Source organism: Camelus bactrianus, chromosome 16 (genome assembly GCF_048773025.1).
Source record: "Camelus bactrianus isolate YW-2024 breed Bactrian camel chromosome 16, ASM4877302v1, whole genome shotgun sequence".
Taxonomy (NCBI): Eukaryota; Metazoa; Chordata; class Mammalia; order Artiodactyla; family Camelidae; genus Camelus; species Camelus bactrianus.
Genome location: NC_133554.1, coordinates 33,608,193 through 33,751,826, shown reverse-complemented (window position 1 = coordinate 33,751,826; position 143,634 = coordinate 33,608,193). Strand labels below are relative to the sequence as shown.

General features: G+C 45.9%; 2 protein-coding genes and 1 pseudogene across 5 annotated transcripts; all 3 read left to right on the top strand.

The window, feature by feature from the left end:
• The first annotated feature begins 14,418 nt into the window (after positions 1-14,418).
• LOC141573540 (uncharacterized) lies at positions 14,419-17,262 on the top strand. Its single transcript, XM_074341909.1, has 3 exons — positions 14,419-14,431; positions 14,583-15,345; positions 15,436-17,262. Exons 1-3 carry the CDS (start codon positions 14,419-14,421, stop codon positions 15,632-15,634), a joined length of 975 nt encoding a protein of 324 aa, XP_074198010.1. The 3' UTR covers positions 15,635-17,262.
• Positions 17,263-41,889: 24,627 nt separating this feature from the next.
• On the top strand, positions 41,890-53,176 carry LOC105081162 (prohibitin 1-like; annotated as a pseudogene).
• Positions 53,177-82,229: 29,053 nt separating this feature from the next.
• On the top strand, positions 82,230-139,018 carry ZNF652 (zinc finger protein 652). 4 transcript variants are annotated; one of them, XM_074343007.1, is made up of 7 exons: positions 82,230-82,474; positions 101,722-101,798; positions 118,152-119,310; positions 121,672-121,819; positions 122,191-122,306; positions 122,770-122,914; positions 130,037-139,018. In XM_074343007.1, exons 3-7 carry the CDS (start codon positions 118,471-118,473, stop codon positions 130,546-130,548), a joined length of 1,761 nt encoding a protein of 586 aa, XP_074199108.1. In that variant the 5' UTR covers positions 82,230-82,474; positions 101,722-101,798; positions 118,152-118,470; the 3' UTR covers positions 130,549-139,018. The 4 variants fall into 4 exon arrangements, with proteins under 4 accessions (XP_074199108.1, XP_074199107.1, XP_074199106.1 ...); XM_074343006.1 differs by having other exon boundaries at positions 101,722-101,804; XM_074343005.1 differs by lacking the exon at positions 101,722-101,798.
• The last annotated feature ends 4,616 nt before the right edge of the window (positions 139,019-143,634 follow it).

The following is a 143,634-nucleotide window of genomic DNA, read 5'->3' as shown; positions in this document are numbered from 1 at the left end:
TTTCTGCGGAGCTGAGACGCGAGGCCTTTGGGAGGCTCTGCCGTCAGGATGGGGTGAAGGCAGATAAGAGGGACAAGAGGGGCAAGGCCAGGGGAGAGTGAGTCTGAATGGAATTTGGAGGAAGTGTCATTGTGGTGTCACTGAGCACTGGGCAGGGAATCAAGGGCACTGGGTTCTAGTGCTGGTTCTGCCTCTAACTCACCCAGGAATCCTTGTTTTCTCCTTTCTGGGTCAGTTTCGCCATCTGTGCAATGAGATCCTCCCAGAGCCAAAGTTCTAGTGATCCAGACTAAGAAGCTCTAGGAAGCAGAGTGCAGATCCAGGGCACACGGTGACGGGGCCTTGTGGTCGCCTGATGAGACATGGTACAGCATGGCAGGCAGGGAGGGCCCCTGAGAGTTTCAGCCAAGGGAACAGCAGCCTTAGGGAGGGAGGGGCAGAGCCATGCAGGACCCTGATGGGGAATACAGCGGTGCAGTTGGCGGAGAGTGCAGCTGCCCAGAGGCCACCAACAGAGCTGGACGGGTGGGTCCACCCCTGCACCCGTCTGAATGGACTGCCAGAGAGGGCCAAAAGCACGCTAGAAATAGATGCCAGTGACGGGACACGGAAGGATTCTCAGACTTCGGGAGAACCCTGCCTCCACGCCCCTCTTCACCCGATTCATTCTCATGCAGGCCCCACCCCATCTTGGTGGAATGTAGTGTGAGCTGAGAATAGTCATTGCTGGGGTCAAGGAAGGGAGGGTCACTGGGGACTAATTGCCCTAAATAAATGAGCAATTAAGGCTGTTACAGGAAGTATCCAGACCCCACCTCCACCCACCGCCCTGAAAGATCACCATGGCAACCACTGCTGGCTCCGCCCCAGGAAAGCATCAGCCACCTGGTTGGCCCACACGGCTGTCATTCAGACAGAGGTAGGGAGAGTGTGGCTTCAGTCAAGGAAAGCGGAAAGGATAGAGGTAAAAGACTGCCCTGGAAAGGAGGCAGAGGGATAAGTGGGGTGACCTCTGGCTGAGGATTCTGGGAGATTCCTCCCAGTCGGTGGGCAAGAGCGGAAGTCTGGAGCACACTCCATGACAACAGCCTTCAGGACAGCCGCCTGTGCGGTAGGGGCTGGGGGGATGGGGGGTGCGTGACAGGAGAAGTAGACCTTGCCAGACCCCCATCTCCTCTCAGCACCCCGGCCCCTCCCCCTCACTTCCTGTAATGGCGTCTCCAATGGGGAGGCCATTAGTCCTGCTCAGGGCAGCGCCTAAGTACTGTGGCTGATAAATATAGCATGAGCCCATCGATTAGAATCCTCTAGTCCTGCAGCAGCTCGGCTCCCTAATGGCTCCCCCTCCCCTCCACACACTGACTACCCACCCCCACCCCACCCGGGGCTGCTTTTCTTGCTTACTTGGGGCTGTGAGGCAGACGTTGCTAGCAGGGCAGAGTGAGGTGATGGAGGCAACACCCCGAGCCCAGGTGAAGGGGCTGCTACCTGGAGACAGGCTGGACCGGTCTGGACCTAAGGCACCCTGGAAGCCCCTCTGTCACTTGCAGGGAGCAAGGGGAGGGGTGAGGGTGCCCATCCAGCACACAGGACGTGCAGTGCAGAAGGTAGAGGGCTCTACTCCAGCTCCTACCTTTGGGGCTCTCCTGGGTGACTGTTAAAAGAAGTCTACAGTGAAACCATCTCACACCCTGTCACCACACCCTCTTCTCCCCTGGCATCTGCCATCACCACCACCATCCCTGCCGCAACTGTCCCAGCCCAGCACAGCAATCCCCTCCCTGTCTCCCCCAAACTTGGTGTTCCCACCTTCATTTCACCCATCTCCAGAGGTGCTCACAGTCGCCTGTCAGATTGGGAGCCTTGAGCACAGGGGCTGTGTCTCCCCATCAGCCTGGGACCCCCTGAGCAGCAGAGACTTTCTCTAGGGTGGGGGGCTCTGGGAGTCTTGAGCTATGCCCCTACACCCCTAAATCCAGCCTGGAAACTGCAGATGGTGGAGTGTGCCCTCCATAAAGTAATCAGACCAATTAGACCTTTGGACTTTGTTAAGCATCAGCGCTCAGAGCTGAGACAGCAGAGCCAGAACAGCTCTGCTCACCTGCCCCCAAACCTGAGACCCCCTCAAGGCTCTGGCCAGCTGCTCAAAGATATCTGGAAGGCCTTGGCAAGAGGCACAGGAACAGCTCCTGCCTGGGGGCCACAGGGGGCTTTGGTGGGTGGGTGGCGGCCCCGGCCTGGGAGGGGCCTGTAGTTTTGCAGAGCCATGTCTCTGGGCAGAGGCTGCCCACAGAATCCTCTAACAGGAAGGCTGAGCCAGGCTGGCTGCAGCCAGGAAGTTAATCCTTAATGTGCCCCTGGCCTCACTGCTGTGCAAACTCACCACTTAAACACTCCAGGCTGGTGGGGACGAGCCACAGATCCCACACTCCTCGGGGTGGGGTTGGGTACCACAGCAAGCTCAGTTCCAAGGATGCTGTGTGTGCTCTGGAGGTGCCTGTCTGCCTGAGTAGCTCTGTATAAGAGGAGTGGGTGTGTAAGAGGCCAGGAGTGGGTCCATTCTCTGCTGTGTCCCCTCCCCCACCTCTGTGTCTCACTTAAGCCTCTGGTAGGCACTCCAACAAAGAAATGTATTTTTGCAGGTTGGGGGTTTGAGCACCCTTCTTTTCCACGTGTCCAGTTGCAGCTGTAGAGATTGCAGCTAGTTTGCAAGAAGAACTTCCTCATACATGTTGGGTGGGAGACTAGAGTAAGCATCTTTTAGGGAAGCAAAGGATTCCCCCTTTGAATACATTTCTGGAAGGCAAGTGGACTCTGGGAGAAGTGGGCGAAAGCATGGTAAGGGGATGGGCAGGCTAGTTACGCTTCCAAGACATCCTAGCTCCAGCCACCGTAAAAAAATATCACAGACTGGGGGGCTTAAAGAACAAAAATTTATTTTCTCACACTTCTGGAGGCTAGAAGTCCAAGATCGAGGTTCCAGCCATTGTGGTTTCCAGCGAGACCTTTGTCTCTGGCTTGCTGATGGCCTTTCTTTGGTGCATGTGTGCAGGAGGGCAGAAAAGTGACACATTCTCTGGTGTCTCCTTTTATAAGGACACTAATCCTATCAGATCAGGCCCCACTCTTATGAACTCATTTAACCTTAATTACCTCCTTACAGGCCATGTACCTGTCATCTCCAAATACAGTGACATTAGGGGTTAGGGCTTCAACACGCAAATTTCTAGGGCGAGCACAGTTCAGTCCATAGCACAAGGTGAGGAACCTCTCTCCTTTTCCCCCTACACTGCATCCTCATTTTTGAGGATGATCTAGGTCAGATTTCCGCTTCCAACTCTTTTCTACCCCTCCCCACCTCCTGGGAGGCCCACTCACCCGGTCCCACCCCTACTCCCTTTTTCGCAGCCTCTTTTCCAGCTCTCTGTGGCCTGGGCCTGGGGCAGGACAGCCAAGAGGCCTGTTCCCTCAATAGCCTGAATTCAGCCCCCAGCCCAGGCTATATTTAGCCTCGTGCCTCAAACAATGGACAAAACCACTTTCCAAGGAGCTGGTGGGGACAGAGTTGAGAGGGGGCTGCCCTTCCTGCCCCGTCCCCTTCCTGATATGGATACCCCTCTGTTGCCCTTCTGGAGTTACCAGGAATGCTGTTCATGGGCACATCGGCTTGGACTTGGTGTGACTTGCATTCTATTGCTTCTGCCCCGTGCTCTCTTTCCTCTCCTTTTTGGACTCCAGAAACATATGTTAGATCTTTTCATTGTGTCACATGTAGCATTAATGCTATTTTATATGTTTCCCATCTTTTTCTTTTTTTCTGTCTGTGCTTCAATCTAGGTACTTTCTACTAACCGATTTTCCAGTTCACTAATCCTCTCTCCTGCTCCATCTAATCCACCTTTAGATCTATGTAATAAGTTCCTAATTTCAGTCATTGTATTTTTTACATTCGAGGATTCCACTTGATTCTTGGCCTCTTTATTTATTCCAATTCTCTCATGAAACTGTCCAACTTTTAATCTATTTTATTCTACAGAGGAATCAGTTACTTTACAACAGTGTCTGATAACTCCAATATCTGGGTCTCCTCTGAAACTGTTTTATTTTCTCTTTATCTTGGATGTCAGGCATTCAATAGTCCACTTGGCATACATGACAATTAATTTTCCTTAAGTTGAAGCAACCTCAAACTCGTAGAAAGATCACGAATATAGTACAAAGAAACTTCTCCCAGACTCATTTTAGAGTGGGTTGCCATCACCTCCCTAACACTTCAGTGTGTAATTCCTATGAACAAGGACATCCTCCTAGATAACCACAATACCACTATCAAAATCAGGGAATTAACATTGGTAGCTTCCTGACCTCTAACCCACAGACTCCATTTGAGCTTCACCAGTGGTTCCAATAATATTTTTATAGCAAAGAATCCAGTACAGAATCACGTTACATTCGGTTCTCAGGTATCTCCAGTCTCCTTCAATATGGAACAGTTCTTCCATTCTTTCTTAACTTTAATGACACTTTTGCAGATTATAGGCCAGTTGTTTTGTAGACTGTCTCTTAATTAGGGCTCGTCCAAAGTTTCCTCATGATTAGATTCAGTTTATGAGTTTCGTGCAAGAATATCACAGAAGCGATACTGTTTCGCTCTCATTTCATCCTATCAGGTGATGCATGATTTTAGTTTGTCTCAGCGCTGTTGATGTTCGCTTTGATCACTTAAGTTGGTGTCTGTCAGGTTTCTCCATTCTACCACTGTAAAGTTACTCTTTCTTCCCCTTACAATTAAGTACTTTGTGAGGAAGTGCTTTGAGAATGTGTAAATATCCCATTTCTCAACAAACTTTCCATATGTTTATTTATTTATGTCAGTATGGAGTCATGGATTCTAATTTTATTCAGTAAGTTATAATCCACTAACACCATTATTTATTTTGTTGCTCAAATTATCAGTATCCAGCCAATGAAACTTTCTTCCAGCTGGCTTCTGCATCCTTTTGACAAGTCTTTGAATATCTTTTTTAAAGGACTTGAGGCATAATTTAGGTACCATTCAATTCACTCATTTTAAGTGTAAAATGTAATGAGTTTTAAGATATTCACATATATGTGCCCCCATCACCACAGTCAGTTTTAGAACATTTTCATCATCTCAAACGTAAACTTGTAACATTTAGCTGTCATCCTCCTATCCTCCCATCCCCACTTCAGCAACCATTAATGTACTTTGTGTCTCTGAACATTTGCTTATTCTAGGCTTTAATATGAATGGAATCACACCATGTGTGGTCTTTGTGACTGGCTTCTTTCACTTAGCATATGTTTTTGAGGTTCATTTAAATTGTGGTTGTATAATTACTTCATTCCTTTTTGTGGCTAACTAATACTCCATTGTATGGATAGAACACATTTATTTGCCTGTTCATCAGTTGATGGGTATTTGGGTTGCTTCCATCTTTTGGTTATTATGAATAATATTGCTATAAACATTCAGGGATTAGTTTTTGTGTGGACACATGTTTTCATTTCTCTTGGGTGTACTTAGGAATGGAATTGCTAGGTCATACGGTAACTCGGTTTAATCATTTCTGAGTACGTCTTTACATTCCAGCACAAGATGATCCAGGCTTATGTGTATTTCCCCCACCCCAGCCCTGTAACCAGCCATTTCTCCAAGAAGTCCTGGTTCCTTCCATACTGGACAGTGGTATTCAGAAATTAAGACAAGTGCTAATTATGCTCATCATTATTAAGATGTAACTGCTCCCAGACCCTCTCAGTGAATGAAGCTGGGAAATAGACATATATATATATATCCATAAATGTACGTGCATTGACACGTGCATGCATAATATAAACAACTACATACACACACAGCAACATTTATTTCTATATCGGTTTATTTTAAAAATCATAAGTGCTTACACATACCTCCACTTCCAGTCCGACACCACAGGGTTCGTTCTAGTTTTCGTCCCTTTGCATATTTATAATACCTTTTGCCAGCAGTGAGAGGCCTGGTTCATTCCCTCAACAAATTCACTCATTAGCTCCGTCCTGCTGTGGGTAACCAGTGTTCCACTGCCACTGCTCCCCACCCCACAGACTCCTGCTCCTGGGCTGTGACACCCTGCCTTAGGCCACTCAAACCACCCCTTCCCCACCACATGGCTGTGCTCTTCACCCCAAGAGCTTCTGACATCCCTCCCAAGCTCCCCTCTGGAAGCCCTGCCCCACCCCTTCTAGGGATGCCCTTCTCACCCCCTGTGACTCCACCTCTCGGCCCTTGGCCACTGCCCTGGTCAGATGTCCTCTTCACCCCCTCAGGGTCCAATCTTCCTTATGGAGGGGGCCCCTAGTGGACATCCTCCTTTTCTTGTTTGGGTTTCGATGCCCTACACCAGGCTGCCATCCTCCTTAGATGCTCTCCTTTCTCTGCTGGAGCTCTGACATTTGGGCCAGCTTATCTGCCCACAGGACTGACCTGTGACCGACTCTCTCTCTCCCTCTCTGCTCTGACTGCCCCCCACTGGAGACGCCCACCGTCCTTACTTCAGCTGAGCTCCCACACCACGTGCTGGGCCACTGCCTTCCTGCCCCTTGCCCCAGGGACACCTACCTTGCTTGGCCCATCTAAAGACTTCTGGACTGAACTGTTCTTGAAGGGAATGGAAGGGAAGAGAAAAGAGAAAGAAAGAACAAGAAAGGGGAGGTGGGGGAGGAAGAAGAAGTGTAGAAGGAAGAGAAAAAGCTCTGCTTGGCAATTTTTATTGAACGGCGGATGTTGTGTGTGACATCGTAGAGTTTCTGGTTGACGCAGTGAATTTCATTTCCTCCTGGCAGCCAGACAAGCACAGGTAAGTCGTCCTGATGCAGTGAAGCTGATCTACTTTGCCCTTATTTCTGGGTGTGGCCCTTCCCAGGGTCTCAATTGGAAGCTGGTTTGAGCCGGCTGAGGAGAGGATGGAAGCTCTTAGAAGAAATGCAGCTGGGGACGGGGGTGGGGGAAGCTATGCTCAGTGGTACAGCGCGTGCTTAGCATGCACTAGGTTATCGCCATTAAAATAAATAAATAACCTAATTACCTCCCACCCCCCAAAAATTAAAAAATAAAGTAAAAACAATTTAAAAAAAAATTAAAAAAAAAGAAATGCAGCTTGGAAGAGGAGGAGTCAGGGTGCCTTGGGGGCTCAGGAGGAGGGCGGTGAGAGACACTAGGGCGCATCTGTGCACAGATGGGAAGGAGGCCCGGCAAGAGGGAGATGCGGGCAGCACCTGCAGAACAAGAAGGTGGGGGGCAGGAGGGTGTGCCCTTAGCCTGCAGAGGGTGGACTTTGCTCAGCAGTGGACACCACCTCACCCTCAGGCCCTCCAAGTGCACAGGAGGGCAGGTGGGACACTGCCTGCGTCTCTGTGGGCTGCGGTTTCCTGGAGTAGCTGGAGATGAGGTCACTATGAGGGGGCAGCCATGATGGGGAGAGGAGTGGAGAAGGAACAGGGTACAGCCTGGGATGGCGACTCAGTGACAGAGGGAGTTTAGTTTGGGAGGAGGGCAGTGAGGGCAGGGGAGCTTGCTGGGGAGGGATTTCAGTGAGAGGGAAGGGGCTGGGTAGAGGGAGGGGGCTTATTAAACAGGAGGGGCGTGGAGGTCTAGGCAGGGAGCACCTGACAGAAGTGACACTGTCCCCACTGACAGTGAGTGGCCCCCTCCCTGCCCAGAGCCTCAGCCTCATTCTTTTCCAGGGCTGGGGGCGGGGAACTACAGACTTTCTGCTGCATGGCGGGTGTGGGGTCCTCCGCTAAGCCTCTTCCCCTGGGGTCCCAGGGCAGGCAGGTGTCCGGGGTGGAGGGTGGCAGTGGGCGTAGGGAAGGGAAGGGGGGCTCGCTCTCTCCCTCCCTCCCTTCACCACAGGGGCAAGCAGGGGGATGGGGAGCCCCAGGCTGGCTTTGTTTCTCATTTTGCTCTTGGCTCTTCTGGTGGAAAAATCAAAGCGCTCCCCTTGGTACAGCTGAGGCGGAGAGGGTGAGCCTGGCAGGGAGGCTGTCCTGGCAGCGAAGTTGAGGGGCAGGCGGGGCCTGGCTGGGGACAGACTGCCCCCCTTCTCAACCCCCTCAGCTTCGACGTGGCTCTCTGGGCCCAGGACTAAGTCCTGAGTCTGAGGTGGAGGGGGCTGGGGCCAGGAGGAGGCAAGTCCTGGGCCCCGGCTCAGCCTCAAGCCCGTAGCTCCCTCTCTCCCAAGGCTGATCCCAGAACAGTCTTCAAAGGGTGATTTTTAAAGTCCCCTTGGAGTCCTAGAGGGAACCACTGGGAAGCTGTAGCAGGAGGCATTTGTGTCAAACTGAGACAGGCTTTCTCCTCACAGAGGGCTTTTTCCAGAGGGGAGGCAAGCTGTGTGCTCCGAGGGTTCCCCGGGCAACCGCTGGGCATTTCCGGAACACCTGAGGATGTGGGCAGCCTCGCTGCACACTGTCCATGTCCCCTTCACGACCACCCCGAGCTCAGCAGTAGCCATCCCCACGTTAGCGGTGAGGAACCTGAGGCTCCAAGAAGTCACAGGTTGCAGAGCCTGAAAGTGGCCGAGGCAGGATTTGAACCCAGGTGTCGAGCTCACTGGGTGATCTTTCCCCAGCACGTGGACTGCTGGACAGCCTTTCTCCCCAGGGCTCTCCCTGGTGGGCTACCCAGCCAGGGAAAGGGCCTTGATGGAATCTTTAAGGTGCTTTGGGCCATGCCCCCACCTCAGCACCATTCTTGGTCCCTCCTACTGTCCCCAGCCCCTTATTTGGCTGTGAGATGCCTGGGGTTACCTCCCTGAATCAGTCCTCCTCTTGTAGAGCTAGCACCACCCCCACTCCACTTTTCCAGCTGCCCCAGCCCCTGGCCCCGGCCCCCTCTCTCTCTAGCCTGATGGAAAGAGGAGCCCAGAGAGGAGCCCAACCGCTTTCCCTCTGGAATCTGCTGCCTCGGCTTTCAGATGGAGAAACCATCTGGAGTGTATTATGGGCAGTGGAGAAAGCTGAGAGCAGGAAAATGTGAGTTGGCCCCAGCGGCGGCGGCTCCTGTCTGCAGGAAGAGGGGCTCAGTGCTCTTCAGGGAATGGGCCAGCAGCTTCCCCCACCTCCTCAGTCCCTGGAAGGAGCAGATAAGAGATGTGCAGAGAGAGTGGCCTGGGGAAGGCAAGGCTCAGGCTTCCAGACACCTTTGCGGAGCCCAGTTTGAAACTGCTGATCTTATCCACCCTCCCACTTTACAGATGAGATCGAGGTCCAGAGACGGATAGTGACTTCCCCAGGGTCACACAGCAAATCATGAGGGCAAGATCAGAATTAGAACCCTTCCACCCATATGCACACACCTATGGACATTGGAAGCCCCCAGAGACAAGATGGAGGGACATGCAGGAGCAAGGGGCCAGGCTAGAGGCTGGATGATTCTTCTCTCCCTTGCTTCAGATGAGTGAAGTGAAGGCGCACAGGCTAACGAGAACAGGAAAGAACATCCTTCATTCTTTTTGGGTCTCCATTCCTTGCCTCCCCTCCCATTCCTGCCCCACAAGCCACCCTCAGCGTGGCCCTGGGGTCGGGCCTCTCGGCTCTTCCTCTGGGTCCCAGGAGACCCTCCTCCACATGGGGCCCCAGCTCCAGATGTGGCAGGGCGAGCAGGAGGAGTGAGGTTTCTCTGTTCCCTCCCAAGTGCTGCGCTGGCGGCTCCCGAAATAAAAATCAAATGTGGGCTTGGCAGAGAGAGCAGGGTGGGAGAAGCAGCCAGCCGACAGCGCAGAGCGCTGGGGCTTCATTCTTTCCATTGTAACTTCACCTCCTAACCTCTGGCATTTTAATTATTCTCCTACCCGCTTGTTCTCCCTGGGCCAGAGGGTGAGCTCACCCTTTGGTCTCTAGCCTGGGAGGGGGCGGCCGCTGCCTGGACCCCCAGTCCCCATCCTGCTCCCGGGAAGCTCGGTGGGGGGCCAGGCTCGGGGCACCGCCTTGCTGCTCCCTCCTGCTTCTGCAGTCCCTGGGGTGGGGTGGCGAGCTGGAGGGGCCTGTCTCCCCGGAGGCCAGCCTGGCACCTAAGGTTCCATGTGTGAATCATTACGTCTTCACACCCACTGCTCCATTTAATGGTGGCCACTGTCTTAAGCTGAGGCATCACCGGCTCACCACCCATTTTGTGGACGACGAAGCCATGGTCAGTGTGTGCAGAGCAGGGCCCAGAACCCAGGCTGGTAGCTCCGGGTTCTGCACTCTTTCCAAATCCAGGAAGAGGATAAGAATAACACAGGCTTGCTCATTTGCCTCATCTCCCAGAATGTCCAGTTTTTTCCCAATGGTAAGTCATTTAAAGCATTGTTTTGATATTAAAACATACAAGGACATCCGCGCCCCGGCAGCCCTGTCAGCCTGGTTCCGCTGGGGAGAAGGGAGAGGAAGGGGGCGGCCCTGATGGCCCGGGTGCGGCGCTCCCCAGGACGGCCCCTGCGCGCCCCGGGTGGCAGGGCGGGATGGGGCCGGCGCGATCTGATCTCCCTCCACCGCCAGGGCGGCGGGAAGCAGGCGGTGCTGTGCGCAGGCGCGCCCGGCTGAGCCCTCCGCTTGGGGCGGCCCGAACTGGGCTGGGGCAAGCGGAGACGGCCTCCAGCTCCCGCCGGGACCTGAGCCGCAACTGCTAGAAGCCGGCGGCGGTTGTAACGGCAGCAGGCCTGACGGCGGCGGCGGTTGTAATGGCAGCAGGCCTACCGGCCCAAAGCCGGCACAGAAGATCTAGGCACTAGGCCGCAGCACTTCACACCTCTGATCTTGCTTTTGCTCACCTGTAAAAGGACGAGATTTAAAATGCCTCTTCTGCCCACTTCTGGGGGAGAAGGGAGTAAAATAATCGGTTAAAAAAAAAAAAAAAAAAGTTTGAAAAATAAGCAAAATTTTTATGTAAGTAGCAAGATGTTATTATTTATAATGTGCTCCAGATCATTGATAGAGACCATATTCAAGCTGTTTTGGGCTTGAAAGCACATCTTGGAAGTCATCAAGTTAAGTGCCAGTAAATCTAATGTATAGAAAAATCCTTGAAAGCGTCTGAGTGTTTTGTGGATAGAAATGCTTGAGATCCAGAGCAATTTGAACCCCTTAATTACTTGATAGATAATATAACTAAGAACTCATAAATACGATTGATTAACTTAAGCTACTGGGTGGATAGCAAGCCTTTAAATGATTCCTTACATAACGCAAAGAATTTTCTGTGAGGATTCTGAAAAGTGACAAGGTTATTTTAGGATCAAAATGCAAAACAATTTCAATTATTTACTATATAGGACTAACTCCTATATGTAGGGGAAACCTGGGTAATGGTGCCACCTAAATACCCTAATTCTTACTCAATTTGGAGATGGTGATCTCTGCTCCGTTTTCATTTAATCATTTCTTCTCACATCTTCCTTTGTGTCCATCTCTCTCCATCACACACACGCACACCCCTATCAGCTCTTCCTCACCAAATATATTTAATGCCTACTCTTCAGATCACAAATTCTTAGAACCCAATGCTGGGTAGCACTAATGTTGCAGAGCTGCCATTCCTTTCTCCTTCCCAAACCGTATCTGGAAGTCCCAGACAGAACTATATTAAGGCTGCAAATGAAGCCATTTGATTTTTCCCCCATTAATTTTTCCCCCAAGCGACACTGACAAACATGCGGAGGCCACGGGAGGCCGCGCCAGACGCGAGCACCAGGGGACTGTGGGTTAGTGTCCTCCAGGAGTAGTCAACACCAGGTCACTCTCTGAAGTCCGTCACCCGGCCCTCCCGCTCTGGCCGGGCCCTTGGGTGGAGGAAGAGGACTTAATGGCCAGCAGAGGGGGCCAGTGAGCCGGGCATTCGCGGGTTTGGGGGGACTGGAGCTGGACTTTGGTGGCCCATCCAGAAGGGCTGAGAACAGTTCTCCAAAGGAAGACCCTTAACTCCTGGGCACCTCATTGTGCCTCTGTGAAATGCAGCAAAGAGCTTTGGGCCCCTTTCCTCTGCCTGGAATAAAACATTTATTGCTTGTGTTTATTGTACACAGTAAAGGTAAACATTACTGTGTGCCAGACACTGAGTGGCTGACTTCATCCTCACCATAACCCTATTACAAGGGAGGTACCGTTATCCACCCTCACCCCCTTCACATGTGAGTCTAGAAAGGCAAACAGAGAAGTTTAGTTTCTTCACTAAGCTCACAGCACACACCAGAGTAAATGGCACACTTACAACATAACAGCTGAGCCTGACTAGGGCAGAACATTCTGGGGACTTTAGAAAGAAAGGTCCCAGCCCATAAGTCATTTATGGGTATCAGTGTCCGGCATAGTAAGGCAGGGAGGGGCTGAGAGGAACAGAACTCAGCCTGGCTCTCGCCCCTTACCCAGGGCCTGGCCCCCAGGGCAGGCTGCACCAGGCCACACAGGCCTCTCACCACAGCTCCCAGAGAGGAGTGCCTCCATCCCAGGCAGCAGCTCCAGAGGCCCGACGTGTGCGGCCTCTGAGGCTGTCCCTAGGTGTGGGGTCTTGAGATCTGCGTGGTTTGGGTCCTGACTCAGCCCCCGTGTCCCCTGTGACTTGGCCTCCCCGCCCCTCTAGACTCCAGTTGGCTTCTCTAAGAAGGGAGCGGGTGGGCCAGCTGACCTCCGAGGCCCTTCCAGCTGGGCCCTTGTAGGACACACAATCAGCTCCTTCTTTAGTGAATGGGCCAGGGAGACACGAGCGAGTATGAAGACATTTCAACTTTGCTGCTCTTGGGAAACCCCAGATGGAATTTGGCATGGAATCTAGAAGGACCTACTGACTGCATGAGGTCTCTGGCCCCCCACCCCCCCCCGTGTCCCCGCACATCTGCGCACACACATGCACACACGCCCCGCCCACTGCCAGATTACGTGTTGGGAGGAAGATGTTGTCCTTGTCCAGGACCCTCCTGCCTCTAGACAAGAAAAGGCCCTTGTCTGCTCAGTGTGGGGCCCCACTGGACCCCCACTCCAACCAGACCTCACCTACCAAGAACACTGGGGCCCTGGGAGCCAGGATGGATGTTGACAACAGGGCTTGGTGTTTCTGGCTTGACCTGCGACCCCCCGCCTCAGACCCCTCAACCCACCCCCACTTGCAGGAAGGAGGATAGAAAGGAAGTTTGATGTCATAGAAAAAAACTGGTGACCCAGAGGCAGGTCCCAGAGGCCCTCTGGACTCTGCCCGTGAGCCTCACTTTCCCTTTGGGGAGACATGGGGCAGGGGACAGAGTAGGGGTTCTTCTCTGACATTTTAGGGATGTGGGTAGGGTTGCCAGATTTAACAACAACACAGGATATCCAGTTACATGTGAATTTCAGATAAACAACAAATTTTAGTATAAGTATGTCCCCAATATTGCATGGGACAGATTTATACTTAAAAGTTATTCATTGTTTCTCTCAAATTCAAATTTAACGGCATTCTGTATTTTGTCTGGCGACCATACATATGTGTCAGGTGTGTCACAGAGGGAAGCAACGCCATCCTGCCCTCCTCCTGCTCCTCCTCAGGACACCCACTGCCTGGTCCCTTCACCTCGTCAGCCTTCCACATCGACCCTTCATGTTCCTCCATGCCCTTCTCAGCACCCTCATTTCACTCCCTAGGTAGATACCCACCCCCCCACAAGCTCACCCATCTTCCTCTCCCTTAAGGGTGAGGATAGGTCCTCTGGAGGGCTCCAGGTCTGGGCAGAGTGGCAGAGGGTGTGGGGGAGACGCCTTAGGCCTTGGGTGTTGGTGCAATGGGGCCCTGGAAGCCCAAGTCAGCAACAACTTCACTAAGGAGGCAGCAGTGTGGGTGCTGAAGGGAGAAGGCTCCAGCACTCTTGGAACTGGGACTCCCTTGGCAGAGGGGTGGGCTGAGTCCTGAGCCAGCTGGAGGGGTAGGAGGGAAGAAATACTGCCCCCCATTGCCTTCTCCAAGATCCACCACCAGGAACTGCGAATAGAGAGGGCATTGTCCAGGGCCAGACTCCAATTCCACTTGGATCAGGAACTGGAAGATTCTGTTCTTAGGGGCCAAGAGATAATGAGAAACAGAGACAGGGGAAGAGGGAGACCAGGGAGAGATATACTGGGAGAGAAAGCAGGAGAGTTGGTGAGAAACAGACCCAGAGACAGGGAGCCACAGGACCAAGCCAGAAACACGTGAAATGGAAAGAGACAGAAAAACACTCCTCCACCAAGACAGACAGAGTAACAAAGAGAAGAAACAGAGATGGGGAAACAGGGAACATGTAGGAATGGAGAGAAACTGCGTGGAGACAGAGATGAGGAGAAAATGAAACAGGAAGACAGAGACTGGGAGAAATGGGGAGAACCAAGGAGAGGTTAAATATAAGACAGAGACAAGATATTAAAACTGGGGAGATGAGAAACAGAGGTAAGGAGAGAGCTTTGAGAGAAAAAGAAAAGGAAACCAGAGGAAGACGCTGTCCTTTCCTACTAGGTTGGGGGTATTTCTCAGTGGCAAAGACAGATTTGAGACATAGCAGGAGATGTCTAAATACCTAAGAACTGCGCCGCTCCTGGAGCCCTCCACCTTTCCCCAGGTCAGGGAGCAGCACCCCACCCAGCATGTCCATTTCAACCCCGCCCCAGAGGCTCCATCTCTCCAACTCCCACTCTGTCTCCAGACGTCTCATCTGTGTTTGGGTACCAGGTTTTCACCCACCGAGATGGCCTCCTACCCCACCCGCCAGCCAGGTCCCCTGAGGAAGCTCTGGGAGGCCCAGCCCCAGGGCCCAGCCCCAGGTCCCAGCCCCGCGCCGCCTGGCTCCGGGGGAATCTCGTGTTGAGCGATGCTGCCACGAGCCGGCCGGATCCGGGAAGCACATCGTGCCTCAAGGGCTGGCCGCTGGCAGCCGCGGGTGGAATCCCGCCCCTCCCAACCGGGACCGCCTCGGCGGGGTCTTTCCAGGAATCCGGATGGGCTTGCTTGCCCACGCCTCAGCCCAGCCGCGGATCCGGGGACAAGTCTCTGAGCCTTGGGGCTTTAATTTCTCCTGTACTCAAGTGGAGGAAGTGTAAGAACACCTCCTCCCAGGATTCAGGGGGAGGAGGTGCGGGGAGATGGGGCACCAACGTACTAGTAGTGCTCTGCTCCTGCGTCTCTTTCCCTACAAATCACCCAGGCCGTCCCTCCATCCCTTCTTGGGAAAAAAGAAGAGAAAACAAAAGTGACACCTCGCCTCCCCTCTCCGGCAACATCTGCCCCCAGAAGTCCAGGCGGGAAGGGACTTCAGTGGTCTGGCTCCCTCTGCATCTGGTCGGCGCAGCAGTCCCTCTCTTAAGCCTGTAACTACTTGGGGGTGGGGCGGTTGGGGGTTGGGAAGGGGTAGCTCAGTAGTCTTGAAATGACCCCATAGTTGTTTTTTTTTTTACCAGTTTGTTGCTTCTACCTCCCAGACTTCGCGTTCCTCTCCCCTTCCCCGCCCTTCCCCGGACCCGCCCCGTGCATTGGCTCCGCCCCCACCCCAAGGCGGGGACCTATAGGTGGAGAGTCGTGGGGAAGGTCGCGGCCCCGCCTCTCCCCTCCTTCTCAGACACGCGGAAGCTCAGTGGCCCCCCATGCCAGGATGTCTAACACCTGGGTCCCCGGCCTCGTACCCTCCTTGCTGCTCAGCCTGCTGGCCGGCTTCCAACAGGTGAGCGCTTGGGAGGTAAAGCTGTCGAACTTTCGGGCCCACTCTGGTGGGTCAGGGACCTGCTTCTGGCGCCGGATCACCACCTTCCATTGTCAGGATTTCCTCGTGATCACAGGCAATTAGCAACTTCCTTTCTCTTTTTGCCCGGGAGGCTGGGGCAGCGGAGGGAGGCCCTGAGATGGCTTGGTTTCCTTCACCTCGAGGGTACCCTGTAGTGGGACCCACCGCCATCCTACAAAACTAGCGCCTCTCTGTGACTGGGGACTTTGACCCTCATATTAGCCTTGGCTTGTTCTTCCCGCGGCGTCAGAAAGCGGGGACTCTCTGGAGCCTGAGGTCTGGACGCCTGGTCAGCCTTTCTCCCCAGCTCTGTTTTTCCCATACTGGGTGACCTTGGAAGAAGTCCTGGCCCTCTCTGAACTGTGTTTTCTTGTTTGTGCCCTAGAGGAAAGGAGGCTCCCTCATCCCCTTTCTAGGAGTGGGGGTAGGATTCCAGCTGGTGATAGGATTTGATCTGGCTGCCTGGCCCAAGGCTGGGGAGACCTCTGGAATCATAGGTTTCTGAGATTCTGAGAGTTAGGGTTTCAGCACCTCTTCATTCCTCCCTCCCCCAGTGATGGGGGTGGTCTATCCAGTTCTGGGATGGGAGATTACCCTAGAAACTGACATGGGTCTGTTAGAACACAGATTTTTTTCTTCTAAAAGTCCGAAGGAAGCCCCAGGCCTTCTCCCTAAACATTCACGAACTGTGCTGACTTTTAGAGCAGCTCTGCCCCAGAAGCCCTGGCACCTCCATCACCAGGTGGCACCAGGTTTGTGTCACCTCTTGCTGATTCCTCCCAGCAATTCCAGGGGGCAGGCACTGTTAATGCCCCCAATTCATATGTAAGAAAGCTGAAGTTGCCCAGCATTACCCCAAGGCTTGATAAAACACAGGCTCTGAACCACCTCAGATAAGACCACTCCCTATTTACAACAGGGCTGGGAAGAGAATCTGGGAGAGGATCCCCTACTCCTCCAAACAGGAGCTCAGGATTAATTTATTAAACCTGTTCCTTGTCTGTCTTTCTTTGTTGGGGGCCAGGAGAGGGGGGAGGAAGAGGGGCTGGGATCTGAGGGAAAGGGGATGCACTGAGTGCCTGGACCCCTTGGGCTGTCCGCAACTCTGCAGTCACCTCCATGTGCTGTGTGGCCCTTACCCTCTCTGGGCCAACCTGCAGGGGTTCATTGATGCTCCTGACCACACTGGCCAAGGCTTGTGCGAAGGAGGTGTGCACATGGGATTGCATGATGAAGCTTCTCAGTGAGCAGCAACCAGTCAAGGTGTCCACGGCAGAGGGGGATACTGACCAACAGAAAACGAACACCTACATCAGTGAGAGCACAGAGGCCAGAGTGAACAGACAGGGCAGGAGTCAAGTGAGGAGAGGACAACGCCTGAGACATGGGGACCTGGACTTATCAGTGTAGGACGTGCCATTACAGTGCAGGAATGTGGACACGGAGAAAGAGGCTTGGACTGGGACTGGAAACATTTCAATAGGAAAATGAGCAGAGCCCTTGGTGCTCTGGAGAATTTTCAGTCTCGTTAGCAGGCTCGGGGGGTAAAAACTGCTAGATCCAGGGGTTGAACTGTGATGTTAGGCATCACTGGATGCTGAGCTCCACCTGGTCCTGCAGGTGAGAATGTCACCTTACTATGTACTATCGGTTATGCTGCAACATCTGTAGAGATGTCTGGAGGCGGAGTTGGGTGCTGATACCTGACTGTAGTAGGTTCAACCTCCTCATGGATCTCTAGAGGCTGAGATAGGGCCACCCACTCAACTGGATCAACAAGACAGTGTCGAGGGACAGGGCCCAGGGTTCAGCAAACTGATATGGTCCTGCAGGCAGCTCTCCATCTGTATTTGTGTCTGGCTAGCAAAGAAAGCCTCAGGCAAATCCTGATGAGGCCTGGCCAACCTCTGCGCTGCAGAGGAGGGCATCAAGTAATTCAAGCCCCCCAGCTCTGCCCAGGGTGTTGGCCCGTGGGGAGATTCAGGTGGGAGTTTAGGGACTGTGAAATCCAAGGCTCGATCAGCCCCGGGGAGTCAGAGGTCAGCTGGACAGGGTCCAGGGACAGCTCCGGGCGCTATCTGCCTGGAGTAACAGGCAAAATGCTTAAAATGCAAAGAGGAAGTGTAGAAACAAAAAGTGCCACAGGGACATGACACCCCATCCCCCTTCTTCCCCCTCCCCAGGGCTGCCAAGAGGGTGGTGTTTGCCAAGGTGAGGCTGGCACCAGGACTAAGCTTTGGCCCCTAGACCAGGGCTCCCTCCCATACTTGCCCCTCTCCCACCCTCCGGGCGGGAGACACTGATGGCGGCCTCACTTTGTGCCACAGCCTTTCGGCCCCAGCCTGGAAGAGGCGTCTGTGCTACATTGTAGGGGCACCGACTTCACCCCCCAGGCTGGCTTGTTTAGGAAAGGGCCTTTCCACATGGGTAAGGGAGGATGGAGAGGGCAGGAGGCTTAGGGGTAGGGGGAAGAATGGAGCTTCAGAAAACAGAAGCTGAAGTGGAGTCGGAAGAGGAGAACTGGGCTGCAAGCCACCGGCCTCTCTCAGGGGACAGCAGGGGCCAAGGAGGAAGAGGGGCTGTGAGGCGCTAACAAGGGAGGGAGGAGGTGCTAACAGGGCGACTGGGGTGAGGGGGATCCTGGAGGCAGACCCTTAAAGGCTGGCCCGCTAATAAGGAAGCCAGGGGGCGCTGAGAGGGGGCTGCGGCATCCACACGGGAGGCTGGGTGGTGCGTACACGTACGTACACGCGTGCAGACACACACTGCATGCGCCCACACACGCATGTGTGCACACAACTCCAGCCAAGTCCATCCTCGGCTGGGGGCCAGATGATGCGGCTGCTTCGAGGAGCTATGATTTGCAAAGAATGTGATCTCTGCCCACCTCTCTTCCTCGCCCCACTGCTCACACTCATTCTTTGCCTAACTCCCAGGTCCCTGAGAGGCGATCAGTTCCACAGATGTCCCAGGCTGCACCTTCTCCGCATTTTAGTCTAAGTCCCCAGACCCTTTAGAAGCCTGCCCCTCGACATGCCCAGCCCACAGAGGGGCTACCCATTCCACTGGCCGTCCTGAACCTCAGCTTGTGTGGGACTGGGAAGTTCTTCTAAAGTCTAACAACAGTCCCCTGTAACATCTGGATGTGAACAGAGACACCAGGCTGCAGCAGGACCCTCTTTCAGGGGACCAGTAAGAGAAGAGCCAGCAAGTGGGGCCCCCAGGGGGTCCTCAGCCCCTTTCTTCTCTCTACAGGGTCCTATCTCAGAGAGTCACCATTGAGTGTGGGGTGGGGCGAGCTATAGAGAAGGGGACGAGCAGGGAAGACTTGGGGAGGAGACCCAGAAGCAGGGGACCAGGGCTAGGGGGCTCTCAAGCCTCTGAACCTGAGTTAAGTCCTTCCAATCTGAGTCTTAGCGGCTGTGCCACCCCAGACAGCCAAAGCTCATTAGCTCAGCCTTCCCCCTGACTCCCTACCACCCACCTCTTGGACGTGTTTCCCTTCCCACCCCTGGCTCTGCCCCGGAAACCTACATTTTGGAAGGATAATGGCTTCCAAATGCCATTTTTTGGTCTCTGCTAAGACTCCACAAAGGTGAGCATTAGCTGAGCTCCTCCAACCCACTCCTTAGGATAATAAGCTCCCTGCACCGTTAATTGTCAGGTGGCCCGTCTCCCTCCACTCTCCTGGCCCATAGCTTAGTGGCTCAGACCTGGGGTCAATTCCAAAAGTCATCTCTCCACACCTACACCCATCACTTCAAGAATGAGTGAGGGCTCAGTGGCTTTCAGTTTTCAAAGAAACGCTGGGAAGGAGACTCAGACCCTGGTCTCTTGGCCAAGAATTCCTATTGGCGACCTAGCGCGCATCCTGCCTCTCTCAGAAGGTGGACACTGAGCCGAGCATCCCTAGCAGTACACCCCGTAGGAGTTGCTCAATCCCCAGCGAGCCATCTTCCTCACTTGGGGGTATGTGTACACATGGGGAGGGGGCAGGAAGCCGAAGAGGTGGATTCTCCAAACCACACAGCCCGTGCAGATGGGGAGCCCGGTCAGTCTGGAACAAAGCCCCCAACTGAGAGCCCCCCACCAAGGACTCTGGGAATTCATTCCCTATCCCCTTGGAGAAATCTGGCCCCCTGACCCTGGAAGGCCCCCAACCAGCTTCAACTCGGGTGACAACAGAGCCAGTGTTTACTTGGAACAAAGCGCATGGGGAAATGAAAGCTGAATCAGAACTGGGCTGGCCCCTGCAGCCTGGTGGGAACATTAGGACATGTACGCACATCTTCAAAGAAGAATGGCCAAGGGCATCAGACAGGCCCAGAGGAAAGTCCTGCGTCAGGGTGAGCAGCGAGGGGACCATCACTTCTTGCAGGAAGACCCGAGTCTAGGCAGGCTTTCTGGAGGAGGTGGTATGTGAACTGAGCCTTGAAGGATGGATGAGAATTGGCTAGATTTCAAGGAGGGCATGGGGCAGGTGTGCTAGGTGCAGAGGAAAGGAGGGAAGCAGAAGGGCTGGGTGTGGGGCTGGAGAGCACGTGGACAGGACCGGGAAGCCAGCACATCAGAAGGACAGGCGGGGCCCGTTATGAAGGACCCCACCGTCTCCCTGAGATGGGACTTTATTCAGGCAGACGTGGGGAGACTCTGGAAGTGAGGGAGTGAGAGAGTGACATGCCCCCACAGGGGCAAGGAGGAGACCAGGCTGGAAGCCCTGTTGAGAACAGCTTGATGCCCCTGGGAGCCACACTGCTTGGGGGCAGTGGCAGGGGGACAGCTGACAAGCAGAGTCCCCAGTCCCCCTGAGCTCTCAGCCCGAGGGCGAGGCAGGCACCCACCGTGAGGCCAACCCAGGCAGTGCTCAGTGGGCAGTCGGGGAGCAGAATTGGGGACAAGCCAGGAAGACAGGGAGCTGCTCACATCCCTGGACCCAGCACCACTGCCACGTGCGGCCCCGTGTCCTCCAGGAGTAGTCAACACCAGATCACCCTCTGAAGTCGGTCGCCTGGCCCACCCCCTCTGAAGTCGGTCACCCGGCCCACCCCCTCTGGCCAGGCCCTTGGGTGGAGGGAGAGGACTTAATGGCCAGCAGAGGGGGCCAGTGAGCCGGGCATTCGCGGGTTTGGGGGGACTGGAGCTGGACTTTGGTGGCCCATCCAGAAGGGCTGAGAACAGTTCTCCGAAGAAAGGAAGACCCTTAACTCCTGGGCACCTCATTGTGCCTCTGTGAAATGCAGCAAAGAGCTTTGGGCCCATTTCCTCTACCCGGAATAAAACATTTATTTTGTGTTTATTGAGCTAATGTTTATTTACCATTACTGTGTGCCAGACACTGAGTGGCTGACTTCATCCTCACCATAACCCTATTACAAGGGAGGTACCGTTATCCACCCTCACCCCCTTCACATGTGAGTCCAGAAGGGCAAACAGAGAAGTTTAGTTTCTTCACTAAGCTCACAGCACACACCAGAGTAAATGGCACACTTACAACATAACAGCTGAGCCTGACTAGGGCAGAACATTGTGGGGACTTTAGAAAGAAAAGTCCCAGCCCATAAGCCATTTATGGGTATCAGTGTCCGGCATAGTATGGCAGGGAGGGGCTGAGAGGAACAGAACTCAGCCTGGCTCTCGCCCCTTACCCAGGGCCTGGCCCCCAGGGCCAGGCTGCACCAGGCCACACAGGCCTCTCACCACAGCTCCCAGAGAGGAGTGCCTCCATCCCAGGCAGCAGCTCCAGAGGCCCGACGTGTGCGGCCTCTGAGGCTGTCCCTGGGTGTGGGGTCTTGAGATCTGCGTGGTTTGGGTCCTGACTCAGCCACAGTGTCTCCTGTGACTTGGCCTCCCCGCCCCTCTAGACTCCAGTTGGCTTCTCTAAGAAGGGAGCAGGTGGACGAGCTGACCTCCAAGGCCTTGTCTCCCCCAAACTTGGTGTTCCCACCTTCATTTCACCCATCTCCAGAGGTGCTCACAGTCGCCCGTCAGATTGGGAGCCCTGATCACAGGGGCTGTGTCTCCCCGTCAGCCTGGGACCCCCTGAGCAGCAGAGACTTTCTCTAGGGTGGGGGGCTCTGGGAGTCTTGAGCTATGGCCCCCACACCCTTAAATCCAGCCTGGGAACTGCAGATGGTGGAGTGTGCTCTCCATAAAGTAATCAGACCAATTAGACCTTTGGACTTTGTTAAGCATAAGAGCTCGGAGCTGAGACAGCAGAGCCAGAACAGCTCTGCCCATCTGCCCCCAAACCTGAGACCCCCTCAAGGCTCTGGCCAGCTGCTCAAAGACATCTGGAAGGCCTTGGCAAGAGGCAGAGGAACAGCTCCTGCCTGGGCGCCACAGGGGGCTTTGGTGGGTGGGTGGCGGCCCCGGCCTGGGAGGGGCCTGTAGTTTTGCAGAGCCATGTCTCTGGGCAGAGGCTGCCCACAGAATCCTCTAACAGGAAAGCTGAGCCAGGCTGGCTGCAGCCAGGAAGTTAATCCTTAATGTGCCCCTGGCCTCACTGCTGTGCAAACTCACCACTTAAACACTCCAGGCTGGTGGGGACGAGCCACAGAGCCCACACTCCTCGGGGTGGGGTTGGATACCACAGCAAGCTCAGTTCCAAGGATGCTGTGTGTGCTCTGGAGGTGCCTGTCTGCCTGAGTAGCTCTGTATAAGAGGAGTGGGTGTGTAAGAGGCCAGGAGTGGGTCCATTCTCTGCTGTGTCCCCTCCCCCACCTCTGTGTCTCACTTAAGCCTCTGGTAGGCACTCCAACAAAGAAATGTATTTTTGCAGGTTGGGGGTTTGAGCACCCTTCTTTCCCACGTGTCCAGTTGCAGCTGTAGAGATTGTGGCTAGTTTGCAAGAAGAACTTCCTCATACATGTTGGGTGGGAGACTAGAGTAAGCATCTTTTAGGGAAGCAAAGGATTCCCCCTTTGAATACATTTCTGGAAGGGAAGCTGACTCTGGGAGAAGTGGGCGAAAGCATGGTAAGGGGATGGGCAGGCTAGTTACGCTTCCAAGACGTCCTAGCTCCAGCCACCGTAAAAAAAAATCACAGACTGGGGGGCTTAAAGAACAAAAATTTATTTTCTCACACTTCTGGAGGCTAGAAGTCCAAGATCGAGGTTCTAGCCATTGTGGTTTCCAGCAAGACCTCTCTCTCTGGCTTCCCGATGGCCTTTCTTTGGTGCATGTGTGCAGGAGGGCAGAAAAGTGACACATTCTCTGGTGTCTCCTTTTATAAGGACACTAATCCTATCAGATCAGGGCCCCACCCTTATGAAGTCATTTAACCTTAATTACCTCCTTACAGGCCATGTATGTGTCATCTCCAAATACAGTGACATTAGGGGTTCGGGCTTCAACACGCAAGTTTCTAGGGCGAGCACAGTTCAGTCCATAGCACAAGGTGAGGAACCTCTCTCCTTTTCCCCCTACACTGCATCCTCATTTTTGAGGATGATCTAGGTCAGATTTCCGCTTCCAACGCTTTTCTACCCCTCCCCACCTCCTGGGAGGCCCACTCACCCGGTCCCACCCCTACTCCCTTTTTCCCAGCCTCTTTTCCAGCTCTCTGTGGCCTGGGCCTGGGGCAGGGCAGCCAAGAGGCCTGTTCCCTCAATAGCCTGAATTCAGCCCCCAGCCCAGGCTATATTTAGCCTCGTGCCTCAAACACTGGACAAAGCCACTTTCCAAGGAGCTGGTGGGGACAGAGTTGAGAGGGGGCTGCCCTTCCTGCCCCGTCCCCTTCCTGATATGGATACCCCTCTGTTGCCCTTCTGGAGTTACCAGGAATGCTGTTCATGGGCACATCGGCTTGGACTTGGTGTGACTTGCATTCTATTTCTAGTTGTTCCGCTGGGAAGGGGGCATTCTGAACTCCGTGCTCCAGTCTGAATGGGCGTGTTCTGGAGCAGTTTTTCTTTCATGGCCTCGCTAAGCATCAGAATCATTTAGGGAGCTTAAAACTATTGATGCCCAGGCCTTACCCCTATAAATTCTGATTTCTTTGGTCTGGGGTAAGTTCCTGACATCCTTTTTTTTCTTTTAAAAATCTCCGAGGCACCGGTAAATGTGCAGCCAGAAGGCAAACCCCTCTTCTAGATCCTTGCCGCTCCCAACCTGGCTCCTGGCTGGGCAGCAGCAGCCCCTGGGAATGGGAAGCTCATCAGACATGCAGGTGTTTAGGCCCCGCCCCCGCCTGCCGAATCAGAATCTGCATTTTAACAAGATTCCCCAGAGGACTCTAAAGCAGGCTGAAGTTGGAGAGTCACTGTTCTAGACCCTTCCACTGCTTCTAAGTTGTTTGGGGAGCAAAGGGTTTCAGTCAGACCGAGCAGCAAGAGTTTCTGGTGCTCACCCTTTGTCTGGGGTCTCTGCTTTATTCTTAGAAGATACTGATTTCCTGAGGGTCTACCTCTCCCACGTCTAGATCATGGACTCCAGGTGGTATCCAGGTCCTTCTTTCGCTCTCCCAAGTGTCCTAATACTCATACACAGGGGCACACATGCTCGCGTGCGCGCACACACACGCACACACAGACACACACACCCCAGATCTCAATCCATACTCCCCAGGCAGGCAGGATCTCCACTACCCACAGGCCATGCTCAGAGACGTCCAGAAATGTGTCTTGACTCTCCAAAGAGCTGTCCACTTGCTCCTTCAGCACCAATAAAAGGCTCCCATATTTCCCTGTAAGAAAACCCGGGGGTCCCCAATCATCAGAAATTGTCTCATGTCCAACCTAAATTCTCAGGATCCACTTCACTGAGATTGTCTTATATGTAGTTCACATCTTGCCTTTACTTAAAACTGGTTTCCCCCTGTCTGTTAAGGCAAAAGGCAAAGTCCTTGGAGGAACATCAAGGCCCTGCAGGATCTCAAAGGCCCTGCCTGCGTAAGCGCCTCCCCTCCTGCTGCTGTCCCCACCCCACACCCAACACTATAGCCAGACCCAGTGCCTCCTGCCTGCAGAACACACACTGCTCCTTGATGATGCTTGCTTAGCACAGGAGCACTTTGCATTTGCTGTTCCCTAGCTGGAATGGCTTTTATCTCTTCCTTGACAATCTCTCTGACAGATTCCTACCTGTCCTTCAAGTCCCAGATAAGGTCACCTCCCCCGGGAAGCCTTCCTTAATACTCCTGGCACAGTAATTGTTCCCATGGCTATTTGTTCCCAGGCCCTTCTCCCAGCACCTATGGCACTGTCTGTCCATCTCTGTCTCTCCCACTGGCCTCTCCAAGGGAAGGAGCAGTCCCATTCATCTTTGTGACTCTGGCACCTTAACCCAGCACCTGGCAAAGAGCAGAAGTAATAACAATAGCTACCATTTATTGAGAGTCCATTCTGCACTCGGCACCGTACAAACCACTTCCTCTGTGTCATATCGTGTATTATTCACAACAACCCTACAAAACAAGAACTTTTACCATCTGTGTTTTATTGATGTGGAATCCAAGGCTCAGAGAGGCGAAGCCACTTGCCAAGGTCACACAGTGAATCACGGCAGAGCTGGAATTTGGACTCAGTCTGTCAGGCCTCAGGCCTCATGTTGTTTACCACTGCACCCTATAGAGCTCCTTAGATGGACGACAGAATATATGAATGAACAACTTAATGGAATTTCTAGGAAATTCCAGCTCTTTATCAACACATTCTTCACTGGCACCAATCTCATCTTCCTATCCTCCTTGTTAGCTTCATCAGCAGGAATCCTTTGTAGAAGTCAAGCCACCATTGGTCCTGGCTCAGCTGGCCTGGTGCAGGGACTAGGGCATCCTTCCCAGGCTTCTGCTTCAGCTGAATGAATCTCAGGGGTCAGGCTGCTGAGTCCAAATCCTGGCTCTGCTGCTTCCTACCTGTGTGACCTTGGGCAGGCTGCTTCACCTCTTGGGGACAGGAATGGTACTGGCCTCCTAGGCTGTGAGAGGACTCAGTGAGGTAACTTGTAAAGGCCTGGCCCACAGGGACACCTCAGTTAATGCTAACTGGTGAGCTGAGGCCCGAGGGGAGGCGGGGCTACTAGGGGAAGGTGGACTTGCTGGTCCAGACTCTCTTCATCCTGCCAGAGGAAAGAGATGTGGCTGTTTGGACACTGATCTTGACGAGGGGAGAGGGCTGTCACACGGTGTTGGAACTCCTTTACTCACACTGAGTCGAGTTGCGTGAAGCCATCCCATCTCCCTGATTAACCCGGGAAAACCTGAGGGGGCAGGGGGGTGGTTTGAGAATGAGGGAGGTGTTGTCCGAGAGATGGTCCAGACAGCTGAGGACTGAGGATGCAGAGAAGGCGACAAGGGAACCCAGGCCTGTGGGGCCACCACCCGCTTCCGCAGACTCCTCCCTGGATGGCTGCCTGCCTGCCCAGCCTCCACCTGCCCCCGCAGCGCTGTGGGTGCCGTATTCAAACCTGGAGGTGACCCCTACCCCCTCCAAGCCTCACGCCTTCCCTCTTGGCCCCAGCCCAGACTCTCATTGGCACCATTTCCTGGGTGGGCACCAGGAGGACAGGGAGCGGGAAGAGGGGACCTTTGTCCAAGCCCCCGGCCACAACCGCTCCTCGGGTCAGGGCCAGGCCGAGGGGCTGATGCCCAGCCCCCTCCCCTCCGTGCTTCTCGCCCCGTGAGGAATGTGTCCTCGGAGGCTCACCAGCTTGGCGGTCAGCTCCGGTTCACAGAGGGGGCTGTGTCCTGCCACCTGTCCACTCTGAAGCCCCCATTGTCAGGCCGGGGGGGTTGGGGGCTGGCTGGGGGCATGTCTCAAAGGCCTAATGTTCTCAGAGGTGGGAAGGCCGAGGGGCATCCCGGAAGGACCAGGCCATGGGACACCTGGCTCTTCTCTGCCTCTGCTCCGAGCCCTGGCTGGCCAGGAAGAAAGGTTCCCGATGTGAGACAGTTGTAGGGGCAGCCTCTGCATTTGCCTGCCTTGTGCCAAGCTGTTCCCTAGGCCTGGCAGGCAGGCTAGAGAGGATTTAAAAAACAAAAACAAGCAGATGGTTAAAATAATACAAGCTAACTTTGAAGTCCTGCTGAGGGCCAGGCATGGTGCTGTGGGTTAAACCCTCACAGCACGCCTTAAAGTAGCTGTAATTATACCATCACGCCATACTGCAGGTGAGGAATGAGGCCCAGAGAGGTCAGGCCACTGCCCGAGGTTGCACAGGAAGTCAGGGCAGAGCCCGCTGAACCAGGCAGCTTAGTCTCAGAGCCCATGTCCACAATGACTGTGTGAACCAGGAGAAAAAAACCACTTACTGGGGGAGGGTATAGCTCAGTGGTAGAGCATATGCTTAGCATGCATGAGGTCCTGGGTTCAATCCTCAACACCTCCGTTAAATAAATAAACAAACAAACAAACCTAATTAGTTTGCCCCTCAAAAAATAAATTAAAAAATTTTTTAAAACACAAAGCAAAAATCACTTATGGGGGAGATTAAGGTAAGATGATGCCCATTCGTGCCCCCAGGCCATCCCTGAGGGACCTCCAAGGAGCCCCAGGTCTCCGATCACAGCTGAAAACAATGTTTTAAATCTCCCAGGATCCTGCCCTTGGTGAGATCTCCGATCCGCAGCCTTCGATTGTTTTTGTCTGGGGCCCACTTGGGAGCAAAGGACAAATAGGCTCATTTGCCCACCTGTCCACCTTCCCTGCAGCTCCACCAGCCTTTACCAAAGGCCCCTTCCAGGCTGGATGGAAAGTACTAGTGCATTTTCTCCTGGGGCTTGAGGCCAGCACTGCTGGAGGAAATAGGGGCCCTGAAAGGAAAGCACAAGATGTCGCTGATGGTTTTGATAAAAGCACCAGGACTCACTCACCAAACCACGTGTGATCCCTTTCAAACCCATCTTCCTAGAAATCCCCCAGGTTTTGGGAAACTCCTGCTCTGGGCCAATCTTACTGCTCTCAGCTCAGGTCCCTGGCTCTTCAGGACAAATGCAAAACTTCCTGCTGTGAGGGGTGAACTTGAGTTTGAGTCAGGCATGATGAGTGGCGGTATCGCCTCTGCCCCCATCCAGGCAGGCGAGCATCCCTCAGCTCCCAGCTGGTGAGCAGGCGCTGATCTGGGGCACTGTGCCAGGCTGGGGTGGGGCCCAAAGATGACCAAGGGATCCAGGACCCTCGCTGTTCAGTGGGGAAGAAAAGACCCAAGCAGTCCAGGCCACTGTGGACAACACATGTGGGGCCTCCAGCAGGGCAGGCCTTCCCTGCACAGGGAACTCCAGGATGGGGGGAGAGGGCAGTGGCAGAAGTGCATCTGTGTGGTTCAAAATCAAGTACACCTGAGAGATTATCTCCAGCATGTGGAGAGGGGCTTACAAAATCCAGGATGGCTTCCTGGAGGAGGCAGGCTTTGTCCTGGGCTTAAACAGATGAATAGGATTTGGACAGAGTTAAATAGGAAGGAGATTCCAGGTAGAGGGGACAAGCTGGTTGGGCCATTTTGCCTAAAATAAATCAAAAGATAAAATAAACCCTAGTCTAGCATAGTTGTCACAGGAAGGGTAGTAAAGGGACTTTAAAGGGAATTTAAAGTTCTGACTGAGGACTTAGACTTGAATTTACATTCAGCCTTAGTTATTTACTAGCTGTGTGTCCTTTGGCAAATGACTTAATCTCTTCGAGCTTTGGCTTTGTCATCTGAAAAATGAAGTTAATAATAGTGGCTTCCAGCTAGGATTCTTTGAGCATGAAACAAGGTAAGTTCTCAGAAGCAGGCACTCAGTGACGGGCCCGTGGTAAGGGCCCAGCCAGTGTCAGCTCTGTGACAATGGCAACATCTCCTTAAGAGGCTCCTAAAGAGACCAGAAGGGTTAGTTCTCAAAAAGGGGTCCCCAGGCTACTCTGAGTCATGGAAAACATGTGAGTTGCCCCTTGCCCTGCTCCCCAGCAGGGCTGTCAAGGGAGGGGATGACCCTTCATGGGTTCCACCCTTAGCACATGGTCCCCATGAATGACTCCTGCTTCTAATCGGTCAACAAATCCTGTGGATTCTTCTAAAACAATTCTCCCACACTCCTCCCCCTCTCTACCTCTGACACCAAAGCAGCAGCCACCTTGAGAAGAAAAAGCCTGGCTGGGCTAACAAGATAACTCATAAATCCAAGCCATCTGTTCCTAATAGATAAGTTCCAGTGTACCGATTCCTTGGTTTCGCTGTTCGAGCCTTATTGGCTAATAGCCCCATACTTGTAATTAACCCTATAAAACCCCATACACACGTCTTGGAGGTGCTCAGAGCTTTGGAGCAGAAGCCCCTCTGAGCCCGCAGGCATAATAAATCTGAGTACTCCAACCCTCTAAGTGGTGCTTGTTTCTTGCTTGCTGGCTTGTCATTTCCGTAACAACCTAAGTGCTCTCCCTGTCCTGGTTCTGCACATGGCCCCCAGAGCTGATCAGATCATGCCTCCCCCCAGCTCAGAAACCTTCCATGGCTCCCACTGCCCAGAGAATGAAACCCAACTCCTTAGCCTGGCACCCAAAGCCAGTCCTCCCCAATCCCGCCCCTGCCTGCCTCCCCAGCCGCCTCTCCCACCACCCATATGCCAGACCATCCAGTCAAACTGGGCCAACTGCCTCCAGGTCCCCAAACAGCTTTTTCACAGCCCTGCCCTAGAGCCTTCTTTTACAAGCAACCCCACTTTCCCCTATGCCTAGAATGTCCTTTCTCCCTTCTCTGATGGTTAAATCGTAGACATGTTTCAAGGCCCGGCTCAGACATCTCATCCTCCCTGGACCCCTCGCAGACTGTTCCCCAGCAGGAACCAGGGCTCGCTCATGGCTGTCTCCTTTAAGATTGAAGCCTGGGGCCACCCTCTGCAGCTGCCCAGAGGGACAGTTGGGGGCCACTCACTCCCAGGCCAGAGACTGCCACTGAGAAACACTGTGCCCCGCAGCCCCCCTGGGCTAGAGCAGGGTGGGGCGGCAGAAACCTCCACAGGGCCTGGTACGGATGCCAGCAGCCCAGATAGAGCCCAGGCAGCGGCCTTGGCACGGCTCCGCTGCCGGAGATGAGGGTGAGACAAGCAGCAATTAGCCAAGCACAGGCTGGGCTCTCAAGGCTAATTATCAATTAGACGGGGCTGGGCGATTAGCGACATGAAAGAGACAGTCAGCAAATAGTCACTGGCGAGGCACAGTGGAGGGCTGGGGGCGGCGGCTCCGCTTCTGCCAGCAGGCCTGGCCTCCTGGTGGTCAGCACAGTCCTGGTCTAGGGGAGAGGGTCTCCAGCAGTGGAGGGGCTGAGCCTCCTAGGGGTTCCTGGGGGCAGATCTGTCTTCTTCTATTTGATTTCCAGAATCGCCTTCTGAGTTGGGGCTCACAGCCTGGGTTTCCAGTGGGGTGAGGAGTGCTTTGACACCCTTGGCCCAGGTGAGCCCAGGAGGACCTCACAGCAGTCTGGAGCCTGGGCCCAATGGGCCACATTTGTGTCTGGAGCTGTGCCTGGCATGGCCAGGCTGGAGGAAGGAGGGAGGGACAGAGGGAAGGAGGTTGGTAGCCTCCTTCCTCCCATCTCTTGGCTCAGCCTCCTCTCTCCCCTTCCCCCCACCTTCCCTCTGCTTTTCTATTTTCCTTTCTTTCCTCTTCCCTCTCACCCCATTGCTTACCTCTCTGGCTTCCTGACAGCGACTGAACTGAACTGTCCTGGGTGGGAGAGAGGGGAATGGGGACTGCACCTCTCTCGCTTTAGGAAGCTTGCAGGGGAAAGAGTGATTTTTGTGAATGATCCTGCAAGGAGGCTGGATTGCAGAACCCCACGTCAGATGGATTCAGGGCCAAAATCAAGCTCAAGCCAGGGTCTGGTTACTAGACTCTCCCCTGGCCGTTCACTTCTCTTCAGCCCATGGTCTGCTTGAAGCCTGGTGAGCCCTGCTGGGCCAGGAGGCCCAACCGGCTGACATGGCTGGTACCAAGTGTGCCCACCTTACAGGCCCACATGAGCCTTCACAGGCTGGGCCTGCATGGTGGTAGTGGTGGTTTGTGTGTGTGTGTGAGTGTGTGTGGCTGGGCATGGGCAGACCGGTGCAACTGTCTCAGCCACCATCTGTGGGGTCTGTGTTGTAGACCAGACCTTCTGGGGCCCGCAGAGATTGGAAGGAAAGGATGCTGCTCTTCCAGAAACGAGGACTCAGAGGCGGGAGTGGGAGAGAAGCGGAATTGGGTGAGATGGGGGTGGTCCATAAGGTGGGGAGCTCAGTGAGAGGCAGAAGATTTCACTGGAGCAGGTGGTGGGGCTCAGGAGGAAGATGAGAGCTCAGATCCGGAAACAGAGCTAGCGAAAAGACCTGGTAGGTGCATCTCTGTTAACCTGGGCAGCCCCCATCACCAGTGCACCCCAGACGGGAGATCAAAGTACCCAGCCCAGTGTGGGTGGGGCTCCAGGGGCTGCCCCTGCCCCCAGGGACAGGTGCCACAGTCCTGCTTCCCCTTTGTCACTCTGTCCGGTGCCCCCCCACCAAAGGTGGGGAGATTCTGCCTCGAGAGCTCCCAGAAGGAAGGAATGGAGCATCTGCTGGCAGGAATGTGGAAGGAGGAGAGGAGGGGCTGCCATCAGCTCTGCTCGGCTGTCCTGAGGGCAGGGCTGTGCGTGTGCGTGTGCGTGTGTGTGCTCGCGCTGGGGAGTCTTGGGAACCAGTGGGCCTATGTGAGGATGGCAGTGTCTGTCTGGGCTCTTGGCTCCGTGGGCACTGTTGTGTGTGCCGGCCTCCTTCCCCAACAGGCAGCCCAGCAGTTCTCCCTGACTCCCTCCCGCTGTGGTCAGAACGCCGGTGACCAGCCTAGCTGTCTACATCTCTGGGCTCTGAACTCACCCCTCAGCTATGCCCCCGGGACAATGGGGCTCTTTCTGCACAAGATGGGCCTGAGAGACCCTGTCATGGACTTGTGACCTGAGGCACAGGGCTGCCCCAGGGCACATCCCAGCCTTGGTCACACTTGTGGACACTGACTGGCCTTGAGCCAGGGTAGACCGAAAGAGAGAGGCTCTCCTTCCTGCCTGTCCCAGAAGGCCTCCCTGGAGGAGGCGTTGGTGCTCCTCCCAAGTGTGCCTCAGGTTCTGGCGGGCATGTGTGCACAGGGCTTCCCTTGGTACAATCAGAGGCCTGAACAGGCACCTGCCCTCGAGCTGACCTGTCTCCCAGAGCACCAACTCTCAAGCGCCTCGTGGGTCAACACCAAGTGGAGGGCTGGGAGATTCTGCTGGAGGAAGGCATCAAATCTAGGTCTGATGGGAGAGACAGCGCCCTGCAAGGCACTGCCTTGGGGGAAGGAGATGTGTCCCCAGCCTCAAGCCTTGGGGTCGGGGGAGCCTTTAATCTAATGAGAGACTTGGCCCCTGCTCTGTCCTTGCTAAGTCCCCTCCCTCCCTCAGAGCCCCCACCCCTCATTGAAGGAAGAGTGAGTCTGATGGGACAGTTTGTGCACACACACCCCAGAACAGAGACCAAGACAACCCAGGGAGATGAGTGATGACTAGCCTTTGAGGGTGGGAGGAGGCCCATCCCATCACAGGTTTCCAGGAGAAGAGCAGGAGGGCTTCCTGGGTGGTGGAGTTGGGGAGAGAATGGGCAGGGGAGATACCTGCTTGGGGCTCAAAGGAGGGTGAGGGTGCAAGGAAGAGCTTCTGGGGTGACCCTCTTCCATTATCAGGCGCACCCCAAAGACTGGCAGGAGAGGCCAGTCTCAGCCCCAAGGTAGCCCAGCCCAGGAGGAGGAAAGGCACAAGGTTTTTACCCAGGTTTCTGATTCGCCCAAAGCCCTTTCACATCCTCTTCCCCCTTCCCCTGCAGCCCACACCCCCGGAGAGATCAGCTGGGGGCAGGAAGCGAGGTTCCAGCCACTCTGCGCCCTCAGTCAGACAGCTGTTCTGTGCAGCTGCTGGGGGCTCTGGGGGCCACGGCGGCGGATTTGATTTGATTCAGGCCCCAAAATAGCCCTCCTTGCAGGAAGCAGCCCCCTCCCCTGACCCCTCTAGGACTCTCCATCGGGGGCTGAATTGACACCTTAGAGGTTCTGCCCCGCCCTCCCGCCTGCACTCACCCCCTTGTCTCCGGAGACCCACTCCATTTTTTCATTCTCCTTGGGTCTCCCCTCCTCCAGGAAGCCGGCCCTGGTCACCTCTCCCCCCGCCGAGCCTGCCACAGCTCTTTGCCCACACACGATCCCAGCCCTGCTAATGGCGGGGGCGGGGGGGGGGCGGACTAGGGCTGGGGGCCTGTGGCCAGGCACGGGCGGGCTGCGGAGGGCACACAAAGACGTGGGCTGCCCTGGCCTTTGATGAGTAATTGCCGTTCCCTGGAGCCACGATTCCATTCGGCCCCCTGCCCCCGCCCCCCTCCAGCTCCTCAAATAAGACTTGTTTTTGTTCTGAGGACACAATGCGAGAAAATGTCACCCAGGGGGCGTGCCCCCTGGCCCCAGCCCTGACAACCGGAGCTCTTAATCACCAAGCCTCCTTCCTCCCCAGCTTCCCTCTCCAGCAGCTGGCGGAGCTGGGGGAGGGGGTGAGAGTAGGGGTAGGGGGACAGCTACCACCTTCCGGGGTCGGGACTCCTTCCAGCTGGAAGTCTAGGGGGTTTATTTTCCTCCAACCCTGGGTGCAGCCCTCGCACCAGCTCCTCACAAAGGCCTGGACCTCCGTTCGGTTCCTGGTTCTCCAAGAAACCCGCCAAGGTCCCCAAAGCCGGAGAGATGGGGAGGAGCCTCAAAAGGGCACCAAAAGCTCTAGGAAGGGGCTGCACCTGAGAAGTGCGCCAACACTTGATAAATGCTACAGAGAAAGTAGAAGAGCATGGCAGAGCGAGATGGTGTGGAGGAGGGCAGAAATCCCCTCTCCAGCCAGGCTCCAGTGAGAGCCTTCCATGCAAAGGCCCTGTGGCCTGTGATGGTGTTAAGAAGTGATTTGGGGGTAGGGGGTATAGCTCAGCGGTAGAGCCCATGCTTGGCGGGCACGAGGTCCTGGGTTCAATCCCCAGTGCTTCCGTTAAGGGGGGAAAAATGGTTTGGAGGGGCAAACCCTCCCCCTCCATTATCTCCCTAAGCATCCCTCTTCACCTGCCCCAAATAGAAACAGTGTAAATAAGAACAGTGTGCTCGCTCTGCACACAGCTTTTAGACAGTTCCTTGGCCCCTCTTTCGACAGCATCACTTCTCCCAAAACCCTTCTGTATAGAAATTCTGGAAACTTCCCTGCTGAGGTCTTTTTCTCTCTTGACCTGCACAACTCATACACCAACCAACCCGGTCTGCTCTCCCTCCGAAACCAGTGCCGACCTCCCCACTGTCTCTCTCTCCGCCGCCGCCCTGCCGCTAGCGCCAGCACCCACTGCTGCTCCGGCAGCCTGTGTCTGGTCTCCCAGCTCCACTTCGTCCCCTACCACGCGATCTCCACGGAGTAGACACAGCAATCTTCATGAAATGAAAATCAGATCATGTCACTGCCTTGCTTAAAAGCCTCTGAAGCCTTACCGCTTTGAGAATGAATCACAAATTCTCCTGTAAGTAGAAACAGGGAGAATGAAGATTCACATGAGGTAAATGTTGGTGGGTTCTCACCGTGCGTGAGGGAAGAGGCCCCCAAAACAATTGGATGATGATGACAAGAGTGAGGATGCAGACGCACTACCACTCTCTAAGGAGGATGAGCTAAATGATGAAACGTGGGTACCTGAGAGCCAGTAAAAAACAAAATCCGAACTCCTTATTTTATCCACAAGGCCCTGGCTGGTCTGGCCTCCGCCACTTCCTCCTCCTCATTTCCTACTGCTCTTGATTTTCCTTTACTCACGGGGCTCCAGCAAAGAGAAAAAAAAAGGGAAGATTTCAACCCAGCATCCAGTTTCTCAGGCCATTCATATATCTAATCATTCACTCAAACTCCCGTATTGAGTCGCTGCCACACGTCAAGCACTAATTAGACGTGGAGACACAGAGCCGCACAGGGGCTTACGGCCCTGGGGTGGGAGGCAGACAGGTTGTGGAGATACAAGACGTGTGGGATGCTTGGGAAAGGCTTGGCTACTTGGGAAAGTCTGCACAGCCCTGATCTCAGACTTCACCAAGCAGATATCAGAGTCAGAATCCTTGGCCAAGGGGATGTTGTTCACCAAGGCAACAACCCTGAAAGAACCCAGGCCACTTGGTGGGTGGGGACAAGTGCATGTGGATGGTCCAAGGAGCGTGCTGGGAAGTGCGCTTGACCAGGGAGGCAAGGGTCAGACCATGAATGGACTCAGAAACCTCATTAGGACTTTGGATTTATCTGTAGGCCACACGCCTACCGCCAAGATTTTAGAGCAGAGATGCGCTCAATCAGATTTGTGTTTTAGAAGGAGCTCTCTGGCAGCAGCAGAGATAGATGATAGATTAGAGGGAGGACAGACTGGAGTCAGAGAGACCAACCGGTTCCGGAAAGAATATAGCAGCGGTGGCGAGAGAGTGAGAGGTGGGCACCTCCCAGGTCAGACTGTCTGGACTTCTGGGCCACGTGATTATGGAAAAGGGAAGTGTGAGAAGAGAGAGGTAATGGTGATTGGGAGGGTGGTTCCCCCCCACCGGGAGGGACAGCCCAAGAGCAAGAGCAGCCTAGAGTGGGTGTGGAGGGTTCAGCCTGGCTGTGCTCGGGTGCAGGCAGAGACACCTGGCTGACAGCTGGGAACCAGGCTGTGCTTGGGAATGAGATGCGGGTTGAGAGAGAGGCCCAGGTGGTGCCAGGAGCGTGGGTCTCCACGCAGGTCCTCAGGCTCCCAGGGACTCTGCCTCTTACAACATCTCCCCTTACCGCTGAGGCCTGTTCTTGAATTGGGGCTGGGGAGGGGGAAGAAGGGGCAGGAAGCTGTGCAGTGAGCACCTGCAGAAACCAGTGAAGGCTGAGGGTAGAGGGGATAAGGCAGTGCCGGGAACCAGGGATGGCATGCTCCCCTTGGTGATGGAATCCTTCCTTTAACTGTAGCAGAGGGCCTCAGGAATCATTTGGATGATCAGATCCTCACATCTTAAAGATGGGGAAGCTGAGTCTTGGATGGGTAGAGTGAACTGCCTGAAACTGCCCCCTTAAGTTTCTCCCACTCTGAGTTGGGGAGGTGACTACAGATATGCTTTTGATTTACGCACAATCTAACCATTTCCACAGAACCTGGAACCCCACACTCCCACCAGCCTGAGTGACAGAGGAGAAAGCCAGAACGCAGGCCAAAGGGGAGGTGTTTGGGGGAGGCCTGGAGACCTCTGAGGCTCTCCCTTCCCCACCTACGGAAGGCTCCCTCTCCCTGGAGAGCACCACCCAGCAGTCCACTCGAGGACACTGGCTCCTCCTAGTGGTCACAAGGAGCACTGCTCCTGGCCCCAGATCAGCTTGGTGTCCAAGTCCCTGGAGCATAGGACCTCCGTTCCCTCTGACCAGTCTCCAAAATGGGCCCAGTCCCAGTTTCTAGTCCCCCAACAAACACTCCACCTGCCTCTGTAGGGACGTTTGGAGACATTCACTCTCACTGGAGCTGAGGCCAGACTCCTGCGGCCATGACTGATATGTTTCTACAGCTTATGATCCACATCCTGTTCTGTCCTATGCTTTAGCCAGACTGAGAGCTCCTGGGGGCAAGAAGCATGCTTACCCCACCTGTTTCCTTAGAGTCTGACACAGGGCTTCACACATACTGGGTACCCCGCTCAGATCCCTTCCCCCTCCCACACACTCCCAGGACCAGCATCCTCCCAACCTCTCAGTTTCATCATGAAGTTCTCCCTTTTATTCCTTTTTTTGGGGGGGGGGGAGGTAATTAGATTGATTGATTGATTGATTGATTTAATGAAGGTACTGGGGACTGAACCCAGGACTTTGTGCATGTTAAGCATGCACTCTACCACTTGAGGTATACCCTCCCCTTTAAGTTCCCCCTTTTAAAAAACCCAGATTGGGGGAGGGTAATAGCTCAGTGGTAGAGCGCATGCTCATCAGGCATGAGGCCCTAGATTCAATCCCCAGTAATAATAATAATTAAAAATTTTAAAAAACCCAGATTACTCTGCATGGCTGGTGCCAGGTCCATCCAGGCTTCAGTGGAAATGAAGCTCGTCCCAGAAAGGCACATCTAGCTGTCTGTGGGGGTCTACACCAAGCTCCTGGTCCTCCGGGCTCCAGCCCCTCCCCATCTCCTCCCTGCCCCTCCACCCCACCTCAGAGCATCTGCAACACTTCCCAGACCCCATGTGTGTGTGTTTTTTTTTTCCCCACATGGTCTTTTAAAAGCTGAAGATTTTTGCTTATTCAACAGTCCTGGGGTGGGAGAGGTGGTGTAATTTTCATGATTTTTCCTCTCTGTTCTATGTAAAGAGTTAGTTGTGTGTGGTATCCAATTAGAGTGAAATATTGTCATCACTCCTGGCCGTGACTGCATTTCTGAGGGAGCAAGAAGAAAGGGTCCTGTGTGAGGAGGGCGTCCTCCCAGGGAACAGGGGTTGGGTGTGATTATGACAGCAACTCACATTTGCACAAGTCCTGAGGTGCTTTTGTGCGTGACTTTCAAACATGAGAAGTGTGTTCTCCCATGTCCATTTAGCAGAGGAGGAAACTGAAGCAGATGGATTGTTCGAGGCCACAGAATTGGCAGCAGTGACAGAGCTGAGACCTAAAGCCTCCTGATTCTCAAGGTCAAGGTCTTTTCCCTACAACAGAGTTGCCCCCTTTACATGATCTGTGACCTGTTTGCTTATGACCTGAGGCGTGGTGACCTGAACGGATTCTCAGGACTGACTTGGACACAAGGCCAACCCACTCTCCCCTCTTCTTCTTCCCTCTCCTTCCTCCTTCCAACAAATTCTGCACTCTGTGCATCAGGCATTAGACTCTGAAGGTCAGATCACACATTGTCACTTCTCCTGAGCACTGGCACCGGCACGTGCTGGGCACACAGTTGTGCTGTGTTGGAGAAAGGGACACTAGGCCCTAGGCCACTGACAAGGAGGCTTCTGTGGACTTAACATAGGCTCAGGGCCCTGGGATGCTCCGGACAGTGTCTCCCCGCTCCGGACAGTGTCTCCCCACTCTGGGTGTGTTGGATGCTGGGGGGGGGAAGGAAGGACAATATTGTTACCAAAGTCCCTTGAGAGCTAGGACCACAAGGAAGGGTTGGACTTCAAGAGGCTGCAGTTTTGCCACAGCCAGAAACACAGCCTAAAGCAAGGGAGGAGCGAGGAAGAAATACTACCATTTCTCTCCCACTCCATCTTCTACCAGTGCCTCCCATTGGCCTAATGTGGCTGGAAGTCGCTGGCAAGTGAGCTGAGTTGATGCGGACCGAATGACTGGCCTCCCACCTACAGGGCAGGACAGAGAATGGATCTGGGGATCTGGGGTTAAATTAAGCTGGGCCAGCACGTTCATATGCACTTAGTATTATTCCAGGGGTCTAACACAGCATCTAACATCTTTACATCTTGCCTTAAATGTCATCTCCTCACGGAGGCCTCCTTGACCAGCTTACCCAAAACAGACCCCTTAAGTCAGACACTATTGGTTGTAATTCCAACATCCGTTCTCCCTTGCATCCTGTTCCTTGCTAAGCAGAACCCTAATTTTGATTTGTTAGTGTGTTAGGCAGTCATGTGGTTGAGAAGTCAACCTCCCCAGTCCCAGAGGTTGACTCTTGGCTCATCAGATTCCAACACGGCAATGCCATTCCTTTGCCAATGACTGGTTTATGGAAGATGATAAAATTCTGCCCAGTAACGCATAGATGGATGTCTGATTGGTTGCTTCTGGGAAACTTTGCTTCACTCTTATAAAGGGGCCCAAAAACATGACATGCCCTTTCCCTGCCTTCTGGCCTTTGGTTACTGCTGTGTGAGAACATTAAGCTTGGACCTTCTACAGTCATCTTGTGACCTTGTGGGGGCAAGCATGAGGACAAAAGTCAACATCTGAAGATGGCAAAGCTGAAAGATGGAAAGATTCTGCATCTCTGATGGCCTTGTGAGCCACTAAATTAACCAGCCCCAGGACTTGTTATTTGATATATAAAGATATATCTCTTTATTGTTCAAGTCATTTGAGTCCATATTTCTATTACCTGCAGTCAAAACCTTCCTTACTGCTTCACCGTCTTCCTATTGCCTATTTTTTTCCTTTATGAAGTTTTTCAATATTTCGTATCATTTATTCCTTTGTGTACTTGTCTTTTGTCTGTATATACCACCCTCCTGTCATCCCAGGATGTAAACTCCATGAGGAAAGGGGCCTTCTCCATCTTCTTCATCACTGTATCCCCAATGTCTAGCATAACACAAGAGGCCTCCAATGTATATGTGTTAAATGAATGAAGAAAAAAAGATGTTCGTCTATAATTATTTGCTATAATTACCACCCCTCCCACGTTGGCTCCGAGCCTGGAAGTAGAATCAACCTTTGTTTAGATATTACTTACAGGTCACACATTCCCACACCTTGGAAAAGCACAGGCTATGAGATTAGCCATACCTGCCATTTATCAGCTGTGTGACTGTGAGCAAGTTACTTGACTTCTCTGAATTTCCATTTCTTCATTTCAAAAATGGTAATATGAAAATAGGATTAAATAAGATTATGCATTTATGAAACAACTGGTCCACAGTCGGTGTTCAAGATGTATTTGTTCTCATCTCCAATCTGCACACCTGGCTGGAGGGGAAAATGCTCTGTGTAGCAACAGATTGGGTCCCCTCCTGAAGCTGGTGCACCAGTGCTGCTCTGCCCCTCATCTTTGCCTCAGCACAATTAACTTCTTCCTAGATACCCTCTTCAATATCCTCATCCTTCATCCTCACCATCTCTCCGACCACAACGAGCCCAGGTCCACAGGATGCCCTCATGTCACGTGAGCTTTCCTGCTGCTTTTGCTTCCCAGGACACAACATGGGCAAGTGGAAAGAACATAAGGTCTTAGACCTAGAAGACGTGTGTTCCCATCCAGTCTGGCTCTGATGACATGAGTGACCACGAGCAAGCCACTTAACCTCTGAACCTCAACTTCCTTATCTGTAGCGGGATAATAGGTTGTAATGATGCTCAAGTGGGATGCTGTAGACACACAGACTTGAAAATTATAAAACATATAAAACTGGTTTCTTTTCATATTTTCAACATTCCTGCTAGTGAGGTTGGAATAGAAGCAGACATACTAAGGCTATTCTTGATGCATTCCAGAGCATCCTGCCTTGTGTTTCCTGGCCACAGCCTTCCTAACCAGCCACTTCAACGCCCTTCATTATTCATTCATTCAGCAAATACTTGTTGAGTGTCCACCGTGTGCCAAGCACTGTTGTATGTTCTGGGAATAGAACAATGAAGACAACAGACTAAACATTCAGCTCTCACAGGGCTTGCATTCTGGTAGGCAGAGGAAAAGACTGTGGGCGGTTAGGGCAAACTCTTATACCACCTGCATAGTGCTGCCATGCACGTCTCTGGTCATTTGATCGTGCCAAGTGGGGACAAAGAAAGCAGACAGGGAGGAGAGGAATGCAAGAAAAAGAAGTTGAAAGAATCCAATCATACTAAAATCCAGAAATGGCCTTGGTTTCACTAAAATTAAGTGTCCATACACCAGTTAGGTAGTATCTCAGCTAAGAATGCAAAATCTGAATTTAATCATGAGGAAACATCAGATGGATCCCAAATGAGAAACATTCTTTTTTTTCCCCTCCTGTTTTAATGTGATAAAAGACAAAGAAGGTTGAGGTCAAATTAAAGAAGACTAAAGAGATATGAAAAATTAAAATGGTACCTAATTCTAGACTGCATCCTGTATTTGGCAGAGGGAGATTGCTATAAAGTTCATTATTAGGTCAAGGGAAAAAATGGAGTGCAGAAGGTAGATTAAATTTATACAGACTGTATAACAGGATGTCCTTATTCTTAGAAAATACAAAGAGAGAGAAGGGAAAGAGGGAGGGAGAGAAGGAAGGAGCAATTGATAAGCTGCAAAAATTCATAAACAGAAACCTCATTTAAAATTGAGTTGGGAGGCCAGCAGGGCGAAGTTTTCACACCCTACCAACAAGTAGAGATCCAACAGGAAGAGATACCTTGGCATCTCCAAAGGAAGGTTACTAGGTTACTATCCAGCAGGAGGGAGAAAAAATTTCTCCTTGCCTGAATTTCTCCTTGCCCAGCAACCACCCAGCCAGTAAGAGGCTGTCACAACTCAGCCAATGAAGAGCCACTACACTTCAAACTCCCAGTTTCCTCCTAGTCTTTGTTTATAACAGCTCCTCCCAAATCCCCCTTCTCCACTATAAAGGAAAGGTCCTCTCCTTTGTTTGCAAACTTGTCTCTGGGTTGCCATAGTTTGCATGTCCAGAGTCTGAATTCTTTGCTGTTCTCAAATGAACCCAATTTGCTGGTCAGATAACTGGCTGTTTTATTGTTTTAGATCAACAAAGCAAATGGAACAAATTGTTAGCAACAGATGAATTTGACTAAGATTACACTGTTTTTTTTTTTTTTTGTGTGTGTGCTATTCTTGCAACTTCTCCAAATAAGTCTTTAAAAAACTCTTTTTTCCCACGGGACCCACACTCTAAGACCAGCCCCTTTGCTAAATTAGTGCATGACCCTGAATGAATCCCTTCCTCTCTCTGGGTCTCATTTCCTAGTCCAGATGGTTTCTAAGGTTCTTTCTGGCTCTAGCAATCAATGACCCACAACCCAGGTCGCTTCTGGACAGGGCTTTTGGAAAGAAGACAGCCCCTCCGTCTCTTAGCCCACAAGTTACTTCAGCACTACTTTCTCCAGGGTGCTCACCCGTCCTCTTTCATCGGCCATAAACTTGCCCCTGCCCAACCCTGCCACCAACCCGCAGGCCCAGGCCCTCTTTCTGAGCGCCTTAGGGCTCATCTTCTGGCAGGCTGTAGCAAGGATTCAGGACAGGCATGTGCATTAATCCCCCAAGAAACTCCAACCCCCAAAAGGCTTTGCGACAATTTCTGGGCATTTAGTACCACCACAGAGAAAAGGCTTTTCAGCGCGGGCCTGCTGCTGCATGGCTTTTTGGGAATTGTAGTTCATCTGTGAAGAGTCGGGGAACTAGGCTAAGGGGACAAGCCACCCTTCCCAGAATGCACAGCGCTCACCTCCACCAATCCGTAGTGCGGATCTTGGAAGGAGGGCGGGGAAGAGGAGGAGCTGCCCGGCGCACGCGCAGTATGTGTGGCTGGGGAATTCAGGTGGAGGTCAGAGTGGAAGCAGGTGAGAATGGAGCGGGGCGCTTGTGGCCCGCGTCCCGGCGTCTCTTGCAGACCCGGTCTGCACTCCCATTCGCATGGAGTTTGGGCGGGCGGGGTGCATGCGTGGGTCCACCTCGGGCCGGAGGGGTAGGGAGTGAGCCCAGGAGGAGCCAGGGGTTGCGTAGAGTAAGGTAGGTGTATATGGGGACAGGGTGAGGAATAATCCAGAAGCTGTGTAAAAAAAGGAAAGGCTGATGGGGACTCGGTGTTCTGGTCTCTGGAAAGAAATATTTAAGTGCACGTGGAGAGATCAAGGTAGCCTGAGAAGTTGCGGTCTGGGGAGGAGGGGCGGGGAGACTGAAGTGGACGCAGACGACGGGGCGGGGCAAGACAAAGTTAAGTGCAGGGGTGGATTCTAGCGAGGTCAGCGGTGCTCCCGCCCGCCCACCCCCGCTCCAGGGCTCTCCCTCGCGGTGCAGCTATTGAGAACCTTCTCGCCCATTTGTTCTTTTTTTTTTTTTTTTTTTAATGGTTAAATGTGTAAACTTTACCTTTTAAAATTTTTCTTCTTAATTGAAGTGTAGTCGGTTTACAAGATTGTGTTAGTTTCTGGTGTACGGCATGTTTCAGTTATACATATATATATATTCCTTTTATTATTTTTTCATTAGCTCCCTGTGCTATACAGTAGGACTTTGTTGTTTATTTATTTTATATTTTATATTTGTGTGTATCTGCAAATCCTGAACTCCCAATTTATCCCCCTACACGCACCCCGCCCCCCTTTCCTGGTAACCATAAGTTTGTTTTCCATGTCTGTGAGTTGCCCGATTCATTCTTGGTATGATAGCCCCAGAATATCATCCAGCTCCTGCTTCCATGATAATAGGTCATTCTTACACCTGATGTGAGAAGCAGTGTGGTGAGGAGTTGAGCTGTGCCTTCCAGAATTTGACCCCCGTTCTAATCCTGGTTGCTCACTCAGCTGTGTGATCTTATGTTCCTCAGGTTACCACTGTGTGTGCCTCAGTTTCCTCACCTGCAGTGATCTTCATAAGGGTTGGTGTGAGGATTAAACACACAAATTGCTGTTGGAAGACTGCCTGATATAAAAGTTAGCTATTTTGCTGTTGGAGTCACATTGTTTTCTGAACCAAAATCACCCAGAACTAACTACACAGCTTCTCCCAGGGCCTACCTGTCCAGGAGGTGGGAAGGTGGTTTGGTTTGGTGCTAAGGTCTCTCTGGGTATCAAGTCCATGCCTCCTTCCCCTTTTGAACTAAGTGCCCCAGACCCCTTTTCTTAAATGGTAGAAAAAGAAGAAAGCAGAGGAATTGATAATACATGTTTACAGGCCGCAGAGTGTTATTTATGAAATGTCCTTCAGTGGATGATTCAGAGCCCTCAAGAATGGGGGAAGAAATAGCCAGCAGAGAGAGAGGGCTTTCTCTGAGGATTTGGGGATCAAGTTGTTTCGTTTGCTTTTCCCCCCTTAGGTGTGAGTGGGTCCAGCAGGAGACATGGCTGCCAAAGTGTTTGAGTCCATTGGCAAGTTCGGCCTGGCCTTAGCCATTGCAGGAGGCGTGGTGAACTCTGCCTTGTATAATGGTAAGATCACTGCCCTTTGCCAGGCGATTTCTATTGGTCTGCAGAGCCCATGTGACACTCCTGTTGGCAGCCGCTGTTTGTGAATGTGTTTGTGACCAAGAGGGCTCACCTACTGCCCTCCTGCGCCATGTGGTTGCCTGGTCATCAGAGCCTCTGTCCTTGTAGCCATAGGTTCACTCAGAGCCTTTATTCACAAAGAGCCTCCCAGCCTACTTGAATGTTTCCAGCTGCTCTTGTTAATTTAAAGTCATGCTGCACCCCCCAAATGCTGCAGGAGCGAGCCAGAATTTGGCTGGCCAGCTGAAATGGAGATCTCGTTTGTTCTCTTCTGCCTGTGTTTGGAGCAGCAGGGGCTTTAGACCTTTGGTGACTTTGTCCTGAGCAGGCGCTTTGGTTCTGCTATGGTTGGGTTGTTCCAGAGCAAATATCTTTGAGATGCACTGCCCAGCTTTTACCAGCGTGGCAGCGGTTCAGGCCGGCTTTTCTTCCACTTTCGCGTGTGACCTCAGGCAAGTTGCTTCCCCCTCCCTAGGCCTCAGCTTTCTCATTGGTCAGGCAATGGGGTTGCACTTGTTTTTTGTCTGAGACCCCCTCTAACTTTGATGGTCTCTGACCTTCACTGTTGGAAAGCAGCAGTAGATTGACCCTCCTCGAGTGTGACTCTGACAAGAGGAGGATTACTTTCAGTGGGAAGATAATTTGGACCAACTATAAAGTCCAAAAGGGCAGAGAAAGAAAGCAGTTGGTCAGAAAAGCCTGCTTGGCTCCTGTGGCACAGGTTTATACTCTGATCTTTTTTGCCACCCTTGCATAGCTGGACAGTAATCACCATCACTAATTCCTCTCTGGATCAACAAGACAGCTCCATAACCCCTTAAAACCTTAGAGAAACCAGGCTATTGGAAAGAAAGAGTGGGGCCTTCCAAATTTTAGGATTGCCATTGTGAGGGTGCTGCTTCTGGGAACACTGGGTTAAACTGGAACTGGGAAGGGATGTGGTAAGAGTGAAGACCTTGGTGGGTTTGGAAAGAAGTTTGAGGAGGTGATTCCTGGAAATGTGTTGGTAGGAGTTTGGGGATGGGATGGTTAATCAGAAAACTAGCAGCCAATTGCTTCAAGGAAAAAGATGCTGAAGATCCTGTGACCAGAGTCCTTGGGAAGACACATGGGACGGGAAGTGGTGGCTTAGTTCTGTACCTGTTTAGAAGCCTCTAGAGACCAGAAGTGTGGGAAGACAGCAGGAGAGGGGAGACTTAATAAGTAAACGGAAAGCATCAGGAATCTTTTAAAGACATGGTCATTTTGGTTAAAGAGTGAGGGGATTTTTCTGACCCATCATTATCCTTTGTTCCTAGTGGATGCTGGACACAGAGCTGTCATCTCTGACCTAGTGGAGTGCAGGACATTGTCGTAGGGGAAGGGACTCACTTCCTCATCCCTTGGGTACAGAAACCAATTATCTTTGACTGCCGCTCTCGACCACATAACGTGCCGGTAATCACTGGTAGCAAAGGTAAGGCTTGCCTGTGGGCCAGGTCAAGTAGAGAGGGTGGAAGAGGTGCTGTGGGATCCAGAAGGAGTTGAACTTCAGGTAGTAATAATTCCTGGTATATTTTCCCTGAAGAGTTTTACGTGGCTTCAGAGAAAGAAATATTCAGGCATGCCTCAGGGGTACTGCGGGTTCAGTTCCAGACCACCGCGGAAAAACAGATACTGTGATGAGGCGACTCACGTGAATTTTTTGGTTCCCAGCGCACACAGAGGTTCTGTTGACCCTATACTATAGCCTATTAAGTCTGTAGTAGCATTATTTCTAAAGAAACAATGTACATACCTTAATCAAAAAAATTTTATGGCAAAGAATGAAATAATGCCATTTGCAGCAACATGGGAGGACCTGGAGATTATCATACTAAGTGCAGTAAGTCAGGGAAAGACAAATATCATATGATATTACTTGTATGTGGAATCTTTAAAAATGATATAAATGAACTTTATGAAACAGAAGCAGACTCACTGACATAGAAAATGAACTTATGGTCACCAAAGGGGAGAGGAGGAGGGATAAATTAGGAGTCTGGGATTAACAGATATACACTATTATATATAAAACAGATAAACAACAAGAACATACTGTACAGCACAGGAAACTATATTCAGTAATTTTTAATAACCTATAATTGAAAAGAACCTGAAAAGGAATGTGCATATGTGTAACTGAATCACTTTGCTATACACCGGAAACCAGCAGCAGTGTAAATCAACTATACTTCAATTTTTAAAAAATACTTTATGGCTAAATATGCTAACCATCCCCTGAGCCTTCAGTGAATTGTAGTAGTAACATCATAGATCGCTGGTCACAGATCACTGTAACAAGTATAATAATAGAAAAGTTTGAAATAGAGCAAGAATTACCAAAATGTGACACAGAGACATGAAATGAGCAAATGCTGTTGGGAAAATGGCACCAATAAATTTGCTTGATGCAGGGTTGCCACAAGCCTTCGGTTTGTAAAAATGCAGAGTCTGTGAAGCTCAATACAAGGTATGCCTGTGTTCTTAAGACACACACAGAGCTGTACAAATTTGGAGAAAGGCACAAAGCTGTCTTTCCAGAGTTATGTAGTGATCCATTTTTAAATAAATCTCAATGTGCTTCTGCTCCCCCGGTGGACCCTTCCCAGTGGTTCTTGGTCCCCAGGGTGACTGGAAGCCGATCTGCAGCCGTCCTGTTTGCCTTCACGGCTGACTTATCCTTTGCCTTCTTCCCAAGGCCTCTGTTTCCAGCCGTGCTGCCCTCATACTATTATCTCCCAGGCCGAGGCCCACATCCTTGAGGGCAGTCTTGTGTCTCATGCATCACTGGATGCCCAGTTAGAGCCTCACATGAATCACTGTTCTCCCCCACCCTGCGCAGAGGGTGCACAGGCAGTGAATGGAACGGCAGGTGCTGGCTCCGTGGCGCTGTGTCTGCAGCAAGAGGAGGGGTGCGTGGATGTTGCTGCTTCTCAGAAGATGTTTGCTTTCTGTGATGGTGCCAGGCTTTGTGCAGGGTCAGGGGGTCGGGTAGGTCAAAGATGGCTAAATTGGGGGCCTCTAGGGGCTCTGTCTAGATAGGGAGATAGATGTGTGAACAGGCAGTTAGTGGGGAGTGGGGTGAGGACAGGAGCCAGGGTCGTATGGCGTGTAGGGGAGCAGAGGAACGTGTGGCACTTGAGAGTGAGAAGTGCTTTGGGCCGAGGAGGGGAAGGGTCCGTTGGCATTGCCTGGTCTGTCCTGTCGCTCTTGGCCAGGAACAGGAAGGAGCCTCCTGTGAAGGCTCTGGCTTGCCTACTGCATCAGAGGAAATCAACAGTGGGGTGAGGATAGTGGAGAACATTCATATTTTAACTTAAAAGCCTAGTCCTAAACTTCCCGCCGCTTTGGGATTTCTCTCTCTACTACTTTGCAGTTGTTCTAAGGATGCATGATGCACCTGTCTGCAAAACTTGATAGAAGCAGGTGGAGGGTATAGCTCAGTGGTAGAATGCATGCCTAGCATGCATGAGGTCCTGAGTTCAATCCTCAGCACCTCCATTAAAATAATAAATAAACGTAATTGCCCCCCCTGCCCACACCCCCACCCCTGTAGGAACTTGGAGAGACCAGGGACTGGTGTGTAAACATTTCCCACTTCAGTGCCTGGTTCAGAACTCATCTCATGGGCGCTTGGTCCACGCTGTTGATGGCCGCAAGCAAGCTGTGTGGTGCGTTAGCTGTGAATTGTCAGGGGAAGTTGTTCCTCCCTCCCTGGGTCCTTTGGGCCACGTAATGAGAAGCAGCCTGTAGATGAGCTGATAACCCCTCACATCTGTTGTACATTTGACAGAGTGCTTATATATCTGTTTCCTCCTCCAGTTTGTCCCGGCGTGCCTGGAAGGCAGATGCAATCATCCCCATTCTCACAGAGGAGGAAATGAACTGAGATGGACTAAGGCTTAGTGAGGCCACGTAATTAGTCCACAGCAGAGTTAGGACAGCAACCAGGCCTGGGACTGCACTGCTCATGTAGTCCCGAGTGGACTGTTTCCACTGGGCCCACGATAACCTCTCGGGGGCACATTCCTGCCTTGGGCCACATTGACCAGGCCTCGGAAAGGCCTTACCCTAGAGTTCTTGGCGTTGGCCTGTTTTCTTAAAATATTCAGTGTTCCAGACATTCCACAGCACCTATTAGATATATAACCTGAATTTGCTTGTATCAGAGGGCGTTCAGGACACACTGAGTAGCTGTCGTCACTAGAAACCTTGGAGAAGTTTTTACCTCTGGTGCGCCACTGGATTCTCTACCAAGGAAACCACGCGCATGTGCTCGGCACCCTCTATGATGGGATAATCAGCAAATTGGGGCTAGGAGAAGTCATAGAAGGCTACTGTGGTTTTTATTTTTAACTCCAGCATTTGTCCCCTAAGATTTACAGAATGTCAGCTTCACTCTGCACATCCTCTTCCGGCCGGTTGCCAGCCAGCTTCCCTGCATCTTCACCGGCATCAGAGAGGACTATGACGAGCACGTGCTGCTGTCCATCACGACAGAGATCCTCAAGTCCATGGTGGTGAGTGAACAGGGCCTCAGCCTCCAGGAGACCTCTGGGTGGCAGGAAGAGCTCGGCGGTGGGTGGTTGGGAGAGGGCTGGGATTCCGCATCCTTGTTATCCTGACTGGCTCCTCTGCCCTCCTCTGGAATTAGGCTCGCTTTGATGCTGGAGAACTGATCACCCAGAGAGAGCTGGTCTCCAGACAGGTGAGCGATGACCTCACAGAGCGAGCAGCAACCTTTGGGCTCATCCTGGATGACGTATCCCTGGTAAGAGCCACGGGGAGCCTGTGGGGAGGGGCAGCAGCTGTGTAGGTGCCTGGCTCCACTTCCGGGCAGACACATCCATTCCTAGATGTGAGGCTTGTAAACATCAAACCTTCTTGACAGTATGAAACAGTCTCTTTGGGTTTGTTTTCAGACGGGGGTTTTTACCTCCCCTGTGCCACAGACAGTTTTCTTCTGATTTTTTTGGCCCTACCCAGGTGGTTCGTAACCAATAGGTTTTTCACCTTCCCAAACTGTTTCCCCGAGCTCCCTGGGAAGTGATGTCTTGTTAACCCCGTTGGACGCAGGCAGACACTGCCTGGTAGAGACTAGAGCACAGCGTGGGTAGTCTTTCTTCCTCGCACAGACCTCCCAGCCTGAGCCCTGGGAATCTCCTGACACCTGGGGTCTGAAGCTCAGTGAAGCGAGCTCTGGGAGCTCCCCAGGAAGGGTGACAGAGTGCGAGTGAATGGTTCTGTTCCCCGAAGTCTGGTGCAGAGGGAGGGCAGGGACGTCTCTGAGGCATAAGCTATCCTCTCGAGACTGGTCTGTGTGTGTGTGTGCGACACCCGATGCCATGATGCAGGCAGCAAGCGGTGCAGGCAGGGTAGCGCTTCAGAGTGAGGAAGGTGAAGGGAAGGGGTCGTGTTTCTGATTCTCTGGGAAAAGTCATTTGGAGTGATTTGTTCGGGTGGTGAGGAAGGTGTTTCCTGTTCATTTCTGTGCATCGCCCGGGAAAGGCACTGTTTCCCGCTCCACATCTGTGCAGCTGTTTACACAGTCCCCGGCACCCAGCTCTAACCCGGGGTCCTGCTCCACCCTTGCAGCAACTGCCTGCCCTCAGAGAAGGGCTCGTGGACTCCCTCTACTGGCGAGACGCCAGGCTGCAGCTGTTTGGCTTCTCTGACCAGAGCCGTTCCTCAGGCTCTCCTGCTTAGTGTTCACCTGAACTCCTCGGCTGTGAGAAGAGGCTAAGTAAAACCTAAGGAGAAGCTTGGCATTTTGCTTGACTTTAACCACATGCTCCATTCTGGAGAAATGCGGGCTGACCACAAGAAACCGTATCTGAGAGGTGTGAGAAGAAAGTTAGATTTTTGTGGGGAATTTGCTGCCCTCAGCTGGCCCTTTTAGAAAGAAATTTTATTCCTTAATTACACATTTCATTCTCATTTCTCAGGATTGTATTTTCTTCCCCAAAATTTGAACAAGGGTCCAGAAAGGGAGCAGGCAGAGAAGGAAAGCTGCAGTCTAAGAGTTAGGAGTGTTACAAATTCTGGGAGACAGTGGACTGGGACTTAATCTGGGAGAAGTTTGGGCTCCTCATATGTTTTAAAAAAGCATATTGGGAGATTGGGAGGATGGGGGAAGAAATGAAACAAGTAGAATTTGATAGCAAAACCAATGCTGTTCACACCTTTCTTTCTTCCTTCTTAATAAAAAGCTAGATGAATAAATTACCCTAGACAGGCATTGGGGTGCTGAGATCTGCTCTCATTGTTTGCGTTGTCACTATAGATGGTCACTTCGGTGAAGTCTCCGTCGCTCACTTTATTAGGGAAGGTGTATGCGTAACAGAATTTTAAAACTTCATCCTAAGCAATAGCTTTACCTGCCTTCCCTTTCTTTTAAACTCTTTACCAGAAGCACTCACACATAGGGAATAGCATGATTTGCAAGATCATGGTTTGGAAATCTCTCTCGTCCTCTTCCTGTTTTGTCGCGGAGGTGCTGTGAGAAAGAAGTGGACTGGTTAATCCATAAGCAGAGAGCATCACGCTCTTGAATCCCTGAGAACCAGCTGCACCCCTCACTCTCAGGCTCAGTTTTCCATCTGACCTCTCTGGGGGCTTCAGACAGGCCATCACAGGACCTTGGAAGAGCGCTAGTCAGTGGTGGGGTCCTGGCACCCACAGGTCTCCTCCCTAGGGAGGTGGTCAGTTGGAGTAGATACCTTCTGGTGCCCATGGGCTGTTTCCTACCTGAGAGGGACAGAAAGACGTACAGGAGCCTGTGGGGCGGCCAAGGATTCCGGGCTGTGGACCCAGTTTGGACGCAGACATGGAGGTGGAAGGGTGGTCTGGCCTCACGATGCCTCCAGCTGCTGGAGCCATAGCTGGCCACCCCCTCCGGCAGCTGTGGGACCTCACGGCAGTGCTGTCTAGCAATCACACCGCCTTATCTCGTGCTCACTCTCTCCCCTTAGACGCATCTGACCTTCGGGAAGGAGTTCACAGAAGCGGTAGAAGCCAAGCAGGTGGCTCAGCAGGAAGCGGAGAGGGCCAGATTCATGGTGGAGAAGGTGAACGCGCGACCAGATGGCAGGAGCCCCCTCACTTTCTCCTGTGCTCGGCCTCCGCGTCTGCTGGGTGGCCTGGAAATTCATCATCTGTCATCTCCACTTCCGGGATCATTGGAAGGGGACTGAAGGGACTACACTCCTGCAATTGGTTTCAGAGTCTTTGGGGCCTAGTCGGGGATATGTGAAGTTATGTTCCTAAATCACTGAAGGGTGATTTTTTTCCCCCAGTTCCCTAAGATCAAAAACACTCGCCCACAAATAAAAATGTTTCTTCTGGAATATTTTCAGCTTCACTGGGGAAGTCATTTTTAACTGCGATGACACAGTGAAAGCTGACAGCAAAAAGGATCAAACGCTGTGCCAGATGCGCTATCGTCACTGGGGTTTTTTCAAGCACTAAACCCATCCAGATGTGTCGGGGTGTGCTGGGACACCGTGTATCTGCATAGAGCCTGGCCTTCGGGTCTTTGCAAAGGTGCATTTATTTCTTGTAACCCCCTCTCCCCAGCACTAATTCTCTTGGAGTTGTATTCCTAATCCAAGGCACTTTAGTTCTTAGAATCAGGAAAAGGAAATATATGGGTGGGCATTTAACTTTAGAGACTATAAACTCAGTGTGAATGGAGACTTTTTTTTCCTCCTTTTTCTGCTTGTCTCCAGCACCTCGAACACGTCCAGAACTGCGCCTGGAGATCGGTACTAGGTGCTCAGTAAACATTTGTTGAGTGAGCCGTCCCAGAACCTCATTGAACAGCTCTGTGTTCATTTCAGAGAGGCTTGCTCCTCTCCTCCTGCGCTTGTGAAGGTCGCGCATCGCAGATAGATACCCTCCTACTGACGAGGGAAGGGGAAGCCCGGGGGAGCTTGTTCTGGATGCCTGAGTTCCTGGTCAGGAACCAGTTTAGCTCACAAGCAACTTGAGGGAACATCACGTGCCTGCTGCTCCTCCTCAGCTGTGCTGACTTCGATGCATCATTTTGACTTGGGACTGGAGAGAAGGATGAGCCTGAGGACTGATTCTCCCTTCCTTTCTCTCCTGCTTTCCTTGGCCTGGGATCCTCCTGGCTCAGAGTAAGGTGGCTGGGCCGGGTTGCTGTTAATATTATTGAAGAGTTTGAAATAAGACAGCTATTCATACAGCCAACAGAAACGTGCCTCTACAGTGGTGAGCAGTGGACATTACATGAGAGAGGAGGATTGCTAAACCCATCTGGAGGGGGAGGTAAATGCCCAGAGGTCCTTCACGACCCAGTGAGGCTGCCTTACCTGGTCCTCTGGAAGCTGTAGCCCACTGTCCAGCGCCCCGAGGTGTGATCTTGGTCCCTCTCTGCCTCCACTCCTTAGGCTGAGCAGCAGAAGAAGGCAGCCATCATCTCTGCGGAGGGTGACTCCAAGGCCGCGGAGCTGATCGCCAACTCGCTCGCCACCGCAGGCGATGGCCTGATCGAGCTGCGCAAGCTGGAGGCCGCAGAGGACATCGCATACCAGCTGTCCCGCTCTCGGAACATCACCTACCTGCCCGCCGGGCAGTCGGTGCTCCTCCAGCTGCCCCAGTGAGGCCCGCCCGCCTGCTCCTCCTGGGGCAGCTGGACCACTGCCCGATGATCCTCTACACCACCTTCCTTCCGCCCCCGCCCCGGAAATCACTGTGAGACTTCATGATTGGCTTCAAGTGAAGGAAATAAAAGTTAGATCACCTCAGATCTGTAATTACTCTATCTAAACTGAAGCTCTTTCATTCTTATTTCCATCCCCTTTTTTATCTGCCTACCAAAAATTGCCAGGTGCCTCCACAGACCAGCCTGGCTCCCGTCTTCGGCCTGCTGGCGCCCAGCCTAGGTGCTAGCAGTTGGCAGAAGGAAGGCAATGCTGTGTGTGTGACAAGCTGGGAGCAGAGCAGGCAGCCGTGTAGCCTCCAACCTGTGGTTTATTCACAGTTGGAGGAAGATGGCACACACACAGCAGAACTGTGAACACAGGCCTGAGTTTTTTCCAGTGGTTCCTGCACAGACCGAGCTGAAGGCAGGTGTGGGGAGGCGCAGAGAGGAAGCGATCTGTCTCTTGCCATCAGGCTGATTGTCTAACTGTGGGGCCAGCGGAAGCAGGTGTGTACAGACAGCGAGGATTGAAGAATCTGCCCTGTGAAGGTGGGTGGGCCTGATTTGCTGCCCCCCCGGGGTCCTAAGACTGGAATGGACCTGGCTAGTGAGAGAGCAGGCCTGGACCAAGATGCGAGTCCTGTAGACTTCCTCTCTGCCTCCCACCTTCGTGTCTCAAATACCCGGTGGAATTCCAACTTGAAGGATTGCATCCTGCTGGGGCTGCACATGCCTGCCAAGGACGTGCGCATCCTGCGTTCCTGGCCCCCTCGTTCAGAGACTGCCCTCCTAGAGGGCTCTGCCTGTGCCTTGAAGGAAATGACCACAAGAAAACAGTAATGTGTAAACCGCTGTCAATAAATGACACCCAGACCTTCCAGCTCAGTCTTACGGGTTTGTTTTGTGGGAGTCATGGGATTAGACCAGAGCAGCCTGGCACTTTATGTGTGCACGTGTTTGTATCACCAGCTAAGACAGAATCTCCAGCAAGGCAGAAAATGCTTTGGTTTCAGAAAACACTGTGCCGTGTTCTAGCCCCGTCCCCAGCCTGAAATGAATCTCAGTGGTGTCAGGTGAGGTTTGTCATGACATGGCACGTCTTAGGAGGTGAAGGTGGGTGGGGGTTCGTCAGCTTCCCCCTTGCGGCTTTTGGTGCCACTGCTCACTGGGAGTTGTGGGCCCGCCCACCAAGCAGACCGGAGTGAGCAGTCGATACCAAATACACGTGTGCCGGAGCCCTCTGCGCGCTCTGGTTAGACGTCCACATCGTTAGACGGCTTCGGGTGCCCTTCCTGTTGTAGGCTTAAATTGCTTATTCTGCTTTGCTTTGATGAGGAAATGACCTGGCATTTGAAGGGAGGCCAGCTTTATGCATTTTGAATGGTGGGGGGACCTACAATTGAGCAATGATCCATGCAAATCACCCACCCCAAATCCTTTTAGGAACGAAACAGAATGTGCGGTGAGCACTCAACGTTGACTGCTCTAACCTCTGCTCTCAGGTGAATCCCTGGCTCACCACCTGGCCGAGGAGAGCGGTCTCAAGAGAACTCCGCGGGCTGGTCTCTGACCTGGATTCTGCATTTCCTTCCTCAGAGTGTTCGGGCCAGCTGTCAGCTGGGAAAGGTGGGGACGCGTGCGCACATTTGGGGTGGGCTGGGGGCTGAGTTCTCCTGGTGCTGCGCCCTGCTGTCCTCCCAGTGCCTCTCTGCAGGGATCTAGTCCCTTCCCACCCTGGTGAGCACTCAGACCAGGGTGTAATGGGCTCCTGACCCTCGGCTGGACCTCCCACCGAAACCTCATTCTCTGTGGTGCTTGGCAGGCCTCCCAGCTAGCCCCCCTCCCCGCCGCCTCCCTGGCGTCGGTCATCCCAAGGTATCTCCTCCCACTTGGGCTTTTTGCTGTAAGAGTAGTGAGGCCTGGGAATGGTGCGGTGCCTGGACTCACAGAGCGTGTGACGGCTGCAGCAGAAAGAGCCTGATTCCTAAACAGCTTCCAGACCAGCTTCCCCTTGGCCTCCCTCCTTCCCTGCTGTTTACTGCTTTGGACACCCTTGGGGGCGGGAGCAGGAGGCTCCTCTCTTCCCCAGGCCCTTTATAAAATCGCAGTTGTGTTTTATGCCTTTCGCAGGAGATTGGGTTTCCTACCCAGGTGTCTCTCCCCAGCTTCTGGGTTCCCTCTGCCTTCGGATCAGCCCTTCAGCACAGGCAGGCAGGTTCCTGCTGGTTTCGCCTGTAGCCTCCCTGCCACTGACGGTGCCAGGGGCAGCCCGGGGGCCTCCTTCTGCCTTGACTTCCCCCAAGTAATTCTCTTCACAAATGTTCAAGGGCTGTTAACTGGCTAACGAGCCCGAGTCCCCTGATGGCCTCCGGGTTCCTCCAGAAGCTGCCACAATGGGCCTTTATCAGCTCGGGATTCTCTGGGCCCCGATCAAAAGCCCTGGCCTGTCCTGGCCAGGGAGGGGGCTGAGCGGGAAGTATCTTCGTCCTTCTGTCCTTTGGTCAGGCTGAATAGCTCCCTTGTTCAGGCTCCGAGGGTCACGGACTAGGAAGGCAGTGGGCCCTGGATGGGGAGGAGGAGGGAAAAACCCTCGAAGGGTTGCTATTTTCCTTAAACTGCTGCTAGTTTTACACAAGTTCCGCCACTGTGGACCGATGGGGGAGGAGCTGTGCTGTCATCCCCGGGCGGGTCGATTTGAAGGACAGCGAGAGACAATGGTAACTTCATACCTGGCTTAGCAAATGCTGTTCTAATTGCTGGTCCAGCCTCAGCAGGGGGACGTGCGGTTAGGACCTCCCCTCAGTCTCTGCCATCCGCCAATCTTGTGGGCAAAGTAGCGCACCCTGACCGAAAGTAACCTGGGTGAGAAGGTCGCAGGAGGCTGCAACTGATTTTCCTGTCTTTCCTAGGCCTCCTGCTCATCCTGAACACCGCTCCAAACTTCATTTTTCTAAAGCAGATCTCATCCTCTTCCTGTTGAAAAACCTTCAGAGGCCACTCCTCCCTGGCTTAAAGAAGGGGAAATGTCTCGTCCCGGCATTCAAAGCCTTCCGCCTGCTACCTTTCTAGTCCATCCAACTCTATTTTGCCTTCACCAGCCTACCTAGTGGCTCCTGTGGGGTGGGGAGTGTTTGAAAATGCAGGTGGAAAGGGGCAGCAGCTCCTGGCATTCGGTGCTGGGGAGGGGAGGTGGCAGGGATGCTATGAGACCTACTTGTGTGAGACAGACTCTACAACAAACTGCCCCCAAAGTAACGCCAGTAACATCCGCCCTTTGGAAGTACGCTCCAAACCGAGTTCCTCGCTCTTGTCTGCATGTCCCCCATACTTTCACATCAGCCCCTGTGCGCACTTCATCCCAGACAGCCCTTCCCCCACATTTCCCAGGTCCTGATGCCCCCATGCTTTGAGTGCTAGCCGAGACTCTTTGTCTAACACGAAACTTCCGCTGATGCCCGCCTCCCCCATCCATTACCTCTCCCTTGCCTGAACTCCTGATCCATGTTCCCAAGAGGCACTTAGCGCTCTCTTAGGGTTGCAGTGTGTGTGTGTGTGTTCTCCCTCCTACCCTACACGTATGGAGGGCAGGATCTTGATGTGATTCAATGTTCTCCCTTCTTCCTTCCCCAACCACCCCCTAAGCTTTTCCCCAAGTCAAACCTGCCTGGCTCTCAGTGGGAGTTACTGAATGTCTGTCGGGTGAGCAGATGAAGGAATAGAGACAAAGGACTGAGGTTAGATGTGAGGGCTGGAAGTCCAGGCCATTGAGTTCTCCCACGCCATTATGTTAAGTTGCCTCAAGCTATTGTGAATCAGGGTCCAGCCCAACCCATCGGCTAACGTCCCACCCTGAGCCACTCCCCAGTCTCATTACCCTCCCGCTTCCTGTGGCTGCCACGTGCAGACTCTCCCCTCGCTGCTGCCTGCCCACAGCTCACCCTCTCCTCCTCCGTCTGGAACACCTCTCCTCCCTCCCTCAATCCCTGTCCCGCTCTGTCTCAAGCCCAGCTTAAAATCCCTTGTCTCCAGGAATTTGCCTGTGGCCGACCCCTTCCCAACTTCCCTGGCACATAAGGTCTCCTTTTATTAAAAAGGCGTTAGCTCTGGAACTCTGGCAACACAGGGGTTGAGAACTGAACAAAAAAGGGAGTGAAGAGGCCTGCCCCAGCTGGTAGAGGCTGGGATGCTTTGGCAAGGCCAGTTGCACATGGCTGGAAAAGAGAATGAATGGAAATGTTCTGGCCTGGGGAAACCAGTTTATAGTTGAAAGAGAATGCCTTTGCCCAGGATGCTGGGTGGAGAGGGAGGAGGGTATCTTTCCAGCAACCTCCACTCAAGCTACTTCAGAAGAGAAAATGAGGCTGAAAGGGCAAGGCTACTTTGGAGGAGCTTAAAGCTGTTGTCATCCTGGGAAGATAGGACAGACCACCTGGATTAGCCAGAAAAGCCTTTCATCAATGCTCTAAGTTTGGCTGAACGAGCTGCAAGCACTTGGGTTGCAAACTGTGGCTTCGGACCACGTGCAGCTCGCTGCTGGATTTTGTACAGCTCACCAGCCAACGGTGCTTTTCACACTTTTAAATGGCTGGGAAAAAATCAAAAGAATACTATTTTGTGACACATGAAAACCATACGGAAGTCAACCTTCAGTGTCCGTGAGTCGAGTTTTGCTGGACCAGAGCTGTGTGCATTTGCGTTACACCAGCAGAGGTGAACAGCTGCAACCAAGATCACATGGCCTGCAAACCCTGGAGTATTTGCTCTCTGTCCCTTTTTAGGAAACGTCTGCTGATCTCTGACTTAAGGGGATTAGGTAGCCTCGGAGAAAGGAAGAACCCTGGGATTTGGAAGTCTCCAGCACCAAGGAGGGCTGAGGGCTTTAAGTCAGATACAGTGTAATTGTCACCCGAGTCCTTGGGTGTATCTGTGTCTGAGGCTGTAGTGAACTGACAAAATCACCCTGCGGCCGACACCGTCTGTTCTCTGTGGCTGCACGTGGTTCTGAACCAGGCAGAAGGTGGGAATGGTGATAGCAGACGGGTGGGAATCAGGAAGGAAGGACTCAGTGGCCCCCTAGAGGGCTGAGGATCTCCAGGTCTGGGGTAAAACCTCTTCTTTTCCACCCCACTGTCCTCCAGGAAGGGTTTGCTGCTGGACGGTCCTTCCCAAGCCAGGGGAGGCCGCTGCCAAGGAAGGGAGCCCAGTGCAGCAATGACTCCGAGAAACAGGAGCCTCTGGGACCTTAAGCCTCTGGGTAGAGGAGTCTCTTGGTTAAGAGCATGTCTGTCCCAAACAACCAGAGACCCCGAGGGAACGCACAGATGCTCCTCCTTGTGGATTGTGCCAAACCTAATCTGCTCCAGGTGCTCAGCAGCAGGTGCGCCCGGCCGTCTGACGAGTGACCGCTCCTTTCCCTTGCTTGCCTCCGCCAGCCCCCTATGATGAAATGCCATCTCCCCCTCCCATGTCCATAACCCCCCTGCTGCACTCACTTCCTCCTTTCCTGTCTAACTCCACCCGCACTGGACTCTCAGCAGCACAGGACTGAGCAGGAGGCTTTCAGATCCTCGGGAACCACCCCTTCATTTGGAGGAGGAAGGGGAGGAGACTTGTCCAACGTCCCAAAGGGTGCAGGCGGCAAGACCAAGGGTGGAATCCAGGTGTCCCCACTGTCTAGTGCTGTTTCCACCCCGTCTCTCAGCTTCCGGAGGGCTCCTTGCCCTGGAAATCCTTTGCACTCAGAGGTGGGTGAGTGCATGTGGGGTCTTCATTCCTCTCATGAGCACACGTCCATCCCCAGCTAGACCATGGCAGATGGGAGTCAGAGACAATGTCTGCTCCGTAAGGCCCTTCACGCCAGGGAACTGCAGCAATCTTTGCTGACTCTGAAACTCCGAGCTGGCCTGGACTTCCCAGACTTCTCCCTCCAGAAGGCAACTAAGTTTGTAGAAAGAGCATGGGTTCTAGAATTAGAACGTTTGTGTTTGGATTCTGATGCTGCCACTTACTAGCTTGGGAGACCTTGGGTAAATCACTTAACTTCTAGCGTCCCTTTTTTCTTATCAAAACCAAGGACATGGATATCCACCTTGCAGTGTTAAGGAGTTGTGGAGATGAGAGATGTGAAGGCGTTTGGCAGGGCTCAGCACACAGTAGGTGCTCAAAATACTCTGTGCCTGTCCCTGTTTGTGTTCTAAGGGGCTGCCTGCCTCTCCCTAAACGTCAGAGTTCGGGAAACTTCTTTGGAATCCTGAGATAGCAGCGGGCATCTTTATGCCCCTGATTCCATGCCAGCTATTGAGAAGGGAGCTAGGGACCATCGTAGGTCTGACCATGGTTGATTCAAACAAGAAGTTGTAGGAGGAGTTGAGTCCTGGGCTCCTCCTCCCAGGAGCCCAGATGTCTTGGGACAGATGACTTGATCTAGCATTCAGGAAGCTGTGTTCCGGCCTCTTTTGAGGGTGGGGGTACAGACTGGCTGGGCAAATTTCAAAGTGCGTTCTGTACAAAGAATTTGTGCAAATCCCTTCATAGTTCCATATCTCTGGTTCCCCATCCTTACAACGAGGGGTAAACCTCCCAGTGGTTTGCCAACGTAGCTCGGAGGAATGTCGAGCAGGTCCAGCGGGGCTCATTCCCCTGCTACAGCCAGAGCAGTGTTGAGTTTAGCAGTCTTACAGGAAGGCCTCAGTCACTGCTGTCATTCAAAGAAAGGGCTCCACAGCTACGGAAGTGTGAAATCCCCTGACCTGGAAGCTATTCTCAAAGGTTCCTTTCATCTCGCAAGGCTGTTTCAGGCCCAGCCCGGCGAGGCTGTAGCCTCTCTTCTCCACCAGATGGCAGCAGCCTGCCTGCTGCCGTGGGTGCCAGGGTGCAGATGTTCAGAAAAAGATCCCAGGGAAGGGACTAGGAGGACGTTAGCACCAGCTCTGAGGCTAAGTAAATAGATCGAGGTGTGACCCTCTGCAGACGACTTCCTGATACAGAACCTCCCGGGCACCTGTGCCTGTAAATATACCAAGTGTCCTGCCCCAACCACCAGCCAAACTGGTGCTACCCCTCTCTCTGCCGGGTGGGAGATGGCCACTAGCGCAGCTTTAACTCTTTCTGAAACCAGGGAGGCTCTCAGGGTGCTGAGTACTCAGGCTTTGGCAGCCTGAGGTCAGTTTGGGGAGCCCACCCAGTTGTTGATGAATTCAGGAGACACGGGGGGGACATCAGATTCTCCTTTGGAGGCCCCAGGAGTTTCCTTCCACTTTCCCAAACACCCATGAGGAGGAGCAATATCAAATCTGCTGGACTTGGGGGTGGTTTGACCTTTCACCTTGTAGATGCTCTATGAGTGAGCACATCTGAAAAGGGCAAGTGTCACGTACACAAGTTGGGTTGGTCCATTCGTTCATCTAACAATGATTATTGAGTACCTACTGTGTGCAGTCGTGGACTAGAAGCTTCAGGGGATTGGAAGATGAATCAGACACAGGCCCTTTATAAAGAGGCGAATACGACTCAGTCCAAATGGCAGGTGATCAGGTCGTGTCTATTGAAGTCATATTGTGTGTCTTCTCCCTTCAGATTTCTGTTTCTTATTGTTTGGTTCAGGTCAAAAGTTAAATGATGAGGCCATGAAATGGGGGAAGAAACAGGGAAAGGGCGTGGTAGAAAGGAAGCCAGAGACCATGCAAATGTTTGCCACGAGGAATCCACAAAGCGGAGGTCGAATGGGCCCCACTGTGACTGATGTGGACAGACCTTAGAGCAAAGCACTTTCCCCATCTTCTCCCATCGACTTTCCTGGAGTATTTGCGATCCTAGCTCTCCAGTTTCCTCTTGCAAACGCACACTGCCTGGTTCTTTAAATTGGCTTAAAAAAGAATACTTATTGGTTTGATACTTTTTCTTTTAAATGATACAGAGAAGTATAAAGGATAAAACAGAATGGACCATAACCCATTGCCCACAGGTGATATTTAAATATATATATCAGTATCATATACACATCACTTAAAAATGCAAATAGTACAGGAAGATACATAATGAACAGTGAGTGTCTTCCCACCACTTTTCTCCCACAGTTCCTCTTCCCAAAATAACCACTGTTATTTATTTTTTGTTTGTTAATTGCCTTTCAGAAAAAAAAGCCATGCATTCAGGAGCACATACTTCTCCAAGCCCACATGAACCTGTCCTCTGCTGTCCTGGTTGTTTACAGAAAAGGGACCCCACTGTCCTGTATCTTGCTATTTTCATTTACTGAAATACCTTGGACATCTCACCACCGTGGCGCAAACAAGCCCGCCGCATTCTTTTTAATGGCTACAGTGTTACCCCCGGTGCGGATCTATGATGTTTTGTTGTCACCAATCGGCTTTTGGAGGATTTGGTGGTGGTTTTCATGTATTTTGCTGTTGCAGACAAAACCACAATGCTTGCTGCTTGATTTTTCAAAGGGTCCAAGGATCTCTGCACAAGATTTCCCCACAGGGCAAAAGGGCTGCGCCCAGGGTCCTAGGAAATCATCTTTGGGGTGAGGGGATAGCACTGCTTGAGCCCCTAGAGCTGCCCAGATGCTTCCTATTATGAACGTGTGACTCTGACTCCTTTGGGGAAGTCGTTACTCCACCCCCTGTTCCTGCCAAGCTGGCATGGCTGCTACCAGGCTAGCCATCCAAGCGTGGCTGCCCCGGGATGGGTCCTCAGTCTGGAGTCCCAGCCGGTTGGTTGAGGGCTTGCTGGGTTGGTTGGTGGACTCCCTGGGGCTCTTGGCTCAGGCTGGGGCTGCTCTGCTTAGCTGGTGTTCGTGGCTGCTCTGAGATTCACAAACAAACAGGAAGCCAGGCCACTTCCTCCTTGCTGGGGCTGGTCCCCCGTCCTTATCGCCCCCTTGGCCCAGAGGGGAAGGGGCAGCCCAGGGTTCACAAGGCAGCTTCCTGGCAGAGGTGGTGGGGGAGTTCTGGGCCCCATGGCCAGGAAGGGCTCCCCGGCTCTGTGCACCTATTTGGCACACAGCTGGGACAGCCTTACTGAGAATCAGAGTGAGGCTCCAATCTCTCCCTTTCAGGAAGCCTTTTCTAATAAAGCCTACCCTGTCTGGATCCCCCTTACCCCTTTGGTTCTGAGATGGAGTTCTTTCGAACTTGTAAGCAGCTCTCTGGGTGTTTGTGGTGGGAGAATGTTTTCTCCCCGAAGGCAGCACCCACGTTTTCTTCTGCCTGTTTCCAGTACCCACCAGCACGGCACTCTGTTCATGGGGGATGCCCAGTAAATGTTTGTAGACTGAATGACTGACCGATTCCAAAATGGTTGCTAGAGAAGAAGGGAGACAGGACAGGGTTGCAGTCCTGGCTCATGGTGGGGACAGAAGGCATCACTGCTCCTGATTGACCCGGACCCTGGGGCAGCTGAACAGTGGGGAGTGGTGGGGACAGTTAGGAGAGACTGAAGCCGAAGTGTGGCTAGGGTGGAGGCCAGAGATGAGAACTGTAGATATTCTGTCTAGTCCACAAGTCCTGAAGGCCCACTAGACCACAGGGAAAATCAGTTTCCTGGTTTTCAATCAGTAATCAGTTAGTTACTATATGCCTTAGTCAGGGGGTGCCCCCCCCCCTTTTTTAAAAGGAATTAGAATTTTAAAAACACACAGCCAACACAAAAACAATGCTGAATATATTTAATCCTCGCTGCGGTGACTCAGAGGGTGCAGTAGGATACGGCGGTGCCTGGGGCAGTCATTAGGACTATCAATTACCTTGAGAACATTAGCCGCGGGCCCAGCCGCCTGCAGTGAGTCACTGTGAGTTGCTTAAAAAAAAATCTCAGCTATCAACTCACTTAGTTGCCACTGTTCTCTTTTCAAAGAAAGCTGAGCGCAGAAACCAAACTTAAAAACAAACAACAATAACCAGGAAACCCTAAAAGCCCAGTTATCTTCCCTCAGCAGTCGGTCTCGGCTTCAAACAAAAGTTCCTCTGTTAAGCACCTGCGGGGCCGAGGAGCCTGCACGCTGCGGGGTTGGAGACCGGTGAGGACGGAGTGATGGGGGGTCAGGCTGGGGCCAAGGTGGAACTCGAAGCAGGAAGGGCTGCCTGGCTGCGGAGACCTACAACTGCTGTCACAGGAGGGTGGGGAGGGGGTAGGAGCTCCTCCTGGAGCTGGGTCTCCAAATTTGCAGAGACGGAGCAGACCATGGCCCAGCAGCTCCCCTGATGCCTCATCATGTGGTCACACAGGTGGACTGAGAGGTGACCCTGGTGCCCTGATGAGCGCTCATGCGCTCCTTGATTCTCACCTGGCTCCATATACAGTCTCTCAGCATCACGGCAGGGTCAGCTCCCTCCGTGCCCCATACAGTTTCCAAAGCTTCAAGCAATGGCCAGTTTAGGGTATTTACTCCAGAAGCAGAGAAGGGAGAGTTGAACAGAGATAGCAAAGGGTGAGGGCAAAGGCTGTGCCCAGCAGTGAGGCTGCAAACTCCAGCCTCCAAGGCTGGCAAACCACCGCCAGCAGCCCTGCCTAGTCCCCACCGGACAGTAAGAGGTGAGTGGAAACTTCGGGTTAAAAATACCCAGGCTTGTTGCAAAGAGAAAGAAGAACAGGAAGGAAGTGTGGGGAAGCAAGGCAGAATAGACAGAAAGCCCCAGAGAAGGAGGATGAGACGTTATTAATGGCCGGAAGTTGATCAGGTAGAACAGGTGGGGAACGCCCTCCAGGTGCCTGAGGGGCTGGTGGGCTGGGGGTGGGACCCCCGGCATGGCTCAGGCAGACCCTCCCAGAGAAGTGATCTGGACCCACCGAGCCTAGGATTCAGATCCCTGCAAAGAGTCTTGGCCCGGGAACGGAGTGGCCAGGCAGCGGGCCTCTCCTAAGGAGAGTGGGGCTTGGGTGACCAGAGGGAGACTGTCGTGTCTGTCATTCTCTCTTAGTGGAGAAAGCCACTCGGCCCCACCGCTGGGCAGGGTGGGAGGGTGTTCAGCTGGCCTTGGAATCAGCAGGCACTCTCACGGAGGAAAGAGAGCAGAGAGAAGGCTGCTGAGGTGGCATGGCACCGATCAGAGCTCTGGATCCGGGATGCTGAGCTCCATGACCCTGGACTGACACGAAGCTTCTCTGTGCTTCAGTTTCCTCATCCGTAAGATGGAGATGCCAGGAGTGGCGACCTCATGGTGTTGTAATACGGGTTACGTGAGTTACAATACCCAAGGCTTCTAGAACAGGACCTGGTACCTAGAATTGCTTTTTAAGGGTTCACCATCGGAGGTGGAGTAGTGGGCAGTGAAGGAGATGGGTGGGAAGAAGCTCCTAGCGCCTCATGTCAATGGAACAGCCCTTCCCAGGGAGCTGCCCCACACCAGGCTAGGAGGGAGCGGAGGACGGGAGGGGATAGAAATAAGATAAGTGTTCAGGAACCAACATCTTCAGGAGGATACAAACAGCTAATCAGTCACACTTGAGCACAACACAAGAGAATTTTGTACCAAGTGCTAGCCTGCAGGGAGAAGGAGTAACTTCCTCTGCCTTCAGTGTTTGGAAGGTGCCGCTGGACTTTGAAGGTTAAGTAACACAGGTCAGCAGGCCGAGAAGGGGGAGGATGGTGTTCCAGGTGGCGGCCCCCAGGTGGTTGACTGGGGATTGGGAGCGGGGAAGGGGCTTGGGAGAGAACAATTTGGAAGGATTTGGATCCTCTGCCAAGAGTTTGAACTTTATCCATGAGGCAAATGGCAAGACAAGGGAGCGGGAAGACCAAACCAGACTTGTGTATTTGAAAGAATTCTCTGGCAGAAACATGGAGGAGACATGAGAGGGGAGAGAACAGTTGCAGGGAGGCCAGTGGGTTAAGTGGCCCAGGAATGGTCAGGGCCAGAGACACCACGGGGAGGGGCCTTAGAAAGTGGGCTCATTTGGAAGGATGGCGGTGGGGGGGGGGCGCTGACTGTATGGTTTCCAGTCTGGGCAACTGAGCATTTAGTGGTGTCCTTATTAGAGACAGGGAATCAGGGGATCAAAGTGGGCTTGACAAAGAAGCCTTTAGAAAGGGTGAGCTTGAGGTGGCTGAGATAGCCAGAAGGTGTTGGAAGGAGGAAATAGTAGTGATGGAAATGAGGTGGGGTCGCAGAAGACTCCCTTCAGACTGAATCAAGGAAGCGTGGAGGCTGAGCCATGGGCCAGGGGTGACATATGGGGTCTGCTGGGGGAAACACAGGGGCTGACAGGCCTCCCTCACTCCCCATTTCATGGCTAGAAAATTGCAAAGGGTCACAGTTTTTACAATGCCTGGTTAAATGACATTGTGGATTACAGTATCTAACTTGAACTGAATTAACCTTCACAAAATGGACAAGGGGGTTAAAAAGATTCCTGTAAAGAAATTGCAGGTTAAAGATCACCCTAATTCATGGGAATGTAAATTGGTGCAGCCACTATGGAGGACAGTGTGGAGGTTTCCTTAAAAAACTAAAAATAGACTTACCTTATGATCCAGCTACCACACTCCTGGGCATATATCTGGAGAAAACTATAATTGGAAAAGACACACACAGCCCGATGTTTACAACAGTGCTATTCACAATAGCCAAGACATGGAAACAAGCTAAACGTCCATCAGCAGATGACTGGATAAAGAAGTTGTGGTACATATGTACAATGGAATACTACTCAGCCATAAAAAAAGAATGAAATAATGCCACTTGGAGCAACATGGTTGGACCTAGAGATTATCATATTAAGTGAAGTAAATAAGACAGAGAAAAACAAATATCATATGATGTCACTTACATGTGGAATCTTCAAAAAAAATACAAATTTAATTTACAAACCAGAAACAGTCACAGACATAGAAAACAAAACTGTGGTTACCGGGGGGAAAAGTGGGGGGAGGGATAGATTAGGAGTTTTGGATTAACAGATACACATTTACTATATATAAAACAGATAAAAACAAGGACCTGCTGTATAACACAGGGAACTATATTCAATTTCTGGTAATAAGCTGTAATGGAAAAGAATCTGAAAATACATAAATATGTATGTATATGTATAACTGAATTGCTTTGCTGTACACCTGAAACTAACATTGTGAATCAAGTACACTTCAATAAAAAATAAGAATTATTAAAAAAAAATCACCCTAATTCAGCAAGCACCAGCCCACTAGAAAAGAGCAAAGCTGGCACTTCTCACACGAGTTCTTTGTCAGCCCCATCATCAGTTAAAACAGGGACAATCTGATAGGTCTAACATGATGACGGCCACAAAACTTTTTTGTACGTGCGTGTAATTTGTAATTATGAAGGTGACTATTTGAAATGTGAGTTACGCTTCCCACCATTGTTATAAACAAACCTCGCCCAAGTATGTATTGTGTCTTGAGATGTGTAGACAATTTGTAAATAATTGAACATATATAGAGGCACATGCTCAAAAGTTATTACTGATGGGATGTAACTTCTCAGTATGGGAGTTGTCATGTCACACAGGATTGGATTTGGGGGAAAATTCTTAAGTCATAGGTTTCGGGTCCCAGGGCACCAACTGGTTTCCTACTTTATCAGTTCCACACATCTGAAACACTGTGTATTACATTTGCCTCTTAGAACAAAGGATGCTTGTATTCAAAGTGTGGCTGCAATGGCTCACTTTTCTTTCATCGCCTCAGCCCTTCTCTTTCCTCTGGAGATGAGGGAAAGATTAGCTGAGCTCCCTGGAGAAAAGCATTAAGTAAATACAAGGTGCTGCTGAAGTTACTGTTACTATTATTGACAACTCTAATAGGCAGCAGCAGTGAACGCTGTTCCAAAGTGTTCCCATAAGGATCCAGGTGAGAGGTTTCTAAACACATCCAACCACTCATCTCTTAACACCACATGAATCCAGGGGTCCTTCTGGTGTATGAGTCCCATGGGGCATGGAGGCTGCTGGGGCTTAGAAACACTGAAGCCCCCAAGGGATGGGATCGCCATTCTCTGAGGAAGGAGGAGCTCACCTCCTGCGAGGCAGAGTCCAAGATCAGACTGGACCTGGCTACTGGTTGAGGAAAGCCTCCTGCATGTTGGCCTAGGAGCCAACGCCAGGGAGCTAATGCCTTCACTGGACACTTGGGTACCTGCATCCCACTACCCAGGAAGCTGGAGAGAACACACGTGCATAAAATTTTACATTAATTATTTTTGCAGCCGTTATGGAAGCAGTTTGGCAATTCCTTAAAAAATTGAAAATAGACTTACCCTGTGATCCAGCTATCCCACTCCTGGGCATATATCCAGAGGAAATTCTAATTTGAAAAGATACATGCACCCCAATGTTCATAGCAGCACTACTGACAATAGCCAAGACAGACATGGGAACAACATAAATGTCCATCGACAGATGATTGAATAAACGAGTTGTGGTATATATGTACAATGGAATACTACTCAGCCATAAGAAAGAATAAAATAATGCCATCTGCAGCAACATGGATGGACCTGGAGATCCTCATACTAAGTGAAGTAAGCCAGAAAAAGAAAGAAAAATACCATATGATATCACTTATATGTGGAATCTAAAAAAAAAGTCACAAGTGAACTTATTTACAAAACAGAGACAGACTCACAGACATAGAAAACAAACCTATAGTTACCAGGTGGGAACAGGGTGGAGAGGGATAAATTGGGAGTTCGAGATTTGCAGATACAAACTACTCTATATAAAATAGATAAACAACAAGGTCCTACTGTATAGCACAGGGAACTATATTCAATACCTTGTAATGGCCTATAATAAAAAAATATGAAAAGAAATATATATATATATATATACATACATGTAAATGAATCACTATGCTGTACACCAGAAATTAACACAACATTGTAAAGCTACTCTACTGCATAACAAAAATTACTTTTATTTTTTTCAAAGCAGATTTGTGTGGGAATGGTGGAGATGATTATTTGCCACCATTTATGCCCAAAATGTTTTTATGGAGTATGTGTCATGGATGCAGGGAGCTGTACTAGGCGGACACAAAGGTGGGGACCTCAGCACGCTGCTAATCCCGTGGACAATTAAGGTGCACATAACCACAGTACAGGGTGGACCCAGGGGGCTTGAGAGGTTCAGACAGAGAGGAGCTAGCGTTCCATGGTGGGAAGAGAGGCACAGTCCTGGAGGCAATGACCTCTGGCCTGGATCTCAAAGGCTAGGAAGGCCTGGCCAGATAGAAACGGAGGAAATGACACTCCCAAAGGAGGATGGAAGCCCCAGGATGGAAAAGCCTGGGGTACGTATGACCAACGAGTAGTCACGTTCGCCTGGCACCTAGAGGGTAAAGAAGAGTGGGGTCGGAAAAATGCATTTGAACCAGACTTTCAACAGCCACATGCTGGACCACGAGATTCAGGGTTTCTCTTCAGTGAGCAAGGGGGAACCTTGGAAACTTTAGGGGCAGGTGAGGCAGGGAACTCAAAGAAGTTAAAAACCAAACAAAACTTGCCCAGAGTCCTATGGTGAGTTAATTTGTGGCCCAGCCAGGACTTGAATTCAGATTGATATTGACACAGGCAGAGCACCTGGACGTCACACTGACCAGACAGATGGGTCTGTGGGAAAGCGCTTCAGGCCAGGGGCAGGCAGGTTTCTCTGGGAAACCTGGAGCCCAAGTTCCAAGGAGCCAGGTGTCCTCCCCTGCTGCTGGCTTGGGTCTTGTCAAGCTCAATCTTCCCATGGAGCCTGGGTGATGGATGAGCCGGTGGCTGGACTGCAGTCCTTGGGAACCCAGATGGGTTGGGCTGGGAATGGCTGAGTGTGGGATCGCTTCAATAAAACGACGGGAGAGGAGCCCTCGGAGTGTCCTGGGGTGTGGGGCACGCAGGGCGTGGGGCCCCGCATTCCTGGATGGTTGAGACGCCACAGCTGATGATTATCATTATTATTCCTGCTCTGGCTTCTCTGAGCTTTCATCTTCCAGGACCCTGCCTTGCTGGCTGGGCGTCACCAGCTAGCAAGGCCTGGGGTGGGGTGGGGCAGGGCGGGCGGCTCCTGGCTGCAAGGGAACACACATGATGGCAGGTTTCTTCCCCAGTCAGCTCAGGGACTTTCCTAACCCTGGAAGAGTGGGCAGAATTTCTCAAGGGGGAAACTGAGGCACAGAGCCAGGGCATGACTTGACCGAGGTCCTGGGGGACCTCTGTCTCCTGCCAACCCCTACTGACTAGATCATGTTTTTCCTTCCCCAATTGGGGCAGATCTTGTCAGCCTGGAAGAGAGCCAGGGAAGGTATGGATCATAGAAGAGAGAACTGGGTTGGGTCCAAGACGACAGAACTGGTACCCTTCTTGCCAGGTGCTTCGGGCATCGTGAGGTCAGGCTGCTGGTTTCGCATCTCTCTGGATGGTCCTTCCTTATGGGTGGAGCTTCCCCAAGCCCCTGAGGGAGGCCAGTGCCACAGACGCAGCTGGGCAAAATGCCCAGCTCTCTCCCATCAGAGGCAGAGGCTGCACTCAGCACCCCAGGGAGGATGAGCCAGGCCAGAGGCAGAGGGCCAGATGATGGCTCAGAGACAGGGAAAAGGGTTTGTGTGTGTGTGTGTGTGTACATTTGCTAACGCCAGGCTTTCGTTGCTGACATGTCCCTGCCTGCCCAGATGAGATCAAAGAGAGAAAGACTGACTAGGAGGAGATGTGAATGACAACGTGACGACTGGGGCTGGGGTAGGGCAGGGGGGGCCACTGAGTAGATGCCTGCCGGCAGTGGGGAACCCAAGGAGAAGGGAGGGAGTGGCCCCACCAGCTGAGGCTGAGACCCAGCTGGTAGGTGCTAGACTCACGTTCCCCATTTGCGCTGTCCATCTAGAGAGTAGCGATCTTTGACTGCATCTTCTGGCTTCGAGCCAAGGTGGGACAACATGGAAGAGAGGCTGAGGACGTTGGAGGAGAGAAGTCAGTCAACAGGGCTTCGGGACCTCCAGAAGTTCTCACCTCCTCAGTGCCTCCCAGAGCCGGCCAACCAGCCAAGCTCTCAATTTATCAAGAATTTAATAAGTAGCTACTCTGCTCAAGGTGCTGTGCTTGGAGCCTTGGGTGGAGATGCCTCAGACATGGCGCTGCCCTCAGGAGGCGCTCTCTGGAGAAAGACACATTTTCCTGTTTGGTTTCGGCCCCACTTTACACAGGGCAACGCCAGCATCCTGGGCTGAGTCCCGAGGCATCTTCTTCCTCCCTGGCCATTTGTGGCCGTGAGCTCAGGCCCTCGTTTCTGTTTCAACCGCCAGCTCTGAGTTCACACAGGAGCAACGCTCCTGGAATTCTTGCTGCTTTAAAAAAATATCTTTTTTAATTGAAGTGTAATTAATTTACAATGTTAGTTTCAGGTGTACAGCAAAGTGATTCAGTTATACATATACATACATATATAATTTTTCTTTTCAGATTCTTTTTCATTATATTTTATTACAAGAAATTGAATATGGTTCCCTGTGCTATACAGCAGATCCTTTCTTACCCCTTTCTTGACACTCACCTGGCTGAAACATTCACCCTTCAGCCACCTAAGTCATTTTTTGAGCTTGCCACTGGGATTAGGCTGCTCCAAGATGCACTTTTTCCAGGGACCCTACCCTATTCCAGACCAAATACACCCTGCAATACCCCCGCCTGCCTCCTCCTCCTGTTCGTGAGCTGAAGAACCTCAGTGTCCCCTGTTGCTTGGCAGACACACCTGGAATTTGGGGGCTATTTTCCAGAGCCCTCCTAGGCATTTCTAGCTCTTTTTATTACCTATCAGTGTCCCTTCCTGTGCCCCCATCTAATAGTGTAACTCTACATCTGGACCAGAGCAGAGAGCTCTTTAAGGGAATCACTTCCACATTTATAGTTGGTTTATTCAACAAATATTTACTACCAGCTGCTGTGTATCAGGTGCTGTGACAGGGACTGAGATGGCTCTGATGGTGACAACGGCAGACAGGCCTCCTGTCCTGGGGGAGCCCATGAACCAACAGGCAGGACAGACACTAATGATGAAAATGGGGCATGTGGTCTGACTGGACAACCACCTAGGGTCCCTGGGAGTCTGGGCATTTTCACTGTATCCTCAAATATCTCTTTTACTTCCTGCCTGGATTCTTTGCAGAGCGTGCTGTGCTGGGGAGGAGAGGAGACTGTTCCAACAGGATGTCCACATGGTAAGACCCACAAGGCACCAGCTCCTGATCTGTTCTCCCCCGAGATGGGGGCAGGGGAGCGAGGTCCCACCCTTCTTGAATTCAGTCTCTTAAGGAAGTGGACACAGGAAGCAGGGACGGAATTAAGAGCCTAAAACTCCATGTACAAACAAATCATTTGGGCAATGAAACTGAGAAGGGCTGCAAAAGGCATTTCCCAATTTCACTGTGCTGGGAAGTACCAGATTCTGCCACCTCTCCAGAAAGCAGCCACCTTGTTGAGGATAAAATCCACACTCTGCTCTGTTCTCTGACTACATTGCCCGTGAGAAGTGGTGCCCCTGTGTTTCATTTTGAAACTTGTCCATGAATGAAGGCTCTAACCCCTCACGCAGTTGTTGGATGTTGAGTCAGTGTTTAAGCACTGTAATTGGCATAAAAGTCCTCCAACTGTCTAACCAAGACGAGACACTGCAAGTTCCACCCTCTGGCTCATCTGCCGCCCTCTGTGGAATGGGGAAAACAAGAAAACGCCGAGTGTTTTCACAAAACTTCTATAAAACTGACATGATCACGTGAAAGGCCTTTGGATCTGATGGCCCTCATTCTAAGTGTCAGTATCCCATATGGAAATTTTTTTAGAGGAAGTGATGGTGGGGGTGCGGGGGTGGGGTGGAGGACAGAGAGCTCCCACCTGCTCGAATATAAGCCTCTGGGGTGCTTTCCTGGAACCCTCTCCTAGGTGGGGTTCTCTCCCCGCTTTGGTGCCTCTGTCACCCTGGGGGTGACACTCCTGGTTGTGTAAGTGGAATGGGCCCCAAGAATGCTGGGGGGGCAGCGGCGGGGGCGGAGCGGGCGTATAAAATGCAGTGATGGAGCTTTCCTTTTTAGGTGTGCCTGGTAGAAATGAAAGTGGCTTGAGCTCTAAAACAAGAAAAGCATTAGAGAAACACAGTTTTCAAAGGCTGTTGCCTTAAATTTGTGGTAGTTTCCTAAATCAAGGGGCAAATTCCTACATTTGAGTTTCTTTCCCTTCCTTCTTCCTCCCTCCCTCCTTCCTTCCTTCTTCCCTCTTCCTCCCTCCCCCTTTCAATGGGAACACCTTCCTCTTCTCTCTTCCAGCCTCAATTCTACCATTTCTTTTTTTTTTTAATTGAAGTATAGTCAGTTACAATGTGTCAATTTCTGACATATCAATTCTACCATTTCTACCATCCTTTCAGGTCGAGCTACAGGCTCACCTCTTCCATGCATGTTTCCCATCTGGTCAGTCTCCAGTTGTCTGCTTCTTTCTCTGAATTCCCATTGAATTCTGTTAAATTCTACAGCTTGGCACGACTACACAATGTCTTGTGTTCCCCAGCTGTTTCATGTACGTGAATCTTGTCCCCCAAGTCAGTTGGCGAGTGTCTAAAGGGCAGAGGCCATTCTTTATATCTTGGAGCCCCTCAGCCCAGGGCTAGAGACGTAATAGGACTTTACTGAGACCTCCATTAGCCTTTTACTTCTCATTACACATCAGAGAATTCAAACAGGAAAAAACATTCGTAAGTGTAATAAATGTGAATAAGCCTTCCTTTATACACCATCTTTATGCAACCACCATACACAACGTCAGAGAATTCCTGCCGGAGGGAAACCTGTATCTGTCGTCCGCGGGAGAACCCTCAGGTGAGTCTGGAGGCTTGGAAGGCACATGTGACTCAGTGTCACAGAGCTCAGATACAGAGAAGGTGACTGTGGGGAACCCTCTGCTCAAGACGATACCCAATATCAGCGTGTACATTAGAGAGAACCATGAATCCAAAGAATGTGGAAGAACTTCCCTCAGGGTCTTCACCAACCAACATCAGAGAATTCACCCGAGAGTAAAGAGCAGTGTAGATGGGGATACAGTAGGGAGGGGAAGCGGCCACAGTTCCCGTCTTTGGTGCAGCTTGCCTCTAGACCCATTTCCCAGCTGAAGAAATTGAGACTTGGAGAGGAAGCATTGTACACCGCGGGTACAAATGGAATATTACAAAACTTTGATTAGCGCCTTTTCTTTTTGAATTTGAAACACTTCCATGTCTGCTTTCCTTTGTCTTCATCTCTCAGTAGAGAAGGGAAGGGATGATGCCCCCAGTGCTTGTTATCGATGGAGAAATGGGGCTGGGGAAGCTGCATCACTGGTCCAGGGCACAGGTCACGAAAGGAGCTCTAGTCTCTGGAGAACTTTATTTGATGTGCAGGGCACCTTGCTAGGTGCTGGGGACCCTGCTAGGTGCTAAGGGAGGATAAAGGTGGAAAGAGAGGTCCTGTGCCCTCAAACAGCTTATAATTCAGGAAGGGAACAGATGGGTCCTTAAAATACGGCTTTGATGGGAGTGCACATGAAATGAGGCAGAGGCATGAAATGCAGGAAAGGAGCCCTACGTTCCTTTGGGGGAAGGAGGAAAAGCTTCACAGAGGAGGTATTGTTTTAGCTGAGACATAAAGGATGAGGAGTTTGCCAGGCAAACAAGTGAGAAGAGGGTGTTCCAGGTGGAAGAGACAGCACAAGCAAAGGCATTGACGTAAGAAAGGACATGGCCTGCTGAGGATCCTGACGAAGTTCAGTGTGTAGAGCGTGGTGGGGGTGGGAGTGGGGTGGCCATGAGCTAACAGCTAGGCAGTCAGCCAAGGGGAAGAGAACACGGGGCCCTTGATTGCCTTGCAAAGCAGTTCAGATTTCCCTTTAAGCAAGGGGAGCTGTATTAGTTTCTGGCTGCTGCTGTAACAAATAACCACAAACCTAGTGGCTTCAGACAACACAGGTTTACTGACAGTTCTGGGGTCAGAAGTTGCACTGGGCCAACATCAGGGCATCAGTAGGATGTGTTCCTCCTGGAGGCTCTTGCGGAGAGTCAGTTCTTTGCCCGCTTCAGTTTCTAGAAACTGCCCACATTTCTTAGCTCATGTCCTTCTCCCATCTTCAAAGCCAGCAGCCACACCATTCTGCCCTCTGTTTCCATGGTCACATCTCCTTCTTGGACTCTAATGCTCCTGCCTCTCTTTGAAGGACCTTTGTGGTTAGATTGGACCCATCGGATAATCCAGGCTAGGGTCCGAATTTCAAGATCCTTAACTTAATCCCATCTGCAAAGTCCCTTTCATCAAGGTAAGGTAACACATTCACAGGTTCCAGGGTTTAGGATGTGGACATCTTTAGGGCTCCATTATCCTATTTATCACAGGATAAGCCACTCAAGAATTCTATTTTTTTTAATGGAGGTACTGGGGATTGAACCCAGGACCTCGTGCATGGCATGCACACTACCACTGAGCTATACCATCCCCACCTCAAGAATTCTGAGCAGGAGAGTGGGGTGACGGAATTGGAGTTCTGGGCAGTATAGCATTATGGTTAAAAGAGCAGGCTTAGAGAAAGAGAAAGAAAAATACCATATGAGATCGCTCATATGTGGAATCTAAAAAACAAAAACAAAAACAAACAAACAAACAAAAACAAAGCATAAATAAAGGACAGAAATAGACTCACAGACAGAGAATACAGACTTGTGGTTACCAGGGGGGTGGAGGGTGGGAAGGGATAGACTGGGATTTCAAAATTGTAGAATAGACTACACTGTATAGCACAGGGAAATATACACAAAATATTATGATAACTCACAGAGAAAAAAATGTGACAATGAGTGTGTATATGTCCATGAATAACTGAAAAATTGTGCTGAACACTGGAATTTGACACAACATTGTAAAATGATTATAAATCAATAAAAAATGTTAAAAAAAAAAAAAGAGCAGGCTTAGGAGTCTGACTACCTGGGTTCAATCCTGAGCCTGTCACGTGAGACTTAATGTGACCTTACATCGTTTCCTATTTCATTTCTCTCTGTCTCGGTTTCCTCATCTGTGAAATGGAGATACCTACTCAAAGAGCAGTTGGAAGGACTGTGTGGGATAAGAGGTGAAACAGGACAGTGGAAAGTACTCAATAAATTGGGAACATCTTGGTGCCCAGTACGTGCTGAGAACACAGCCTAGTCAGGAAAAAGACATTCATGGTCAATGCCACACAGAGCAAAACCTAGCTTCATAGGGGGTCCATTTCCACAGGACCATCAACACCCAACACGATAGGGAAGGAGGTCCCCAGGCACCAGGGGATTCTCTGGCACAGGAGGAACACGCAGCCCCTCTGAACGGCACCATGTTTCTCAATGGAGCGCTCACCTCTTCCTCTCTGCTGGCAAAATGAAACGAGGGACGGAAGTTGCCCCTGTCTGTTCCCAGTCTCAGCTGGGGGTCCATCTGAGTGTTGGATAATATTAGAGAGTAGGTGATGTTCTGTCTTAGGCTTTCTTTCCTGAGATCTCTGTAAAAAAAAAAACAAAAAACTGTTTAGTTTGACGTGGGGCCAAAGACTCCGCCACATCTAGTGTGATGGTAAGTGTGCTTCTCAGAGTCGACAGGCGCCTGGTCTGGGGTTTCTTGCTTCCCTATCCTCTCTGTCTCTGCTTCCTAGTTCCAATAAATCCAAGCTATCAAAGTATCTCCCTCCTTCCTGCTGCTTTTTTCTCTTAGGAACTCCAAAAAAAGTGGCTATGGATCTCTTTCAGATTTACCAGCAAGTAGATAAAATACAGGACACTCAGTTAAATTTGAATTTCAGATAAGTGATGAATAATTTCAGTATGTCTCAAATGTTACTATATGTTTAGTACTACTTTCAAAACCAGATTATTTGACTAACCAGAACATCCCATTCCCTAAATTCACCATGTAACACTATGTATGTTCTTTCAGGCAATTAACAAGGTCAATTGGTATTCAAGCCCCGAAAGTTCCAGGACCTTCTTACAGGTGACTTTCTTCGTAGTAACACAGGGAAGGGAGGGAAGGCTATGGTTCTCGAGGGACGGCAAGGGTCAGAATAGTGAGGACGCGTCCCTCTTATTTCCTTCACGTGAATGGTGATGGCACTTCAGCTGTGACAATTTCTTCTCCTGCCCACCTCTGAGATTCAAAGACATTCAGCTCCTCTTCATGAATGGGGCACATAATCCCTGCTACTCCACAACCTAATGGTGACCAGCATACCTGTTCTATTTAACTATATTGAGATCTCTTTGATCTTGACTAGGATAACGATGCTGACTCTTACCATCTATGGGATATGAAGGAAAGTCTGCCTTCGGATTGGGTGTGTATAATTTGCAGTCACTGTTACATGAAACACACACAGGAAAGAATGGTTGAAATCTGCCAGGCTAGTCACTGTTGGTACTAAGGTTTGCTCGAGGTTTGGCTCCCAGGCACCATCCCATGTGACCGCTCCAATCTAGAATGACCCTCCTCTTCTTACTCACCTCCAGCCCTCACTCCAAACTTCCCTCCTTGTTCTGTGGGGGGTAAACACCTGAAGTCCTCCAACTTACCTTGTCTGCTGGTTGAGGCTCAGCCCTGCCACCAGTTAGGGCTTCCAGCAGATGGTCACTTCCTGGTCATCTCCAGGCCACTCTCCATGCAGCATACTGTGCAATCTGGTGCTGTCAGGCGGGACTTGAGATCTCCCATCGAAGTGGTTTAGCCATCTAGTTAGCCATCTGGTGGACTCCTACATTTCTGTATGCGCCCCTTTGAAGCATTATTTCAGAGACTCTAAATAAAGGCAAAAGATGATGCCGTTTATGAAAATGTAAAGGAGCCCTGGATTTTACCCCTCTTGTGTGTGAACTAACCTGCCAGCCAAGGGCAAGAGTCTGAACTGCACAAGGATGAACTGTGTCCTCTTTCACCTCTGTTACTTCTAGAAAAATGTGGCCCTGAGGGGCCAGGAGAATTAATGACTTAATGCCTAACAAATCTCCAGGAACAACCTGCTGCAGATAAGGTCTCATTATGGTTAATTGTTGTTATTATTATTGTTATTGTTGTTCTTAGCCCAGCTCCTGTGAAAAGCTGCCACAGCTTTGTTGACCTCAGGTCAGGGGTTTAATTAATACCTCTTCTGAATGCCAGAGGCCCCAGGCACCACATTCATGCCCCCACGTGCAGGCTCCACCTCCTCTGAGCTCCGCTCACAGGGTCTTCTCCACCACCAGATCTTCCCACTCCCTCCCTGGAGTGGCTCCATCATTCTTCAATCCTGCTAGCAACGCCAGCTCCCATTCCAGCCCCCTTGCTCCAGATATCTTCCCCCTCCCCCTTGCCGCCCCTCCCCGTACCTTCCCTTTTCTGCCATTTCCCAGCCCCCCAACACATTTTTTGGCCCAAATAGTTCTCCACGGCCGAGCCTTCTGCGGGGTCATGAAAGCTAAGAGAGGGTTCCCTGAGCCTCGTCCTTTCCCCTTGCAGCCCCCATGTCTTGCACTGCACCCCAGGTCTCCGATCCCACCTCCGTGAGAACTTTGGGCCTGTTCTTCAGGTGGCGAGGCCGGTTGGGTGGGTTGGCTGGTTTAGGGTTACGGAGTTTGGCACTAGCTCACAGTCCCGTGCAGCTGCCTTCTTTAATTAATTAATTCCAATTTTTAAAAAACCATCTCTTCAATTGGACCTCAGTGCATGCCTCTGGGGCATATGTCACATCAATTAAAGACAACAACTAATCGTGCTGCCTAAAAGAATCTCTGAGCCCCTTTAAAGACTCAAACACAATTCGGGCCTAACTGCCTTAGATCACTCTGCTGTAGACAGACCCTGAGGCAGCACCCCCAGGGTAGGAACTGGGTGGCAACAGTCCACTTAAGAGATGGGAGATGCTCTCCTGTTGTGGGTGCCTCCCTCAGCGCCCACGCTCCCTAACCCCAGGGTTCCTTTTGGCCTTTGCTTAGATATTCAGGAAGCTAAGCTATTGCAGGTGGTGTGGTGCCCTGGTTTCTCTGGGGTAGGACCGACATCCCTCAAATTCCAAAGCCCACCTCTCCACTGTCCTAACTGACCATCTTGCATCGATAAAGATGAATTGCAGGACCTCTAACAACAGGACAGGGACTGAGTTGATCTGTCCTTCCATCCATAGAGATGGTTGACGTAGGGTTAGCGAAAGCTTTCACAGTGGTTTGAATTGGGAAAATGGTTAAAGATGTTGCTTGAGGGCAGAGATGATTTCTTTTTGTATTTTTTTCAAAGAAAATGTTTTTCTTTTTGAGGGGGTAGTTAAACAACCACTAGCAACCTTCCTGATCTCTGAACACTTCATATTTGCTTATGCTAAAATGAGTCTATGAGCTTACGGTGAGGGGGTTGCATTTTCCTGCCCACCCTGGGTGGGTGGAAGACAGGCAGCCACCCCCTCAAGGCTCGGGGCTGAGCAGGAGGGCGTGAGGGAGCCAGCATGCTCTATTGGAGGAAGTTTTATCAATTCCTTACATCTGCTAATGGACACTCGTCCCACTTAGAAGTGGAATTACCACTCAGGACTCTTGGAAAAGGTGGGGGTAGTGGGAGGGGGTTTAAAGGAGCAAAACCCATCCTTCGGAGGCCTGCATCTTCGGCAGACCGAGGGACCCAGGGATGCAGCATGGAGGAAGCTCTCCCTCGTCTTGAGGCCACCAACTTGCCCCCAGGACCCACCCCGCCCTCCAGAAAGGATTTCTTAATGGTCTTTGATTCCCACCTTGCTCGACAGACACTTGGTAGAAGCTTCAGGAACGTTGATAGAACATTGAAGACAAGGAGGGGAAGAGGCATGCAGCGCAGCTACAAATAGTTTTCCATTTGCAAAGCAAGTAGGCAGATGGGACTGGACTAAAACCTTAGCCTCACTAACACTGTCCTTTCTACTCAATTGGAATTAAAAAAAAATTAGTAGGCCAGGTAAACATGACTTTCCTTATCTATTTAACCCATTTATTTATTGGCATAGGTGAGTTGATTGAATCACTTTTGTCCCTTTATGTTTGCCAGAATCATGGCTGTCCATTTGAGTCCAAACTTCCAGAGAGCAGAGACCACATCTGTTCAATTTGCTTTGTATGGTGTCCAGCAAAGGGCTGCAGTATCGTGTCACAGAGAAGTGCTGGACTTGGACCCTGGGGACCCAGATTTTACTTCTGGCCATGTTACCCTTAAAATCTGGACCTTGGTTTTAATTCGCTGTTAAAAAATAGCAGGAAGAACATTTCCTGCCCTTCCTACCTCCCAGGGTTGAGGGAAGGAGTAAATGAACTACTGGAGAAGAAAGACTCGTACAAATGGTCACAGACCTGTTGTTTTGAAAAAATTATAAAATGCATTTTGATGACAAGGACACCAGAGTGATCATACTCCAAACTCTGAGATGTTTCAAATAGAAGAGGTGATGTACAGAGACCACAGCTGTAGGGAGCTGTGAACCAAGTGTTGGGTCCAGGTTACAGCCAAAACCAAGCTTGAGACGGAAGTGACACTGGCTGTCTCAGTAGCCTCCCTCATCTCTATCCCCAAAGCAAAACAGCTCTACTCACAGATCTGGTCTTTTAGTGAATCCTCTTTTTTTCTTCTAGAGCACCTTGGCATTCATTTTAACTTTTCACTGGAATTTAAGTGGGGGTGGTGGGAGCTGAGGGGGCACAGAATGAAAGTGCCCAAGGACCACATTCCTTTAAGACTGGAAATACACATATACACATGAGCGCATGTGTGCGTCTACAGACAAGCCCTGTGGCAGACAAGCCAAGAGTCCAGCTCTCTGGGCTGTCTCTAAACACTATTACTTAGAGATATGAGGGGGGAAAAGTGAATACAAAAGGAGAGACCAGGACAGCTTTATCCACTCTGTAGAAGGGGCAGTTTCCTATAGGAAGGGCTTAGAGATGAAAATTGGATAGTAACTCTTAGGAAAAGAATGAAATTACAAGGTATTAACAAACACAGTCAGCTTTCTAGAGTAGAATCCTAGGTATCAGATCTGGAAGGTTATAAGAGTCATATAATCCCCTCTTTGCACAAAGCCTCAAAGATGAAGTGATTGAACAAAGGTCACAACACTACAAGAATGAGGACCCAGAAGGTCATGACCAAGCTCTGGCCCCAAGTCTGGTGCAGCAGGACGGGGTTATATTAGTTAATGAGTTGGAAGGGAGCCACGGCCACTGCCCCTCCATAAGTACGTGTGTTAAGAACTATTATTGACTAGGGGTACACCCCTGGAAACTTGGGAGGCAAAGAAATGCAGTGAATAGGGAGCTTGTACCAGGCCATCAAGCTCACCTTATAGAAACCAGATAGCTCTGCTGCTGTTTCAGTTAAATCTGTGAAGTTTTCAGAACTGTCAAAGTATACAGAACTTTTTACTAAAGCTTTTAAATTAAAAAAAATGGGTCCTGTTGATTTCTGCCCACACGTATTGAAAAAGTTAGTGAGGAACTATCCGGGGCCGGGAAACCAGGATGACAGAAGCCTTGTCTTTCAACAAGGCCAGTGTGGGTGCTAAGCCCTGCCTGCCATGACTGCTAAGCTGTAGTGCCCGCAGCTGAAGAAGGCAGGCTGACTGAGAGCCAACGCCCTCTTCTTGTGACATGTCAAGGGATGACGCCCTTCTCTTGGTAGGTTCCTGAAGGGTAAGAGTTAAGGGGGAGCAGAGGAACTGGGATTGCCTTGCCAGGCCCAAGGCCTTCCAGAGAACCAGTCACCAAGGCTTCAGATACATCGGGCAAGTCCCAGGGTCCTGGAGAGAAAGGAGGGGGGAAAAACATGAAATAAAGGAGATGCAGTCTTAGAACTGAATATTCGAATTATTCTCCCTCACATGCCAAGACCACTTGTTTTCACTCCACAGGAATATGCAGTCATTTTCCGGAGCCTTTCAAACCCTCCAAGAGGACAGCACCCTGGGAGTTGGAAGACCGGGTCCTGTTCTGCCTCCACAGTTGACTGGACTGGGGGACTTGGGCTGAGCCCATACACCTACCTTGGCCTGAACTTCCTTCATTGGGAATACCACCTGTCCTGCCTGCTTTGTGGGGGTGTTGGATGATCTGATGAGATAATGGACAGAACCTCTCTGCAAAAGCCATAAAGCACTCCTCAAAGGGCAGGTAACCATACTACTATTCTAATTACTAGGAGCCATTCAGAGGGTTGGCCTGTGGGTGAAGAGTCCCAGAGATTTGGAAGATCACCTTGTTTCCTTAGTCATCACTCTGCATACCTTCCTTCCAAGCAGGATGGCCCTCACAATCAGAGGGTGGGGAATGGATCAAATGTCCGAGAAGGCAAAGCTAGACATCTCAGATGTTCTGGGCTCACTGGCCCCCATAGATGCCAAGTTCTTTTTCACATTGAATCTAAATTTTTCCTTGTACTACTTTATGCTTATTTCCTCCTCTTCTGCCTGAAGATTTTCTCTCTACCTGCTGAAATATGGTATCATTTTTAGTGTTTATCCATGGAAGACACTCACTATTGAAGAACATGACCCACAGTTGCTAAATTGCAATTCCTGGGGTCTGGAGTCCAAGTGTAATTAAATCCAAGCAACAGTTTTTGGAAGGAGCCAAGGATAGAGTCAGTCCTTGAATCCCTTTATAAAGTTTCAGTCTCCTCCCTAACCTTTTCCCAGACTCAGGTTATTTTACTTCCCACAGGAATTTCTTTTGGGGGGTGCTATTTTGGGGAGAAGTAGCTGCATCTGAATAGAAAATGTTTAGAGAGGTCAGCCTCAGTGCAGGAACACTTGCTAAGTGTGCTTTAAATAACGGAGGGAGAATAAGGAGTTCCAATTACGGTAAGATTTGGAAAACATCAGGGAAATTTGGTTTATGATGGGAAAGGTCGTGCGTTGGTTCTACTCCACCCTAGGCCTTCACCTTGCCTTGTTCATTTCCCCTCTCGGTACTCCAAGCCCTTTCAATTATGGACACCCTCTCTTGGCTCTGAACTTGGATAAATGCTACCTTGTTAGCTAATAATACCATTAATTATATTAATGATTAATAGCTAATTAGTCATAATGCTGTAATACTTCAATGGAGGCTTCCTTTCTTTCAGCAGCTCTGTCTCAAGCGCACGCGCAAGCACCACCCCCCCTTCCCTATTCTTGGACACAGAACAAGTGCGGCTCTAAATTTATTTTTCTGACCACTTCAGCAATCTCTAAATTTCTCCAGTTTTTATTAGCTGTCCCATTCATCTGGCGAATGACCACACTGCTTATATTTTGCCTTTTATTTCTGTCCTGTCACTCACACTGCCTTCCAGTAACGAGAGCAGAGTCAAGATTTTTTTTTTAACGTATTTCATAAACCAAAGTCTCTTTTACTTTCTAAATCTCACTTGGGCCTACTTTTCTACTTTGGCCCCCGTTCTTCACCTCACCTTTCCCGAATCCTAAACTGCCCCCTACTTTGTGGAATCCCACCCCTCAGCCAGCCCAAAGCTCCCTCCCACTCTACGGTTTGGCTTCCTTTCAGCAACCACGCCCCCAGACCCCAGGAGAGCGGTGCGCACGCGCACTCCATGCCTTTACCTGGGCGCTCGGGAGTGGGCGGAGTAGGGGCGGCGTGGGTGGAGCGGGAGTCAGCGGTTACAAGGGCGGCGGAGCTCTCACGAAGTGGCAGGAGGGAGAAAAGGTGCGCCGGGGCCAGCCCCGAGAGCTGCGCATGCGCGCCGCCGCGCCCAGCGGCCGAGATGCCAGGGGGGCGGGCGGAGGGAGGTGTCGGGCTCCCTGTTGGGCGGGGGGGCCGGCGAGGGAAGGGGCCGCGGGCGCGCGCGCGCTCTCGCCGCCTCTCGTCCTCCCTCCCTGCCCCCCTCTCCGCACACAGAACCACACACGCACACCCCCTCCCCTGCCTCCCTCCCCGCGCGCCGCCCGCCCCGCCGGCCCCGCTCGCCCTCGCGCGCTCGGAAGGCAGTCGCGAGACGTCGGAGCGGCGGCCACGTAGCGCTGCGGCGGCGGCGGCGGCGGCGGCGGCGGCCGAGGCCGGGTCTGCGGAGCGGCCCTCGGGACAGACGTTGGGCGGGGGGGAGGGGCCGGCCCGGCCGGCGGTTGTTACTCGAGCGCCGCGGCTACAGGCCCCCCGCCGCAGGGATGGACCGCCGAGGCGGCGGTCGGGGCGGCGGAGGCGGAGGCGGCCGGCCCGGGTGAGTAGGGGCCCCTGCCCCCCACGCACACGCCACAGTCGCTGCTGCGCCCCTGGCAGCAGCCCTTCCTCTCCGCCACCCGCCGAGCCGACCGGGGCTCTGGGAGCCGGGTTAACCCTTCGCCGAGGCAGCTGCGTGCGCTAGGCCGAAGCAGCCCCCATTCGGCGGGGAGGCCCCGGGCGCTGCGCTCTTCTGGTCCCGAGCCTGGGCCGGGGGCGCCCGCTTCTGCCCCTTCGTCCCCTCCTTCCCGGACTCGAGCTAGGCTCCAGTTTTGCAGAGTCCGCTCGCCCCGAGGCCCAGGGGGAGGCCGGGGTTGCACGGGTTAGCGGGCCCAGGGGAGGTTTGCACCGGTTGTCCTGCGAGCATTCTCCTGCCCTGCAGCTAGTGGCTTGCACCCACTGCCTCCCCTGCCCTGCGGTTGCGCCCAAACCTCCAACCCCTGGGAGTATTGTGCCGCCCGAGATAAAATGCATCTAGTGTACACCCGCCCAACACTCACCCAGAGGGTAATGCAGACCTTTCTCCACCCCCGCCTGCTCTTCCCCTCCAATCAGGCTCTACTTAAGATTCTTAGATGGGAGCCACTAAAGGTAGTGACACCCCAGTTACATCTGTACAGAACATGTCCGTTGTCGAGGGATGTCTCCTGTAGAAATGATAAATGCTCCTACCTCACCCTCGAAGACCGTCTTCACGATTTAAGATCCCATATGCTCTTCTTGAAGAGGGCCAGTCTTTGATCACATCTAGCAGTCTCTCCCCCAACACACACACACACACACACACACACACACACACACACACACACACACACACACACACACACACGCTCTCTCTCTCCCCCCCCCCCCCCTTCCTGATTGCCGAACAATCTCTGTCATCGCGGATCCATTGTCAGGAATGGCCTGTGCCAGTCAAAGGAATGTGTTTTTGCCTTTGGAGAAGGGTGCTTTCCACAACCATGTTATCAGGACGTTGCTGTGTGAGTCTGTCTTTGATTGTCCGCAGATTGTCCCCGTGTTCAAGCATCATTATTACAGTTGTTTCCCTTATATGCATCTCTTGTGGACCCTCAGTAATACCTGAGTGATGCTTTTTTCCCAGTTAATTACATACATATGCTGTGTGGGAATTTCACTTATTTTGTTGTAATGTTTAACATCTATGGTCAAGCCATAGTAAATACATAGGGTAGTATTTTGGGAAGAATGTCTGTATATTTTTTTCCAGCAATGGCTAGGTCCGTATTGTTCTGGGAATGGCAACTAGCACATGCTTTCTTGACAACATGTGTATGCTTAGGGAATGAAGAGCTGCTGTGGCTGGCATGTGTGAGTGTATGCCCTGAATGCAGGTGACATTCCCATATGGGGCTGATTTGAGAGTGGTGTACTGTGATAGGGCTGGCAGGTATCTTGGCTGTTTGTATCAGGACCTGTGCACATGTATTCGGGTAGATACTACCTTTAGTGTAATTTTGTTTAAAGTGTTCACTGCTGAGTTTTAGGGATCCTGGAAATATCTAGTTCAGTGGTTCTTAACCTTCCTTTGGGGTCATGGAAACCTTTAGGGCCCTCTTCTCAATAAAACAGACACACATAATTTTGTGTGCAATTACAGTCATCTTGAACCTGGTCCTGGGACCTCAGCTTAAGATCTGTATTATGCAAAAGTGAAAGGACTTTGAATTTTGTGTTTTGCTTTGTTTTGTTTTTCTGTTAAAGATTGGCATAACTTTGGTCCTGAGCAGTAAGCAGCAAAGTAGATTAACTGTGTATCCTTGTGTTTTGTTCTTTGATTACAGTTAGATATTTGTAAGGCACCATTTTCCTATCTTCCAGTAGAAAGATGTATGTGAAAGTTTCAGAAAAAGTTAAAACTGGAGTCAAAATAACTTGTCTAAGTCTGACCAATTGATAATGTATGTTCCTTGCATTATATTCTAAATGTAGCAGATTTCAGCAGGGGTGTCCATGGTCTGTTTTATGGTGCCTATCTGGAATCGTTCTGTGTTGTTTGAGGTTGATCTGATCTCTTAAGGCTTTATCATTCCTGTAGTAGAGTACCTGCTCCATGAAGATTTTTCAGCTTTATTAAATATGATTTCATGTCTTTATTCAGGGTGATATTACCATCAGAATCATCCATTTAAAATTTTTCTTTTAATGGAAGAATTTTAATTATAATTAGGGAATTCCGTCTCCATGTTTGAAATCTAGAAGTAGGCATGAATGTTGCACCATTCTATCATTAAGCAGGGGATAAATATCAGCTATTCGTTAAATCCCTCTGTATCCAGCCTTTGCCTTTTGATTGTATTTAAATCAAGAGACATTTCTTCCAGTGTGTGATAGTGTTGTGATGGACAGTGATATAAAAGAAGCACAGGCCCCAGCTCTCCAGGAGCTTATAGTTCTGATGATATTTTTCACTTAAAGAATCCTTTGGTGACTTCATTTTTTTTTTCATATTTTGAGGCTTCTGAGAGACCAAGGAATTTACGGCATTAACAGCTTTTTGAAAGGCAAGGGAGCTTTGGAATCTTGCATAGAACGTGTTTTATACACCTGAAGAATAGCATTTATTCTAATAATTATGCAGTGTACCTATGAAGTTTGAAAGCACGCTGAGATGGCAAATATTGCATTTTTTATTATCTAATAAACATGACTGAAGTGGCTTATATTATAGGTTATTTTTTTTTGTTCGTGTAGTGCCTCAGGTTTTACTGTCAGAAATTATTTGCGTATCCTAAACCCAAACTGTTTCAAAGTTGCAAAAATGTTACTTTTCTTTGTCAGCATAGTATAGTGATAGATTGTTAAAATCTCAGGGGACAGCATACTTCCTTGATTTAGTATTGCAGAACCTCCTGTAACCAGTCACTTACCTAGTTAAACACCCACACACCACAGAGCAGCTGATCATATAACTCCTATGACTGTGAGAACAGCATTCTCTCTGCCAGATTCAGAGCTTGGAAGCTGGAAAACAATTGCATAGCAGTGAAACACTTAAGGAGTAGTGGTGCCAGCAGCTCGCTCTCATTAGTACAAACAGCTTGCTTTAGTTTTTAGTTTTTTTCAGCGCTCTTCTTCAGACACCCTTCCCTTAGGAGGTTTCAGATCAGCAGCTCCTACTCAAGGGAAGCAGCACTGACTTTCTGCAACTGTGGCCTCAAGATCTGATTTGTGACACCCAGAGCTGTTTCCATTTCTGCTCTCAGTATGGGAAGTAATCTTGTAGTGTGGTAAGAAAATACTTTTCAAGTCCGTAGAAGAAACTTGATTAGTAATGCTGCTGATGTGATTTTGTTTTTGAATGTCTGGAGCCCATCGAAGTAAACTGTAAAGGTGAACTGTTTTTAAAAATCACTCTTTTCTCAAGAGCTTTAGAAAATTTCGCCAGAAGTGTGAATATACTTTTGAGTTTCATTTCCCTTGTTCTAAAAAGTCAGTTGAGAGACAGCCAACAACAAAAAAACCCAACTGTGGATTCTGTTCTATTTTGAACCATAGCCTTTGGAATTAGTTATGCTAAAGAAGGTGACTGCATTTCCTTGCTAGGAACTCCTGGGTCTTGTGCTACGGTTTAAGGTATGATTTTTTTCTCATCTCCTGTCATCATTTCAGACTGTTAGCACTTGGATTTACTTTGATGAAGGTGAGCCGGTGTTGCAGTTAGTGATGGTAGCTGAATGGGGATCTGGGAGACAACCCGTCTCCCTGGAGCCAGGCAGAGCCAGGTTTGACTAAAGCTCCATTGGCTTTCTGGCATTGGACAAGTCACCTTGACCTCTCTAGCCTCAGTTTCCTGATCAGCAGAGTGGGATTTGCTTTGAGGATTAAAGATAGTATATGCAAACTGCTGAAACAATTCCTGTCACATATACATGTTAAGGACTCAGTAAAAGGTAGCGTGTGAGTGACGTGGGAGTGAAACTACAGATCATTTTGGCTTACAGGATTTAGAGGTCTGGTGCTGCGAGCTGCATACTCTCATTTGTGCAGATTTGGGACGAAAAAATTGCAAATATTTGACTTGGAGCACACCTAAGTCTTGCAGGTGCAGTGTGCTTATTGGAACTTTGATTTGTTGCTCTGTGGCTGGCTGAACTTGGTGGAGACAATAAAACTTAGCTCCAAATTCTACAGTGTTACCCACAGGCTGTGCTTGTTTTAAGCCTATTCAGAGCTTATGCGGTGAAAGGGGTATTTTAGGACATTAACGTAGCTCAATGAGTTCTGTGTCCAGGGTTGAATCACGTGCAAAGCCTTGTGTAAATTTTCATGGTTAATGCAAGCCATGAAGTGCTTGGTAGAATCAGTGAAGACATCAGATGCTTCTTCTAGTTAATCTGTTTGTTTATACAACAGTTATCTTTGATTTTTGAAAACACTTATGAACATTGTTTTCTTAAAGGATTCCCATTTCCCTTCTGATCATAAACTGTTATTAGGGCTATAAGTTTGAGTGCGTTAGGCATTTTTGCTTTGGTGGGTGAAGGGAAGAAAAGCAAGTTCCCTTTACCTGTCAGATTTTGTCAGCTCTCCACTTTGGGCCTATACCTTTAGATTGTGTGTATAGTTCCTAGCCTTGTTTTTACTCAAAAAGGCAGTTTTATGGTGAAATATGACATTTTTTTTCCCTTTTTAAACATATTTCAATAGAGTGGTTACTTTGAAAAGTAGATTCAAGGACATGTATATAGGTTTATTCAGTACATAGAGCTTTTAAAATAGGATTTCTTGGGCTCTATAGAATTAAATTACTCTTGTCATTTTTGCAAAATATCATTTTGCAGTGATAAGTCCATGAACCCACAATAGTTAGCTAGAGACTTTTCAGGTAATGTAGACACATCAGTATTGCATTATTAGCATTTACCTCAAGGGAATCTGCTAAGCCTTCTTTTCTTTTATTATTGAGCCACCTAAGGGCTTCCTGTCAGTGGAATCAGTATTGGATTGCTGATAAAGAGGGACTGGCAAATAATGGTCTTAGACTTGCCTTAGATTTTGCAGAACACTTGAAAAAACAACCTTGCCAGCATGTATAATAGCAACAGCACTAATGCTGTGTGTGCCCAGACTGACTAACAAACACAATTTAGGTGATTGAGTTACATATTTTTTTTCCTCAACTATAATACATTTTGGTAAGTAAACTTTTTCTTGGGAGGGGGTGCTGTTTTTTAAAATTATTTTTTCCAGTTTACTAGAGTCAAATGGTTTAGCAGATAGCTAGTTGCTTCTTTCGTTTCTTGGTAGACCAGTCAATGTGTGGTGAGAAGGGATTGTTGGAAGAGAACAGAAATGGAAATGATGCAAAGAATGGCTCCTTAGCCGGATTTCTTGGTCTTACTATGCAGAGGGTTATAACTAGCTGGATTTCACAAAGGTATATAGTGTCAGGTGATTCCTTTAGTCTTTAATGCTGCTGAAGAATATAGTCTTTAACACATTTATACTTTTCAGCTTTGGAATTTTGATTCAGTTTGGGGAATTCAATGGAAAATGACTTCTTAATTACGTTATGTAACCTATAAAATTAGATTCATAACTAGGCCCTTATGAATTGTTTTCACCCTTTTGAATATATCGCCTTAACATATCTAGAGCAGTATCAGCAGCCTGTCAATGTTGAAATACATGGCAAAGTGTTGTTTTGTTTTGTTTTTTGAGAGGGTGGCAAGGAGAGTGTTTATATTCTCAATTTTGTGGATTAACCTGTGTTTTATCCCAGTTCCTGTGACCCAGATGCCCAGGGGCTTTTCCCGTGTTAATATCCTAGAAGCTAGGGTTTGCAGTTCCCTTGCCTGAAAGATCCTCCTTGTAGGGAATCTTATTTCTAGCACACCAAGCATATAAAGCCATTTAAATTAACTCAGCAAAAATTTGGGAAAAACCTAAATGTTTATCAGTATAGAATTGAATAAATAAGTTAGGATATATTCATGCAATAGAATGTATTTTGTATAGCTACGAAAAAGAGTGAAGCAACTATATACGGCTGTGGAAAATCTCTAAGCTATATTTAAGTGTAATACAGTATGTACTCATTTGTGTTTGGCTTATAAGATTCATCCGTATCATTGTGTATAACAGGAATTAGTTTATCTCATATAATACTCCATTGTATGCATATATGTAGTTTATTTCTCCATTCTACCATTTATGGACATTTGAATTGTTTCTGGTGTAGCTATTAGAATAATGCTCCTCTAGTCACTATATTCTCTTCTGTACATAAAATTTTTGATCCTTCAAGCATATATCTACTAAGGATTTTTTTTTAATTTAAAAAGTATCCCCCAGCTGATCCATAGGAGAATTATAATGACCTATTTCAAATTAAATATTGAAATATTCAGTATGGCAAAGCAATTTTAAACCTTTTTTTTTTTTTTTAGTACATTCTCAAAGATCTAGCTTGGATTTTCATGATATTTAGAGAGTTCTCAAGTCAACCTAAGAGCAAACCCCATATTCTTTTATCCTTGAAAGGGGGTTAAATATGATGGAAAATGTCGCTAAAATAATTGCAACTCTTGAAATATTTGTTTTTGTAACTGCTAAATATTTCTTTTTACTGCCTCATTTCATAATATTGAAATTCTTATTTTGCTAGTTATTAAAATTTTTTACTTAATACAGGTTTTATAACTGCCATATATTTGAATGTTTTGGAAACCCAAGTTTTTAAACAAGTTAGCGACTTGAAAAACTTACTTATACTTAAACTTAAATATAATTAACTTTGTCTTGAATATTTTGAAATTTGGTAGAGCTGCCAACCAGTTGGCTGGTGAAATGTGATTCTGTGTACCCATGCACTGTAGTAACTGCTGAGGTATCATTGTTTCTATTAAAAACTGCATTTGATCAGATTTTTTGCTTTAATTACAGTAATGCCATTTCCCCCTCTTTTTGCCCAAATATGGAAATAATGATTAACATATAAACCTGTAAAGTAGTGGTTCTCAACCAAGGGCGATTTTTGCCTTCAGAAGTCATTTGGCAATGTCTGGAGACATCTTTGTCACCAGTGGTGCTCAGGGTGTGCTACTGGCACCTAGTGGGTAGAGGCCAAGGATGCCGCGAAACATCCTGCAATGCACGGTACAGCCCCCCACAACCAAGAATTATTGGGTCAAAAATGTCAGCTGTGCTGATTCTGAGAAATCCTTTTGGAAAGCAGCTTCACTAAACTGATGCTACCTAGTACAGGTAGCAATTTTAGCATTGGCTTTGTTAGATTTGGCATGTGAAACTCAGTAGTTTATCTAGTCTAGAGAAGAAATGAGCTAGGTAATTTTCTAAATAGTAATAGGATTTTAAATATGAATACTAGTTTTAGTATAAGGTTTTTTAATTGGCTGTTTATAGTCTCCTAGTGGGTAAAGCCAAATTATTTTGGAATACAGCTTTTATATAAAAAAGTTATTCACAAAGAGTAAAAGTCCCTCTCCCTCTCTCTCTCTCCTCCCCCCCCCCCATATATATATAAAGTACAAGAAAAACTTTTAGGAGTATAATTTTTTCAAAAGCAGATACATTTTTACTTTTATGATACTAATGTGTGTCTTGCTCTGCTCTAATAAAAGAAGACATTTGGTTGTTTGACATAAGGTATATTTAAATCTTGTATAATATGGTAAGTTAAAAAAAACCTTAATATTTCTAAGTGAGAAAATGGTTAAATTGAATATGGAAAATACATGTATGGTAGAAAAATCATCTATTTTCAAATGGCTAGTTTCCTCCTGTCAGGTTGTAGTAAAGAAGGTATACACTTCTGCATCCATTTTAACTTGTCAGGAATTATGACAATACCCAAAAGATAGTTTGTTCTGCCTTTCAGTCTCTTCAACCTTTTCATCACCTCAGATGGAAAGTGAGATTTTTTTTCTTTAAAGTTGACTTATGTCTCTAAGGTCAGGTGATACAGTGAGTACTAAAAGACATGTCCACAGAAGCCAACTGCTGCAGGGTTGGACTGTTCTAAATCTAGAACTGTTGTTTATTTAATTCCCTATAGCACCATTTTTCAAACTTTTGGACCATGATCCACAGTAAGAAGCAGTGTGTGCATGCCCACATGTGTTCACTCACATACACACCCGCACCCATAACTGAAACAGGAACGTCATGAAACAGTACTTACCCTTACTATCTGTGACACAGTCTGTTATTTTATTCTATTTCATTTGGGAAAAAAAATTGAATTGGGCCAGGCAGTTTGAAAATCACTGCCCTAAGTTGAGCTTAACAAAACTGATTTTCTTGAGGTAGATGCTAAGCAAATGTTTACTGGATTAAATGGGGGTAGGAGGAATGATAAATGCTGTGCTTAGAGGTATGAGTTTAAAATAGAAAGCTAAGAAATGTGGCATGAAGAAAATCATCGTATTTATAACCTTACTTATTCCATTTAGAGCAGTAATTCTTAAAGACCTGAAACTCCGGAAGGGTTAAGTTTGGATCCTCATTTTGCTTAGCATTTGAGCTATGTTCTTCTAAGGAATTGTACACTTACTATTGCTAAATACACACACACACACACACACACACACACACACACACACACACGTAAGCACTGTCTACCTGTTTATTCATTAAGTTAGATAGAATTGAGGGGACTAACGAATATATACAAAGAGATTTTTAATAAACTCTATAGCATAACCTTTAACACAGAGCCTGGTTTAAACAACAATGTACTTGTGTAGAGTGGTACAGAATAAAAATACATCAAGGACTCAGTAGTGAATTTTTTACTTCTGTGTGAAAATCAGACTCTGGGCTTGGACTGTATTTCAGAGATGGCTCTCAGAAAAGCAGTTGTCAGAACCTAGTTCTCCAAAAAGGCAAAACTTAAAAGTTCCCTGGTTGGAGTTGTCTTCCATTTCTATACCCAAAGTTATGTATACTATGTGTATGTCTATATTTTATTTGTCTATCATTTAATCCTCATAGAATCCTTTGAAGTAGGTATTATCCCCATTTTACCAACAGGGAAATTAAGACAAATTGAGGTTATGTAACTTGCCAAGTTGAATGTATTCTTTTCTTGGCATTGAGATTTTTGTAAGAAAAGACCCATCAAATCATTCTATTTTGCTAATTGAAAAATTAATTTTAAAATTGAATTTAAAAATTCATAAGTATTTCTGGCTTTTAGAAACCAGAGACTGAGTAAGTAATTTGTTTTAATTTTTAAATTGATGTACAGTAAAATGGACATTTTGGCATGTATACAGCTCTTTGAGTATCAGTACCTGTATAGATTCATGTAACCACTGCCACAATCAGGATACAGAATAATTTCATCACCCAAAAACTCCCTCCTGCAATCCCTTTGCATTCACACTGTTCCCCACCCTGCACTCTGGTGACTGTTGATCTGTTGTCTCTGTAGTTTTATCTTTTGGTGTATGCTATATAAATGGGATCATTCGGTATGTAACCTTTTGAGACTGGCTTCTTTCACTCAACATAATGCCTTTGAGATTCAGCCAAGTTTTCGTGTGTATCAGTTTGTTCCTTTTTATTGCCAAGTAATGTTCCACTTTGTGAATGTACCACAGATTGCTTATTCATTCACCAGTTGAAGGACATTTGGATTGTTTACAGTTTTAGGTGAGTCTAAGTTTACTCTTCTCCAGAGTAAACACCTAGGTATGGGATTGCTTGGTCATATGGTGTGTATGTTTAACTTTAAAGGAACCTGCCAGACTGTGCTCTGTGTGCTCTTTTGCATCTCACCAGTAACATTGCAAGTCCCATTTGTTCTGCTTTTTTGCTAACACTTGATATTGTTAATATTTTTTATTTTGGCCATCCTAATAGCTATGTAGTACTAATTCATTTTGAGTCTTATGACTAAAATCTAGGTGGTAGGCCCAGCTCTGCCATCAACTAGCTGTTGATTTTACAGGAACCTTGTAACTTTTTTGAGCTTCTTTCTTACTTCATCTCTTATATAATAGAAAATATTGAATGTGTCGTAAGTTCTCTTGCAGCTCCTCAATTTGTTGGTATGGAGAGAAATCCTTGGCAAGAGGACAGATTTGTCTTGGTTGTGCCCCCCAAAAATCTATTGACTGATCTCATCTAAACTACAAACAGTATAAGCAATATACGTATTTATAAATAGAATTCATATGAAATAACTTGATATTTATAACTATAGTTTAGCTCTAGCTAAGCATAATAATACTGTAACATGTGTCCATCTATAAGCTAAAATTATACACCTAATGTTACGGTTAGCATTGACAACCTAGAGTCTTTTGGATAATATCTGATATTTTTGTAACTGTTTCTTAGTTTTCTAGGGTTATAGTCTACAGTAAGTTTAATAACAGATACTTCATCATTTTCAGTCGTGATTGGGGATCACTTTTTAAGGTTACGTATTTGGGTGCTTGTCCTTAATATCTGACTTGAGTGTGAAATAAATTGCTTCTATATAACATTATTATTTTAATAGCTTCATTATTTTTCTAAAAAATTATACATGCTTATCCAAAATTATTTAAGGATTACAGAAAAATATAAAGGAAAAATAAAAGATCTCCTCCCCAACCCTTAACCCTCTCCTGAGATGTCTCTCAATAGGAGCTTATATATGCATAATTGTATGTACCTAGTTATACATAATGAGATTGCATGCTTCCATTCCCACAATGTTCTTTAGTCTTTTTTTTTTTTTTTAATGTGGACATACTTCTGTGTCAGTTAATATAAATCTATGTCATAATTCAGATGGCTATGTGGTATGCCGGTGTCTGTGTGTACCATTATTTGTTTCAGGTTTTTGCTATATTAAACAGTGCTGTTATGAATGCCCTTGTATACACATCTTTTTATACCTGTGTCATTAACAACTAATGGGAAATTCCTGAAGGCTGGGTCCCAAAATACACATACTTCACACTTAGGAAAATAGCGCTAAACGGCTCTAAGGAAGGTTACTCCATATTGACACAGCATTCTGAGCTGTAGTCAGCCATGCCAGTTGATGTCAGAAGTCAGTCAGGTTACCTTGGCATTTGCCAGCTTAAGATTGAAGCCATAAAACATATCTAAACATGTTTGTACATGGGTCCTGCTGAAAAGACCCAGCCCATTTGCTAATTGATAGTCTTTACTAAGTAAACTTGAGAGTGTTTAAAAACATCAAAGTTTTAAAAAGTCAATTAAAAAAAATTCACTTTTGAGGAAAACTAATGAAGCAACTCACATTTTTGATTCAAAGAAATCTATTAATGTTGATTACAGCTCAATTTATGTTATCTTGTAAGTGCTCTTTTTTAAAATTAAGACATTTAAAATTTTGGAATAATTTTAGATTTACAGAAAAGTTGCAGAGAGAGTACCCACATAGATACCACCTCATCCAGTTCCCTTATTGTTAAATAAAGTCTTACAGAAACTGAGAAATCAGCACTGGTACATTACTGTCAGCTTAACACCGGATTTAATTCAAATTTCACTAGTTTTTCAACTGACATTCTTTTACTATTTGAAAATATCCTAACTCAGGCTTTTAAACTCTATTCTTAAGCTTGAGTATCTTTTCATAGATTAATTTTAGTCATACATTGTACATATGTATGTACTATATATAATGTATCTGGATCTTTATATTTGTTTAGACAGATTTGTCTTTGACGTTATTGTCTTCAGAAGTTATCTCTTGATGTTCACAGACATTCAGCCAAGTCCCTTTTAGGGTAGGGTTGAAGATCTTTTCCCCCACCCCCTTGTGTCCATGCAGAAACATGATTTATAACATCATGAGTGTAGCTCTTGCACAGTGGTACCCTTCTCAGTAGTTACCAGTCCCTATCTCCAGGAGCACATGGGAAATAGCTGCCTTTTGTTTACTGGGAAATTAACTTCTGCCAAGTGGTTTCACTGTCTACAGTGTCTGGTTCTGAGAGAATATTAGTATTAGGCAGTTCTTGTAGGAGACAAAGCTGCTGATCTTAAGGCAGAGTTCTATTATATATAGGGTAGTACTTGGATATCTTTCACTCTGCACTTACTAATACAAAGAATCCCTCCCGAGGCAACCCATGGCATCCAAACTCACTATATTAATTTGAATCATTTCTTGAAATAGTTTAGTTTATGGAAGAGAAGGAAGAAATTTGCAACATCATATAGATACGGACTTTTAAAATCACTTTCCTCCCAGCTTAAATGGAACTTCTGAGTATTCCCCCCATTAGCTTACACTTTTTTTTAAAAGAACAAAAAAATCCTCCTAAGCATTCTAGGAAACAAAAATGGTGGTCAAGAAAAGCTTCATGAAGAAGGTACTTAAGCTAGGTCTTGAAATATGGCTAGGATCTTATAGTCATATTGGGGTGGGTGGTAGAGGGGACAGTGAGTAGGTAAAAGGAAAGAATGACATAATCAAATGTTTAAAGGTGGAAAAAATCAAGATGCATTTGAGAAATAGCATGAGGATGTTAGGTGGGAGAGGAGGACTTTGGGAGCCAAGACTGAAAAAGTCAGTTGGGTTCAGATGGTGGAGGGTTTTTGAATACTTTGCTAAGAAGTTAAACTTTATTCCAGGGCTCAAGAAACCAATAAAGGTTTTGTAGCTAGGGAGTTACATGATCCAAATTCTTTAGAAAAAATGTATTTTAGATGATCTCTGTGTAAAGTGATTTGAAAGATGGAGGCAGAATGACTGCTGTAATCTGTGTATGAGGTGATTAGGGCCTAAACTGGGAGGTTATGTAAGCAGTTAGAGCAGGAAGGACAGTTTTTAAAAATAGGACTTGTTGGTTCATTAGATATTGGGGTAAGGCAGAGGGAACAGCCAAAAATGAACATGTAGTTGGAAACGTGAGGTCAGAGACTATAGCTGCTTCATTTGGATCTTCCATAAACTTGACCATAAAATAAGAACTTAAATCAGTAGCATCCTAGAACTGAGGAAAAGTATGTAGCATTCTTGATTTAGAAACAATGAAATGTGCAGTTTAGAACTAAGAATACATGATATTTGCTGACTTAGGATGGAGGGAGCAAACCAGGGAAGAAGAAGGTAGTTTTTCTTTTAATGGTAAGAACCATTGCCGTGGTCTGTGCTTACATCTGATTTTGATACAACGAAATGCTTCAGCCCATTGTGCTTAAGGTAACACAGCGCCACAGCACTGACAGAGTAAGAAGAGAATCCTGGTTACCTCATAGTACAGCCAGCTTAGAAAACCATCTGAAATGGTCTTCTGCTCACCCTTAAGCCTCTCTCCTGTAAACATGCATGTACTTTGTTTGGATAATGGTTTCTTGGTTGGACCTGTATATATGAAGGTAGCAGAGAATACTGTGTAGTGAGTCAGCTGGAGAACACATATAAAGCAGCCTTAATTCCAGTTCTTACTAAAACAATGGCTGCGTACTTAAGAGCAATCAGATCTAAAACCCTACCCGATCTACATGGTAAGTTCCACATGAAGACAAAAGTTTTTGGTTCAGTTTTATTGTCCTGTCATTGAAAAATTAGAAGCTAAATGAGTATCTGGGATACAGTAGTGGATACTATCTAGAAGGCTGGATTCTTATCTTGACTGATGATCTCACCAGGCAAGTTGTTTTACTGCTAACAAGTTTAACTTTTCTTTTATACTTTTGATCATTGTATGTTGGCATATTTTGGGATTAAAGTTTTATTAAACCAGAAATATATCATATTGCTTACATTATAGTTTTTAGAGGTATGAAATTTAAGTTGTGAAAAGAGAAAATTAAATGTAGTCATAGGGGAAGGGTATGTCTCAAGTGGTAAGCGCATGCTCAGCACCCAGCAGGTCAGAGGTTCGATCCCCAGTACCTCCTCCAAGCAGAAATCCATGAAGAAACCTGATTACCTCCCCCTCATAAAATGAACAATACAAGCCCAGAACGCATGCTTTAAATGTAGTCATAATACATATGGATGGATTTTCAAACTGTATTTTACTTCTTTTGTAATTCCTAGTCATATCAAAAGGTTAATGTAGAATCAATTATAGTTAATAGAAAATATTTTTTTCTTCATTGTTGGCAAGTTATAGTGACCTATATGTTTCTAAATTATGTTATTATTTTTAGTCTTTCAAAGGAAGTAATACAGCTTTTGGAAACAATCTTTGATATTATAGGATTCTCAAATATAAAAAAGAAAAATAGTATAATGAACCTAATATGCCCATCTCCCAGCTTTAACAATTATTAACACACGGCTAATCTTGTATCTGCCCTCACTATACCCCTCTCCCTTCAGTTACTTTGAAGCAATGCTAGACATCATATCATATTATTTATGGGAATTCTTTTTCAAAAATGACAACTAAATACCATTTTTACACTAAAAAACTTCTGAACATCATTAAGTATTCAGTCAGTGTTTATACTTCCCAGTTGACTCATAATTGTTTTTCAGTTTGTTTTTCCAACATTTAGACACAGGCTGGAATGTTGAATTAAGGTCCAAAGAAACGTGATTGGTAAATATGTCTGTTAAGTCTCTAAATCTATAGATCCTCCTTCCTTCCTTTTTTTTTTTTCTCTCTCTCCTCCCCCCGCCCCTGCCCGATTCCTGTCTTTCTTTTTCCTTGTGGTTTTTGTTGAAGAACCCATATCATTGGTTGTATAGTTTTCAGTAGTCAGGATTGTGCTGATTGTATGCACGTGGTATCATTTAACATGTTCCTCAGTCTCTTTTATTTCCTGTAAATTGGCTTTTAGATTTGCAGGCTTGATCCGATTAAGATTCAGTTTTTCTCATACATAGATGTGGGGCCAGACTAATTGGTGGTGGTCTATAATTCTACCAGGAGACATATAGCACTGGTTGTTTCTTTTTTGGTACTGTTATGGATCACTGATGGAAAGAACAGTTTTATTTTCCTTAAGGTACATATCTGATAGGAATGGCAGACTAAATGCTTGATTCTTGCCCTTCACTTAGCAGTTTTAAAAGAATGAGTTGGTTCTCTTAGTAGCCTCTAAAGGTGACCATTGTATTTAAGCTTATTTGGTGTGTTTCAACCCACTACTGTTATTAATCCTTGTTAATACTCAGTTGTCCTGTTTTTATCTGTTAGGAGCTTATCAGCCTGGCTTCTGAGTCTTTTTGACACAACCTTGGTGGTCTTTGAGAGCTTTCTTGCTTTCCATTATGATAAAATGTTCCAGACTTACGTGTTTCCTGTCCTGTTTCCTTTTAGTGGGAAATATCTGGACCATAATATGTTCTCAGTACTGAGCTAGACACAGGCTGGAATGTTGAAGTAGTATTTTAGAAAGAACTACCTGTTCTCAGGGGGCTTATAGTCTTTAAAGTTTTTATTTTTTATTCATTTGATTTATTTACTTTGTATACATTTTGATATGATAAAATCAGGTTTTGATTTTCCCTTATTTGATTAAAGCAGATCTTTGGTTTTATTGTATGACAGGTATATATCAGAATGAGATGAAGTTCTAAAATAAGGTTTTTGTTTGTTTGTTTTTAGTTTTTTTCTTGGGGGGAGAGGGAGGTAATTAGGTTTATTTATTTCTTTATTTTTAGAGGAGGTACTGGGGATTGAATCCAGGGCCTCGTGCATGCTAAGCATGCGCTCTACCACTTGAGCTATAGCCTCCCCCTCAAAATAAGTTACTTTTTATAATTTGAGAAAATATAATGTATAATAAAAATGAATAAAATGAATTTAAAAAAGATAAAACCTGGAAGTGATACATAGTTTACAAACCTATTGGCATGTACGTACAGTAGTATGTTTGGTTTTGCATAAATGGGTAACCATATGATTTATTGTCCAGGATGGGAGATATGTGAGAGGGGCATTATTAATAATTACTCTGGGAGAAATAGGTATAAACCAGGACCTTGCCCAGCAAAGTAGGATATACAGTCACCCTATTTATTTGGCAATATTGTGAGTTTTCTGAGACCAGGGAGCGTATCTGTCATGCTCATAGTTATGTCTGTGGCACCTCACCCATGGTAGGTGCTCAATTTGTTGAATGTTACTAAAAATCTGCTGATATTTCGAGGCTTGGTGTAGATTTAAGTGTTTTTTATGCTTGGTTAAATTATGTTTGCACTTTTTTCCAACTGTCTTTCAGCAACACTTGCATCTAGAAGATCTTACGTATTGAATCTGAATAGATTTGATGAATTCATTTAGTTTTTAAGTTCAGGATTAGTTTCTTTGTTTATTACAGAGATAGTACATTTTTGTTGTAAAAATACTAGAAGCTCTAGAATTACCTCTTTACCAGCAATCCTCATCTTCAGTCCCAAAGAGAAGTCTTTTATCTTCTGGCTAGATTTTATTTGAAGGGTTAAAAGAGTATAGCAGTTATATACTCAACTAGTTCTTCCTCCCTCGGAATCCCCTCTCATTGTCCTTTTAGCTAGCAGGCCTTAGTTTCCTCTTCTTATAAAAGAGATTAACACTTATTTGACAGGAACTTTGTAACTCTTAGGTAAATGTGGGGTTTTAGTGGGGAGAAGCTGGGAAGGAGGGAGCAATTACTTGAACAATGTTTCTGTGATCAAAACTATCTTTGGTTGCTCTAGTCACATTTCTTAAGGATATTGCCAAAAGTAGGTGATAGAAATTTTGCATTGATGTGAGCCAGTGTGAAAACTGTGATTTTGGTAAGGGAAGTATATTTAAAGCTATTATAGTAAAACCCCACATTGCTAATTAAAATCTTTTCTTCAGTATAAACAGATGAAGGGGAATTAGTCTTCGTCATATGTCCCCAGGCCTTTGACTGGGCAACCTGCTTGGTCATGTTGTCTTGATTATCTTGCTCACTCACTGGATTTGGTTTATGACAAAAGTTATTTAAAAACAAAACAAGCAGGCAGGCAAATATTTATTCAAGTTTTTGACCGATTACATCTATTTATAGCATATATTGTGAAGAGCTGTGGTTTTCTTTAGATTAAGGAAAGCATCGTATAAAAATCATCCTCCCCACATAAATGTTTCCTCCACCTACTCACTCATTTGTCTGCAAGCCAGGAGTCTGTTCACTTCCTCTTGGACTCGGTGCCTCTGCTGCTCATAGACTCATTTTTTTAGACATTCCAGGGCAGTTAAAATATAAATGTCTAAAGTGTGTATTGTTACTAATTAATTTATTTTATACCCTTAAAGTAACTTCTCTTGGGCTTATGGGGAGAGAGTGTCTTGGAACAAACAGGTTGTCCACTCAGAAATGTGGATGTTTGGGATTTTTGTCTCTTTGAAATATGCACAGTCATTCACAGTTCAATATAGAGAACCACATTTTGGGAACTGGTAATTAAGAATTCAGCTTTCTCTGCTCAGGTTGTTACTGACCAATTATTGGGCCACAGAGCAGATAGCCAAGAATAATTTTGCTTGATGCTGAGGGATTTTTGCTCCTCACAAGCAGATTGTTAAATTGCCACAGGTACTGCAGTTGAGCCTTGAGTTAAAATTGTAGTGTTATCTCACCAATAACTAACAGAAGCTTGTCAATATCGTACATGGATACGTGTTTGCATGTGTTCTTAAGGACCATGCTTTTCCGCCCTTAAACTGAAGAGTTGAGATGTATTGATTTTTTTTTTTCTCCTCTGTTTTACCTGTTATCTGGCATTTAATGAAAAAATCTTGCTCGAAAGTTGCAGATCCCTTGAGGGCAACAAACACTATACTCAAAATGAAACTAGGTTACTGTTTCTGCAACATGCAGTGGTTTGTATCAAAAGCTGTTTTGGTCTTAACTTTGAAATTATCCCCTTTTCTTTGAAGTGGTCATATTTTAATTTGGAGTGGTTTTAAATTTTAGAATTTCCTGAAGTGAACATTAAAATGTGTTAGTATGTTCTTATGTGGTTGTTGTACACAAGTCTATAGAAAGCTTATGTCCAGATAGCATATTTGTTCAGCAAAACCAAAGGGGAAAAATACTTCAGAATATACTAAACACTTGAGACTATATTAAAGACTGAAAGTGTTTTAAGAGGGTATTCCAAATGATTTTAGATAGCTATGTTATAGATTTCCTTAGCTTTTAAAAAAACTGAAAGTTTTTGGTTTAGTACTTTGTGTTTTAGTATTGGAATCATCTTCATAGTGTAACCAAGAGAAAATTAGGCACTTTTCATTGGCTTTTTACAATGACTACTTATTGTAATATATATATTTTTTTCTTTTGGTTGATATGTTCTGCAATGAGGTAGAGCTTAAGATTGTGTATTTATCATACTTTTTCTTCTATATGTAATTTTTTAAAGCTTAGTGGACTGACCTTCTACTATAATGAATTCCAAACTGTTTTCTTGTAATGGAGTTTGTTGTGTGTGTGTGTGTGTGTGGTAAAAGGTGTTCCTTCCCACCAGCATTTAAACACACTCAGGTCTGTCCCGTCTTTAAAAACTGAACTCAGACCTGTTCTCCATTTGGAGTCCCATCCCAGCTTCCTCTCACAGGAGAGGCCAGTGGGTTGAGTAGACTCCACAGCTAATGAGTTGTAGCTCTGGAAGTCGGCCCAAGTCTGAGCCCTTAACCATTATACTCATTAACTCAGGACGGCTGATTTTCCAGGGAGAAGGAGGCTGTGGAAGGACAAGAGGGCCTTCATGTTAAGGAATTATTTGGCCACTAAATTTAGTAGTCACTCTTCTGTGTCTTACTTAGTGTTATAGTAGCATTTGATATAGTTGACCAGTTCTTCTTTCTTGAAAAAAATATTTTTTTAAATCTCTTGGCTTCTGTGCATTGCAGGTGAGTGTTTTTGTCTTATATCAGTGTTAATTTCTTCTCTCTTCTTTGTTGGCCTTTTTTCTTCTGCCCTTAGGGTGCCCTAAAGCTTTCTTTTCTCTGTACTGTCTTCCTAGCCCTCAAATTTGAATTCTTTCCGTGTGCTGCTGTCTCCCAAATATATAGCTCCAGTCCTGACTTCTCCCTGATCGTCACACTCTTCTGTCCAGTTGACTACTTGACATCTCTGCTTAGATGTCTAATATGTATCTCAAGCATGACTGTAGAAATTAGGATGTCTTAGGCTTCAAATGATAGAAAATCCAATTCAAAATAATTTGAAAATAAGGAAAATTTATCATAACAAGTAACAAGATGTCTCAGTCTAGGATTGGTTTAAATCTGTTGTTTAGTGACATCATCAAATACCCACATTTTTTCCACCTTTCTGCTCTGCCACTTGGATGTGTCTGCTTTTGTCCTTTAGCCAACTCTCATCATGGATGCAAGATGGGTACCACGGTTCCAAGCATCATATCCAGACAAGACAACATCCAGCAGAAGGTGGTGGTTAGTGCTTTCTTATGCTTTTTAAGAGTTTTGGAATCCTTCCCAGAAGCCTTCCAGCTGACTTCCACTTAAGTCTCAACTGTCCAAAACTTAATCATGGGCCCACCTCTAAACCAATCACTTGCAATGGATATGTGGACATATAAATAATTTTTATACAGTATAGGATGAAATAAACATAATAAAACCAGGAGAAGTATAGTGGAAATACACACAGGAAAAGTGATGGAGCTGGGGAATTTCAGGAAGTGTAAGTGGTGTTTGAACTGAATATTGAGAGATTCGTGAGATTCAGTTGATAGGGAGAGAGATGAAAGCATTCTCGGCTGACGAGGCAGGATACACAAGTGACTGGCATGAGAGTTACATGGCTTGCTCAGGGGACACTGAGTAGACAGACCCTAATAGGGTTTGTGGAAGGATGTGGAGGAAAATGAGGTTAGAAAGGTAAAGTGAGGGGTCTAATCTTGAAGGAGGTTTGGACTTAATTTTTTGGCAGTGCTTGTCGTTGTAAAGGAATTTTAGGAATATTTAGCAAAAAAAAAAAAAACCTTACCTATTCACTGTGCAAAAGATAGAACTAGATAAGGTCTCTGAATCTGATTGTGTTAACAGTAATAAAAATATGTGCTTTTCCACGTGTGTTTTCCTGTTAGATATAGGAATGAAATTCAGATTGTCTGAATCATCTTTGATACTTTCTTTTTCTTTATCCTTCACATGTAAAGAGGAAAATCTGTTGATTTCACTTTTTGGCTCTGTCTGCCACTGTTAGTGATGCCCATCTCTCTCAGCTCTCCAATCAAACCCCTCCATTTTCTGTCCCTACTCTCCATTTATAACCTTACCACCGACTAACCCCCTGGGAAGATCCCTCTGGCTGCACCCGTGTCTTTACCTCTTAGTATGCTCTGCTTATTCACAATGACAGCCCTACTCACAAAGCCCTCTCCTCAGCCTGTCTCCTCAGTTCCTCTCTGCTTTTTCAGACCCCTCCATCCTTCAGGACCTGGCTCAGCTCTCATGCTCTTCACAGGGCCTTCCATAGCCTGTCCCTTCTACATCTTTCTTGCTCTTTTAAATAATTACATGGCACCTTTAAAAAATAACATTTGTTTCATTTGCAAATGGTAGCTTATTTTTTGTGTATAATTCTTGCTCCCCAAACAGATTTGAAGCTTGTGAAGATTGGGGCCAATACAATCATTATTTGAGGGAATAAATAAATAAGTATCTTCTCCTTATGTTAGATAGTGTCAGAGCTTGTTAATGAAGAGTAGAGTGTAGGAATCGGACAGAAAACACTTAGTGTGTAAGCTTTTTTGATCTATGAGCTTCGCCTTTATAATCAGGAAAAAACAAAAGCTGTTTCTCTCTTTGGAGAAGAAAGACCTGGACATTCATAAATAAACCGCATGTTTGAGTAGCAGCAGTTTTAGTAAACAGAGTCTCATCACTTCCAAGACTGTGATAGATAACCTAGCCTTAACTCAGTGTGGTTAGGGTTACAACCCGGACCCTGGTATCAACCTCTTCTTTATGTTCAGCTGTACATCCCGAGAGAGGGAGGAGCCATTGGCTCAGTTTGCCAACATCCAGCATAGAACGCCCCTGTGGGGTAGTGTTCTCTCCACCACCTACAGAGTAGTTGGGCACTTTTGCCTTTAATTTTGACACAGTTGTGGCATTGCTGCCTGGTTTTGTTTCACTGAACCTACAACTTATTTTTTTTAAAGGACCATTAAAAAAAAAAAGGGAGATAATAGTGGATATGACAGGTATCTGAGGCTTCATAGATTTCTTCTACATCCAGTTTGGCTTATTAAGTGCCTTATGACTGAGGCAGAGGAATGAGTAGAATCATCCAAGGAATCGTGTTAAGTGTGGTCATGTCTCTCTGAGAAAGTCTTGTGGACCCAGTGTTGTTTTTGGAAAAAGTTACTGATACTAGAGTTTAGGCTATGGGCTCAGTCCCATTTAGTGTCCATACTCATTTGGAGATTGTAGGTAATACATTCCCTTAACCCAGGTGTCCCCGACCTGAGATTAACAAGCTCATTTTAGTGTTCAGAAAGTCAAATAGGAATTCTGGTAAAAGCTAGACATTCTAACCAAAAAGTTATGATAGGCCACTTTTTTGTATTTGGCTAGTAAAAAATAAAAAAAAATGATCTAAATGCAAATTCTTAGACACAACTTTTAAAAACAGTGCTCCATGGGAACATGGCAGGGGCGTGGGGAGAGGGGAGTGTACAATAGCCCTTAATGTTGAAAAGGCTGGGAATACTGTGTGACAGGAGGTAACCAGATGAACTAGGCAAGAGAATGAAAATAAATAATCAGCACAAACAGTAAATGTCCGTGGTGGAAGGGAATCCCCTAATTGTACAGTAAAGAAAACTGGGAGTTTAAAAGGTAAAATAACTTGCTAAGCAGTATGGAAGAGCCCCAGATAGAGCCGGCCTAGATCCACTGACTCTCAGCACTGTGGATGGTTGTAAAATTTCCAGTCAGTCTCACTCCATCACTGCTGTTAGAGCCCAGTTCATCACTTGTGACCTAACCAGTAAATCAGTAATGTCATTTTAATATAAAGTACCTGATTTTCAGATAATCTTTTATTTCATATTGTCTTTGGACTACTAGTGTCCAGATAGCCTATCTCATTTAATTTATTTACATATTTATTTATTTATACTGGTCATCTACCATACAATTCACCATTTTAAAGTGTACAGTTCCATGTTTTTTAGTATGTTCAGAAGGTTGTGCAACCGTCACCAGTATCTGTTTCCAAAACATTTTCAGCAGCCCAAAAAAAACCATGGAACCTGTTAGCAGTCACTCCCTGCTCTTCCCTAATCCTAGATCCTCTCAACCACTAATTTATTTTGTCTCCAGGGATTTGCTTATTCTGACCTTTTCATATAAAAGGAATCATACAGTGTATAGACTTTTGAGTCTGGCGTCTTTCACTTAGCAGAATGTTTTCAGGATTCATCCGTATTGTACAATGCATCAGTACTTCATTCTTTTTTATGACCCGATAGTGTTCTGTTGTGTGGATATACATTTTATGTATACATTCATTACCAGTTGATGTATATTTGGATTGCTTCCCCTTTTTGGCTGTTCTGAACAATGCTGCTGTGAACATTTATGTACAGGTTTTTGTATGACCATATATTTTCAGTTCTCTTGAGTACATACCTAGGAGTGGAATGCTGGGTCATATGGTAACTCTATGTTTGACATTTTGAGGAACTGCCAAAGTATTTTAAAAAATAGCAGTTTATATTCCCATCGTAATGTATGAAGCTTCCAATGTCTCCACATCCTGGCAAACATTTGCTTCTTTCCAGTTTTTATTATAACCATCCTAGTAGATGTGAAGTGGTATCATACTGTGGTTTTGATTTGCTTTTTTCAAATGGCTAAAGATATCGAGCATATTTTTCTGTACATATTGGCCATTTGTGTATCTTCTTTGGAGAAATGTTTATTCAAGTGCTTTGCCCATTTAAAAATTAGGTTATCTTTTTATTGTTGAGTTGTAAGAGTTCTTTATATATTCTGAATACTAGACCTTTATTGGATCTATGATTTGCAAATATTTTTTCCCCATTCTGTGGGTTATCTCTTTACTTTCCAGATAGTGTCCTTTGACACACAAAAGTTTTTTATTTTGATAAAGTTCAATTTATATTCTTACTTTAGTAGCTTGTAGCCTGTTTCATTTTTTAAACTTTCCCCATGGTGATACAGCAACTAGTAACACATAATATTGTCCATCTAGGTCCATGGTCACCATTGCTGAAACCCTGATATTAGCACAGCTTATGAGAAGGATGTAGTCACCAAAATGGCTCTATCAGTCTAAGTATAAGCACCTCAAGTGCAATGTGTAATCTTTTGAAGAACTTATTTTTGAGGGAAGGAATAAAGTGGATTTTATTTTGGTAATCAAAAAAAAAAAACAAAAAACTTTCCCTTCCCCATCTTTTCCTTTGTTTCATCTTCACTACATCATATTCACTAGAAAAAATACATGCAACAAACTCTAAAATTACATAAATCTCTGCTCTGCTATCCGTAATCTGTAAATTCTTTAGGGATTCTTCCTCTCAAATAGGAAGAAGAAAGGAGCCAGCACTGAAAGCCCCCTGTGTGCTGGGAACTTTGCCTCTGTTATCAGATTAAATAGCCGAGGGTACTGTTATTCTGGTTTTACAGGGAAACACATTGGGATCAAATGAGATTAATTGACTTGTCCGAGGTCATACATCTGGTTAAGTAGCATATTGGGGTTCCCACTTGGATCTTTTATTCTACATTTAATGATGTTACTCAACACTGTTTTTTCATTCAACTGTGAATTCATTCATGACCATAGATATGTTAGAGGGATTGGGAGGAAAAGGGGTAGGAAGAAGAGCAAAGGAGGTAGAAAAAATTTTAATTTACAATCCTAACCTAAGTGTATATTACGAATACAGAAAAGTAAAATCTGCTATATGGCAGGAGTTCTTAGACTGGGGCTTTGGGGTCCCTGTGGGATGCATGGATGGGTTTCCAGAAATGGGCAAACTCCTTGAAATTGCATGTAAAATTTTGTGTGTTCATTTTTGGGGGAGAGAGGATTTGTAGTTTTCCAAAGATTCTTTAAAATTTAAGAGTTACAGTTACTGCTAAGGAGAGGAACATATAGACTTAGGGGAACGAAAAGACAGGTTGTATGTTAGCAGTTTGTCTTTTTCCATTGGACATGTTTGGGTATGTCATGGTTTGGGTAAACCTTCCCATCTGGTTTCAAATATTTTTGTTTTAGATTATTTGTTTATACTTGGTTTAAGACCAGTTCAGTTAAACTTTTTCTCTAAGTGTTAAGTTTTGAAGCGTCAGAATTTTTTAGTGAGAAAAGAGTAACAGTCCTTTGTCTCTTGGTAAGTCAAATATATAAATTAAATTCCAACATTTCCTGATGTTCACACAGCTAAAATACTTGGAATTTTTATTTTTGTAAAATATAGGAATATAATGAGGGCGTTTCTCAGTTACTTTCATTTTCTAAATGAGTTTTTAATTCAGATTCACAATGATCTAGTCAAATTGACATGTATATAGGCCTCTAATAACGGCTAACATTATAGGTAGTCACGATGTGAACATCTGTACCTGCTAAGTATATCTCAGTTCTAATTTAAGGTGTTACCTTTAGGAGTTTAAGAAAAGAAAGATTCACAAGGCCTTTTAAGTCTCTAATTTTTCTTAGTAAAGCTAATAGGCAGGATATCACTTAATAATGATCAAGGTACTCACATTGACAGCCATTTTGAAAATGGACTAGTGCCTTAGATAATTGCATACCATAAAACAACCTTTGGTCAAAGCTGGACAAGGCTTTCTGAGATCATCTTGTCCATATGCTCTTCTGATTGTTTTTAAGGGCACTGAATTTTTTTATACTGTCCTGTACCTTTTATTTAATTTATATTTGGGTTTAATAATGTATAACATAGTATATATTATTTAGTAATATATTTAAATATCTTTTTATAGTTAATGCAAACAGTTGTACCTCATTTTTTTCATTTTTCCATTTTATTAGGTAGAATTTTTACAATTTGACTGCATATATACAATTTATTGCATGTAAATACATATACACAATATACTGCACATATTTTTAAAATTTACATATATGTACTGTTCATTGTTTCCAAGAACAGTTTAAAGCTTTAGCTTTTTTTTTTTTAGAGCTTTAGCTTTATAAACTTACATAGTTACCAAAGGAATAAAGCCAACTACAAAATAAGAATCAAGAGGATGCAGTAATCCAATCATAAAGGACAGTCAAATGTTAAGGGCACTGAGTTTTATTTAAGTGTTCATATATCCAGGACTTTGTCGGAGTTTAATGGAAAAGATAACAGTAATACAAGACTCTTATACTTCTTTTTAAAATGACTCCTTTGTTTAAATTATATATTTTCCTGTCTGTAGGTGATCTTTGTGAATTGAATTGAATAATGGAAAGATGTCTTGAAAATACAGTGCGATCACCCAGGTCCTGCAGCATAGCCTACTTAGTGTTTGATTTCTTCTTTGGCCTTAGGGGGTTATTGGTGAAAGTTCAGTTTGCTTAAGCTGACTGTGTGATGAGTAACGCACATTAGTTTTTATTGTCTTATATGGAAATGTGGAAACTGTTGCTGCTTGAAGGTAATTAGGTAGTACCTAGGAGGAGTACCTTCCCTTTGTCCTCTTCTACTAGCTTCTCTTGCATATTATTGAGGAAACACAATGGCAGCTTATTTAAATGCATGTGTAAAAAGCTACAATGAAATTTTATTTTTACAAAAGCTTTGTCGAAAATTGGAGGTGACGGGCATTTCTTAGTTTTATTTCTTACATATAATGGATTAAATGGACTGCTTAAAAATAATTACTTGACATAGTAAATTTTGTTAAATGAAATTGTATTAAAGTTAGTTATATTTTTCAACTATATAAAATAGAGGCATCTGAGAAGACTTTATGATGTTTACCTAAAACATGGCCCAGTGAGGTATGTCATTTAAAGTTTTCTTTGTTGCAAAGTTGACTTATTATACTTGTTGGTGTTGGTAGCTTTTCTAGTGCATCCGAGGTCGATTTTGTGAGCACCTTTGGAAATGAAGGACATCTTTATGTTGCTGATCCTGTGAACACATTGATAACTGTGGCTTCTACAATGTCTAACACACAGTAGGCACTTGATTCATGTTTAACAAATGTATAATAAATTTGCTTTATATAATCTATAAAGCATCATATAAATGCATATTATTATCACTACCATATGTGTTTTATAGATTGGAGAATAGAATTTATCAAGCTTTTCAGTTTTGCAGTTTGTTTTCTTGGCTCCCACTTTTCTGATTGGCAGACTGAGGCATAGATTGGTAAAATTTAAGGGTTGACAGTACCAAAATTTAGGTTAAAAATGAACCCTATTTATCAGTCCCATCATTAAGCCTGTTTAGTCACACGTTCTTTACCATAATAATAATGGCTTATTTTATATAAAAGAGCAAGATTGGAGGGTCTAAATGATTCTTACTATACTTATTAAAATCGTAATTTAATATAGCAGTTTGGACCTCTAGTATACACCACAGCATAAACTCATCTTGTAGTATCCATGGGGATTGATTCTGGGACCCCCATGATACCAAAATCCGAGGATTCTCCCTTATATAAAATGATATAGTATTTGCATATAACCTATGCACATCCTCCCATATGTATACTTTAAAATCATTATATTACTTGTATTAGGTATATACAAGGTAAATGCTATGTAAATAGTTGCCTGAGTGCAGCAAATTCAAGTTTTGCTTTTTGGAACTTTCTGGAATGAAAAAAATAGAGTTTTGAACTGAAGTTGGTTGAATCTGCAGATGCAAAACTAGTGGATAGGGAGGGGCAACTGAATACTAAAAGGTTTTTTACTCTTTGAGATATGATTAACATACAGAGCTGTGGAAGTTTAAGGTGTACAGAATAATGATATGACTTACATATATCATGAAATGATTACAGTAAGTTTAGTGAACAACTGTCATCTTACATAGTTACAAAATTAAAGAAATAGTGATGAGAACTCATAGGATTTACTCTTAACTTTTATATGTAACATAAACATACAAAAGTGTTAATTATATTAATCATGTTGTACATTACATCCCTAGTACTTATTTATCTTATAACCAGAAGTTTTTACCTTTTGACCACATTTAATCTAATTCCTCCTCCCTCCACTCCCCACCTCTAGTAACCACAAATCTGAGCTCTTTTTCTATGAGTTCGTTTGCTTTTGAGTATAATAGACCTGCAACACTATGTTAGTTCCTGGTACACAGCATAGTGATTCGATATTTCTATACATTTCAAAATGATCACCATGATAAATCTAGTTATGATATGTCACCATACAAAGATATGACATAGTTATTGACTGTATTCCCCACACTGTACATTTCATGCCCGTGACTCTATTTTGTAACTGGTAGTTTGTACCTCTTAATCTCCCTTAACCTATTTCCTCCCCTTCATTCTCCTCCACTCTGGCAACCACCTATTTGTTCTCTGTAACTATGACTCTGTTTCTGTTTTTTGTTTGTTCATTTGTTTTGTGTTTTAGATTCCATGTATAAGTGAAATCATACAGTATCTGTCTTTCTGTATCTGACTTATTTCATTTAGCATATATAATATCCTTGGTGAATCCACGTTGTCCCGCAAATGGCAAGATCTCTTTCTTTTTCATGGCGGAGTAATATTCCTGTGTGTGTGTGTGTGTGTCTGTGTCTGTGTGTGTGTACACACTGGATCTTCTTTACCCATTCATCTATTGATAGGCCCTTAGGTTGCTTCCATATCTTGGCTATGGTAAATACTGCTACAATGAACATAGAAGCACATATATCTTTTTGAATTAGTGTTTCCATTTTCTTTGGATAAATACCCAGGAGTGGAACTGCTAGATCAAATGTAATTCTATTTTTAATTTTTTGGAGAATCTCCATACTGTTTCCCATAGTGACTACTCTTACAGATTATTTTTAAGGAAAAGAAAGGACATTATGAGATTTCATTTATTTCAGGCAAGTAGAACCTACTATATTAAGAAAAAAATAAAGCTTTTAGTGTGGACATGAGTCTTAAATTCACTTTAATTACTAGGTAGGGAAATTAAGTTATTATTAAAGAACACATTTTTTTTTCCCTTAAGAGAGGCACTGGCAATTGAACCCAGGATCTTATGCGCACGCCAAGCATGCGCTTTACCACTGAGCTGTATCCCCTACCCCGAGGAACACACTCTTATTTAAAAAAAGGTTTTTGAATTATAACTTGGATATTTAAAATGTTATTGTAGTCAGAACTACAGGATTTAGTATAAAATAGTTTGTCCTTTCATTTTGTTTTTATCCTATCCTGATGTTATCTTATTTTCCTACTACTTTTTTCTACTTCAACTGTGTTGCTTATTTTAAACTTATTCTATCTTGCTTAATTGTAAATTTATATATGTATGTTATATTTATGTTTCAAAGATATGATTAAATATAAGTCTACAGTTGTTTTCTGGCACACAATTTGACCCCTACAACACAACTCTAATCATATCAGTTCCTTCTTTAAAAACCTTTGACGCTCTTATCTTGTCACCCATATTAACTACAGGCTTTTCAGCCCCGGCTTCGAGGTTGGCCACAATATAGCAGTAATTCACCTCTTTTGCCATCTCTCCCTATAGTCTATATTCTATATTCTATATTCTATATATAGCCCTATATTCTAGCAAAACTAAATGACTTACATTGTTTCTTATTCAGGAATACACCTCCCTATTATGCCATTCTAATTTTCCTTTACTAGAAATGACTTTCTGCCTTCATTTCTGCCAATCTAAAACCTGCCTTAAGTTTTCCGGAAATGTATTATCCTTCACAAAACTTTTCCTGATTTCCCAACCTGGATGCAGTTTCTCTTTCAAACTTTCAGATTTCTACTCCCCCCCCCCCCACTCATATTAAGCATATAGTAGTTGTTAAATAATTACTTGGCCATCCAAAGACTGATTAAATAGATTAGTTATTATTTGGCAGATGTGTCACTAACACACTTTCCTAATGAGAAGGAAGTACTTAGCTTTCTGCCATGTACTTTGAATACAAAGTATCAGATTCTTGATATCACAGACCCAAGTGTCATCCTGTCCATTCATCCTAGTGGATCACTTTTTGGGGGAAGAACTTTGCTGATAGGCATTTATCTTTCCCTCCTTGTTTCTTTCCATTTCTGGGTGGTTTTAGTTTTGGCCTGATACCCATAGGTAGTTGTACCCTTTGGAAACTTCTCCATTCAGCAGAACCAGTGTCTGGCAGTGCTTGGGTAGTTTGAGCTTTGGAAACAGGTTGGGGGCTGTGTTCCTGAGGGAGGTGGAGTAAGCAGAGGTAGTAGATTGATACGCCTTATAAGGTTGCCCTTTCAACTTGGAAAGATTGGTGCCAAATAGAATCTTTTTAACATACAAGAAGGATGCATAGGTACATGTTTTAATAGGAAAAAATCTGTTGAATTTATCAAAATTGAGTGTTAAAACTTTTCAGGGAACAAAAGTAATTGTTTTCCTTTTAAAACTAAATAAACACTCTTGAAGACTGTGTGCACTTATTTTGTAGTCCACATTGAAAAAAAACACATTCTGGAACCTGTACCTTACTATCTGTATATATGCTGTCATATTTTCTAACTTTTCCTTAAAATTGTACTTTGTTCCCAGTAGCTGGTCAAGCTTTTAGCTTACCAGGACTGATTGCTTCTCAATTTGTATGCTTCCTAACATACACACCACATTTTTTCTCAAGTTTAGTTTACATTAATTATAGCAAGACACTAAGGAATGACCCACTTTATGAAGTGATCTTTAGGAACAGATCAACTTGTGTTTTTTTTTATAACTTTTTTTATTGAGTTGTAGAAACTTGTGTTATTTTAATACCATAAAGAGATGAATTTAAGCAGCTTTAAATATCAGTGAGGGTTATTTCTTTTTTGTGGTTGTTCCCTTGGGACTGGTGAGGGTTATTTTTTATTTGCTGCTTCTGTCTACCTTCACATTCTCAGAGCTCAGTATATTCACTTAGAGAGTCTTCTGAAAAGCTAAGTTAAGATGGTCTGTAATGAGTAAATTAGAACTAAGGAAACACATTAAGACTTGGATAATGGAACATGGAAGGTGCTCATTTCCCTGACGTGGTTTTGGTTTTGTAAAGGTTACTCTATTGTACCCTTAGGAGATATTTTGTTTTCTGGAAAGAGACTCAAGGAAGATTATCATGAAAACTCAGACAAGGGAAAAGGTGCTAAAATTAAATGAAGAAAGTAGAATGTAGGCAGGAAGCCCATGTGTGTTTCAAAGTGAACAATTAAACTGCATCTCCTATTGTGACAGTGTGATTTATTGATGTTTTGGTGAGCTTTCCTGATTTTAATAGTGGTGAGTTTATATTGGAATCCATATATGTGCACATCATTTAAAATAGAATAAAGCACTTTAATTCTAATTTTTAAAGAAATAATAGTCTTGTTTTCTAACTTATTAAGTAGAGAATTCCCCTGTGAATTGAGCCCTTTGTCTTTCTGATTTCTTAACTTTCTGCCTAGTAATTCTACTGTCTCTGCCGCTGTCTAGCTTAAAACTGAGACAGTGTGTGTGTGTAATATGTATACACGTGCATATTCATAAAAAGTACATTAGTTGGGTTATGCTGCAGCCAATCCAGGTGGCTTGAAACAGTGAAAGATTTTTTTCTCCTTATGTGGCCATGGTAGATCTGCAGGGGAGCCTTACTCATGTCACTCAGTGATCCAGGCTGATGGAAAAGCCACTTCTTGTTCACTACTGGTCACCAGGCTCAGAGAGAAAAGAAGTCCGGAGGGCCTCTCATTAGCAGTTAAATACAATAGCTCTGAAATGACTCATATTGCTTATTTCACAACATGATGGCCAGAACTAGTCCTTTAGTCCCACGTAGCTATGCAGGGTAAGGAAACACAGCACTGCCTGTGTGCCAGGGAGGCCACTGAAAATATTGATAAACAGCACCATCCTTTTGATCATCAGATACTCAGTCTACTCTCTCTCACAGGCAAAATACACTCACTTCCTCCCCACAGTAGGGAACCCCAAGGTCCTCACCAGTCATGGCATCAAGCTTGAAGTCCAGGTTCTCTGAGTGAGGGCGTGATGACTAGTGGTCTGTTCATAAGGAGATGATGCCCTTTTCGATCATAGAACTATGAAGGAAATTGACAGATAGTTTGTTGAGCTCACATACAATGTACAATGGTGACTAGCAACAGAATGATAAAAAATAAATACTCCCCTTTGAAAGGGGGAAGAACAGGAGCATTTAGTGGACGGCAGCAAATTCTGCAGTCCCTCTGAGCAGTCACTGAGATGGTCTTTCCAGGGGTGGGGAATGATGTGGAAGAAACCCCGACTTGAGTCCTTAGCTCTTTAGCGGTAGTTCACTTGTCTGTTTTTGTTTTTGTTTTTGTTTTTGTTTTTGTTTTTGTTTTTGTTTTTGTTTTCTTTTGCTCTGTAGCTAATCCTCTTGGACCTCCTCCTTCTTTCTTTTTTTCCCTATTATTTCCTATTATGTTCCAAATGCACCGTAGGACGATTCCCTTTCAGGAGGATGAACAGCTTTCTTAGCCCACTTCCTGCCATAGATGCTTGAGAACCCAAAGATCATTTTAATAAGTCTTAAGCCCAGGCTGGTGGTTCTTTTGGCTGTATAACTCTCAAAAACTTGGTTGGCTTTTTATTTCTTTGTTTCTAGTCAGTTCTGTGTGCCCTAGCTACATTCACAGTTCTCTTCTAACCATGCTTCATAGATTTGCTGCGTGTCCCTGCCTTAGTGGTCCCCTACTTCTTCCTTGACCTGATTTTGAGTACTGATATTTCTGCTATAATGCCATATATGCTTTCCTGAATTCTACAGAGTTGTACCCCAAAATAAACAGGACTTAAGGGAAAAATAGGATTGGGCAGACCACTCAAAAACTGGAACACTGTAACCAGTGCACTAATAAGAACAAAATTAATTAAAATAAAACAGTAGCGTATTACATGTCTACTGGCATATGCACTCAGTGTCAATCAGTTGAAGCTTTACGGACTCAGTGTCTTGGTTGTTTCCTCCTCTGAGGTTTTGGGGTCTTGAAGACATTTACTTACAATAGAGACTAGTCTCATTACAATAAAAAATTTGATCTGTGCTATGGTGTAGGCTTCAGCAATCAAAAACTTTTTTTCTTTTTGAAACACAGGAGGAGAAACATACCCTCAGCTTCACTGGATCTAAAGTAGAAAGCACAGTGGTTCAAGAAGTTGCTGGACCAGCCACAGCTTGTGTTAAAGGAGGGTGCAGAAGTGGGATGGTTAGCTTTGTTAATGTCCTCATAGATTGCTCAGGCTTTCTCTTTAACTGTGGGGATGCTTTCTCCTGATCACATCAAACAGGGAGATGGTGTACAAACCAACATGACTTCTGTGTTACGCTGACATCATTTTCATGTGTACTAATCATATTTGAACTATTTGACGTCAGAGAAATATGCTTTGTAGCAAAATAGACAAAGAGACTACTTTGGTGAGAGAACCTCTCTTTAGTCTCTTTTTAGAAAAGCTGTTTTATTCAGCACCTCTCTAATCAATTCGGAGGTTTTATCAGTGATTGTGAAGACCAAATCTTTGACTTGATCTTGCCTCAAGACTGAATTCTAATCAGCATTTGTAGCTCAGAGATCTTCTTTTTTGTGTTAAACGCTTGCTTTTTCTAACTCTACGGATCACTGACTTTCTGGACTCCTTTTATTCCGGATTGTAAACTGATCGATTCTTTTCTGATTTCATCCTTCTCGTGTAATAATTTGTCAAATACAGCCAACGGTAACCAACACACTCTCTTAATAATCCGTTTCCCCACCAGAGCTGTAAGTTCTTGTGGCATATTAGCTGTCTTCTGAGATAATTAGGTGGTAGTTTCACCACTGCACAGTATGAGTTGCTATCCTTTTAGCCTCCAGTAACTTTTTCCTTGCCTCCTTCCACCCAGCTCCTGAGCCTTTGCCATATACGTTAGGTTTTTTGAAGAGGCAGCACCACACTTCTGGATTCCACCTGTATCAGCTGGCATAGACCAGGTTATGCTGCAGTAGTAAACAATGCAAGATCTCAGTGGCTTTAAAAACACATTCTGCGTCAGATTACATAAAAAAACAAAATTGAAAAAAAAATCCACACTCTATGCATGTCCTATAGGTCATTTTGTTGCTCAGGCACCCAGGTTGATAGCAGTGGGAGCAGTCATCACCCCGAGGATTGCTGGTCCCTGTCACGGAAGGAAAAGAGGGCTGGAGGGTCTCATACTGCTTTTCCATGTGTCACTTCTACTTCTGCTGTAGGGGCTGGAAGTAGTTACACAGCCCCACCCAACTACAGGGGAGGGGACAGGGTCAGAAAGTGCAGTCCTGTCACATGCCCAGAAGGCAGAGGGCCAGGGGCATTTGGGAAGAATGCATTAATGACTACCACAGAGGATTTCCCTTCATTTATTTTCCTTCGTCTTCGTGATTTTTGTTTTACTCCTAGTTTTTGCTGGTTAACTGAATTTTACTGTCCTTCCTCCCTTGCTTAATTTGAGATAATTAATGTGGGTAAGTTTATTTACAGTACTTGTAGTTTACGTTATTTATTTCCATGGGCCATATGTTTGGGCAATACAAAATAAAGCCACTATGATTTTCCTACTTAAAATACAAGGTATGAAACTGATGCAAAAAGGTATGTGGTTACAGGAATAATTGAGTTTAAATTATCTTAGAATGTCATTTGTCATAGTAAAATAGACTTTCGGCTTTCGAGTCAGGCAGGTCTGAGGTCAAACCTTGCTTCTGTCATTTAATCTTAGATATGTGATCTTAGACAAATTATTTAACCTCTCAGAGGCATAATTTCCTCTTTTGTAAATACAAAAAGTATAAATAGATCTATTCAGATGTCAAGTAAAACATGGTAGCATTTATCACTACTCCTTTCTGAAATTCTAAAATGAAAGTAAAATAATTTTTTAATTTTTATTTTTAAAATTTGGGGGGGCTGTAATTAGGTTTATTTATTTATTTGTTTATTTATTTATTTAATGGAGGTTGTGGGGGTTGCATGCTAGGTATGCACTCTACCACTGAACTGTACCGTCCTCCTAAAATAATTTTTTTAAGATAAAATCCATAAGGAGAGAAAATGGATGAGAGATAATAAAAGGAATGATATAAATAGTTGTGAATTACATATTTATTATAATCATGATAGTGTAAGCAATAAATACTGATTTTACCAAAAAAGTTGTGAAACAACTATATTGGAAGGATGAAAGGAGAGTTGGGAGCAGTAAGGTAAGAAAACTATAGTGGGAGACAAGTGGTAATGTCTAAAATTGAAAAAAAAAGTCAAGAAATAGAAATAGAATCACCTTGTTTAGAAATATGGACGTAAATACAAGGGGAAAGGGAGGTGGAGCAGCTGAAATGAACACTGGTCTCAGGTATGGGACTCAGATGAATGGAGCAGGCAGAAAATGGCTGTTTGGTTATAAAGCTTGCAGTATATTTGATCTGTAAAACTATATGTGCTTTTTTTTAAGTGATTACTTTGATAAAAAAAATTAAAAATAAGTTTAAAAATCAACCCCTAGGTTTTGTGGTGGGTGTTAAGATAGAAATAATAAATAATAAGCATGTTAACAGTGCCTATGCACATAGCAGGTATCCAGTAAATACTGGTTTCCTTCCTTTTGTCAATTAGGCAGGGTATGCGCTTGCAGTAATATGCATATGACTCAGAGGTTAGGTGGTTGGCTAAGCAGCAATGTGAGGTATGTCACAAAGCAAATTATGTACCCTTCTAATCTTTTTTTTAATGAATGGTTTTATTTTTCTTGGAACCATATCAACCCTATGGTTACTGTTTCTTAGAATTTAGATTTCTGTGCAACTGACACATGAAAAATCATCTGGTTATTGAGTTGATCTATAGAGCTGTGCGTGGAATGAATTTTAAAATACTTAGCAACTTTGGAATTGCTCTAGTAAACCTAAAAACAATAATATCTATGCCTAGATTATAAATCATTTAAGGCCAGGGACATTTCTCTCTCTTCTATTGTTATGTCAGTTAGCTGCTTTATTTTCCTGGTCCACAGTGCCTAGCCCACTACCAGCTTTATTCTGTGAGCTCTCACTGTGGCGGATGGTGGTGACTGATGTTGAAAAGAAAGCCAGCCACCATGATGTTCTTGTGTGTTTCATGGACGGCACATATTGTGTAACTAGACTGTAAACTCCTTGTGGACACAGACCGTATATTCTGCCATATCAGTACATCTGGGATAATGAATGCTACACAGTAGCAGATATTCACTTAGTCATCAAATACATACTGAACACCTAAGTGCCAGTAGTCACTGTGCTAAACTCTGTGGATATCTTGGTGAACTGGATAGATAATGACTCCTGATTTCTTAAAATTTACATTCTAACAAAATGTTTGTTGAGTTCATGTAACTCAGTAAAATGATGGCCCACACTGAACCATGTAAGCAGAATAAAGAATTGTGTATATGAAGAGTTTAATCACTTTAAGATATATTTGTTGTGTGATGTAAATGCATGCTGTAAGAAGGAAATAAGTGGTATCTGATCTTTTTTCTCTTTGCTTTTTCTTTGCAGATAAGATGCTACAAGTCACTTGCAGCTCTCTTCAAAAGAAAAATCACTAGTGCTCTGCTCTTGCCACAATACCAAACCTTTTGACTTATGCTTTGGTGCTGCAACACTGGAAGAATTGCACACAGGTTCCAGGAATACCTTTTTTTCATTTGAGTGATTCTTTGTGGATGGGAAAAGATTTGAGTCTTAATAATTACCCTGTTTTAAAGCTATTTCTCTGTAGTCTGAACTGCTTAATAAATTGGGCCACTTACCCATAAGCCACACAGCCAGTTCTTGTCAGGAGCTGGTTGAAAACTGTGCTGTGCATGTAGCAGGGATGGCACAAGAAGACAGCCGTCGTGGTCAAGTGCCATCTACCTTTTATCATGGTGCCAACCAAGAACTCGACCTGTCCACCAAAGTGTACAAAAGGGAATCAGGAAGTCCTTATTCTGTGTTAGTGGACACCAAGATGAGCAAACCGCATCTCCACGAAACAGAGGAACAGCCATTTTTCAGGGAGACAAGAGCAGTGTCTGACGTGCATGCTGTTAAAGAAGACCGGGAGAATTCTGATGACACAGAGGAGGAGGAGGAAGAGGAAGTCTCTTACAAAAGGGAGCAGATCATAGTGGAGGTAAACCTTAATAATCAAACATTAAATGTATCTAAAGGGGAAAAGGGTGTCTCTTCTCAGTCCAAAGAGACTCCTGTTCTTAAGACAAGCAGTGAGGAGGAAGAGGAAGAGAGTGAGGAAGAGGCCACTGATGACAGCAATGACTATGGCGAGAACGAAAGGCAGAAGAAAAAGGAGAAGATAGTGGAGAAGGTCAGCGTTACACAAAGGAGAACCAGGAGAGCTGCCTCTGTTGCCGCAGCTGCCACCTCCCCCACTCCCAGAACTACGAGAGGTCGTAGGAAGAGTGTAGAGCCACCTAAGCGTAAGAAGCGGGCCACAAAGGAGCCCAGAGCACCAGTCCAGAAAGCTAAGTGTGAAGAGAAAGAGACTCTGACCTGTGAGAAGTGCCCCAGGGTGTTTAATACTCGCTGGTACCTGGAGAAGCACATGAACGTTACTCATAGGCGCATGCAGATTTGTGATAAGTGTGGCAAGAAGTTTGTCCTGGAAAGTGAGCTGTCCCTTCACCAGCAAACAGACTGTGAAAAAAATATTCAGGTAGGTTTCATCACCAAGAGGGCACACTTTCCAGGATAGAACCTGGCCTTTCAGACTCACCTGGTATCTGCCCAAGAGAATAAATATAATAGAGGCTGAAGGGACAGTTTTCACCAATTTATCTTTTTAAAAGCCCCTACTTTGGTCTTTTCAAAACCCAGGCTTAACATTTCTTTCAAAAGCACTGAATTTAACTGACGCTGGACTAGTGGGACCCAGGTATATTGGAAGGGGGATCTGTTGTAGGTGATTGACCAGGAGGTAAAGTCAACACCGACTTTGCACTGATATTTACTCTTGTAAGAACTGTAAAATAATTCATTCTGGCATCTTCTTTGTCAAGGTGGGAGATACCAAGTAAAGTCAGTTGTAGAGAGAGGTCCTTTTCTAAGGTTTAAAAGGATGCCAGAGTCTAGTGCAGTTGATGGGGACAAAAACTTTAATGACTCAGACTGGTGGAAATGGAAGATCTCCAGGAGGGAGTTTGCTTTTACCAGTGGAGAGATGACACCATAAATTTGTCAAGAGGCTGAGCCCATGGGAATATGCAAACTTTAACCAGAGGCTAAGCTGGTGGAAAATGTGGCCCACCTGGCAGTAGGGTTCTGTAATGCTACGGTGCAATATTGTTAAGGTCACAAAACCTGGTCTCCAAACAAGGCTGGTGCCTTGAAACGACTATGCTATGCTGTGATAGGTTAAGAGGTTTGCTAATGATATTATGTTGAGTGAATTGTATTATGTTGAGCTATATTGATTTACACATATGAATGCATATTAATATTCATAAAAGGTAAGTCTGTTAATGTCTCCAAAAGATACATAAAATATAAATATTCTGTACCATATTTAATGTAAACTTCCTTCAAAAGATGAAGTTGTTTTGTTTTGATGTGTTTCTTGCAGTACTCCTAAGTTAGAGTGCTCCTTATTTTTCACTTTTCCTTCTTGCTTTTAATCAACACCTGAGATCATTGCTTTACTTTAGAGATTTTTTTAAAATATAAATTACATTTGCTAAGAATTCACTGCTGTTTGATTGTCAGTTGTGACTTGATCTCTGACATGCTTGGTAAATAAAAGAAGATTGAATCCTGGCCTCTACCCTCCAGTGCTGCCGGCGCCGCGGCTTGGTTAGGAGTCAGGCCAAGGGGAGGTGGTGCTGTGCTGCACCCTAGGGCCCAAACTTGGTTCTGTAACATTCATTGCTGAAAAGGTGTATACTGATCTTGACGTTTATAGTTTTTTAAAACTTAAACTTGCATTATTAAGTACAAGAAAGAAAACATTTAATAAATCCTTTTTCTGTGACTTTCTTCACTATTCCTCACAATAATACATTTAAACTTGTATTTAGGTTTTGTTTTAACTCTCTGTATTCCTAATCCTCATGACCTAGTAACAAGTAAAAATTAAAACTGGACCCTGCAAAATGGCTTATAGGATTGTCTGTCCTTTTCTCAAGCAATATCCAACCAGAGGCTTATCTTTGAGACTCTTCTCAGAGTCCTTATTTCCTAAAGTGACAAATAAAGGTTTTCAGAGGTCTTTATTTACAATGAAAACAAGTTCCCTTAACTATCCTAGAGTCTGATGGTTACCTAGAACTTCCTGGTGGTGTTTTTAACCAGAAGTATTTTACTTTGATACATGTTACAACACTCTGGGCTAGTCATGATCCGTGGAGCTAGGCGGGTCTGCCCGTGTCTGCTGCAGATGCACGTACAAGGCACCTGGAGCTGGGCTCTCAGGGAAAAGGGAGGGGGATACCAGCATTGAGGGGTTGTATTAAATTCTGCCAGAGGGAAATGTTTAATAGAGAAAATTAGATTGGAGGGAATATAATAAAATCTTAATAATTTATATTAACGAAGGCTCCAAATGCATTCTTTAAGGTACAAAAGCATTGTTTTACTTCTATAGATCTATAACCATTAACGTATGTTTTGTTTTATCATGTTTTTATTTACGCTAATTTAAAATTAGTTTGTACTTTCTGGTAAACACCTGTTAACTGCGTAGTGACCCATGTGTAGGAAACAGCTGCTCTTGGTAATCATATATTAAAAACTTGAAAGTTCTTTTCAAAGATACAATATTAATTTCATAAGAAGGAGTCAGTTCTTTGATATTAGTGGAACTTTCCTTTTTGTCTTACTATTTGTGTGTTTCCATGCTCCCAAAGTGTCTCTAAAAAATTTGTCTTGGAAAATAGAACATAAGGATGTTGGTGTTGTAATCTGGACTTCATGGCGGAATAATTATTAGTCTGGATTCTGGCCTGTGCCACTAATCTAAAGCACACCCATTTTATACTGGCAGGCCCCGTAAATAAAGATTATTTTTATTTATCCTGCTCAGTGTGTTTCCTGTAATAAATCATTCAAGAAACTCTGGTCCCTTCATGAACATATCAAGATTGTCCATGGATATGCAGAAAAGAAATTTTCCTGTGAAATTTGTGAGAAGAAATTCTATACCATGGCTCATGTGCGGAAACACATGGTTGGTAAGTTTTTCTGTTGCTTTTCTCTCACACCTATAATTTTCCCTTGTTTTCTGGTGCGTTTTATGCTTTGTATTGGGCAGGATATGAGGAACTGCCTTACTTTAATTGGTTTTGACTTGTTGAAACTAAATACAACATGTCTTCAGTAAGCATCACCAGATTGGATGGTGGAGTCTTCCACACCTAGGTTTCTTTTTAACATTGTTATTTATTTTTTCCTTCAGAACGTTGCTATTAAAGCCTCACACGTTAGAGTGTTAGAGCGTAGTAAATTAAGATGGCCTGACCACTTTTACAGTAGGATGTATCTCTCTTCCAGTTTGAGCCTTTTGGTGGACTGATTTTGAGCGTAAGTGCATTCTGTGTTGCAGCACACACGAAAGACATGCCATTTACATGTGAAACCTGTGGAAAGTCATTCAAACGCAGTATGTCACTCAAGGTGCACTCCTTGCAGCATTCCGGAGAGAAGCCCTTCAGATGCGAGGTAAGGTGTGCGCCGCCTGCTAGGCCCAGGCGTGGGGGCTGGCATGCGTATTTGTGGTGAGCAGTGAGGGAGGTGTGCTAGTGCAAGGCACAAGGCTGTGTTTCCACAGGCCGTCAGATACGTGCTCTGAGCACTGTGTGTCATCTCACTGCCAGGTAGAGAGTGGTCATTTTTAACACAGTGTTAACTCTCTTGGGTTAGGTTAAACTTGGGACTAACACATGGTGAGTTATTTTACTTTTCTCAGTAATTCAGAGAAGTTGGATATACTTCAGTGAAAATTATTTGAGAAATTTTCCCTTTTACTAATAACTCAGCTGCAGAAATATACCAGAACCAAATAGTGACACAAGCAAGTTCTGTTTTGAGTGTGAAAAGTAAACCTAATCTCAGACTGTGTAGGGTGGGCGCAAGTGAAGCTGCTGTGCTTGGCATTCAAAAGTCTCCACTGTGTCCAATGCAGAATTGTGACGAGAGGTTTCAGTACAAGTACCAGCTGCGCTCCCACATGAGCATCCACATTGGGCACAAACAGTTCATGTGCCAGTGGTGTGGCAAGGATTTCAACATGAAGCAGTACTTCGACGAGCACATGAAAACACACACTGGTAAGAATTTCTTGGGAAAGGTACGAATATGTCTCAAGTACTTGTTGATGATCACCTGTGAGTCTGTTTATTTAAAAATCTAAACCACAAATCTGCATTCTAAGTGCAAATTCCACTTTAAATAAACCTAGTATATAAAAATAATGGATTTATAGTACTGAAATATTAGGCTTTCATAACTATTTGAAAAAGAATTGTTAGTGCCTTTTAACTGTGGGTTAGTTCAAAGCAATGGACTCTTTATTTGGGGCACAGGATCTCCTGAGATTGTATGAAACTTGTTTTGTGTGTGTGCATATGTTAGTTTTCTAAGGAAAGGGTTCTTTCTGGACCTTTAAAAAAAAATGGAGGATATTGACTGCTTTTAATAGAGTACTCTCTCAGTATTCTTAAAATTTGATTGGGTTAGATTTATCAAAAGTCACTACTTTTCACAAACACATCCATTAAAAGAGGTTAAATAATATTTTAACTGCTTTGTGTTTTCAGGCATATATGTTTCATAGCACAGATTTGAGTCTTGGAAGCATTCAATCAGCCAGCCTCCAAGAAGCTGGTTAGAGTAACAGCCCCTGTGAACACTGGAGCATCGTATCTCAATCCAACTTGATGCTCTGGAATTAGCTGTCTTTGCACAAATTGAACAGTATGAAACATTTTAAAAGTTTCTAAATAAAATCTAGTCACAGGATTCCAGGTACTATTAGTCTGCAGAGCAGCAGAGCTAGAAAGTGCCGCAAGCAGTTATCTTGTTTGGCCTGCTTAGCTAGTGGTGAGACATTCTGCCATGGCTGGAGCTCTGCAATTCCCATTTCTCTATTGAAATCCAAAGGAAAATGCCTGCCTGATGGCAGAAAAGAGCACCTTAGATTTTAAGGGTTAAGATCAAGGAAGAGTCATGAGAGGAGTTCAAATAAATTACATCTCAGGAGGTAATAATAACTTTGAAGCCTAAATGAATAGCAGGATATATCAGAGTGTTTAACAAGTTCTCCTCTTATAATCTGGTGGCTCTTGGATAGGCTCTGAGTTCTGAGTCACTTCTAAGATTGCAGTTTTTTGTTAATTCAGCAGGAACCTATGGAACTAGGCAGAAAATAAGTTTTTTTGAAGACAGGAGTTATGTCACATTTACACACAGTGCTTGGCACATAGTAGATACCCAGTAAATGTTTGTCACAGGATTGGAAGGAACCTCCAGCCACTGAAGCCTCTGTCTCTGCTCTCACCTCCTCTTCTCTGCATGTCTCCCTGTGCCTCTTTCTCTCCCATCCTCCCTCTCTCCTTCTCCTGCATTTCTTTCTCTTTCTTCCTTCCCCTTTGTCCTTTGTTTCTTCAGACCCTTAAATGTCCATAATAGGAAACCAAAGTGTGTATTCCATGATTAACGTATTCGTTGAATAAAATTTTATGTTGAGTATTCTTCTTTGACCAGATAGGTAAGCTAAACATTTCCCATTTCTTCTAAAGGAATACAGCCATCTAAATTCACTTAAATTTTTATTCTTTTCATTAAAAGAGTAGACAGACTTATTAAAGTGTATTAGAAAATATGAAAATTGAAATGATCTATAATCTTATCACTGAGAGATCACTACTGTTAACATTTAGACATGCATTTAAAAATACCTTTGTTTCTTAATACACATATAGATAAATAACATGCATAAGTATTTGTGCTCAGATATATAGTAATAAAACAAAAACTGGATCTTTACACTCTATTATAACCTTTTTATTTTACTGTATTGTGTCATTAACAGCAGTATCATTTTAATGGTTGTGTAATATTCCTTCTTATAAATTTGCTATAGTAGTAGCCATCATTTATTATGCACATATATGCCAGGTCTTTACATTATCTCATTTAATCAATATAACCTTCCAGTAATCCTCTAAAGTAAAGGATGTAATCTCCATTTTATTTAGCCAGTTCCCGATTAGACATTTAGGTTATTTCTACTTCCAATTGTTCTACTATTATAAATAATACTATAATAAACAACTTCATGGCTAACACATCCAGACTTGGTGGTGTGTATTGCAAAATAGCTATCTACATACACTCTTACCAGCTGTGCATGAAAATACCCATTTTTCCAACCCTTTCCAATGCTAAATAAAATCATTGTTGATTTCATAGGTGGAAAATGGTTTCTTATTGTATTAATTTGCACTTAATTGCTAAGACTGAATTTTTTTCATAGGCTCATTGGTTATCAGTATATTTTTTGAATTGCTTGTGCTTTTTCTGTATTATTCTTTCCATTGCAGTGTTTGACTTTTTCTTATTGTTTATGATAGTTCTTTATATAATAGCTCTTTGTATATTTTATATATACTAGACCACGTTTAACACTAATATTAAAATATTTTCCCCTGGTTTGTCATCTGCCTTTTAATATTGTTTGTAATACTCAAGCTGGGAAAACAGCTGGATGGTGGAGTTGGACAAACCTGGCTCTGCCACTCACCAGCAGTGTGCCCTTATGCGATCTCTGTAGGTCTCTGGCTCCTTGGTATTAAATAAGGATGACAGTAGTACCTGAGAAGGTCTAAGGAGGAGGATTAGCTTTAAAGAAGAAAAGAGCTAGCTCTTTTAAGGCTAGGTAAGATCACGCTTAGAGTATCTTTTGGTGGGGATTAAGGCCACTGTAGGAACTGATACTGACTGGACTGTCTCTTTGCAGTTAAAGAGAAGGGAGGCAGAGCTTATCTAGGGAAGCTGACCTGCCCTCAGGCAGGGTTTCCTAGCATGGTGTGCTCATGGAGGGAGTTCAGTGTAGAATAACTGCTGATTCTCCTTGTACCGGACACAGTGCTAAGTGCCTAGGGACACAGGATGAATTAAGACCTGTTTATGTACCAGATACTGTTCTAAGCACTTTCCTCAAAATTTTAACTTATCACAGTAACCTATTATTATAATCTTCATTTTTCAGGTGAGGCTCAGAGAGTAAATAACTTTTCCAAGGCAGTCTGATGCCAGAAATACATACTTAGTTATTCAGATATAAATTTAATGTAGCAAGTAATAAAATGGAGGGATACACAGAACATCATGAGGGCAAAAAACACCATCCCACAGTCTGGTTCTCAGCTTCCAGAATTTGTCAGTGTACTCAGGCAGATCAGGATCAGAGGGATTGATCTGTGCTAAGTAGTCTTAATGATATGTAAATAAAATTGCTAATTTACAGTGAAAAGGCTGAGTGACAAGTGGTTCAGAACTCTTAGGTTCTTTGGTCAGAATATCCTTTGCCTAGAAAAAATTTATATTAGAAGCTAGATTATAATCACAAGATTGTCAGGGGCAGGAAATTACAGCAAAGGAAGGTAATCAAATGATCTTAATAATGATATCATCCTTCATTGAATCCAATAAGCCATCAGTTGTAAGACAAATCTGATTTATATATCGCTAAGAAAATGCTGCAGATTAAACAATGACATGCCATCGATTGTTATGGTATATGTCAGTTTCACAGATGTTAGTATATGGGGAGAAGGGCAAGTCTTAGAATCAACTAATATTTATTTATAAATATCAATTAAAAATTTACTTAGTGGGGCTACTGTAGTGAAAAAGATCAAAACTGTCCCTAGGTTCACAGTGCTTATAGTCAGATTGGGGTGATAGGCAAGGCATAATGATAGTTTGACGATGAGCGCATAGTCAGTACATGGGACCAAATGAAACTGGCTAGAGTTCGATGGATTGTGGGGTGAGGAGAGGCAAGGAGTATGATAAGACATGATATGGAGAGCAGTAAGCAGGTACCGGATCACAGAAAAAAACCGTACGTCATGTAGAAAAGCTTGAGCTTTATTCTAAGGACAGTGGGAAGTTCTTACACGGTTTTAAGCAGAGTTTGACACAACTATCTGAAAGCTCTGGCTCTAGTGTGGAGGGATTGGAGGGTGGGGAGCAAGAATAGAGATGGTGAAACCAGTCAGGTGGATATCACCGTAATCCTGGTGAATGACTGTGATGTCATAGTAGGCTAGCTACATAGATGCACAGATTTCTGATGCTGCTCAAGGATATTCATAAGCAGATTGAAATGCTTGTGTGTACTGGCCAGATCACTTTTTCCTTGAGCAGTGCAAAAGACAGCTAACTAGCCAAATTCTTGCTCTTTTCTATCTTCCCTGCAGACTCTATCTTCATTTATAATGTGCATTCTTTATGCTCAATACAGTACTATTTGTTCAATTAGGTTAGCTTTATCTATATGTAACAGATAGGTCATATCATAACATGTATTGGTATATGTGCTTTCTAGTTCAACCTTTATGGACTTAGCTGTCAGTACATCCCCCAGCCACCGGTTTACTAGTGCTTCCTTAAAGTGGGACATTGTACACATGGGTGATTTCAAATGTTACATTTTGATTTTTCCTTGTTTCAGCCTCATTGTAATTTTACCTTGAGGTTTTAGGGAAACCTTACCATCAGACTTTAGCACAATTAGAAGATGGGCCTAATGAATATCAGAGCTAGAGTTGGGTGGAATTGTGGGTTTGTGTCTGGAACAACAAATGTGGACAATTTGGTAGGACATCAGGAAATGAATAAAAGATTATTAAGCAGTTAATGGGACCCATTTAAATTTGAATACATGGATTTGTGGTAGGCCAGTTCTAAGTGTTTGATCTTTCTGTGACAAGTCATTACAGCCTTGAAGACTATGAATGAGAGGCGATTAGAGAGGTCCAGGGTTGGATCCAGGTTTGAGCACATGACAAAGTTACACGTCCATACATTCAGTAAACTTTCAATGAAAACATGCTGTTCGCAAATAAAGTATCTAGTGAATCTGAGAGGTGATTCTGAATCAAGTGGAGCGTGTTTGCTTGTATTAGACTAGTAATTCAAAGATTAGGTCCTTGGCTCTGGTTCTGTATGACTTAGGAGTGAAGAATTGTAACTCTGCAGAGTCAAGGAAGGGGAGTCCAGGGGGTTGACTGGTATCAAATAGGTGATACTTTTGAAATATTTTATTGTACAAATAAATCATGTTTATTTTAGAAAACAAGACGTACATATGAGCATAAAAAGTAAAGTAAAACACTCATCATCCCCTTGTCTAGAGACGATCACTGTCGACTGATTTTGTTTCACGTTTTCCTGTACATATTTTTCATTGAAAATGGATAATACTATGCATACATTTTTCATATCTTGCTTGTTTTACTTAATAGACTATAGTTTAGACTTTTCTAGTTAATAGTTTACAGATTTTCATGTTAATAATTACATTTCTATACTTTTATAATACTGTTTTTAACAACACTCTCCATTAGATGAGTATACCAAATTTAATCAATTCCATTTGCCATAGAATTTGAATTTTTTAAGGTAATTGGAAGAAATGCATTTAAAGAGAAGGAAAACAAGAGGGGTCAGAATTTACCTAGAAAGATGACTGTGAATCCCAGGGAAGAGCCTAACAGTAGCAGTGATTGAATAATGAATGAAAAGGAGGAAGATAAAAGAAATATGCTAGCAGATAATACTGGTGATTGCAGAGAAAACTGATCCTTCCTGACTGTTCAATTCAGTCTCTTAGGAAAGTGAGGGAAGTTCTGGTTTCTGTGGTAGGAGGGCAGCAGGAAATGTCAGTTTTCAAAGGCAGAGATAAGAAATAAGGACTACAAGATGCTTGCTCCTAGTATTAGAAGGGGTCCCAAAGTGGAGGAAAACAGTAAGAAACTAACATTTCTTTGTGTGTGCAGGAATGCACACAGCATTGAGGTGTAAAGGACTCTGGTTTACTGTCTGGAGCTGGTGGCAGTTTTAAATCCTGGCTCTCCACTAGCTGTAGAACCTTAAGCAAGTTTCTTAGTTTCCTTATCAGTAAAATAGGGATAATAACATACCTACTTCAAAGGGCTGTGAGGGCCACCAAAGGTTAATAAGGTATGAAGTGATTAGAACAGTGGCAAGCACTCAGTACGATTCAGTACACGGTAACTCTTATTTATACAGACTATAACAAGGGCACCTGTTAAAAGAAAGGGAGCAGTAATTAAAGTGAGAACAAACTCTTGTAGCCAGAGTTCCAGTAAAGATACGAGCTGCATGCATTGAGAATTGATGAAGGAATTGATAAATACAAGCATATGGTCACTGAAGCATGTGTTCATGGGTACTGCACCTCACCACGGCATTCCATGTGAAGTGATTATGGACACATATGTTCAAAATCACTGTTTCTCCCCTATAGCCCGGGGAGAGAGGCAGGGAGGTATAGCATGAAGCTAAACACTAAGTCCAAAGGAAAGAGAATCTTAAAAATTAAGCACTTAGAATCCAAACCTAATTTCCTCCCTAGATGCCCTTAGAACTGTGAGTTTGTTTCCTGTTTGGCTCAGTGGCCCAGTAATTCTCAGCCAGGAACAGTAGCCTGCTTCTCAACACTCCCCACACCCGTGGGCATTTGGAAATCGTGTGGGGACATTCTTGATTGTCAGAATTTCTTGGGGACATTTAGTAATCTGGCTCCAGGACCAGTAAGTGCTCTTCAGATAGGCAGATAGTCCCACGTTCCGGAGGACTGCCTGCAGAGAAACACTGCAGTGTGAAATTCCGGTGGTAGGGTGAGTCAATCCACTGTCTCCCCAGTCCAGCCCCAAAAAGTAAGCACATGCTACAGGTTACGTACAAGTAGACATGAAGAGACTTATCTGTTCCACAGGACATTTTGAGCAAAGTCCTACCTGGGGTTGGAATGTCAGAAATCGCTGACAGATTACTTGCCTGTGTTTAGAGGCAGAGATTCATCTGTGGTCTTAGTTCTCTTGAGCACAGGAAGCCACCTCAACAGTTCTTCATGTAGGATGTGAGGGATCCCTACTGTAGATGCCTTCTTTTTTCCTTTCCTTTTCTTTTTTTTTAAACCAAGCCCAGATAGTAGGTTGTGTGTAAGTTTTACTTGTATCTGCTCTTTTTTGCTAGGTCCCAACTTTGCGGGACTCTTTTATGACTATTAGAATAGGATATGCTGTGGGGAGAGGAGTGAGAGGTAACTTCCTTTTTAATATGAGGACTAGCATGAGCACATAATTACCGACTACGCTGTTAATCATTTTTTGTGTGTGTGTCTGTGTTCATCTCAGGAGAGAAACCCTTTATCTGTGAAATCTGTGGCAAAAGCTTCACCAGCCGCCCCAACATGAAGAGGCACCGCAGAACTCACACAGGCGAGAAGCCCTACCCCTGTGACGTGTGCGGCCAGCGGTTCCGCTTCTCCAACATGCTGAAGGCCCACAAGGAGAAGTGCTTTCGGGTGACCAGCCCCGTGAATGTGCCGCCTGCTGTCCAGATCCCACTCACCACCTCCCCAGCCACCCCAGTTCCTTCTGTGGTGAACACGCCCACAACCCCAGCCCCTCCAATCAGTATGAACCCTGTAAGCACTCTGCCCCCGCGGCCCATCCCGCACCCCTTCTCACACCTTCACATCCATCCACACCCTCACCACCCACACCACCTTCCTATCCCTCCGGTCCCTCACCTCCCCCCACCTCCAGCTCTCTTTAAGAGCGAGCCTTTAAATAACAGAGGCCAGGGGGAGGACACCTTTCTGCGGCACCTGGCAGAGAAGAACAGTTCAGCACAGCATCATTGACATCCATCTCCTTACGTGTGTTCTCCACGAGTTCTGTGCCCCTGTATGAGTTTGCAGAGAGGGAGTTGGTGAGCATTTCTGTAGCTGTCATACTCTCCTCAGCCTCCATCAAGAGCTTTGTCATTGTCCTGGTGAATCAGCACATCGGAGAGAGTGAACAAGAAGACCTTGAGCTCACGGAGGGAACTGTCATCTAAACCAGGGAACCACCAAACGAAAGCCCAATTTGCTTGCATTTTCTGGTGACTTTTATAAATTTGAGATACTCAGACTTGTGGAATTTTATAATTTCATATCAGCTGATGAGGTATGCTTGCTTTTATATCCTGGACTTCTCCTCAAAGAGGGGACAGGCCTGGTTCCTTTGTACTAATCGGGAAGGCTGTGAGATTAATCCAGAGCATTAATTGTATCACTGTGTATCGTAACAAATTCTTTTCAGCTTTTGGTGCTGGCTTCAGAGTTGAGCTAGCCATGTTTCACAGTATATCAAGCATTATAGAGAAAGACAGAAATTTTCTCCTTTGTGTAGCTCTCCTAACGCACTCTTTATTTTACTACAGAAATTATTTTAGAGTTTTTGTATAGACTTCTTTAGTAGTCTGTTTCTAAAATGAAATGTATTTCAATAAGCGGTGTAATTTTTTCAGTGTAGCTGGACCTATGTTGTAAAATAGAAAAAATTTTTATAATCACCAAAATGTGATTCTTAAAGATGCATATAACTTCTGTAGTTCAAAGTGATTCTTACATCCGTACAACTCAAAGGTGCTTCAGAGACCAGATGTATATGAGAGGGTCTCCAGACCGAGTTACTGCAAAAATGAGGTTTTGCTTTCAGAATTTGGCATAAGTACTTGGTAGTTTTTAAATCTCTGCTTAACACTCAAGGGTCTGTTGGGCTTGTGGACATGCTGTTCCCTCTGAGTTTCATTTGGTTCAGTAGTGTGTTAAATGGAATGATTTGCGGAGGGTTGAGCCTTTTCTGGGAAAGTCATCTCAAGCTTACCTGTTCTGAAAATCTGCGTAAAGCTGTCCACCATCAAGAGGAGGAAGTAGGGGAGGTTGCTTCATCTCAGTCACCTCTAGTTCCCTCAGAACTGTGCTCACGGTCAGCCTTGATGGGATGAGAGTTTGAAGTCTCATAATACACTGCTTGTTTTGAGGTTGCTTTATTTTTCTAGCATTGTTATGTAAAGATGAAATAGTGCACTAAAATCGCAGACATCATGCTGCTGATAGTGGCTGAGAAAGTTGGATGAGAACACAATTGGTAATGACTTTCAAAACATCTCTTCTGTCAATGGGTATATCCACAACTTTGAGCTGTTGTGACATAGTTTAAATTGTAGTGCGGGAGAGAAGACGACGTTTTGCTGCTGTGTTCTCTGCAGGTAATTATGTGATAGCAGCCTTCTTGGTGACAGCCACATCTCTAATTTGGGGCAGGTGACTTTTTCAAGTTTGGGGAACTTCGAAAGAGCACGGTTAATCAGGAGCTTATTATAGGAAAGGCTGAACAGAAGGGCTAACGTATTGGTTATGTTTAGCTGATCACATTTATCCAGACTCAGTATAGCTAAAAATTTTATATTTTTTCATCTCAGTGAACTGAGTTACAAAGCTAGGTCTACTTTCTCTCTCTTCCCTCTTTCAGTTTTTTAACTATGAACTTTCTTCCCTTTTCTTTCCTCAGATTCTTCAGTCTTGGCCTGAATCAGGACCCTGGCTTTTATTTATTTTTTGTTTTTAATATTATATGTGTAGATATACTTCAAGCACTTTTCTGGCTGATTAGCTCTGTGATAGGAAAAAAATGGAACGTTTTCAATTGAGGTTAAGTCCCTATTTTAAAAATATCACATTCTCTATTAGCTCTTTGGTTTAATATTTCCAAGTTTTGGTTTTTTTTCCTTCTGATTATTGCCTTTGTCTTCTATAATGAGCATAGGAAAACTTGGGAATAAGGTAGAAAAGTATCTCAAGACATACTTTTCTTCTTGTTTTTGGATATTACTGCTAAGGAATGTTGTTTTAAATATTTGTATACATTCTTGGAACACCCAAGTACCCAAACCAATAAGGAAAGTGAATTCCTTATTTATGACTGTTATATCTTTAGTGGCTGCCTCCCCTATCTCCCCAAATCTCCTTTGCATTCCATGACAAGTCTGTGGATCTCCACCTTTGTGTGGACATACCATTATTCCACATCCAAGCTTGTAAGTTAAAATGATTTTTTTAAGATGTAAATTTCAGCTTTGTTAACCGGTTACATCTTATTTTTTTCTAACTAAATTCACAGTCTTGGGCAGCAATTCTGAATTCTAGACTTGAGACCATCAAGTCAACCATTTTATGAGGTGTACTATAATTATACACTGGAAAATTCAGGTAGTCATGTTCGGTTTTTCATTCGAGTGAATATAGCCATAAGAAAATACCTGCTACATAGGAAAACCAGTATTAAGCAAATAATCACCACCACCCTTAACAGAAGCAAAAAAATGATTATCTTTTTTAAAAAACCAGCATTGTCACACAATACAATTCTTAGTGAAATGTATTGTGAAACAATCTGGAAACTTCCATTGTTTTTTTCCCCTAGATAAGAATACCTTCCCTGACTTGGGGTTTGTGGTTGTCAGGAAGACTGCTCAGAACATAGTGACTCCTCATCAGTGGCATATTACACATGCCTAGTAAAGTACATTGAGAATATCCATAGCATTAATACTTCTGAATATAAGAACTGCAGGATTAAGCCTTAAACATGTATGTGCATCAGGTTTAACATGCATAAGACTCAAACTCAGGGTTGAAAATTTGATTGGGGTCCTTTACTAAGATAAAAGGTGCATTATGTGGTGTGTTCCCTCCCACATATATAGCCTGGCACCCCGTGACTTCTTCAAAACTTATTACCCACTTGTTATCTTTTTATGAAAAAAAAGAACGATGGAGGAGTTTGAGTTCTCAGCCCTTATCTGTGTTTAAATTTTAAAGACAACAAAGGCCACATTTCAGCATTATATAGATGTTAAATTGAGACTGATTCTCATGACTTAGTTTTACTGTCTTCAAAGGCTTGTATCATTGCTAGGGTTAAGACTTGAGGAAAATTCCCAAGGACTTTCTTGAGTTGATATTGTGGGGGATTTTTGTTGTTGTTCTGTTTTTTTTTGTTTGTTTGTTTGTTTTTGTTTTTTTTTTCATTTTTCTATTCTTCTCATAGCTTTATCAATCAGATATAAACTCTTCCTTAGCCTTAATGGAAGGCTGCTTGTTGCTTTCTCAAACTGAGTCAAGAAAGCTCATAGGAGTTAGATTTTTACATTTGAATGAAAAAAATGAGATGAACAGTTTAAAGGCATGTGGCTTCATTTCCACATATAACTGTGATTTGATTCTTATTTTTAGCAAGCAGGGAAGTCTCCATATAAAACTTTACGGTAGTTCAATGTAACCTTTGCAGATCAGTTACGTATACTTTTACAGCTTACCATTTACATTAAGCATTCTAAATTAATGATTGGACATTATCATAGTTGTACCATCTTTTTTAAAACTACATTTGTTGGAAATACCTTTTCATTGTGGTTAGAATGCTCCCTATAATTGGATTGTCCCTCATATACTAACTGAAGGCAAAATACCCTGAAGAGATGCTTGTAAACTTTTAATTTTCTGCTGCTTAAAATATTTTTTCAGTTCTCATGCTTGTTGAATAGATATGTATGTTCAGCTTAATTTTTATTTCACTGGAAGTTTTGAATTTTAAGAAGATCAAGCAGAAATAGAAATCCATTACAGATGTATATATATTTACTCCATCTTGCAGATTTCAGTTAGTGAAACAGAATGGTAGGTGGGGTTAGAAAGAAAAGAAAAGAAAAGAAAACGGAAGTTAGAGAACTCTTCTGTTTGAGCTACTGTAAAGAAGAGACAGCTCTCATTATGTTGCTGATCCACATGGTGACCATTTCCATGCTGTTCTACACTGTATGTATGGGAAGTATTTAATGAGAAAGGGAGCGAGTTACATTTAAGAGTTTTATCAGCTTCTCCCATTACAAAAGTCACCTCACTTGGAATTCTTCAGACCATAAAATTGAGCAAGTAAATGTTGGGTTTTAATTTTCCTTTGAGTAAACAAGATAGGAAATTTCCCAAAAGATCGTTTTTCCAGGAATGAAAGGTCTTTAGCCATTAGAGATGGTGGCGTCATTATGTACTGGCAACACCCTAGCTATCACGCTTCTGTCATCTGTAGCGTTTATAACAAATAACAATGACCTTCCAACCCCGGACACTACCTCGATAAAGCAAACCAGAGATCCTCTCTCCGCTTTCTATGGAAGCCATAAAAGTTGCCATCAATATATCTACTTTCATAGTTCTGTACTTTTATACTCTCTAGACTTTTTATAGACTTTATGAGCAGAGCTTTTTGTCTTAGAGGATAGGTTTTGCAAGATTCAAAGGAAACTCAAACTCCTTGGCTGTCCTAACTTTGAAGCTTTAGCTTCAGTAAATTTATTTAAAGAACTAGATAATGTACCATTTATCAAATTCTTCATTTAAGTCAAAGCTATTTTGCAGAGTTATATAACCAGAAAACACTTCTCTTTCTTATTCCCTAAGTAGACGCTATGTTGTTGTAAGAAACTACTTTCAAAGTGGATTTCTACCTTGTTAGACTCTGCATATAACTTGGTAATATATGTATTGTCACAATGTTCCTGGAGTTGTTTTTATTTCCCTGTGACAGGTCAGTGAGTGTGCATCTCTCTCTAATCCTCTGTTCCCTCACTGCAGCTTCAGTCTCTCTCACTCTGTTCTTGAGTGCCTTCAGAAAGCCAGCATCCTGGAACATTCTTTCCCCAATCTAAATCCTACCTCTGATGATTTCATTCTCCATGAGTACTGGAGTTCACCCTTAGTTCAACTGAGTTGCCTCTACAAACTAGCTAAAACCTTGGGTGCGAATTTTTTATGTATTTCTGTTTTGTTCCCCCTACATTTTAAACTTTTATCTATATCTTATTTCTTCACATACTGCATCTCTAATGATGAAAGATTTTATCCTTATCTTACTCCTCATTTTCTTTTCTTTCACTAGAAAGTAGATGTCCCTTTAAAACTAAAGGTCATTGAGTATCTTTTGAGCATCTTTTTCTCATCTTAGTCTTCCTGAATGCCTCCTCTTTTTGATTAAAGGATCCTGAATGCTGCTGTTGCTATGCCATATTCCTGTACGCCCTCTCTCTTCCAGAAACATTTTGCAAAGTTGTACCCATAATTTAATTTTAGTCAAATTAATTTAAAATTGCTCTCTGGGTTTATCAAAAGCCCTTTATTGATTTTTTGATCTGCCTCTCTCCTGTCCCTCAAAAATTTCCAGTTACTTTTTTTCTACTTGTTCTTTATCTAATTTTTTTAAAAATACGGTTGACACGTAATATATGAAGGATGTAATAAAAAGGGGCTTGCAGTATGTTCTCCATGTGGCACCTTACTGATAAAACATTTTAGCAGTTGGCTCATTTTTCACAGTCAAAACTGAAGTTTGTGCTGTGTACAGGTCTCTTGCTCCCTTTCAGTTCTTCTCCAAAACCGAAAACAAATAGAACTCTTTAAAGTGAGGAAATTAGATTGCTTTTTTAAAAAGTGAATGAAAGCTATAGAGCTGAGTGTTTTGGCCTTAGTCAAAATCTTTCCTTTCTGATTAAAAATGCCATGCCTCTTTCCTCAAAGTTAATAATACTAGTACTCAGGTTTTCAGGACTAACTAATAACCACAAAAAGTGGGAGTCTAAGAAGGCAGCTGTTAATAAATTCTTAATCCTTTCTGTCTGGCGACAGTATATTTTTGGTGGGACAGTGCAAAATTGTGAGAATGCTTATGTTTGATAATGAATAAATTCAAGACATTTGAAGACTTCATTGGCTATTTGGAATGGACTAGTTTACAAAATGCAAAAGATAAATTTCTACAGAAAGAAGTGACAAGAGTTTCTTGTTGTTTTAAATAGTTTACGCTTTAATTTGCCTTGATAGTCCCCATTATTGATGTAGAATTTTGCCTCTTTTCGGTAGTAGCTGGCTACTTTAAATAACCACTTTGAAATCTGTGGCTTTTCTCTTCAGAATCTCAGGTGGTACAGCAGTGGAGAGCGGTGGTGGGCTCACACCTGGGAAGCCACATCCCTGAGACAGACTGTTGGCTTGTTTCATGTCTTTGTACAATGGAGACGTTTCGCACCAGTGGCAAAGGTGCCCTTGCCCCGAGAAGAATCCCCGCCACGTTCTAGTTTCACACTCTTTGAGCTTCCCTGGTGAGATCAGGGCTGGTAACAGATTACTTGAAAGCGATTTTGGGGATGGGGTCAGAAAAGGGGTAGGAGCTAATAAGTTTTGCTTAGATCTGATACTTGCATTGTTGGTTTTGATCAACTAAAGGGCCTGTGTCTGTAGTGGATGTGCCAAAGAATCAAGTTGTTTCTAAATATCCAGCTCCTCTGAACAAACACAGCTTCCTCCTTACCTGTCTTTTACAGATGGAAAGAGACTGTGTGATCACAAGGAAAGAGACACCAGCCCACATTCTGCATAGGACTTGAGGCTGTGTTTAGTTGTAATCGAAAGTCGGTGGGAAATATTTTATTCTTTTAGAATCTCTAACCTGTCCTAGAAATATCTTTTCTATGTTTGATTATTCAACTCATTATTAGGTTTTATCAAAAGTAAAAAAGGAAGCAACTGTGTGACATAATTTTGGTGTTTACTGCTAAGTTGTATCCCCAGTGGTATATATGCAGCCTCTGAAAATCGGATGAGTTCTCAGTCTTCTTTCAGTTTGCATGTGCATTGTAGTCTGTGCTTGACATGGGCTTTTAGGATTCTGTTCCATCAGCAGTACTGGCTTTGTCCACAAGGGAGCAACAAAATACTTTAGCTTCTTTATTCTCACTTTCTGAAGAAAGAGCCCGCTGTTAAGTCCCTTATAGAATATTTTCTCTTGGCTCAAGACTTCTTTATAGATCTTGATTTTTAAGACACTTTCCCTTATTACTAAGTGCTCAGCCTTCATATGCAAACAAAGATTGATGTGTGGGTCAGAGGTCCTTGTCGGGGTAGGCATCTTAATTAATCTTTCTACATAATGGTGCCCAAGATTGAAAGCAGCCAGGACCTTCCTATGGGGGATTCCTTGTGTGCTAAATGCAGAGCAGGAAGGCGACCCTCTTTCTTTCTTCCAAATCCCACCACCAGCGCAGAACCATCACGTCTCTGAGAAGGACGAGAATGGCAGGGGTAACTCTGGAGTGTGAGTGAGGAAATGCTTCTCAGCCTCTCTGCTCCAGATAGATGTCTGTTACAGCAGGGAGTGCGTCCTCAGGGTCAGCCGCATATCCTGACCTGTGGGAGGGCCCCTTCAGCAGCCAGTCCTCTAGGTTGGAACTCAGTTTGGTTCCCTCTATTGTCAGTTACTTGTCTGAGGGCTCCTAACCCTCATCAGCTCTCTGACCACAGGTTTGTGCTCAGCAGCATCTTCTTCACAAGAAGCAGGTCAGTCATCAACTAAGAAGAAACGCCAGACCCTGGCTACTTAGCCTGTAGAGCTGGGAGGCTTCTGCACCTGGAATGGCCTTCTGAATGGATATCTGCCTGGCTCCTCTTCTCCAGCCAAGTCTGGCCCTGAGCAATACCAGTAGATAGAGGTGTCCACTTGTAACTCCCAACGCTTGACAGAAAAACGAAGCTGAAGCTGTGATCGCTTTAGGTAGCAGGGGGCCAGGTTTAACTTGTTTGTCGTTATTTTTGTTTTCCCCAACAGTACTGAACTCACTTGCACTTTTCCTCATTTCTTAAAGAAAAAAAAATCCAGTTCGCTTGCCAGGAATTGTTCAGCGTTAGGTTTACAAAGCTTGTTGTTGAATGTTGAACATTTGTCCAAAGGAGTTTGACTAAACAGAAGCTGCTTGGGCCCTGTTCTGCCTGCCAGGTCATAAGGATTAAGGCCACGTGGCTGGGGTACTTGTGTCAAGTCCAGAAGAGGGCAGTGTCCCTCTCTACCTCTGTGAGGGCGTTATTGAAGGTCAAGTTGGACTCATGTAGGGCAGGTATCTCTCGTGCTGCAAAGAAGTTTAGAGGAGTCTTTCATTTGGGGAGGGGACAGGTAATAGGACAGGGTCTCTTAAGATGGGAAAGATACTGGGGAGGGGAGAGCTGCTTGGCCCCGGGGAATGGGAGTGAGGTGGAACCGAGCTTCCCCGCTGAATCTCCAAACTCGCCTAGCTTCCCTGAGTCATCGTTACTCCAGCATCCTGTCAGATCCCTCAGCGTACTGATTTTCCCTCTTGTGTTAAACCATACCAATATTAATTTTTTAGCAATTGAAATGCACTTTTTTATTTCAACTCAATCATGATTTTAAGTATATAAAATTTATAGACTGTTAAAACTACTTTTTTGTGTATTTTTTAACCACTTGATGTAGCATTGTCTGTTTTATCCTTACGAGACTCTGGTACAAGGTGTGCCACTTCATGGTATTTCTGAGACGCTGGGCCTTTGGATGTGTACGGTAACCAACTTAATGCTAATGTTCACAGTAAAAAAAGGAAAAAAAAGTAGCCATATCCATTTGTGTGTCTTTCTTCACTTCATTTCTTCCTTATCTTCAGGTGGCAACATTTTGAGGTTTCTTTGCTCAATGAATTGTCTTTTTTCTGTAAAATGAACAGTTCTGACCACTGTTATCAGTTGTCTCCAGTCCCTGTAGTAGGCTGCCCAGCCCACAAACCCTGCTGACCTCTTTATGAAGGACAACGCATTTTCGAGGCTGCTGGCCACAGTTAGGGTGATCAGTTGTCTTTTTTCAGCGCTCCCTGGCTCCGTGCTGATTGATTTCAGTACCACTACTCTATATAGCTGAGCAATAATCTGAACATATCCTAGAAAACAGTATTTGAAAAAAGATCATGACTGGGTTCTGAATCAGTCTGAAGAAAAATCAGCCTGATGGAAACTGCTTACAAAGTACATTCAGTGAAAAGCAGTGATTATGAAATACGGCACTTGGATGAGGCTCCTTTTCTTACCCCTGTTCCCACTCATTAATTCACTCATGTGCTTACTCCACAAATGTTCACTGAGTGTGTAAGATGTGTTGGGCACTGAGCTAGCCACAGGATTCAGCAGTGGACAAGATAGAGTCCCTGCTGTCACAGAGCCTGCGTTCCACTGGAGGAAACCCAACAACAAACGAGTAAATAACTCTCTAATATAATGTCAGGCGGTGCAATCCCGTGTGAGGTTTGCCCTCAGAGCTGTCACTGCAGCCAACTGGAAGATAACTACTCTCTGGTACAACAAGCCTTTCCAGCTCAGGATCCACCCTGTTTTGTTCCATCTAAGGATTCCAGTGAGGGAGTTAAGAGGGAAAGGAAATCTTGTTCAAGGTTCCCTTTGTTTAAAACCTCTTAGAATGGAACAAAACTGCCCAAATCATAGAATTACCATTCTTATTCTTTATCATCTTGTAACTCTGACTAGATACTAACGTTAACACATTTTTTCATGGTTATAAAGTAGATACTTCCCCCATCCCAGTATATACTAAATCAGTGGCTTTCAGAGTTTGGCCGTGACCCATAGTAAGAAATGTATTTTCCCATTACTTGGCTACTCAATATACATATCTATGAGCTTATTTCTATAAGCGAATTAAAAATCCAAGAAAAATACCTTTGTGCTGCACTTTGATACTTTCTGTGTTATTTTTTAAATGCTGATCATGAACTACTAAATTAATTTTAAGTCCCAATGAGTCCTACCTGCAGTTTGAAGAATCCTCTTCTAAAGCAGTGTATATGTATATTATTTTATTCCAACAACAGCCTGAATTCATAATTTCATATAGAATCAGATTGTTTTAACCGAATCTCCCCACATCTATAAGTCTTGTTTCTGTTTCTGCCTGGGTACAAACTCTGAAGCTTCCTGCACAGATAAGCTATTGCTCACTCCAGTGCCCAGCAATGGAGACAGGTCAAATCTCAGGCGCACTGCAGTCCTATCTCATGGGGATATCTCTTGGGGACTAAACCACTGTCAGTACCAACGTAACTAGAACTACTTTATTGCAATTTCAAGGACACCATGGTAAATGGTAATAATAATGATCCTCGGTGAGTCATACCTCCGTGTGTCCAAGCCCGTTTGTAAAGTGTCCTTGCCCCTCCTTCCAATAATCTCCCCGTAAGAGGTGTGGCCGTTCTCAACTCCCTTGAATCTGGGGGCTGGTCTTATGAAGGTAGGGAAATGATGTTGCAAGTTCTGGAGATTCTGCCTCAAGATGTCCTGCGTCTTCGGCCTTTATTTTCTTGGAACATGACTGCCAAGTGAGGAAGCTCAGGCTGGACCACTGAGTGGTGGTGAGAGGGGACGCGGAGAGAGAGGTCCCAGCTGTCCCTGTCAAGGTTGCAGACACATGGGTGAGACCCTTCAGCTCAGCTGAAACTCCCGGGAACTAAATGCATGCTTAAGAATCCAGGTAAGGCCAGGTGAATAACTGCCCAGCAGCCCAAAGTATCACTAGAAGAAGTAAGTTATTATTGTTATAAACTACTAAGATATGGGCTGGTTTGTTACATAGCAATAAGATAACTTGGAAAAGCCCTCAGATTTAGGTCTAACAGTTACTAAGAGCTTATAATTTTGCACAGTTCCTTATGCAAGAAGCTTAACTTTTTTGGCCATAACTGAGTAACAATTTCAGCTCGTTTCTAGGTCCCTGCTACCTCTTATTTCCAATCCATACTCAACAACTATGAACTTGGAAAGGAAGGAGGGTTTTCTCATGTCCACTGCCAATTTCATCAACAACACAACCATTTCAGAATGTGTGCCCAGCGTTGTTCCTGAACTTCCTGAGTTAGGAAGTGCCTGGGTTTAGCGCCCCGAGACTGGTACATCTCACCCCCAATCCCTGCACCTAAAGCATTAGTAGCCCCTATTCAGCTTCAGTCTTTGCAACAACTTTGACCTTCCCAAGATGTTGCTGAGGGAGACAGTACAGTGAAAGAGTTAGAGACATACAGGCTTGTTCACAGACAAACCTGGGCTCAGTCCTGTCCCCACAGTCATTTGTGTGGCTGTGAGCAAGTTATCTAACCACTCTCCGCCTGTTTCCACATCTGCAGAAGAGGATATTAATAGCAACTCCCTTAAGGTCACTGTGAGGATTAAATAAAGCAATGCAGGTAAAATGCACAGCTCAGTGTTTGCCGGGCAGCGTTTGTGACAGGCAGCTCTAAGGTAGCCTCAGTGAGCCCCCACTCCTGGTATTCACACCCTGTACAGTCCTCTCCCCTTTAGTTGGGCTGGATTCAGCGACTTGTTTCTAAGGAATAGAATATGACAGAAGTGATGCAGTGTCACTTCCAAGATTAGTTACAAAAATGACTGTTGGGCATGGTCTCTCCCTCTCCAATCACCAGCTGCCATGTCCCGCAGACACTGAAGGCAGCCTGTGGAGGAACTGGACCGGGAACAGAAGCCTGCCAGCAACCACGTGAGTGACCTTGGAAGTGGATCATCTGAGACTTGTCAACAGCCACATGAGTGAGCCTGGAACTGGGCTCTCCAGCTTTTTTAAAAATTGAAGTACAGTTGATTAACGATGTTGTGTTAGTTTCAGTTGTACAGCAAAGTGATCCAGCCATATATATATGTAATCACAGTAGAGTCTTGAGGTGACTGTAGCCCAAGTCAGTAGCTTGGTGACGATCTCACGAGAGACTAAACCAGAGACCTTTGTCTAAGTGAACCCAGATTCATGACCAACAAACTATGGAATAATGAATGTTTTAAGTTACTAGGTTTGGGGTTAATTTATGCAGCAATAGGCAATTAATTCCAAGTAAAATTGTACCTATTAGCAGACACAGAAAACAATGATTGCAGTGGATGCTGTGGTGTGCTTCCCAGAATCTCCCCCTTCAGGGTCAAGGCCCTCATTTCCCCAGCTGCTCTGGAGTGTTTGTGCCAACAGCTCTCAGCTGAGTCCCTCTCCAGGAATGGCTCTCAGCTGAAGACAGCCACCTCTCCCAAAGTCACACCTCCTTCCCGCCCCAGAGGCAGCCCGCATCCAATGACTGCTTGGGGCAGCAGTATAATGACCTGGATCTGTTGCCTCAAGGTGGGACGGTTTTGAAGAGCTGCCCTCTTCTGAGCTTCCTTGAGACCAGCCGAGGCCCTTGTTGTGACTACATCACAGTTCAACTTTGCTCAGCTTGATCTCTGTCCAGGCCTACTTCCTTGAAAACTTTCCAAGGTTTGATTTTAGGAAACCTGACCTAACACAGTTGGTGCCAGGATTGGCTCGGGGAAGCGGACTCTCAAATGGGAGTTTTGGACCTTTGTTGGGCAGCTAGTGATGAAGGCCCATCACTAGTGATAGGTGGGACAATTGTTCAAACTGTCACTAGTGGTGAACCCACAGAAGGGAATGCACTTGAGGGGTGGGGCAGGGTACAATATCACAGGCTTTTGAGAGGTGGGAGAAGTACTAATTCTAAAGACAGTGGACTCTAAAGGCTATCGGTGAGCACCACTGATGCATTAGGGAAAGATAATGAATGGCTGAGGGTGTTTAATTACCAATTGAAGGCAAATGTGAAAGCCAGAGGGTCTTGTGTTCTTTAAAATCCCCCTTCATTTGTGATATTAGTTATGCATCAATAGAAAACTAAAACACATGTGGTAGCTGGAAGCGGATGCCCGAACAAATACCTAAAAATATGGGAATGGCTTTGGAACTGGGCAGTGGGGAGAGGCCGGAAGAATTTTGAGGCGCATGATAGAAAAAGCCTAGATTGCCTTGAATCAAATTGTACTAGAAATATGTACATTAGAGATGCTGCAGGTAGAAGACTGAGGAGATTTTAGAGGTCCTAAATTGCCTTAGAGAAAGCCTCAATCTCCACGAACAGACCACTAACAGGTACATTAATGTGCAGACACTGGCGGTGAGGGCTCAGAAGGAAGTGAGGAACATGCTGTAGGAAGCGGAAAGAT

Bases quoted from the DNA above. Each gene is read 5' to 3' on its own strand.
- LOC141573540 (XM_074341909.1), top strand. The intron at 15,346-15,435 runs GTAACTACTTGG...TTTTTTTACCAG, and splicing joins GCAGTCCCTCTCTTAAGCCT to TTTGTTGCTTCTACCTCCCA.
- ZNF652 (XM_074343005.1), top strand. From the start codon at position 118,471: ATGGCACAAGAAGACAGCCGTCGTGGTCAAGTGCCATCTACCTTTTAT. The intron at 119,311-121,671 runs GTAGGTTTCATC...TATCCTGCTCAG, and splicing joins ACTGTGAAAAAAATATTCAG to TGTGTTTCCTGTAATAAATC. The intron at 122,915-130,036 runs GTAAGAATTTCT...TGTTCATCTCAG, and splicing joins GCACATGAAAACACACACTG to GAGAGAAACCCTTTATCTGT.